At 40.0% G+C, this 134,734-nt stretch overlaps 10 protein-coding genes and 1 pseudogene across 11 annotated transcripts; 6 read left to right on the forward strand and 5 right to left on the reverse strand.

Moving 5' to 3' along the window:
* Positions 1–1,534: 1,534 nt before the first annotated feature.
* si:ch73-139j3.4 (tetraspanin-19) lies at positions 1,535–6,367 on the reverse strand. The gene is made up of 9 exons (XM_067236735.1): positions 6,299–6,367; positions 6,080–6,164; positions 5,576–5,654; positions 3,706–3,815; positions 3,533–3,607; positions 3,153–3,254; positions 2,610–2,789; positions 2,339–2,422; positions 1,535–2,252 (listed from the first exon to the last, which is right to left on the reverse strand). The coding sequence occupies exons 2-9, from the start codon at positions 6,143–6,145 to the stop codon at positions 1,806–1,808; spliced, it is 1,143 nt and encodes a 380-aa protein (XP_067092836.1). The 5' UTR covers positions 6,146–6,164; positions 6,299–6,367; the 3' UTR covers positions 1,535–1,805.
* A 2,531-nt stretch (positions 6,368–8,898) lies between these two features.
* hhat (hedgehog acyltransferase) lies at positions 8,899–25,777 on the forward strand. Its single transcript, XM_067236533.1, has 11 exons — positions 8,899–9,397; positions 9,678–9,742; positions 9,902–10,015; positions 10,327–10,521; positions 10,706–10,918; positions 11,499–11,673; positions 11,816–11,966; positions 13,170–13,205; positions 19,466–19,667; positions 19,752–19,896; positions 24,871–25,777. Exons 1-11 carry the CDS (start codon positions 9,277–9,279, stop codon positions 24,966–24,968), a joined length of 1,515 nt encoding a protein of 504 aa, XP_067092634.1. The 5' UTR covers positions 8,899–9,276; the 3' UTR covers positions 24,969–25,777.
* A 4,075-nt stretch (positions 25,778–29,852) lies between these two features.
* On the reverse strand, positions 29,853–60,303 carry kcnh1a (potassium voltage-gated channel, subfamily H (eag-related), member 1a). The gene is made up of 12 exons (XM_067236133.1): positions 60,037–60,303; positions 56,712–56,835; positions 55,577–55,683; positions 54,765–54,893; positions 54,463–54,581; positions 53,932–54,324; positions 50,387–50,544; positions 49,894–50,165; positions 41,967–42,166; positions 40,415–40,667; positions 37,467–37,663; positions 29,853–30,722 (listed from the first exon to the last, which is right to left on the reverse strand). The coding sequence occupies exons 1-12, from the start codon at positions 60,107–60,109 to the stop codon at positions 29,853–29,855; spliced, it is 2,895 nt and encodes a 964-aa protein (XP_067092234.1). The 5' UTR covers positions 60,110–60,303.
* Positions 60,304–60,930: 627 nt separating this feature from the next.
* On the reverse strand, positions 60,931–62,830 carry mrpl57 (mitochondrial ribosomal protein L57). Its single transcript, XM_067236841.1, has 2 exons — positions 62,716–62,830; positions 60,931–61,412 (listed from the first exon to the last, which is right to left on the reverse strand). Exon 2 carries the CDS (start codon positions 61,389–61,391, stop codon positions 61,080–61,082), a length of 312 nt encoding a protein of 103 aa, XP_067092942.1. The 5' UTR covers positions 61,392–61,412; positions 62,716–62,830; the 3' UTR covers positions 60,931–61,079.
* Positions 62,831–68,133: 5,303 nt separating this feature from the next.
* On the forward strand, positions 68,134–69,213 carry LOC136943542 (C-reactive protein-like; annotated as a pseudogene).
* Positions 69,214–71,296: 2,083 nt separating this feature from the next.
* On the forward strand, positions 71,297–89,443 carry LOC136943229 (1-phosphatidylinositol 4,5-bisphosphate phosphodiesterase epsilon-1-like). The gene is made up of 31 exons (XM_067236485.1): positions 71,297–71,809; positions 75,232–75,499; positions 75,845–76,188; positions 76,451–76,596; positions 76,828–77,074; positions 77,279–77,493; positions 77,708–78,374; positions 78,470–78,652; positions 78,881–78,995; positions 79,328–79,499; positions 79,673–79,795; positions 80,336–80,472; positions 80,633–80,871; positions 80,963–81,024; positions 81,239–81,404; positions 82,260–82,367; positions 82,637–82,753; positions 82,862–83,020; positions 84,797–84,938; positions 85,060–85,184; positions 85,346–85,463; positions 85,649–85,771; positions 85,974–86,261; positions 86,575–86,738; positions 86,881–87,139; positions 87,283–87,401; positions 87,635–87,763; positions 87,992–88,204; positions 88,294–88,446; positions 88,725–88,962; positions 89,253–89,443. The coding sequence occupies exons 1-31, from the start codon at positions 71,297–71,299 to the stop codon at positions 89,441–89,443; spliced, it is 6,243 nt and encodes a 2,080-aa protein (XP_067092586.1).
* A 928-nt stretch (positions 89,444–90,371) lies between these two features.
* On the reverse strand, positions 90,372–94,454 carry LOC136943456 (solute carrier family 22 member 7-like). The gene is made up of 10 exons (XM_067236789.1): positions 94,074–94,454; positions 93,057–93,160; positions 92,660–92,814; positions 92,308–92,476; positions 92,010–92,133; positions 91,796–91,902; positions 91,489–91,703; positions 91,096–91,204; positions 90,632–90,838; positions 90,372–90,471 (listed from the first exon to the last, which is right to left on the reverse strand). The coding sequence occupies exons 1-10, from the start codon at positions 94,452–94,454 to the stop codon at positions 90,372–90,374; spliced, it is 1,671 nt and encodes a 556-aa protein (XP_067092890.1).
* A 4,269-nt stretch (positions 94,455–98,723) lies between these two features.
* Positions 98,724–115,775, reverse strand: LOC136943337 (tau-tubulin kinase 1-like). The gene is made up of 15 exons (XM_067236613.1): positions 115,655–115,775; positions 112,750–112,908; positions 112,448–112,595; positions 112,193–112,266; positions 111,950–112,090; positions 111,586–111,690; positions 110,754–110,819; positions 110,408–110,500; positions 109,471–109,596; positions 109,072–109,223; positions 108,358–108,559; positions 107,823–107,998; positions 107,091–107,601; positions 99,235–101,039; positions 98,724–99,147 (listed from the first exon to the last, which is right to left on the reverse strand). The coding sequence occupies exons 2-15, from the start codon at positions 112,855–112,857 to the stop codon at positions 98,724–98,726; spliced, it is 4,131 nt and encodes a 1,376-aa protein (XP_067092714.1). The 5' UTR covers positions 112,858–112,908; positions 115,655–115,775.
* A 680-nt stretch (positions 115,776–116,455) lies between these two features.
* LOC136943443 (mitoregulin-like) lies at positions 116,456–117,281 on the forward strand. 2 transcript variants are annotated; one of them, XM_067236768.1, is made up of 2 exons: positions 116,456–116,758; positions 117,052–117,281. In XM_067236768.1, the coding sequence occupies exon 1, from the start codon at positions 116,555–116,557 to the stop codon at positions 116,723–116,725; it is 171 nt and encodes a 56-aa protein (XP_067092869.1). In that variant the 5' UTR covers positions 116,456–116,554; the 3' UTR covers positions 116,726–116,758; positions 117,052–117,281. The 2 variants fall into 2 exon arrangements, with proteins under 2 accessions (XP_067092869.1, XP_067092870.1); XM_067236769.1 differs by having other exon boundaries at positions 116,456–116,730.
* A 1,027-nt stretch (positions 117,282–118,308) lies between these two features.
* Positions 118,309–120,614, forward strand: cisd1 (CDGSH iron sulfur domain 1). The gene is made up of 3 exons (XM_067236597.1): positions 118,309–118,485; positions 119,146–119,351; positions 120,024–120,614. Exons 1-3 carry the CDS (start codon positions 118,455–118,457, stop codon positions 120,111–120,113), a joined length of 327 nt encoding a protein of 108 aa, XP_067092698.1. The 5' UTR covers positions 118,309–118,454; the 3' UTR covers positions 120,114–120,614.
* Positions 120,615–122,514: 1,900 nt separating this feature from the next.
* Positions 122,515–124,258, forward strand: soul2 (heme-binding protein soul2). The gene is made up of 4 exons (XM_067236621.1): positions 122,515–122,799; positions 122,886–123,012; positions 123,110–123,281; positions 123,780–124,258. The coding sequence occupies exons 1-4, from the start codon at positions 122,665–122,667 to the stop codon at positions 123,952–123,954; spliced, it is 609 nt and encodes a 202-aa protein (XP_067092722.1). The 5' UTR covers positions 122,515–122,664; the 3' UTR covers positions 123,955–124,258.
* The last annotated feature ends 10,476 nt before the right edge of the window (positions 124,259–134,734 follow it).

The raw sequence follows: 134,734 nt of genomic DNA on the forward strand, positions 1-134,734 counted from the left end.
TAGATCCATACACATAGTCTAATGAAATTGTGTTTATTCTGACTTTGATTAGGTGTGTATATCAACCTCTGAGAACGCCATACTTAAAAAAAAAACAAGCAAAATAAAACTTACATTTCAGAAGGTCATCTGACTTTCTGCAATTACAAATCTTAAAATAGCCCCAACATCCAGTGTGGTCTGTTACCTGTACCTGGTATGGACAATATGGAACTTCTGGTCTGTTTGACTGGTCAACATTAAGCCATATTGTTGGAACGATTAACACAGCACAATTATTTCTTAAATTGTCTGTATTTTTGGAAATATATATATTTTTTTAAATTATTATTATAATTTTTTAGCCCTTTACAGTGTTGCAGTTCAGTGACACAACTTAACTGTTTGGACCTGCCTAAAGGGTAAAAGGCTCTTAAGGTAATCCTAATATCGACTTGTCTTGGATAGTAGAGGAAGTTAAGTAAATTCATAACCTCAAGGAACGGCATAATTCGGTTTTGAATAGTTTACAGCCTATGTTAATTTCCTTCAACAGCAGTTGAGTATCAGTCTTGTTAAGGCATTGGAATTCACTGCTACACGTGCAAGATTTGGAATGAGTCGCTGCTCAGGATTAGGCTGGTCAAATCTTGTTCTATCTGGTCAGGACAGGTCATTTACATACATTTATTATTACATCAGTATAGAGGGGGCTGACAGTGCCAGTCAAGTCAGAGCCTTGTGTTTCTCTACAACAACACATGGGTTAAATAGTGTTGTAATAATGCAGTTAGATAAATATTTTAGAAACCACTTCTTTGAGATTCTCTGTAAGGCTTTTGAACAAAGGTAGAGTGAAGGAGGTATACAAAACAAAAAGCAACTTTTGATAAAACCTTGTAAATGTAGGACCTAGATTCATAGATTGAACAAGAATGTGTAAAACGTTAACATTCGGTTTAGTGATGAATGGTCTGGATTTTTGTTGTTTTACTTGCACAGAGGGCTGCAAATGGTAATTGTTTTGATATAAAACGTTCATAAAGGCAATACACAGTAGTTAATGAAGGTGAACTGTGCTATCAATGTTTCTTGACATGTAAACAAATGACAGCGCCATCTTCTGTCAACGTAAGTGAAACTTAAAAAGCATTGTGAAAGGAAAGCTTACAGCACTCTCTAGTGGAGAAAGGAACACAGTATTTTCCTCCACTAGTGTAAGGAAAGGACACCAACCACTGAAAATACAATTTGTTCATTTACAACCCAGTGAAAAACTGGGTTTAATACAGTTACAAGATAGATGAGCATAATTTTGTTACAAGGTTCAGTTAGTGTTGGTGACCCAGCATGGGTTGTACTGAAAAGACTAAGCATGCTATGCACAAGACTAAGCATTTCATTTGTAAAGATGCCACTGACAGCTGTGTCGTGCTTTAGTTTTTTCCCTTAAACTGTTACCCTTACAGTGAATTGTCCTCCGGCTGCAATATCTAATACCTTTTTAACCTGAGGTATTTTTTTAAAAGGTCCCTTGTTCAATGAAACAAAACCAGAGATTAAAATCCGCCTTTACTGTAAAAGCAAAATCACATACTTTTATAAAGCATTTTGGGTCATTTGCTTTACAAGGCTGTAGGTTTAGGTTTTTCATATGTGAGACAATTTTGAAGATGAGCAGTGTGTAGTGTAGAACAGTTGGTCAAGAAATGGTAATATATTTTCCCTACTCATGTATATATCTGTTACGTTGGGCACAGTACCATGGTTTATGTGAATTTCACTCATTTTGAATGAGTTATGGAATAATTTAATATAATTCCACCCTAAAACCTCATTTGGTTTGGATTTTGGTAGGTTTGAGTTGGTTCTAGGTGGGCATAGTTCTGTACTGCTTGGTTTTGGTCTGAGTAGGCATAGTTAGTCTCAGGGTAGCCTAGATTGGACTCGCCAAGGTTGGTTTCTGGGTAGGCAAGGTTGGTTTCTGGGTAGCCAAGGTTGGGCTCTTGGTAGCCACGGTTGGGTTCTGGGTAGCCACAGTTGGGTTCTGGGTAGCCACGGTTGGGCTCTGGGTAGCCACGGTTGGGCTCTGGGTAGCCATGGTTGGGTTCTGGGTAGCCATGGTTGGGCTCTGGGTAGCCATGGTTGGGCTCTAGGGAGTTGTTACTTGGTTCTGGGATCTCTTCTGAGTGGACCAACTGACAAGCATGTCTTAGTCTGGATTTAAGACCAACATTCTGGAACAGATACACTGCCACCACAAACTGTAACACCTAAGGAAAAAATGAGATTCACACTGAGACTAGAGATTCACTCATTGCATGAGATGGTTTAAACAAGCTTATGGTTGGTACTGTACCTGAATAAGTAGGAGGCCAAGGTCAATGCCCAGTATTGCAAAAATGTTCTCTTTCAGCCAATTCAGTATCTTGTTTTGACAGCCCTGGTTCAATAAATATTCTGTTAACATGCATTTCAGAGTAATTTTAAGTGTCATAAAATGTACAAAGTGCACCAATACATTGTATTAGTACATTAATAAAGTAGATTAGTAGGCTGAGAAACTGTATATAATCTTATCAATAAGAGAAAATGTTTATGTAAGAGAGAAAGCTATTCTGGAATGATACCTCTGTATAGTGTGATCCTGTTCCAAAAAGTGTTATATTGCTTGCGAGGATGGAGCAGCCTGAGGAATTAAAGCAGGAACATGGAAACACCATTGATGAATTGACCCAACTTATATTCAGACTCGAAATGAAGAAGTTTTTCATCCAATCAGCATGGCTCTCTCTACCACAGCACTGCCCCTTTAAACACAGAAACAACAACCGTGATATGTACTACATATTCTAACATACATTATTATTATCATTATTATTATTTCAGGGTAGTAATCCTTCAAAACACATTACAAATAATGTTGATTCAATATTGATGTATTGCCAAATCAAACAGTGTATATACTATATAGAACTGTCCTTCAGATTTTACATAAATCATAATCATAAATGATCATGTAATTTGATGGTCTGATGAATAATTAGGTTGACAAAGTAGGATGTATTAGTGATTTACAATAACTACAAGGAGGCCCTGATCATGTTACATTATGTTATACTTGATCATTCATGTTTGTCAAGTTAGTTCTTTCGCTGTCAGGCTGTACTTACATAGTGCTGCACATTATCTAGAAGTTTCCATTCTAGTCCAGAGGTGCCATTTCCATACTCAGAAATGATTGCATCCACTTTTTCAGACAGTATATTTTCTACCTGAGAAAGACAAATCTGTCAGACCATGCAGTGTCATTTTGGAACTAAATGCCAAAATTGGTAAAAGCATGTTTTTCTTTCATGCATAGCTGGAGAATATGCTAATATCCTTCAGACATCCCTACTTTTCAATGTAGGTGACTTCAGCAATTATTACCCTAACCTGCTGAATCATTGCTATTAGTCAAACTGAATATTTGTCTGTCTCCATATATATCTGCAACCTGCCAGTGTGTAAGTTGGTAAAGCCCATGTATTTTTATTGGCACTGGACTTACTTTCCCTTGGTTAAGTAGTAGAAGGACTGTGACAAATACTTGGCCAAGAACAATGCAGATGAGGAAGATCGTGTCCTTAGAGACAGACAAAACAATTATCAAGTTTTCATCATCACTGCTGGAATGAAATGATCCCGAGAGAAGACATATTTGTCAACATTTGAGTCACTCACCAACACTAACAGGCACCTGTTTTCCAAATGAGCACCTGCACAACCTACTACACTCACACAGGTTGCCACCAGGCCAACGACGAACAGACATCCAGCAAATGTCTTCACGTCTAACACACACAGACACACACACATAGTTACACATTTTATTTGGTTACATTAACCATCATTTAGCACTTTAATCAGCCACATGGAATAACAAAAACGATTGAATAACATCTGTCCTGTGTTAGTTTTGTTTTTTTTGTTTTTACAGAAATAGAGAATAGACAAAAACGTAGGCCCCCTGGTTTCCATCCAGGGGGTCAGTGTGGACATTGTTGAGGATTACAAGTACCTGGGAGTACACTTAGACAATAAACTGGACTGGGCCAAGAACACTCAAGCGGTTTACAGGAAGGGCCAGAGCCGCCTCTATTTTCTGAGGAGGCTGAGGTCCTTCAACATCTGCCGGACAATGCTGAAGATGTTTTATGAGTCTGTGGTGGCCAGTGCTATCCTGTATGCTGTTGCATGCTGGGGCAGCAGGTTACGGGTAGCGGACGCCAACAGACTCAACAAACTGATCCGTAAGGCCAGTGACATTGTGGGGGTGGAGCTGGACTCTGGCGGTGGTGTCAGAGAGGAGGATGCTGGCCAAGGTACATGCTATCTTGGACAGTGTCTCCCACCCACTCCATGAAGTGCTGGTCAAGCAAAGGAGTACCATCAGCGGAAGACTCATCCTCCCAAAAAGCACCACAGACCGCCACAGGAAGTCATTCCTGCCTGTGGCCATCAAACTCTTTAACTCTTCCCTCTAAGGGTTAGTCTGTATGAGCCTAGGTCACTAAACTCGACATTGATAATTACATTACAAAGGCGACTTTAACAAAGGCATAGGGGACTTTAACAAAGGCGATCTCACTCAAGAACTCCCAAAATATAGACAATTCATCAAATGCCCTACCAAAGAAGGAAACACCTTGGATCACTGCTACTCTACAATCAGCAAAGCATACCATGCGGTCCCCCGAGCAGCACTGGGTCACTCTGACCACGCCATGGTCCACCTGATTCCTGCATACAGGCAGAAGCTAAAGCGCTGTAAGCCTGCTGTGAGGACATCAAAACAGTGGACCAGTGAAGCTATGGAGGATCTGCGGGCGTGCTTGGACTGCACTGACTGGGACATGTTCACGACTGCTACCAATAGTCTGGATGAGCTCACAGAGGCTGTGACATCATACATCAGCTTCTGTGAGGACTGCTGTATACCAACACGCACCAGGGTAAGCTACAACAACGACAAACCCTGGTTTACAGCTAAACTCAGAAGGTTGAGGTCAGAGAAAGAGGCCGCGTTTAGGAGTGGGGACAAAGACAGTTTCAAGGAGTCGAAGAACAGGTTTAGCAAGGCGGTGAGGGATGCTAAACGACTGTACTCAGATTCCCACTGCCGGGGAATCGAACTGGCAACCTTCGGATTACTAGTTCGACTCCCTCACCGCTCAGCCACCTGACTCCCTACTTATTTTATTTATACTTATACCCACCTGGTACTTAATTTATTTTCTGACCTGTTTTATAGTTTTATAGTGTATTGTATTTTATCTTTGCTAGTACTTTCTCCTGTGTGCACTGACGTAAAGGCGAGCTGCTGTAACAAAGAGTTTCCCTTCAGGGATCAATAAAGTATTTCTGATTCTGAGAGGAGAAGCCATGCAGAAATGACCTTTGAACCTGAGCTGGTGCATTAGGGCCTCAGCCTGTCTGTAACTCGCTTTACCCAGGGAGCCATTGGGGCACCTCACCATCCTGGAATTTCTACCGTAATCTTTTAAAAGAAGGGTTTTTATAATTCTCTTAAAGAAAAGACAGTTTTTCCTACCAGATTTGAGGACTGCCACAAAACTTCCTGTATCAAACAAAATCCACACTGCACATCCAAAGATACTGACACCCAGAATCTATGAGGATAAAGAATAGGCTTGTTAAATGTTGCACAGACAAAGATAATCAGAAGGAGGATAAGCACAACTTATCTTTTACAGCAACAAAGGCAGCTATTATACTTGTGTGCCTAATTTTGTACAACTGAAATTGTGTCTAAATCCTATAGACCTTATAGGAGGGTTACACTCCAAACCTTCCTCTCAGTATCAACTAAAGTATATGTCTTTGTTGACTTGTGATGCTTCCTGAATAGTGTTTCAAATGGTCCAATTAAATAAACCAGTCTATCAACTGAAATACATTAGCAGAGTTTACATTATTAAACCCTTTACCTGACCTGATAGATTTTCTTGAACCTCCAAAAGACCCAACGGAGTATTTTATTTACAAGATACTTCAGAACTTTGTAAGCACTAGTAAGGTAGGCTGTTTATCTTACCCCAAAAAAGGTGTTGAAAATGGCTGAGAAGAATTTCAATAAGTGTAACTTCTCTTCCACCTTCATGGTTCTTTGGTTGTCTTCTCTGTGATAAAATGTTTTGTTGGTACATCAATCAGACACATACAAATACACACAGGCTATTTAGTAAATTAGCATGTACATTTGTTAAGTGTGTGTCTCTTTGTAAGTGTGCGTGTTTGGTGAGTTCTGGATTACCTGTATGTTGTTAGAAGCTTCGTCTGTGCTGTGTTCTGCTTCTCTACCAGGAATTTGACAGGTAAATCATCTGCTTTTCACAATTTTCTTCCTGTACTCCTACTGGGCAGGTTTACAGCTATTTTCAATCAATGTGTGTGTGAATACTGACTCAAAACACGCTAAAGTTGAGTTGTCTTGAAATAACCATGGAACAGAGTTCAGTTCCTTATTGTTTTTATAATCATTAACTTTGGACAAAGTTACTAGGCAACACTGACATGGCTGCCTACGTCACAATAGTATGAATGAAGAGATTGCATGATCCTGAACTGTCACCTGACCAGAGGCGTTGTTAGACATAAAACTGTACTGGGGCACAGGCCCCTATTCATATCTCTTTTTTTTTTTCAAGCTTGCTGCGCACAATGCACTACTAGGCTATAGAAACTCCCCTTGCTTATCCCACTATACAACAGTTCAGGGATGCAAGTTTGATGTCAGCTTTGGCAGGGACATCAATACTTAATGCAAGTGCACACATTTTTTTGCATTCATCTGAGCGCAAATACTGTTTTTTTAAGCTTCATGTAATATTGTTTTTATATTTTAGTCAAAATAAGGTGGCCTATCATTTAGAAACTATCTTTAGTTTTGTAATGTTTTCTTAGCCTCCCTCAATTCTGACTTGTGTGCCGAGTCCGACACCTGGACTTCTGTGTGCTGCTGTGGCTATTTGGCAAGCTCAGAAGAGCGCGCTGACATGGAATTCTGCGTGCATCGTTTTGTGTTTTCCGTTAAACACTTTTGCAAGCGTTGCTTGGGATACTGCGTTTACTTTTTCTGGGATTATCAATCTAAATTAATGCACTGACTAATAAAGTAAATTGTTAAAAATCTAACTTTTTCTTCTAAAATTTTACGGGGGCACAGCAGATTTATACTGGGGCACGTGCCCCAGTAAAAAGGGTCTAACGACACCCCTGCACCTGACTATATATTGAACTCCATCAGTGCTTAAAGTGGGTTTCTTTCAGCAGGATATGGGAAAATACTCCAGACGTTTGTGTTACATACAGATAGGCTACTGTTCAGGACTTCTAAAATATCTGTGTTCTGATTGGTCATACTTATCCGCATGGATCCAAAAGTTGAGCTTTTCTCAACTTTCACATCCATATTTCCATCCAATAAATCAGAGTTAAACGCAGTTGTACATGAGGTTTGCTTCGAAATGTTGTGCACAGTCCGTAAAAATATGTAATAGTGTTAATAGGCCACAGGCATAAAGGTGAAATGTAAAGGTGCAATTCTGGATGCACTCACTATGTGTGCATGTAAGGCTCAGGTGTGAGAAAAAGAAGGCTTGTCTTCTGCCTCATTTCTATACACTGAACCTGTGTGCAACTAGCACGGGGACCTGATTAATCAGTGGCCATGATGGATGTGGCCACTCTCCCAACAGATTTCCCTCTGACCAGAATTTGGTAGGGCACAGGGGCAAGGATCACAACTGTTTATCTGATCATCAATTCTTTGAAGCAACTTGGTCTGATAACTATACTAGCAGTGTTTCCACCTCCCCTATGTGCTGGGAGAAACTTCCAGTCTTTTTTCACTGCAGACATACATCACATTGAATCTCACCGCCAGTGGCGGATCTAAGGGGTGGCAAGGGGTGGCAGCTGCCACTCCAATAATTTTTTCTTTTAATGCATTTAGCAGTTGCTTTTATCCAAAGCGAGAGCTTTACAAAAGTGCATAGGTCACTGATCATAAAAACGAGATAGCCCCAAACATTGTGGGTAGCCAAAACATGAAGCATGCATTGTGAAAAACCAAATAAGTCCCAAAGGGAAGAACCATAAGAGCATATAGTTAAACAAGTTACAATTAAACAACATGAACCTCAATCTTCCCATGGAAACATATTATTTGTACATTACAGAATATTTCAATAAATAATATTAATGTTATAGCCTAATCATTTACCATAGGGAGTACTGTACCCCCCTACTTTGGGTTTTGATTCGCCTCCAGGAGGCCACCCAACAACTTCCTTCTGCCACCCCATTGCCACCCCGAATGAAAATCTCTAGATCCGCCCCTACTCACCGCCACACAACTACAAGCTAAACACCACAGAATAATCATCACAGGTACCCATCTGGAGAACATTCTCAACACTCAATTACACTTGTTATTTGGGAACAAGCTACAAGCATCAGGCAGCGATACATAGGCCTACTCAGCGCCCCATCAGCACCAACCAACCGCCGCAGGCCTACAACAAAATAACGTTATCTCCCTTCATTTGCATAACCCCTCCCCCTTGCTTCCACATTGGCTAAACTATCAGACCACAACAAACCAGAAGACGAGGAATGAGTACGACTTTCGCTCGTTCTCTCTCGCTTCGTATGTGTCGTTGTGTTTGTTGAGGTCGCGGAAGGCTTGCTTATTTGTTGCTTGAAGGCAACAAATTTGATGAATTTCGAATGAGTAGGCCTACGAAACAAGGTAGCTGTAGCTTTAATGTGAGCTCCCCCCTTTGCCTTGATGGACGCGCAAACCACCCAAACGTCGCAGTGTTCGACGAGTTAAATGTTAAATCTTCGCTTTGGCCGGAAAAAGCTTAGTATCAACTCCAACTCTTGGCGAAGATGTATAGCTACGCAACATTAGCCTTCCACAATTTCAAAAAATAGAAGCTGTGTCTATCTTTTATTCGCTTGGCAACTTAAAACCACTGCAAGGACCAGCAAAACGACTTTATGTAGCTGTTGAGTAAGACTTGCTTTGTGCCGTCCAAGAGTCATTCTGGCCTGGTTAGTTGCAAAGACATGAACAATTCGTCAATCGCAGGTTCGCTTCAAAGCCTATATCAGATCACAAGTTTTCGTTCTGGGAGATCCTCTCACGTAGACTTTACCCATCTAATAAGCCATTGCACCAATTCCTGCGTCTATTACTTCACTGTTAGACACACCGAGACATGAATGGCATCCAAATCCAAATCTCGCCTGGCTGCATTGCCACGTTCTGAGATATGCGCTTATTGGGTTTTGTCGTTCGGCTCCCATTTGTACTCTTTTTATGAACTGCACAGATTCTCTAAAGGTAAATGGGTTAAATGTATTTCAATGAATAGGCCAAGCGAGTCTTTGCAGAGTCTGAATAGTATGTTATTTCTGCCACCTCAAAGTATATATTTGTTTTGTTATGCCTTAACCTTTTTGACCATCCTCAAATCCAAAGAACGTACTCTAACTTGCTTTGTAATTGTAGGCGTTATTGGAGTTGCATGTAATCTGTTAACATCATCACACTTTTTATAATGATAATAAAGAGTCTAAATGATGCTACACAACTGACGACACTGTTTACCATCTTATTCCAGAGCATGAAGCTGGACTGGAGAGAGAGTTCCAACTTCAGAAAGGGTTACTTGGGGGTTTTAAAAAGGTGATTATATTTTCGGTCATTAAACTCACATTCTCCAGAATGTGAGTTTTCTTTTGGTTAATACTCTCTTGGTGTTCCTTGTAATCATTGTAACAATTATAATTCAACTGAAGTACAAGATGGAACTGTTCAGTGTTATTAAATGTGAATATTTTTTAGGACCCAAATGACTTTGAATGGAGCTTCTGGAGCAACTGGGCCAAGAAGTCTTTGCTGTGCACTTTGTTTGGGCATGCGGTGGTCTCCAAATTGTCCTCAATCTTGGTTCCCAAGGTAAAAATAACAAATGCTAAACATATCGAGGCGAACATGACTGTGCTGTGATTGGTCTTGCAAATTATAACTTAGAAGGCACAACAACTTTTATTGGCTGGAGTAGGTGAATAATTAAACAGTGTGTGTAACTGAGTTGAATTGGTTCATAAATACCCTCCACCATTGAATATCTAGTGTCATAGCTGGCAAAAGCGGTGTTATTAGAGGTGGTCATCACTTTTGTATGTCAGAAGACCCTAGCACGAACCCTGGTGTGGGCAAGATCGGGAGGAACCTGTTCTGTACATGTTCTGTATGCTGTTCTCCAGCTCAAGGTGGCGGTGGTCTCAGGGTATGGCCTCCTGGTAGCCTGTGGCACTCTGGGTATTAAAGGTGTGGCTGTGATAATGGTCCATCTAGGCCTGTCATTGGGTGTGGCCCAGCTCTGCAGACCCAGCATGTCCTGGTGCTGTGCCCTGTTGCTGCTCTCCACCCTCCACATTCCCCCTGTACAGGAGCTCAAGGTGAGTCCCACCGCTTCCAGAACATTCCACATATAACTCCACAGTGTGCAGCAAAGTGCTACAAAGGATCTAATTCATTGCGATGTTTCATGAATGGGACTCCATGACATGAAAACAAGAGCGATACCAGTCATGCCTTAATGCGTGTAGCGTCGCTAAGTAACCATTTTGTTGTCTCCCACAGAGAAGCTGGTATGAGACAGAGGAGGAGTATTACCTCTTACTCTTCAGCGTTGCCGTTTGTGGTCTCCGCTTCATCAGTTTCAGCCTCGAGCACTGCTGGCACCCACTAGAGGCTGGAGGACTAGTGCAGATCTATTGGTTGACTGCTTACTCCTTCTACCACCCTCTGTTCTACAATGGACCCATCGTCACCTTCAAAGACTTCGTCGAACAGGTAAAGGGGTTCATCCAACGAGTTGTACGTGTTTAATAAAAGCACAGGGAAGTTTGAACTAAGGATAGGAACCACAAGTGGGTGGTCCAATTAACCCTTGTGCTGCCTTCGGGTCACATGACCCAAAGGTTCATAACGAACCATCGTTGTGTTTACCCAATTCTACCCAATACAAAAACAGATACAAATAATTTTATTTTAACCTTTGCAATGTGGGTGGTCTGAGACAGCCCAACGGTTAAAAGAAAATGCTTCACTTTTGTACGCGGTAAAGTTGTCGCAATACGACGGTGGGTCACAATGACTGATGGGTCAGAATGACCCGAAGATAACACAAGGGTTTTAAACGTATGCTTGTCTGTTAGCGGCAAGAACTCAATATGGAAATAATACACTTCAGTATTTAGCATGTCTTCATTAGTCATTTCTGCTCTGTCTACATGTGTTACTGGAGAAAATACAGTGCATTGTTCTGCACAGTCTGCACCAGTGCCGGTCCTAGTACATTTGGTGCCCTAAGCAAGGTGTACCTACCAAAGACTGTTATATAAGGATATTTCTCACCATCCCCATATTGTAGATGCAGAGACCAGCTGAGAAGAATGGGGATAAAAGGACTCTCCTCCCATTGCTGGCCAAAGCAGGAAGGATAGTTGTGTGGTGGCTGACAGCAGAGTACATGATCCACTTTATGTACATGCACTCAATTCAGACCAATGAAACCTACCTGGAGATCCTTCCCCCTTGGGCCTTGGGTAAGAATGTGTTACTGCCGGCCTACATCCATTTTTCCTCTGTTCATCTTTTTGAATGAATTAAGACAAATACACAGCGAACTGGTGACTGTCCCCTCACTCTTTTTCCCTCTGTCTCTCACCTTATCACTATTTCCTGTAGGTGGACTGGCTCTAGCCCTTGTCCAGTTCTTCTATGTGAAATATTTGGTTTTATTTGGCTTGCCGTCATTACTGGCTACACTGGACAACTTGGTCCCACCAAAACTTCCTCGCTGTGTCAGCATCATGTACAGTTTTACAGGGATGTGGAGGTGGGTTTGAAACACATACACACACACACACACATATTAATATATTAGACCAGTCAAATCCATGAGTATTATAAGACCTAATAACATTACATTATTTGAGAACAAGACCAAACAGGTTTGTCACGTTTCAAATGCTTTATCAAGCTCATGCTGAAGAGGGCAGTATGAACTTAGTTGCTGGACCTAAATGCTGAACTGAAGCATTTGTGAATGCCCTTTATACATTGGAATCCTATCCCAATTTGAAAACAAGTTAGAAATGTTGAAAAGTATGTATTTAATATGTGAGGCATCATAAAGGTCAACATTATTGCTTGTTTATACTTTATCCTTTATAACCTTCCAGAATGAAATTCTGATAGTATCAAACCCTGCTGGCTGATCTGGGTTAGCTCTAAAGGAATTCCGTAATATGAATTTCACAATGTTACTTTGGTTGTGACGTCTAAGGAATGCTGTCTTTGATAACATGACTGTCTAAGTTGTGAAGCACTCAAATGTAAAAGATGTAAAATGTAACTCCACAAATAGTCTGTGGCTGTTAATGCTTGAATTGTGTCCATTGTGTACACTGAATCATTGATTGAATCTAACCCTCCCTCAGTTGCTCTGCATTGCACCCACCTTTGTTATTCTGCTGGGTATCCCCATGGCGCTAAAATGGGATTGCCTCTATCTTGTGATGCATTCCACATATCTTAGTGCAGTCATTATATAGAGCAGTGCACACACACACACAAAACACATAATTAGCTACCCCTTTTTCGATATTTTTTACTTACTGGACAAAAGGAGAATGTCTATCTTTAGTCAGCTCATATCCTCAGCCCAAGTGTACAAGTTTTTATCTGGCGAAAGCACAGATAAAAAAATAATACTTTAAAGCACACTGCTCATTAAAGTAATATTATTGATAGTGACGGGTTATGTTACAGTTTACCTTTGTCAACGGTAGCCCGGTCTATTTGCATAGAGATATAATGCAGCCTGTTGGTAAAAAGAAAACAAACTTCTTCACCAAATGTTATCAGATAGTGTAAATTAATCAATGTGCATTCAGTGCTAACCAGCTGCCTTGCAATTTAAAATATCTAATGCCAATTAGATATAAATATTTTGTTGGGTTCGATGGGTTTTCTACAATATCTGTGTGTATTTCAACTATAATTTCTATTTTTCATACAAATGTTTCTTGTTTTTCAGGCATTTTGATGAAGGGCTGTATCTGTGGCTGATCAGGTAAGATTATATATCAATATAAAGTTAACCCTTGTGTTGCCTTCGGGTCACATGACCCAAAGGTTCATAACGAACCATCGTTAAGTTTACCCAATTTTACCCAATACAAAAACAAATAAAAATTATTTTCTTTTAACCTTTGCAATGTGGGGGGTCTGAGACAGCCCAACGGTTAAAAGAAAATGCTTCACTTTGTTTTTGTATGCGGTAAAGTTGTCGCAATACGACGGTGGGTCACAATGACTGATGGGTCAGAATGACCCGAAGATAACACAAGGGTTAAACACTAAGTTACTCAACCTGAAGAAATACAAATGTACATTTGAGTTTATGCAGCTGGAGGAACATCACTGTTGAAGCATATTAAGCAACACTGACATATGTCCATTCCATATGGGGTCAAATAGTTTTGATTTGCTAAAAGGTGGTTGGTTATTGGTAACCCTCACGTTGCATTAATATGAAGTACTTTCACTTTTTGGGCTGTTGAAATGTTTCTTCATGTTGATTTTATGAGTGCTCCATGTAGGATATCATTAGTTGTTGTATGGGACTGGAGAACTCAACACAAAGTGAGCTGTCTGCTCAACAGCCTGACATTTCCATAATGGACATTTTATTAAAGATGTAAAGTGGATTGGAAAAATGGAGGCAAGAGCACAAAGGGAATTTTATTCAGCACTATTCATTCTCTCTCTTCCACCTGGCATTTTGCCCAGTATGGTGTGGATCCATTTGATCAGTCATGGGTGGGAATTGGTAGCAGGATGGGAGGAGGGGGTGTCTGTCTGAGTTTGTACATGTAGGGGTGTAAGGAATAGGCATGAGCCTGGGATGATGGGTGGCTCAGTAGTATCAGACCAGTAGGCATTTGCTTCAGCCCAATGAATGTCAAGATTCAATTTTATTTGTATTTTGTCACTTCTACTCAAAACACGACCAGTGACTTGATGTTCAATTGTTTTATTAAAAGGGAGTGGGATAGAGGAAATGACTGTCTGTCTAATTGTCTTACTACCAAGAATATACATTTTAGCCTACTGTGCCATCAGCGATTTACACCTGAGGACTCATGTATTCTTTTTAGCTTTTGTCTTTGGACATGTTCCTGCCTGAGGCATTACAGATTCCATCTTTGTTGCACTATCAGAAACAGAACATGCATGTATTCATTATCATGAGATGCATCACATCATTTCAATGCAGGTGGACAGCTTGTAGCAGGAATATTTTTCTGTTAAATATGCACATAAATAATAAGTGCTATTTACTTTAAATAACAATCATATTTTTTCTATCCCCCATTCACAATGAACAGAAAGCTGAATGTGTTATTTTGGTCTTTGTCAGATATACACAATGTGTATATCTGTATAGGGATTACTTTTCACCTCAACCATATCATGCTGCGAGCATTTATTTTGAGCATTTACGAAACATTATAGTAGCAATATTAGACAAAGATGACCAGCTATTGGAAGAATCTAGTTTTTGCTGAACATTTTCTTAAATATTTTTTTTATTCATCTTAAAGATGTATCCCCAGCCATTCACATGTAAGTTCCATGCTGAAATTGGTCTTTCAGGTATTTTGAAATGTGAACTTAGTTTCTGACACCTACTGTGCAAAGTGTTTCTGATTAAACATGAAAGTGTGACAATGATGCTGCTAATGTAAAATGAAATGCATAATACCCTCTGTCTCCTCTCTAAAGTGGATCTGAAGTGGTGCTAATGCAGTTTTAAATCCTCTTAGACGGTCTGAAGCGTTCCCTTTCCAAAGTGTGTGTAGGTGTTCCACACGCTCCTGAAGAAGACTCAGGTCCGTCATTTCATGTCTCTTCAGGCTCTTATTAGGCACCCCTGTCACTTTCCTTCCACTTATACTGTGTGTTAGTGTGGGCAATACGCATCAACTCATCAACACTGCTGAGTCGATGGTCTCAACCCACATGCAATTATGAAGAGGGTTCTTAAAGAATTAGTGGAAAGGATTCTGTGAGCTTTTGTTTCAGTGAGATCCAAGACATAAAATGCAAATGGCAGCAGTGCCTACCTGTGTCCTTCAGATGATTGGGATAGGAGGGTCTGGGGATGGGGAAACAGATAACCAGTATCTACTTTACAACATCACTGCACATCCACACCCAGCTAAATAGTGAGATGTTTACAGTGGCTGTCTGAGACAAACACAGAATTAACAATTCGCAAATTATAATAAACACCATTATGTATATTATATTCAAATTATTTGCTTGCCTATAATACACCTTGTGTCATCTGCTATTTTCCTGTGGCTCATCTTACAATTCTTTGTTTAATAACTTCATGCCGTGGGTGAGTGGCACTTAGTTACTCCTAACACCACAGAGACAGGGACACAGCTTGGCAGAAACCTTATTTGTAGTCTCGTGTAGATAACTCCTTACAAGCTGGGAGTATACATTTCAGTTGTGCTTTGTTGGGGTGGACAATTGAGATGGTGTAAAATGATTATTCGAACTGCTTTCATACATTGCCCTGCTGAAGGAATGTACAAGGAAGGCCTAAGAAATAAACTACTCAATGACAAGTTACTAGAAGGGTAAAGAAAGGTAAAATAACACTAGCATTTACATTTACATTTGTTCATTTAGCAGACGCTTTTATCCAAAGGGACTTCCAAGAGAGAGCTTTACAAAAGTGGGTAACACTTTATAATAAGTCAACGCTTTTTGGCATTTACAAAGTGTTAACTAATAGTTAGTTAATCCTTTATAAAACATTTTGAAACATTAACAATACATAATTAAATAGTTAATAAGCTTATTATTAAACACTGTTGATCATTAATAAACACTGTTAAAAATTATGTATTTTATTCATAATACAATTCATAAGGTGTTTGATAACTGCATTATCATACTTTATAGACAGCTTGTTAATATAGTTGCAAACCAGTAGTTTAAAAGGTGTTAATGGTACATGAGCTGGTATAGAAAGCATTAGCAAATGGTGAACAAACCATTTACATTACCTTTATAAAGCATGAGTAAATAACTAACAACATATTTACTTATGTCTTTAAATTATGTATACCAAGTCGAATACAGGATGTACACTATGCTTTGCAGATATCTTAACAACTATTTTATAAAGACTTACTAATGATGCAACTTCTGATTAGTAATGCAAGTTATAAAGCATTTACTAACTGTTAGTTAAGGCTGTTGCGTGACCTAATCTAAAGTGTGAACTATTTATGCCTTATTAAGCATTTATAGAAAGACTATAGGCCTATAGATGTTGTGTTTTTGTTTTTTTTAGAAGAAATAGCTGTTAATTTAATTACCTGGGTAATAAAATAGTATTTTATTTCCATTAAGAAGCGATACAGTAGAATTGGTATAAAAGTTGGTTACCCAAAGCTGTATTTTCTTTTTTTTAAATGGCTGTAATAAACTGCAAATGTTTAGCTACTCCTGGACAGGTCTGCAAACGCCTTTGAAAGCAGAGATTTGTTAAAACGTTTGTTAACCGAGACCGTAGGTCGAGGGTTACAAACAAACAAATCGTTTTAACAAATTGAGGCGACAAAGCGTTTGCTGACCTGTCGAAGAGTAAACATTTGGTTTCTTATATACTACAACAATATGTGGGAAGATCCCAAATATAACACGGCGAATCTGGAGCAGACGCCATCTTGTCAGAGCAATCAGCGGCACTTGTACTGGTGACGTCACTACATCTCCAAGGCAACATATCAACAACTCTTTTGAGAACGTTTTCTGAACCAATAAGAACATCATATTGGTTCAATTGCAACAACAGTACGAGCGTTCTGATTGGCTAATGGGTAGTCATGCCAGCCGCGTATTAAGTCTTTATATTCTATGCGCGTATTGACCTGCGGTCTGATACGTATTCTTATTGCCCTCCGTTGATGTCATCTTCACAATGAGCGAGATCGAGGAGTTTTATACTATCCAGATGACAATGAAGACATCAACAGCGACGAGGAAATTCTTAACTTTCTAAAAGAGCAGAAAAGTGTGAACACAGAGAGATAAACGACAAGCGCTAGGCAGATTGCTACGTTTGGTTGCTCAGATTTCAGATTTGTTGCTAGGTACTGTAGGTGCTAACACCTGAAACACACCGTGTGAAGACTTGAGTAGAGCTGAACAAAACGACATGTTTTAAATGAAAAGAGCTAAAAATGCCATATAATAAACAACTTACTAACCTCGACCGTTCGGTCATGCCGGGAAATATCAAACTCAGGTTATAAGTATCGACCGCTGTCACTCTCGGCTAGTAGAGCTAAGTACTGTAGTTAGTAAGACTCATGCCTGTCATTACTTCAATAAAATAGTAATTTTGTGTATCACATTGTGTTGTGTCTGTTTCCTTTTGAGAAACGTATGTTCAGCCTTTGTGAATGTGAGGTTCGAGAATGGACAAGAATACCTTAATAAATAACTTATAAATGTTTAATAAGGCATAGATAGTTCACACTTTAGGTCACGCAAAAGCCTTAACTAACAGTTAGTAAATGCTTTATAACTTGCATTACTAATCACAAGTTGCATCATTAGTAAGTGTTTATAAAATAGTTGTTATGATACCTTTGTGAATGTGAGGTTTGAGAATGGACAAGAACACCTTAATAAATAACACAAAAGCCTTAACTAACAGTTAGTAAATGCTTTATAACTTGCATTACTAATCACAAGTTGCATCATTAGTAAGTGTTTATAAAATAGTTGTTAAGACATCTGCTAAGTATTAGTGTACATCATGTATTCGACTTGGCGTACATTAATTAAAGACATAATTAAATATGTTGTTAGTTATTTACTCATGCTTTGTAAAGGTAATGTAAATGGTTTGTTCACCATTTGCTAATGCTTTCTATACCAGCGCATGTACCATTAACAGATTATAAACTACTGGTTTGCAACTATATTAACAAGCTGTCTATAAAGTATGGTAATGCAGTTATCAAACACCTTATGAATTGAATTATGAATCAAATCCATAATGTTTAACAGTGTTTATTAATGATTAACATAGCATTTAATAATAAGCTTATTAACTATTTAATAATGTATTGTTAATGTTTCAAAATGTTTTATAAAGGATTAACTAACTATTAGTTAACACTTTGTAAATGCCAAAAAGCGTTGACTTATTATAAAGTGTTACCCAAAAGTGCATAGGTCACTGATCATAACAAAGAGATAGCCCCAAACATTGCGGGTAGCCAAAACATTACATTTACATTGTCATTTAGCAGACGCTCTTATCCAGAGCGACTGACAGTAAGTGCAGGGACATTCCCCCCGAGGCAAGTAGGGTGAAGTGCCTTGCCCAGGGACACTGTCATTTGGCACGACCGGGAATCGAAAACAAAAAAACAAACAAGCACCAGAGGGAAGAACCATAAGAGCATGTAGTTAAACAAGTTACAATTGAACAACATGAACCTCAAAAAGTGCAAGACTGTACCTGTAAAAAAGCAATCAACAGTAAAAAATGTCACAGCGGGTACAAGAATTTTAAATCAGTTACAACTAACCAACAAGAACAACAAGTCTCTCAATAAGAGTCATTGTGATCCTGGAGGAAACTAGCATCAGGTCCAGCAAATCATTCCTAAGTACCATTGCACTCCCGGAACAAGTGTGTCTTAAGCCTTTTCTTGAAGGTGGGGAAACAGTCAGTGTCTGATGGAGGTGGGGAGTTGATTCCACCATTGGGGGGCCAAACAGGAGAAGAGCTTGTGTTGGGACCGGGCGCTCTTGAGCGGTGGGACCACCAGACGGTTGTCAGAAGAAGACCGTAGGTGGCAGGTGGGGGTGTAAGGCTGTAGCATTTGCAAACAGATGTATTTTACAGCCTAAAGCTTTGGGCCTATATAGAAAAGTATACATCTACAAAACACTGACAGTTCAAGCCATGTGAATATTCTGTCTAAAGACCTGAGAACTGGAGTCCCAAATATACGGACTGCAGACACTGCTTCCCCTGGACTACAGTCTGCTCGGTAATCCAATTTTGCTGTAACCAGTCAGGTGTCAGGTGGCTGAGCGGTTAGGGAATCAGGCTAGTAATCTGAAGGTTGCCAGTTCGATTCCCGTCTGTGAAAAATGACGTTGTGTCCTTGGGCAAGGCACTTCACCCTACTTGCCTTGGGGGGAATGTCCCTGTACTTACTGTAAGTCGCTCTGGATAAGAGCGTCTGCTAAATGACTAAATGTAAATGTAACCCGTTTCAGATATGTCTATGTTCCTTTGGGAGGATCCCACCATGGCCCTCTGTGGAAGGTTCTGTCCACTGGTCTGGCCTTTGGCTTCGTCTGTCTCTGGCACGGGGGACATGACTACCTGCAGTACTGGGCCCTGATGAACTGGGCCGGGGTTCTGGTGGAGAACGGACTGAGGGCCCTCCTAACCTCACCCTTCATCCTTCCCTCCATTGTAAGTAGGATTGCCATGCATTCAATTACCCTCAAAACAGGCAGCGCGACGCTCGGTCACGAACACTGGCTCTGTCTCCTTCAGGAACGTGGCCTATCGCCCCCAATGAGAAGACGCTGCGCGGCCTTTCTCTTCGCCGTCTCCACCGCCATGCTCATCTTGTCAAACCTCGTCTTCCTCGGAGGGATACACGTGGGCAGGATCTTCTGGAAAAGGGTCATCATACAAGGTGAGACTGTCTTCCAGTGAACAAACCAGGGATACAAATGGCAATATTAGCATGTGGTTTCACTTTCAGCATCTGTTGTTTAATTTGTGTGATAATAATTGAGTTTTTTAGGTTATGCCAAGCCATGCTCTCCTGTTGATTTCCACCGATACTCATTTATGAGTAAATCCAAAGGTTATCTGTCTTCATTTATACTTGTCAGTGTTTAGTTTATCCTCTATTTGCCCACAGCAATTGCATTTAGCTTTATTTGTGTTAAGAAAAAGCTCTGGTTTACAAAGAAAAGTGTGGGCTAAAGGATTGGGAATTGTTGCTGTAGAGGCTAACAGTGGACAAAGCAGTGTACTGAAAAGTTCTTCAAATCTCATGATAATAGACTTGTTTAAATAACATGCAGGATATGAATAGGAAAATAAAGCATAACATTAATTTACATTGGTGATATAGACAGGTCATGAAAGGTGGGAGTCTTAACGGGATGGTATTGCCCGATAAGAAACTGATATTTCATACTACTCTTCAGTATCTCCTTAGTTTCTCTCTATCTCTCGCTCTCGCTCGCGCACGCTGTGTGTGTGTAAGAGATGCTCTCTTTGCTGCTGGGACAGAGCGTGGTTGGCAGGGCAGTGCTGGAGTGCAGGGAATGCTGTGGTGGCTGGTGACATTGTGTCAAACAGTTCTGGGAGACATCTGTAACAAAGTGCTGTGCCAGCACTTGTATGTCCCCCGGGACTCGTTTCTTCTGCTCAATTAGTGCCCAAAGCAATGACTCCAGTCCCTCCCATTTTAGGGCATCTCTCTCTGTCTGTCTCTTTTTTCTCTGTCTCCCTCTACTAGCCACCTCACATTCATTCAGGACATCAATATTTTTGAGTGATGAATTGAGTGGAGACAGAGTGGAGTGGAGAATGTGATCTGAAATCAAGCTGCTACGTCCAGAGATGAATGCCTTCCTCCCCAAAGTGCTGAGTCGAATGCAAGGTTTTATAAGGTTTATCCACCATTGAAACTTGCTCAGTGTTACATACTCTTTATATGGACTGTTTATCACCAAAGACACTGGCCTGCTGAGTCATTTGGGGAAAGAAATATATCAACCGTGTTACAGCCCACCAGATTACCCATCCTGTGTTTCTCAACACTCCTTTGCCAATCAGGCCCTTGACAACACAAGGCCTTGAAGTCTCCACAACTGTAAGAGCCTAAATGTGTTGTCATGACGTCCTAAGATAATTGCTAGACTTTTTTGTGTGAAAATGGTGGACAATTTAAAGGTTTTTCAGTAACAAATGATCAAGTCATTGAAAAATATTTCAGGGGAGACAGTGCGTGGTCAACTGGATTGTATTTGCATACAGATAATGAGTGGTTAACAAACACAGCACAGTTGTACATGTTCAATGCCTTTAAATAATTCAGTGGACTCATTTAATGGTGCTAAAATTGACTTAAATTACCCTGGCCACAATTGAAGAATGGTACTACCTACTCCCAAAACTGTTATTCCTCGATTTAGATGAAATATTTTATGACTGGTCCCGTTGACAATTAATTTGATTATAAAACCCTAACTGGAACATGTTTTAGTTTCACTAGAGGTGCTTTATTAATTGCAACCGTGATTTAGGTGCTTGCCTCTGAAACTTGGAGAAGTATGTTTTTGGCTCCATCACTTGGATATTGTATTTCAAATTACTGACTTTTGTTTCCCTTTCATTCACCCTTTTATTCCATTTTAAACAAAACACCAAAGGGCTAGTAAAGGATATTGATTGTTTAAATTTACCATTTGTGAAATGTGATACCCCTGCTTAAATGATCTGATGTTGATAACTGTACTAAGAGGATGTCTGTTATGTAGTAATGCCCACCCACTGATAATTATGCCGACAATCACAGTCAAGAAGAAGAATGCCAGCGTCTCTATTAAAATTGGCTTGGATCGCAACCTCTGGATTCAAAGCAGTCACATGAAAGCAAACAGTGCTACCAGCCTTGTCCTATTAAAGCAGATAGATTTACTTCCTCTTTTCTCTACACGTCCACCGCCTATTCTAGCCTTCGCTGTTAGTTGGATGATAAACCTTTTTCATAAGCTTTATGACAGTAGTCAGACTTGTGCACACTTAGTTCTTGAAACAAGCCAGTTTGCTTTGACATGAAAGTTGTCTTACTGATGTTGGCTTGCCATGTTATAAAATGAATGAATACAATATCCATTTATTTAGTCCATTAGAGAAGATTAAAATCTAAAAAAAGATTTTGGGGCCAGAAATTATCAAAAAAGATGGTGTGACTGATCTACTAGATGGCTTGATTATAAATAGATTGTCTGTTCCAGTTAAAATACGTACCATATTGTTTGTTGCCTGTAGAATTTCAGATGCAAAATTGTATCCCTTCCAGGAGTGCCCTTTTCACCCCATATGCTCTTAATAAAGACCTCTCTTTTCTAATCAGGAGACAAAGGCAACCATGTTTGGCTAATTTCAGCGCTGGCTGATTAGATCCTGAATAATATGTAATTAAAGTCATCTCCAGACTAATCACAGTCCAAATGCCCACTCGTGTGCCAAATGGTAACCTTGAATGGGTTTTTTGTAGTACCATTCTTGCATGTATTTAAAGCTAAGCTAGTAGTAGTTTTAATGATAGAATAAAGAAAATATAATTTTCAGTCAGTTGGTCCTTCCAAGAACAAGAGTTTTCCAGGGACTTAGTTCTGATCCTGCTGGATTTAGTGAGTACAACCATGCACAAAACACACGCACACCCACCTTGAAAGTAATCCTCCTCATCCCCACCACCACCCCCCTCCCATTATCTCTGCAGTTTACTGAGTGCATTCCTTGTCTCAGTGTGAGAACAATCAGGGCCATTTAGTTTATTGTCAATTGGATGATAAATAGAACAGTATTCAGGATGAGTCTGAAATATAATTTAGGTTATTATGAGAATAACAATGTTCCATACTGAGGGTGATAATGAAGTGTGTTGAGTTCCCGGAGCTGGACTCTGGACGACTTGATCCAAAGACAGAATTAGTGTCTGCACATGTCGTATACTAGCCCAACGGTGTGAGATGCCTCGAAGGCCAATTTGCACCTTCAGGAATTTCTTTTTATTTCAATTAGGACTCTCTGAGATGGTTAACCAATGTAAAATAACTTTTTTAATCTATTGGAAAGTCTTACCTTTGACGTAGTTGTCAGTGGACTATCAGAGAATAGACTGGTTACCACATTTACAACACACTTCAAGTTGTTATCACTGTAGCATATAGTGACATAGGAACTTGTGTGCAGTGAACTGGCAGTGCAGTTTAACAGCATAGGCTATTTCACAAGTAGAACACGGTATGGGGAAAGGGGGTGGGGTCCAGTGGGTGGCTAAAGGTTTATGCTACAATACCTAAATCTAAAGTGCCTGTGCCCCCCTTCACACTTGCATGATGTACATAATAACTTATGCCTCTTAATCCTGGTATCAAGTAACTACATAGCTGCTCCTGTAATGTTGTTACTACAGGTTAATTGCTCATACCTTGTCTAATGACTAGAAAAGGACAATGACGGTTTTGAACACAGTCTGACTAGTGAGGCTCCTGTTTGTTGTCTTCTACCTCAGACAGAAGGTATCTCTGCAGCTGTGGGCTGTGTCAATTCTGAAATGCTAATGAGATTTTGAACAGGGTGAAGAGCGTTGAAGTGCTGTGCGTCTGCCATTGTGCTCTGTGGGCGCAGGTGTGCACTCCCTAAGTGTTGCACTGAGAGGTTGGAGGCAGGCCATGTGTGGAGGAGGAGGGGGAAAGCTGGCAGCTCTTGTGAAAAAGTTGGGGCATTGCACTTTGAAATCCAGAGACCGGGTTGTAATTTGTACTGTATCAGCAGAAATGGTTTGGTACCACAGATGGCGTTAGGGAACCCAGAAATGTGCTAGTCTTTCTTCTTCTTCAGTCAAACTTTAACTGCAAAGTCATCCCAAAGCGGTCACTCATGGACCATTTCTTGAAATGTTATTTAATCCTTTCCTTTTACAATTGCCCTTGTTATAAAAAAATAAAAATTTCCTTCTCAGCTAATTCAAATCATGACTAATTTCCAGCTTCTAAAATGTAATCACAGCAACCAGTTGAAACGTTAATGGCGAAGCGCAATTAATGGTAATAGGACGCTCCTCCTAGAACCTATTTTGTACTGTAATACTTGACTTTAAGAGTGACTAGATAGGAACTAACTCTACTGGCACTATAGATATTTAGATTATACATTTGTGTGTGGACGAATAGTGAATGTTTTGACTATGTATCAAAATAATGTCTTGTAATAATGTTGTGCTTTTTATAGTTGAATATAATTTATTACAAAGGGTAAAAAGTGTGACGAAAGCAAGAGACATTCAGACAGGCAGGGAGACTGACAGGTTCTTGATGCTGTGTTAAAATGACAGGCCCAGTGAGGAGGAAGAGAGACTGAAGGCACACATTTACATTTACATTTAGTCATTTAGCAGATGCTCTTATCCAGAGCTTACAGTAAGTACAGGGACATTCTCCCCGAAGCAAGTAGGGTGAAGTGCCTTGCCCAAGGACACAAAGTCATTTTGCACAGCCTGGAATCGAACCAGCAACCTTCGGATTACTAGCCCAATTCCCTAACCACTCAGCCACCTGACTCCCACACATCAAACCTTTTTGTTTTGTTTGTACTTTTTACCAACCCCCCCCCCCACACACACACACACACCTACCTAAATGTGTGGTGTATAAATGGGAGGTGCAGTGTGCAGTCAATGAAAATGTGTTATTTTACATGTTCTGCACAAAACATGAGTCAAGGGCAGTGAATCTCACATTGAAAAACATGAGTCACTGTCGATTTTATTTAGTAAACGTTGCAAATGGATCCCACAGCTCTCAACACCACTTCAAATATGTGTTTTTCAGTGCATCTCAACATGTTTCTGTTTCCCTAGGCTGGCCCACGATGGTGCCATCGATGCTGGCCTTCCTCTACTGCTTTGCCCAGATTGGTCTAGAGTGGAAGAACCACTGCAACACTCTGAGTCTTTAACACACTGGTTTTGATAGGAGGAGGAATCTTGTCTTGTGTCTAGGTGACCTACTGAGCATATAGATGGGACCAGACACAATATTCTTTAGTTAAGTGTTGGCAAGCTTCACTTAAGTAATTGTTTGTCAAATGTTCCTTAACATAACATTTAAGTTATTTAGTGTTCAACTAGGAAGGTTTCCACGAATACACTGTTAATGTCTGTATCCGTAATACAATTTTATATTCAGTTCGATAACTTCGAAATACATTTGAGGATAAACTGTTATTTGCTTTCAAATAGTTGAACTTGAATCCCAAATAAAACATGAAAACCTCATCTGTAGGAAACATGACTGAATTGCACTTTTTGGGTTTGAGTTAGAAATGTAGATTTCTGTGCATCACTACTTTTGTAATCAGATTAAATATTTTAAAATGAATTGTGACATTAACCCTTGTGTTCTCTTCGGGTCATTCTGACCCATCAGTCATTGTGACCCACCGTCGTATTGCGACAACTTTACCGCATACAAAAACAAAGTGAAGCATTTTCTTTTAACCGTCGGGCTGTCTCAGACCCTCCACATTGCGAAGGTTAAAAGAAAATGATTTTTATTTGTTTTTGTATTGGGTCAAATTGGGTAAACACAATGATGGTTCGTTATGAACCTTTGGGTCATGTGACCCGAAGGCAGCACAAGGGCTAAGAAAACAATGTAAATGTCATGGAATAATTATAAATACTGTGTTTTTATGATTTTGTACACAGTATATATAGATAAGTAAACGTAATCTTCAATTGACAGTTGTCAGTTGACAATAAATCATACATGAAAATAAAATACAATTTTGTAAATGGTTATAGCGTGAGTCATTTATATTCCATGTATCACATTTTCCTTCTATCTTTGAGCTACTAAAGCATACTTTGCTTTTCTGTCACAGTGTTTGAAATGGCTCGCTAAGGTGCATGTTCTTAATTGAGAAACCTATGTAGCTGTGTCAATCCTATATCTGTCTCTAAGGTAGCATCAGAACAGTGTCTCTAAATCAGATTAGTTTGAGATGTCAGAGAGGAATCCTGCTTAATTACAACAACACTGAAAGGACTTACATGTGTCTGTGATCAGCTCTGTAAACAGCTCTGTCAAGAGAATACATCTGTGGATTTAAATCTTAAATAGCTTATGGTAAGACATGCAACCCTATTAGTGAAGGATTATCTGTACAAAAATAATTTCATCACAGGTAATGGCTTCAAGAGAAGCCCATCCTTCATTTGTCTACCCTGTTTGTCATCAGTTTTTTTCATGTTTAATGATGTGTCAAATGCCCACTCAGTACTTAATCTTTGGCACTGACCCTGTGCACCACTGTGTATTATAAGCATTTTCTCCTTTAAATGGTAGCCCTTTTTCAATCTCTGGATCTGTCTTTTGTTTTATTTTTGTCATCTGGGAATACAGGATGTCATCACTCATTAAGGGGCCCACATTCAAAAATATCTGGCACAAGCATGTACTGACTTCATTTTATGAAAATATGGCTGTTTAGACAATATGTTTCTGAATGTTAACACAACATAACTAACTCTGGCTAAGATGGTCCCAATATGTTGCTGTACATTTTTGTTGTGATTGTTCATATTGAGGTGTTTCCTATAAACAGTAAAAAGTCTGTTATTTATATAAAATATTTATTGTAATAAATAGCAGTTTACATTACAAATACCTCTTTGTGCTTACAAGTACATGTTTCATCACAGAAAATGTATTTATCTACCAACATGTGCATAAATCACATGAGTTTCCTCATAGTCGGCCACTTTACTCTCTTCTAACATGACATTCCATAGTAATGTTACAAAGTGCTACAAGAACACCTGAGCAGTAGACCACAAACAGTTTCACATTGTTCAACGAGTGTTCATGCTCATGTCTTTCAGAAGTGCAACATTTGATGTAGATACTTTGGTGCATGACAAGACATACTGCATATGGGGATGGGGATGTTGTATAACGGGTTACATGATTATGCTCATTGGCTCATGCAGGAAGTTAGAGATACGTAACTATATGTAACCAGACGGCTTTAAAGCTTCCATCTAACTACAGCCTACATGGAAGAGTTGCATTAATGCAATAGATGCTAACATGGTTTATTGAAGTAGTTCCTCAGGGGTTCATTTTGACTGGTTTTCTATAGGTAATCTTTTTAGGCAAGTTGTTGACATTTTAGCCAACGTGATGCATCATTGTTATAGAGTATCCATCATTATCATTTGTATATCATGAAAAATCAATCACATTGACAAAGCTCTTGTAATAAATGGATCCGCATCTAATTATTCTTCCATTCTTTTAGAGGGAGTTACTCAATATTTCCAAGATATAACACAGATACAACTCAAAGATGATTGAATCACACCACAAGATCAGTGGCACTAACTATCAATGCAGACAAAAGCCAGATGTTTCAATATTTTAAGATTTGGAGTAAATCTAAAATGGTGTAATGTATTGGGGCTATTATCTATCATGCTAATTCAGGCTGTGTTGACCGACTTTATAGTTCTGTGCAAACAAGCCATAGAGCTATGTGTCAGGAACAAGAAACAGATGGAGACTAGATATGCAAGCTATGGGTTGACAATGTTGTGCTTTTGGCTTGGTATGCAGACAGGCAGAAAAAGCAACAGGATGGTCACTGATATCTTGTAATGGAGCATCTGGATCAAAGTTTAACTTCTGGTATTGAATTGTGGATGGTGCCCCCCACTATAACTCATTATTTACAGGTCTGCTATTATCATGGCAGGTTTGTTATAAATGTTTTAATGCAATCTGGTGTGAGCCCAACATGAACCCTATTTGTCTGAAGTAAAACATTGAGTCTTTAACCCCCATAGTCATTTAAAATGTGAACACTTGTCAAACCCAGGGACATTTTGTGGAAGAGCACACATTTTACAAAGCATGCTATAATATATTGAAACAATTGAGCTATGTAATGCATAGTGTAGTTTCAAAAATTACATCCCATCCAGACGTGATAAAATAGCTTGAACTGCACCACTCTCATACTGTTCCACCTTACATGCTCGAATTGAAAGACCAAAAACTCATTTTCAAATAAAGTTTTTTCGCCAATTTCATTTAGAATTGAAACTCAAACATTATGCGTAGGTAAGTTAATAATGTGTGTCCTTGAGTACACATTTTAGGATGGTTCACTGAACACAATGGTTCATTCCTAAGATAATATTCAAACAAGCTCTAGTCTACGTGATTCCTTGATCTAACTGTTAGGACTCAAACTGTCACATTGTTTTAGCAAAGTTTAAGAAAAAAAGGTGCCACTTTACAAGATGTCATGTCAGTGACGAAGTAAGTGGAGGTAAGCTGCTTGGTCCGATCTATGTTATGATTTTATTCACTGGTTCTCCCATTTATAGAGGCCATGTGGAGCAAGTTCATAATTATGTATAGGCCATTGTTTTCTCTGCATGACCTTTTGGAACCCACAGTTTGGAGATGCTGTACAGCATGACAGACTTTATAATATGTAAAAAAAAATGTTTTAATTCTCCCAACTTTCACTTCTCAGTATTATAAAGACACAAACAAGTTCATTGGTTGAACACATTGTAGCAATTCATAATTATTGCTTAGCAATGTCAGCAATACATGCACTTCCTCTGAACTCAGTGACTTATTCGAGTCATTCAGTATATTCTGAAGTCTGCATTCCTGTGTGACTTGCTTCGAATATTGGTTAATACCAACAATGGTTTGCAGTAATTACAATATATCACACACAGTATACTTCATTTCATTGTAGGACAGATTTGCAAAGCAGAAATATATCCATAATTATTGCTATGATTTAAGTGTGGAGACCTATGCGTTGCATTGGTGTGTATGGTATATCCAAATAGGAAATCTAGTTTTCACCTCAAAACTTTAATGTCTTGGCCCTAAATTTAATCTTTATTATTTTACGGCTTGTACATCACAACTTTTGAAGTAAGAATTCAGACGTCTTCAATCAAATGCCGTACAATATACATATATCTGCAACCAACTATCAAGGATATTTTACAGATTTGATATGCCACAGTCCCTGTTGATATCTGTGAGACACACCAACAGCTTTATTCCATGCTAAACTCACAGGCACAAAGTGTCCATCATTGGAGTACACTGTTATGAAACAAACCTACTTCCAGCAAATGGATTTGCATCTCACACCCATAGCTTGGTGACAGACTTTAGATAAGCACATGTAAGTGGTAATAACTTATTTACCGTACACTTTCCTCCCCTACCTATCTATTACAGTCTATAAGATTAGTGGCAAATATATAAATGTAAACAAAAGATTATTACAGGAGGAGGAAATGGATCATTGTCAGTGAGAAAATGACTCTAATCAAGAAGGCTGTTTGATGCAACCTGACCTTGTCTGAAGTATATAAATTGAGATTCTGAAAAGATGAACATAAACACTGATTTGTTTGTTACATTCTAAAATAAAAATGCTCGCTAGCAACGGGCACGGCTGATGCTTGGCGTACCATGAACAAAAGTCATTTTGTGAGTGTGTCGCATTCCTCAGGTTTTCTAAGCTTGTAATGCTGCTTTGGTTCCAAAACCCAAGGTGGTCTTGGCCACTGTATCCATACCTTTGTATGGATCCCAATATCTCCTTGGCGACCACTAGTCCAATCATAGCTGCAAGGGCTACAACCTATATGACTTCCTTGAGAGGATACGAGTGCGGCGCTTATCGCATTGCACTTCTGTCGACCAGTGAATGCACAGGCGTCAGCAAGGCACCGAGTAATGGGCCTCAGCTAAGCATGCACAACTGTCCTTAGGTCTCACCAACCTCTTTTCCTCTTTAAGAGAAGATGTCCTCCTTATCTGACTCAGGTGAGGTAGGTCGGGAGATCTCGAACAGTGGTTTGGGTGAGCCGGCCGCAGCTTTCCTGGCTTTCAGGAGCCGAAGTGCCTCTGCAAGCTGGGCTTCCAAGCTGGACATTCTAGTATTCAGGGCCTTCAGGTCATCTTTCAGCTCCAGCTTGAGTTCCAGGAGGGAAGCCTGGAGTGTCTGTTCTGGGATGGGGTAGAAGGCATGCTTGGCCTCAAGCTGAATAGGACTGCGGTCCTGCGTGGGGGTTCGCAAGTTTTCGCCCATGTTATCCAAACGAAGGTCGCTTTTGGTGATACCGCTGTCGCAGGAGTCCGTCTTCTTGAGGGATGTCTGTGAATCATGTACCTTGGTCCTCTCTGGAAGGATCTCCATGGACTCTGCTTTGGAAACCTTGTTCCAATTGTCCGGCTTAGACATAGAATCCTTGAATCGACCCCAACCTTTGACCTTAGCAGGCTCAGAGTGCCGGATGCCTACAAAGGCAACAGAAGTCGATGCCTGGAGCTTGGCCTTGTCCAAGGTGCCAGACATAGAGGAGGAGGAGGAGACAGACACACTTGGAATAGGTGTTGCTGGGCTTTCTGTTACTGTGACAATGCTGGTGGTCGCTATGACATCCTGATTGAAAGTAGGCTCCACACATACTGATCCTTTCTCCAGGTCATGTTCGGAGGCGTCTGTACTTCCAGCGGCTACACGGGCCTCCTTCTGCTGCCGAAAGCGCTGAAACAGCCGACGCACGGGGTGGTCTGGAGGGAGATTCAATGGAGCTTCGTTTTTTCGCCTTAAGCGTTCTTCTTCCTCCCGTTTCACGTCGCTGATCTTTCGAAACACAATCTGCCAAAGAAAAAGACCCTTCATCAACATACAAAAAGGCCTATATGTTTACATCATAACCACAGATCATAAGTCCAGTTATGTCAGTTTATACTGTCAGTGGATTGACATGAACACGGACTTCAACACATTTGTGTATACTCGAGACATACCTAGAATACAGAATCTCAATAAAATTGCATTATTAAAATGAATAGTGTTACTCCTTTTTCTGGTGGAACAGGTCTGCTAATAGATCATGTATTTCACCTCTCTAGAGGCTGTTAAGATATTTGAAAACCCTCGAGCAAAGCACCACGTCACAATCAAATGCCAAATACCAAAGGATGTGGATGTGTTATTCAGTCTTGAAGAGTTCTGTATCACTTCAATGTTTTGTTTGGATTAAAAGTCCTGCTCCTTTAAATAATGACTAACCAACATCTACACTTTAGCTTTGAATACATTTTTGAATGTATTCAATTCTCACGTTTGGAGTAAATAAAATCCTCTTGAATGCATTTTAAGACATCTGTGAGCTTGATAAAGGTCAACAAAGAGAATATTCTAATAGCTCTGAAGTTCATATCTTGCCTGTGGCTCAACTGTTAATTTCTCATGGGGCTGTTATGCTAACATAGGCTTAGTCAGTTTTATGAACCAAGCACTCAAGTTAGCCATAAAACCCACTGAACGAAATTATTGCTGAGACCACTCTGGTCTTATTGCAGCTGGGATTGTTTTGCTAATATGATTCTTAATTCGACAATCCATCCAAGATGACAATGCTAAAATACATTTTAAATTAAGATGCTGGATTTTTGTAAGTATAACTAATTAACGTACTCTTGGATAAAAAGTACAAATATTACATAAACGTTAATAAAATAGGTAATCAAACTAGACATCAGACTAGGCTAAATAAAAATAAACTGTGTGGTTTTGTTTAGAACAAACAGATATTCAAATAAACATTAATTAGATATAATGAAGTGTCTCTCTTTGTAGATTGTCATTGTGTCAGGAGAAAGACTTTTGGCAACTACAGATCTTTCTGCCTTGCAGCTCTTACATTTTTTATCAAAAGCATAAAATATCTAGCCAGGTTGAAAGCAATGTTCTCTTTTCACTTCCCAAATTCCAGAAAGCCTTTTACTCAGGAATAGCTTCCTCACTTTCCCATGTACACGGCCTTTCACAAGTCAGAATAAATGGTTTAAATTAATCAATAATAATAGACAATTTGGGGCATGAAAACTGTTCTGTTTTTATTCTGCATATCAAATGCACTTCTGAAAGCATACTTCAGGAAACCACATACAGCTCTGAATAGTTTAAATTACAATTTTACTTTAACTGAACCCTTCACTACAGCTGCAACTAACTTGAACTACAACAATGTCCAAATGCAACAGCACACTTTTATATTTGCTTCAAATTTGCCTTTAAATCTGATCAATTAATATATTATATATTTCTTGCTACTATTACCGAGATTTACACGAAATATGTTTTACAACTACCAGCCAACCATGCATGATGTTAGCGACATTTTACACTATTTGGGATTTGTATTTTATTTGTAAATATTGTATTTATAAAATATCCCAACATATGCTGTTGGAGGAGACATAAAGCCAAATTTGGCAGTCCTGTCGGCTGTGGACCAAGGTGTTGTTCAGCACCACAAGGTGCACTTGAGCCAAATAGACTAGGTCGAAAGGGTTACACACAAAGGGCCAACTCTGGTGAAGGATCCACATGGCAAAAGGTCACCTTCTGTATCATGGGGAGGGGCGCAAAACATGTCAATAAGGCCAAGACTGCAGTGCAGCTTGTCCTGAGTTTGAACAGCCTGGAAACAAGTGAAATCCACAGTAGGAAAGTTACATTGTTTTAATGTCTAGTTTTCCATATCAAGCTTATTCACTTCTATATTGTACACATTCCTTCAGTCCCCGAAAAGTGAATGTTTATGAGATATTTGTCTATGAACTTTGTTTTTACAACTAGAAACATTTCCATTTCAATCTATCTATATCCAGTTTTTACCATTCTATATCCAGTTAAACATGACCCCTATCAGGTATTTTCTCATTAGTTCATTGTACACATTAACCTAGCACATAGTCCTCTGTCAATGTCTGGTATTGTGCCTAGACACAGGAAATGGTCTGGTAAAACAAGACATTTTTCTTACACATCCGTACAGTTCTAGGTAAGATTGATGCTATTGAGAGGGAGGCAGGCTGTCTACATTAATCATTTGAGTTTAGTTTAGCCCTATAAATATGCCCTCAGCTATTAAACACACTGCAGATGCAAGAGAAGGAAACTGTCACTACAACTTCAGTCAGCACGCACTGCTTTCCCCTGTCCACTCCGGCCACCCATCCCCCCTACTCTCTCAACATTCACTCTTTCGTCTTTTAGTGTACTCCATCCTTTCTGCCTCTTTAAGATGTGGTGGTTGGAATTATATAAGATGTGTCTTTGACGTTGTAAATAAACTATGCTGTCTCCCAGAGTACAAGGCATGTGTTTTACTTGAGGTTTCACTTCATTTGCTTGATTAGGTTCATTATTTTCAGGGAGGTGTATAATGTCTTGTGAAGATGAGGAAATGGTGTTGTTATTTATTTAGCTTCTTGGTTGCAGAGTTGCTGCCCGTAAGGGCGGGAAGAGAGCATAACGGCAGCTCAGCAGGTTTCTTCTCAGCAGTGGGTGTGCTGACACTGCAGGAACGGACAGAGGGAGATCAGATTGGGGCTTTGGGGGGTTTACATTAGCCTGTCAGGGCAGTGATTCAACTGTAGGTTTTATTGCACATGCAAACAGAATGTGGAACTGTACTTTCCAACCTTTTAAGTGTGTTAGTCAAATCAAATCAACATTTATTTGTATAGCCCTTTTTACAAACAATGTCACAGAGGGATTCACATACGCACATAGAACTTCCCCATAACCAACCTAAACCCTCAAGGAAGGCAAGGAAAACTCCCAGAAAAACTCACAAGAGGAGAAAAAATTGAATAAACCTTTGCTATTCAGTGAGGGATCCCCTCCTCCAGAGACGGTTGGTGAAAGAGAGTTAGTCGGGGCTAATGGCACAGTACAGTTCATGAGTACCGTGTACCCGGTAATATTATTTGAGAATGCTTTTAACCATAAAATGTTGTATTTTTTTAAAATAAAAGTATTTTTATGTTGGTAAAGTATATTGCTGATTTATGAGACACAAACATTGATTTGCAGTTGAAAGTCCTTTGGTGCGGTGTTAATGAATAATTAAACCCAAAAATTACACAAAAAATGATGCATTGTCAGATCGATAATACTGTAAATCAATGTCCCATCCATTTTATAGCTAAACTTCTTATCTAATTGGGGCACATGTTTGTTGTTTGCACATGTTCTACTGTCTCTTCCACCTCTCACTTGAATGACTAGGTGAATTATTCATTTAATTAGCCCATATGTCCCTGCCATCACAGAAGCAGTTTGTCTTACACTAAGCCTTTCAAATTATACAAACGCCATAGATGAGATTAAACTCTGGAGCTATTTGGGGTTTACGTCTATCTTATGGTCTCAGAGCAGTAACCAGAAACCCCACAGATGTTAAATCAGTTCCACATCTTTACTTCCTCAGCTTTGCACTGAAACCAAATTGCCAATATAATGAAACTGTCTAGATCACTTCTAGACTGTCTACTGCCTTAGAAATGTCCACTACCCTGCTCAGAACAAAGGGAAACCCTTGCTCATGTTTTTTTCGTTCCTGGAGGAACCATAGATTATATTTCGAGAAACAGTAGCTATTCTAGCCCCAGTCTTTTTAAACCTAGACATGGATGCGACATTCAAGAAATCAAGATGGCTGCGTTGAACCAATTCTTTTTTCCTTGAATTTGTTCGGAGGACTCAAGGGTTTAGCGTTAAAGCACTGAAGCATTGCTTTGTTTACATATTTTCTCTTATGGTTTTCACTCTTGAGAATAGTTACGAGATTGCTTACCAGATGTTAACTTCTGTTATATTTTTTGTCATGCCAAGATACAGTAGATAGATGGATGGATGGAGATAAATAGATAGATGTACACTTCACAGAAAGGTTACATTAACTACCATGTAACTACATGTCAATTCCTATTGTAACAACATTGCAGTTACATAGGAACTACTTTTTTGCAGTTTTTGTGCACATTAGGCGCACACCCGTTACCTTCAGGATTTATTATCAATCCTAATTCAAGTACTAAAGTTTATGACGGCCTAAAGGGGTGGGAGTATTACAACTTAATTTTGTGTTTTCAGTGATTATTCATGGTTACACTGAATTGTCTTGACAAGATGATGAAAGGTGTGTGCGTGTGCCTAGGGATCCAGACACTGTAATTGTAGGTGTTTCACTCTACAATTATCATCAGTAAGATCAAATACACAGGTAACTAATTCCTCAGGAATTTCTCACCTCAGAGAGAGTGTGGGGCTGGCTTGGTCAAAGCATTAGGTAAACAAATAAATCCCTGGTAAAATGTTGCATCATCAAATGCTATTTTATTTAATTAAGTCAGTTGAGACAAGAGACCTTGAAAGATCTAATATCAGCCATCTTTTTTCAAAATTATATTGTAAATTATTTCACTGGTCAGTGTTACACAGATGCTTGGCCACGTGTTGCTAAAACTGGAATCAGCTTTTTTTTATGTGACTCCTACGATCAAGGTATGTACACTGTATATAAGAGGTTGTTTGGGACATTTCTTGTGAATTAAGTACTGGGACCCTGGATATTGGGGAATTCCTAGTTGCAAATGCACTGCACTTAAACATTGTTTTTACTTGACATGCATTTAAGAATGAAAGTGCATATTTTGTGTGTCTAGTTTGGCTAATGTGAGATCTATTACAAACTAAATATTGCCAAAGATACAGTCGAATCAATGGTCTATGTTATTGGGCTGGCTATGGTCTTCAAAATATGTTGGGATACATTAAATCTAGTTAGACCTTGTTAGATGATGTGACTAACCCAACTTGATGATTAAAACTATGACCTTAGACCTCTAAAGATCTCCAAGTCAAGGGCATATTTAGGACCTGCTGCCTCCCTGGTTCTAATTACGGAGACATAGTACTTTGGGGGCTGAGAGTACATTGATTACCTCTCCCCAGAGGAAATCCCCCTAGCATTTCATGTCTGTATAAGGTATCTTATCTATATTAAATGTATGAATCATTTAACGAAACAATTCTCAGTGTTGTTCTGGGTTTCCAGTATGTCCTAAACCAGTTAACAGTGAGTAACATTTTAGCCTTGACTCAGTACACCTCCTGTTTTTAGAACTCACATCGTTAATATGCTGTGGTAAATTCAGAGGGACCTTCATTTTTTAGATACTGTATCTATATATATATATATTACATATAATAACAATTGACAAGCCGTTTTCAGAGGCTGCTTGGAATACATATATTAGATTACAGTTTACACACCTCTCTCTCTCTCTCTCTCTCTCTCTCTCTCTCTCTCTCTCTCTCTCTCTCTCTCTCTCTCTCTCTCTCTCTCTCTCTCTCTCTCTCTCTCTCTCTCTCTCTCTCTCTCTCTCTCTCTCTCTCTCTCTCTCTCTCTCTCTCTCTCTCTTCTCTCTCTCTCCTTTACTCAAGTTACCTCAAACCAGTCATTTGATATTCAAGGCAGCATTATTGATCGTATTGCCAGAGGCAGCCCTCCAAGAGCTCATTGACAGCAAGTACTTTACAGCAACGAGCACACTTTCCCACTGAGTACAGACACAGCATCAGTTTTCAGGTAAGTGTAAAAGTTGAGCTCATAATAACATCAGTTTTCACATCACACCCACATAATATGCCAAAAAGATCAGCTAGACACAATTCTAAATGACATTCAGCACTTAAAATGTCAACATTGGTGAAAGTGCTTCACGATTTCCCCGTACAGCTCTATTCAGCTCTTATGTTTGGAATACAGGTATGGTTTTGCTAAAACTGACTGATGTATTTCTATTTATTTAGTCATATTAAAAGAGGAATTGTCAGCCTATTATTCTTCTGTGTCTTAATTCAACAATTGGCAGGACAGGGAAATGGACACAGTGGGACTGTGTGCAGCACTCATTTACATTCAAGCCTTTCATCAATATTCCTCAATTGCTAGCACACTCACTAGTAATCCTGAACAGCATCCGTAGATGTGCCCTTTATTTCATTTCCCCCACAGAGGCTCAGCTGTGTGATCCATGACCACATGTTTTTCCGCAGACACGAGCACACTATTCTTTATGTTGGCAGTCTTTATTGTATTTCATTCGTGAGCATCCCTCAATTTGAACCTAATGACAGCAATTAGTGTTCAACACAGCCCTCCACCTGATCCACTGCCATTCTCAGAGAAGCATTAAAATAATGTTTCATCAGAAGACCTCATGTTTGGAAAAGCTTGTGTTTAAACATTTCTGAAACGGATTGCAATGTTTTACACGTACAAAGTATCTCAGGACTATAGTAAAACAGTACTAAGCAGCACATAATCAAATATATATTTGAATATCACTGTTATTTTAACGGATCCTTTAAGTGGGTTTTTTAGACATGAGTGAAAACAGAGCATTGATGAAGCCAGGGTTACATATCGGAGAGACATGAAAACCGTAAATTAGATGAGAAAAATGTTTCTCTGTGAGGCAGGGAGGACGGAAATATTCAGCGAGAGAGAAGATGCAACTCAAAAATAATACTCACTCTCTTTCGCAAGTTGTAGGTAAGCAGCAGATTCCGAGAAAAATGGTTCGAGAAGGCGGTGTAGAACTCCAGAACCTTTTGCAAAGCATCTCTTTTGATGACGTGGAGGTCACAGTAGGTCAATGCACGCACGTTGGCACAAGCTTGAGCAAGTGTCACTTCCTTCCAGAACACATCTCCAAAAACATCTCCCTTGCCTGTAGGAGTAGAAAAAAGAAGAAAAAAAATCATAAAATAAGTTGCTTGTATGACCTAACACCAAGGGGTTATTCTCTAACACAAGCCCATTGGACAAGTAGTTCCATAATTCAGTGGAATATATACAAAGTCAATTTCTCAAAGAACAGACCACCCACTAAAATAAATGTCAAAGATTTATTGAAGACATGAATGAGAGATGGAGATGGAGAGAGAAGGTAAAAGTGTTTGGGGTGCAGAAATGTCTGTCGCTGGCAAATCATGCCAGCGACAGACAAAGCACCTTATATACTTTCAAACTCCCCTAAAGTTTTGCATCTACATTTGTAAGCCAAGCCCAACTGACTGGACAATGAATCCCTTGTAACGTCCGAGACTGGATATTCAGAATACATGGAGGAGAAAATGTCTTCATGTCAGAAGACACACCTTTAAAAAGACACACTTTGAGAGACAGTGGGAGAGGGCACTCAATCGTAGCACAGGAACATCTGGTTTCTGAGCATTGAATATTGCAGCACTCAGACCTGTTCAGCCAAAGTCTTGTACAGAAAGTTCAAGGAGAAGAACCAGACTCCTCTGGATAGGAAGCTGATGGCAGATGAACCGTCTGGTCAGGTGAAATATACACAAGTGGCTTCAGAGAGCAGGAAAGTGGAGGCTTGTTGATGGAATTGGTAAATGTTGGATTTAAAAGACAAGATACTATATACTCATCTTAAAGATGTCCTGTGTTTCCAGGATAGATCTAGTAGGTTAACTGACTGGGATAATTAAGCAGGGATAGAAATGGGAGCAGGAACTACATGACAGACAATTACTTCATTTGGCAAAAATGTGGAAACAAATGTAAAACAAAAGTTATTCCAAATATCTTAGAATTGAGCTACTAGAATCTTCTAGGAGTGACTGTAGTCTGAAAACACTCAAATGATTCATAATCTGCTCCCATGGTTGCCGATCCAACCGACATATGACTGTCAGAAACAGCACAGCTCCCAGACATGTTGCATTTGATCAACTCCTTGGAACAAACAAACACAACCTCCAACTGGCACGAACATTCTGACATCCAATGCTTTGTGCACAGTACACTGCCCTGGTTCATTGTGTTGTGAAATGCTAAATCAGCCCTTTATCCATGTATCATAAACATACAAGCACAAAAAATATCAAGGCCTTTTTGGTTAAGAAATGTGAAACTGTACCATACAGCTCTTACTCATTCACTCCTCTGGGACATACATACGGTAAAAGGTTATGTGTGGAAATCGAATATCTCAAACTACAATACAGTAGAATGGCTCAATTAGGTGAGTGCTACAGTACAGTGCATGTGGTGAATTGTATGCTTGCTTAGTTTGAACAGACACAATAGAACTAGTAAAATAAAATTGTGCTTGCATATTCCTAATCCTAAATGTAAATTTGGAAAAAGAGGATTCAAAGCTACAATATTACCAGCATATGGAAGGTGACAAGCTGGTAATAGCTGTGACAACCACCCCCAAAACACGAAAAAGATGAAGAAAAAAAATTACAAGACATTCACAGGCAGAGGGCCATCCACTCAGTTGGTTCAATTACCTAATAAAAAATTCAGAGTATCTTAATAATTCATGTGCAAACTATTTTGTTTGGGAAGCGCCTTTGGGCGTTATACCAGTGGACATATGTTAAGTGAAATGTCATCAACACAAAATTATGTCACTGCCAGACAGTATGTCACTGCCACTGTGCTAAGCATTAGAAATAACATTATTCAAGTGGGTTAGACAGGGCAATGGTCAGTGACATGGCACATGTTAGCATTTTGGTTGCTGCTACCGTACCATTAGGTTGATAAGAACTTGATTTATGGTTGTAGTTTATCACCTGGGGCCGCATTATCATAGACTATCCAGCGAAAACTATATCAATCATTCCAAAGAGGAAGCTCTAATAGTAGGTAAGGGACAGGACCTGACACAGAACCATGGCTGTGCTACTTGCGGCTATGTAATAATAGTATTGCTCCCTCAGAGACCATTTTGTTTGGGTGATATAACACCAGTTCTCCTGTGCCTCAGCTACACACCCATTGCAATTTGTGAGTTAAGATGTTGATATTTGCTCCCAGTCAGGATGCCACACTCCAGAGGCGTTTCTAGACATAAAACTCTACTGGGGCACAGGCCCCTATATATTTTTCGCATTCATTTGAGCACAAATACTGTTTTTTTAAGTTTCATGAAATATTGTTTTTATGTTTTAGTCAAAATAAGATGATTGGTAGGCCTATCATTTAGAAACTATCTTTAGTTTTATAATGTTTTCTTAGCCTACCTCAATTCTAACTTGTGTGCCGAGTCTGACACCTGGACTTCTGTGTGCTGCTGTGGCTATTTGGCAAGCTCAGAAGTGTGCGCTGACATGGAATTCTGCGTGCATCGGTTTGTGTTTTCCGTTAAACAGTTTTACAAGCTTTGATTGGGATACTGCGTTAATTTTTTCTGGGATTTTAATCTAAATTAATGCACTGACTAATAAAGTAAATTGTTAAAACTCAAACTTTAGATTTTACTGGGGCACAGCAGATTTATACTGGGGCACGTGCCCTTGTAAAAAGGGTCTAATGACAGCCCTGCCACACTTGTATCTTGGATGTCGTCATCTCCAAGTCTGGCGATAGCACATTGATCGACACAAAGGTGCAAGAAAAACGTTCCATCATGTTTGAACAGTGCAACACTCAAAGGCCGTTAACTCACCCAGAATTGCCACCACCTCATCATCCTGAATGACCTCCAAGGACCCAGACACGACAAAGCAAAGGCTGTCCACGCTTTCGCCTGCATGGTAGATGAGGTCCCCTGGGGCACAGTGGATAGTCTGGAACTCCATTGCCAGGGCTCGGAGGCATCCATCACTGGCCAATCGGAAAGCTGGGTGCTCTTTGAATACTTTCCGGTTGAGATGTACACAGATATCTGCCCTCATGTCCTTGGGACATATCTGCAACACCTGAAGAGGGGAGGGTGGGTGGGGAGAAATAAAGGAAATAAAGTGAGAGAAGTTGTCCCTGACACTGCTATACAATAAAACTATTCCCCTGGAGGCAAATCCTACATACATTAACACAAGTATTTCAAAGCATAGGACAAAAGTCAATGGTGTGAACTTGTGCGCTCAGACCATGCCTAATTGAAATGGGCAACAGCAACAGAAATGTTCTTAAAACGTGGGTAGTGGACTTCCTGTCATCGTCATGTGATGACATTAAGTAACCAAAATAATACCCTGTAAGACAAAGCACACACAATTGACAATTCTTTAGAGTTTTATGTTGTATGTATGTACAACATGTCACTTCAAAAAGAGAACATTTGAAATATTCTTGGTGTATTGGATGGGTGGACTGGTTGCGGGACAAAGGGTTTTGGGCTGGCCTAATAATAGTCAAATACACGCTCTTATACTTGAAAATATTTAAATAATATGAACATTTTATGCAAAGTGTTTAGGTTTATGTGGATTGTTCATGCTGCTTTGTATATTTAGCCAAAAGACTTCTGATACTAACAAGTAGTGCAAAGCAAATAAATCTCACTCACTCCAACAAAGAAGAATAAAAAAGATGTCAATAAAATAATCATGCTTGTATCAATATTGTAGACCAGGACACCTACATAAAGCTTCATAAGCCAATCAATAGGATGAAACCCTGTGCTTTGCACTCTTTGTGTAAATATCAAAGGTCATCAAGCTGCTTTTGGCCACATCAAACTGCTGACTCAACTTTTTACTTACAAAAATGCACCCCCTCTATTCATAAACCTACACCACAATGAATCCCACATAATAACCACTATGTACCAAAAAAGACCTGGGCAAAGAGTAAACGATGTCATTACATTTACATTTACATTTAGTCATTTAGCAGACGCTCTTATCCAGAGCGACTTACAGTAAGTACAGGGACATTCCCCCGAGGCAAGTAGGGTGAAGTGCCTTGCCCAAGGACACAACGTCAGTTGGCATGACCGGGAATCGAACTGGAAACCTTCGGATTACTAGCCCGACTCCCTCACCCAACTGACTCCCTACTCCCGACTCCCAACTGACTCAGGTTGTTTGTGCACTTCTGGGACAATACCATGTGCTGCATGATGTCAGTCTTTTTGAATCAACTTAAGTTTTGCTCAGGTCTGCTACCTAATACCACGTTAACACAAACCAAGTGTGCAAGCTCTAGCATGCAGTAAAAGCCAACATGGGAACAGCATGCAAGGTAATGAATATCTGGCTTACAGTTTGAGATACCTTTTCAGTATCTATGCCCCGAGACATGGACCAGGTGGATGCAATGTAGTCCATAACTCTTTCACTCAGTCCCTTAGGCACTTGGTAGAGCTTGAGGAAATCCCGGACACTGTTCAGCATCTCGTGGTAGCGATTTGTGTTGGCATACATCTGCTGGAAGATTGTTGTCACATTTCCAAAGATAGTGGCATACAGCAGGGCTGGGGAAGATAAGGATGATATGACATGACTGAGAAGGTGGGTTAAGCAAAGATAGGAATTGAATGAAATGGTTATCATTTTATTATACTAAAAGTAAAAATGACAAGGATTATCACGTATTAGTAATCACTATATGTCAATTGTTTTATTTAATATTAAAGGAGTAGTGCACTCTTTAACTACAGTGTTGAAAGCATTTAGGGGGAAATGTCTTCAAAACATAATTGAATCCTAATTTCACAGTATGCCAATTGTTTTTTTTTAAGTAACCTTTTTTGAGAACTCAACTGTCCAGTAGTCAGACAAAAATATTGTTACCATATGCCAGACTTCAGTTGTCATTGAAATGCTACAGTGACAGTGTCACTGTAGGTCAGCAGTAGAACAATACAGGCATCCATAACAATAATAACAAAGACAATGTGACAAACAGTTTGTATTCTAAGAATCAGAATCAAAAAGGGTTTTATTCGCCATGAAATACATTCAACATATAGGATGCATAAATCTTAAATAAGTGGTGTACAAGTCTAACTATACTAAAGGTACAAAGTCTAACTAATACTAAGGGGCTAAAGTATGTCAAAATGTAGAATAAAATAAAATATAAAATAGCTATAATATACAATATAAAAATACAGAAATACAAATAGGACAGGGTGTCATTGTGCAGATAAAGTGTTAAAGTCAGTGTGAGCCCTTGGCCTTGTTGAAGAGGCCAGCGACGGATGGGAAGAAACTGTTTTTGTGGCGTGAGGTTTTGGACCTAATGGACCGCAGCCTTCTGCCGGAGGGGAGTGGCTGAAACAGAGTGTGTCCAGGGTGGGAGGAGTTGGCCACAATCTTCCTCGCTCGCCTCAGGGTCCTCGAGGTGTGCAGGTCCCCGAGGGTTCACCTTCTCAGCAGTGCGGATGATACGCTGCAGTCTGCTCTTGTCCTTGGCAGTGGCAGCAGTGTACCAGATGGTGATGGAGGAGGTGAGGATGGACTCAATGATGGCTATGTAGAAGTGCACCATCATTGTCTTTGGCAAGTTTAATTTCTTCAGCTGCCGTAGGAAGTACATCCTCTGTTGTGCTTTCTTGGTGAGGGAGATGTTATTCAGTTCCCACTTGAGGTCCTGGGAGAGGATAGTGCCCAGGAAGCGGATGAACACACCGTGTTGACGGGGGAGTCGCACAGGGTTATGGAGGTGAGTGGGGCTGTAGTCCACAACTATCTCCACTGTCTTAAGAACATTGAGCTCTAAGTTGTTCTGGCTACACCAGGGGCCTCATGTATAAACGTTGCGTATGTACAAAAAGCTTGCGTACGCTGGTTTTCACGCACACTTTGTGATATATAAAGATTTACTTGACGTAAGAATGTGCGGGCCGTCACAGAAAGTTTTGAGCAGACGCGAGAATGTGCGGACCGTCCGCAAAGTCTTGTCTGGCTCTGTAAAATGGCGAATTCTAACTGAAAAGTGCCGAAACTCACCAAACATTACAAAATAAAGTTTCCACTACAGTTACTGTCATACTTCTATGACGTTGACTATTCCAAAAACATAAAAAATAAAGTTTGATGGATGATCACATCAAAATGCCAAAACGGGAAATGATATATAGGCTACTGTTTAATCCGCCATCACAACGACAAAATCACTCAGGATATGCATGTCGCGCTAACCCTATGGCTGCCATGCTGTTACCATGGGCCACCACTCGTTTCTTACTTTCAAGTTTTACATCGGACCATTTTTTTTCTTAATTTCTGCCGCCATGGTCCGGTTCTCAGAACCCACAGCATTTACGGCCCTAAAATAATAATAATGATTTTATTTGTAATGCACTTTACATTTAGCTAAATCTCAAGGTGCTACAGGTTAAAAACAAGAAAGGTCGCAAATGGTGACAGTTTTCCACTCTGCCGAGTTTCTTTTTTCGCTAATACCTGATGACAGCCCGCCAAACAGGACACATTTTCTCGCCTCCACCTCTGTTGTCAGAACCTCGATCTCACAGTCTGTGAAAGTTTTCTTTTTTGCGTGTTTAGCCATTTTACCGTATTTCTTCGAATAAAGGCCGAAGCGTTTATTAAATAACGTTCATTTTTGTGGCGGCGTTTATTCGAGGGCGGCGTTTATTTGAAGAAATACGGTCATTCAGACAAAGAAATGACCTCAGGAGCGCATTTATGGGCCATCTGCATATTCATTTATGGGAGGAGGCAAGGAGGGGTCAGTGGCTCGTTCATGTGCGGTCATTCTCATGTTGATTGCGATTTATAAAGGAAAGGTGCGCAGGACCTGGCGTACGACCAGTTTTATACATGTGAATATTTCTGTGCGTAGGTACTTTTCGAGTTTTGGCCGTACGCCATCTTCTGGTATGAAAGCTGTGCAATCTTTTATACATGAGGCCCCAGGTCACCAGGTTGTCAGCTTCCCACCTATAGTCAGACTCATCCCCACCAGAGATGAGCCCAATGAGCCCAATCCGCAAACTTCAAGAGTTTGACGGACGGATGACTGGAGGTGTAGCTGTTGGTGTACAGGTTGAAGAGCAGAGGGGAAAGAACACAGCCCTGAGGAGATCCGGTGCTGATGGACTGGGAGTCAGAGACTTGTGTTCCCAGCTTGACGCACTGCTTCCTCTCAGACAGGGAGTCTGTGATACACCTGCAGGTGGAGTCGGGCACGTTCAGCTGGGAGAGCTTGTCCTGAAGCAGGGTGGGGATGATGGTGAGAGGGATGAGAGGGTCTGTGATGGATTTGAGGTGTGCCAGCACCAGGCGCTCAAAATACTTCATTACCACAGAGGTCAGGGCTACGGGTCTGTAGTCATTAAGTCCTGTTGGCTTTGACTAAGGCTATAAACAAGTTTGGGGTAGTCAAGAGACAAAGCTTGGAAAAGAATACTTTCAGATTTAGTTAGGAAAGTAGACAGAAATATGACAGAAACAAAGAGCTTCTCTGACAGCAGATGTCCATCAGTGTCAAACACACTTTGCCGTGTGCAAGCGTTTAGGCCACAGCGTGGATATTCCGGATGTCCCCCCTCTGGGAGTTTCATTTCCTCCTTCAGAATTTTGCAGTCAGCAGAATCGTAAAGGTCCTGGGTACCTCGAAGAAACTATGAGCATCTACTAACAAATCATAGGCTCCTGACCATTCCTGATGTTGCTCTCTTTAACGACAATAATAAATGAAACAACAATAGGTTTCCTCCTGATGGAGGAAGAAGAAATGTTTATAAACTGTAGTGCCAAATGCTGAAGTTGAAAGTGCCTTGCAAGAAATCATCCATTAAGATACAAAAGACCTTGAGGAAAGCAATCATTCTTTCCACTGCTGCAGTATGTGACATGATGTCCCATCAATGGTAGGAACATACATAATGATGCTATGCATTTAAATCACGTTACAGGCGTCAACCTCAATTTGAATGTCTCACTGGAATGCTGAAATGGAAAATCTTTAATAGCCTACTGCCCCAGAGATAACAATGGACAGTAACTATGTTTGAACTAAATTGTTGCATAGTGCTATTTAGATGCTCCTACTGATTTAATCCTTTTGCCAATTTTGAGTTCATGTTTTATCAATTCCATCATGGGAAAGAAAGGCTCTGTCAATGATCGATGACAGCCAACATCACTCACTTCTAGCATAATTTTCGTATCAAGCTATATATGTACATAGAAAACCAGAACCACTGGATTGGACCTGCTTCTGTGCACATTTGAAATCACTGTTTATAGATGATGCACTTGATCTTATAATTTATTACATGAAAAGATCTATTAGGTCAATGGCTATTTCGATGGAAACTAATAGAGTTTGGATTGTAAAGATTGGTAGCTATCCATGCACACACAAACTAAGTCATTGGGTTAAATGATAGTCTAACAGTATGAAGCAATGTGCCAACCATGCATAAGTGGATGTGGCCATTGACCCCTTATTCACTAGAATAACAGCATGAGAAAGGACCTGCCTAAGCCACAATAGGAGTCATTTTTCAAAGCAGACCAGCAATATAAACTACGTCGAGCCCAGATCAAATGCGTGGGCAAAGAACAGATTTGGTTCTCAAGCTGAGTGGCTCCAACAGCCAAAGAGACTAAAATAGCAGGTACTGCTATTTTAGTCCCTACTGCTGATTCAACACTGTACTGTTATGTACAAGACTTCAAAGTACATCCATGGCATTATGAGCCACCAAGAAAGATGAACAGGCCTCCAAACAAATATTCGGAAACTACGCCTGAAGACAGTACATCAAAATATGTTTTTCTTTTCTTTGTTTGAATGTGTCGGGCATATGATAATGCACACAGAGGGTGTAATGGCAATAATGAGTATACATACTGTAGATAATCATTTTCAGTTAATAGCAATTAAAATAGGACTTTTATACTGCAATAAGCTAGATCAATAATTTATTTTACAGCCCTTGTATTTCCAATCGGAAAAAATATGTTTGATTCTTGTTTTACTTATTTGCAACATAGTCCCAGAGTAATGAGGAAATTGTGTATTTTTCAACTTCGTTAGATAAAGATGTTCTTGCATGAGTTTATCCTGCATGCCGTTTGAAGCCGACAGTATGTGACAGAATATTAAATCATCACGTTGACACTGTCTGTGATTGAAGGTGAAGATCAGACGACACAAAGGTCCATTTGACTGCAGTCATTCACACAAGTTGTGCGCTCTCACTCACTCTCACTCTAACTTCTCAGTAAACAACTCTGTGGTTTTAATCTACTTGGCACGCAACATCTCCAGTGTCTCTTCCACACACAGACAAACAGACAGATAAACAGACAAGCAGGCAGAGAGACACAGTTTTTCCACCAATCACATCTTTCTTTAAGGTGCTTGTGACTTGACTTGGAAGCATGCCACGGTGCTAGCTCACGGTGGTTGGACTGGAAGGCAACACCTGGAGTGTGTATGGATCAAAGGCATCTGGTGCCTGCTCTGTGCTGTGTATGCAGTGGTCTGTTGGCGCTGAGGTCCTAATTAGCCCTGCTGGAAGGGACTGAGAGGGAACAAGCCTCCCTCATCTTTTAATCATACTTAGATGAAGGTAGTAAACCTGTGTGTTTGTTTGTATGTGAATATGTGTGTGTGTGCGTTTGTTTGTGTGTGCGCACATGCATTCATGTGTGAGCTTATTGTGCATTTTGCCGGAAAGAGAAGTGTATATAGAGAAATCAATGTTGTGAATTTAATAATCCAATATTTATTCCCCTGAAACATTGTACAAGCATGTACAGTACATGGAACTATGAACAGTCATTCCAGGAGGACTCTTCATTATGCGCCTCCAGAGTGAATTAAATATGAATAGAATAGATATAGAAAGATTTCATGATGCAAACTGTATGTGTGATTGTGTATTGGAACAGAGTGGTGTGTGTGTGTGCTTGCTTGCATGCAGGTGTGTGTCTGGGATATCAGAAATGTACCCATCTGATTCTCAAAGCACACTCTGAGTGAACTAAACCCTATTTCCCCTGCTATACTAGTGACATTCTTGGATTTTGATCTTTGCAATAATGTTTTAACAAAGAATATTCAACCGCCTAAATGTATATATATTTCAACCAAACCGTTTGCTGAACATTAAGCTTAAATTAATATTCTAATTATTGTGTATGCTTGAAGTGGTGGTATGGTTTGGATACAACTTTATAGTTAGGTTTTGGTTGATGATTAATCTTACATCTTTCAAATCCCCCCTGACAGTAGGTGTTCACTAGTTGGAACACTGTAATTTATTGTAGTCCTCCACTACTGACTGAGAGCTCCTGAGGTCAGCAATAAATATGTAGTGTTGGGTCACTGAGAAGATTATCATGGTCTCAAGGAGCCTCCATTCCTGCAAGTCGGGCTAATTTTAGATTACTCCCAGCTCAACCTGTTTTCAGTAACAAGACTTCTCAACCTCACTTCCGTCACTGAAAATCTCAAAATCCCTCCGCAAAGCCAGTCAGTCTATAAATCAGATTGTGTTAGCAAGATATCGTATTTGTAAACAGCTGCAGCATTTGAAGGTAGTTAAAGACAGTTGTCGGAAACCAATGCCCCAGGCCAGCTGTTGCCATAGCAACAGGACAGATGTATAGCCCTCCACTGTCGTCGCTGTGATCTTCGGCTGCCAACACCGATCCACCGCAGAACGGTAAAAATAGAACACAGGACATTTATATTTTAGAGTGAAAAGACATAGATTAGGCTTCAGCCGTGTAGAGGAGTCCCCTTTGTGTTCTGCTTATGTTCTTTGAAGATCATCAGATTTCTATAACACATGAGACAACTTTTGTTGTGTCAGCTCCTTGGAGATATGATTACGCACACTCCTTTGAGCCCTAACTCAGAGTAGGCCAACAGCTTACTATTTCCTACTGGCTCTGACAAAGTTTGACAGAAGTCTCTCTTCACCATGGAAACCAGGGTTGAAGAACAGCTGAAAGAGCTGGTAGCTAGGTGGAGAGTGACTGCAGAGGGATTGCGGGGAGAGTTGCGCTAAATTGATCCAGGCAGTGCCTGTTTTTCGCCCCTGGGTTTTGTTCTACAGCTACTCTACTCAGAGGGATACATAACAGATCTATCTTTTGTGCTCTACATTGCATGAGTCTGCGTGTCGTAAATATTCAGGTTCCTGTCTTGTCAGAGCAGAAAACAAGGCAGGCGGAATACCGGAGATCTCGAAAACGGGTGTGATTGTTATAGCTGTCTCAGGAGATGGAGCATTACAGTAGGGTACTGCATTTGTTTTAGAAACCTTGTTTTAATAATCTTAATCACACCTGTTTTGTGTATAATGTACTTCTACATGCATCTTGAATTATGAAGTACAGTAGGACAAATATATTTTGAAACATTATATAACGATTGCCACCCTTATGAATGAAATATAAACAAAGATTTTAAAGAAAATGATTTTTCTGGTCAAATCTAAATTGTTTTTTTTAGGAATGGTTTCTGAGTTTTATCCAATAGTCAGGCAACGTGACCTGTCTGTGTTAAGCCAACTGTCAAATCACTGGGTAAAAATGATCTCTGCTCTGGTGATCCAATCCCTATTTTATGGAATTCCAGTCTAACAATCAGATTATGGAAATATTAGCCCTATGATCGCAAACCAGAGAACACATTCATACAAATTGAATTGCTGAAGGAGGACTTCAATGTTTTATGTTAGAGCAGCTGTTTCGATCAGGTTCAGTGTTCTTGCTGTGCCATGCCCTCTGTACCCTGTCTGGGGTGACAGTAGTGCCATCCATGCAGACAGAGAATGGAGATATAAGCTACTGAGTTAATGGAATCCATTTTTGACATGGCTCTTAGGACAATTGGTGCTACATGATGTTCCAAGGCAAATGTTCATTCATTTCATTCATTGTCGTGCGTCATTGTTCTTGCTCAATGTAATACTGTAAATACTGGGTTGTGGCCACTAGCACTTTCTGACAAACACAAATGTTTTGGATTGAGTTAGGTACAAATTTGTTTACATGTTGTTACAGTAATGGTGTTTAAGTTCTGAAACCAATGGAAATTCTGTCTGTAGGAAGTCTTGCTCATAGTAACAAGATTCATTCAGTAACTGGGATGCTTAAGGTAAGGAAAAAGGGCTAAAAGTATATTTCTTACAATTCTGAGGAATAGGCCATGGACACACAATCCACACATCATGGAGCACAGAAAGAAAAATGGAATGTCACTCACATCCAATCATCATCATAGCCACAGCGAAGATTTTCTCTCCGTCCGTGGTGGGGGCGATGTTGCCGAAGCCAATGCTAGTTAAGCTGGTCATGGTGAAGTAGAGGGAGGTGATGTAAACAGACTCTTTGTTAGGCCCCCCCTCCCACTTTCCAGAGCCGCTGGCGTTGAAGCGGTATGGTGTCCCAACAGTCTCTCCCAGCATGTAGAGCCAACTGTCAGTACGAACCACGTTGGTGTCCTCGTCAATGACTTCATAATCCCCAATGCTGTACCTGTACCAATGAGACAACGATCATGCTTATTTTGTGTTTGTTGGGTCTTTCACTTAATGGTAAAGATCGATTGATGATATTAGCCCAATAATTACTTGTTTTATTATTTCAAATGGTGTTATTGTTATTATCAGTATGGCGAGATTATTTAATGTCATTTCTAGGACGACTGAACAGATTAATCTGTGTGTAGGGCATTTATTGATCAGGTAAAATCTTACCAAATGCAGGCCAGCCAGTGGGCAGCCAGGCCAAAAACACACACCAGAAGAACCAGAACAGCTGCCCCATACTCGATGTAGTGGTCTAGTTTACGGGCAACCCGACCCAATCGAAGCAGTCTTACCACTTTGAGAGAGCTGAACAGACTGCTGATCCCCTGTTGAAGAGAGAGAGGGGGAGGGAGAAACAGAGGAAAGGGTGGGTACAGTGAGGGTAAGAGGCATTTGTAATAAAAGCAATAATTGGTGGGAGCACAAGGAGAAAGAAATAGAAAGGGCAGAGAGAATGTGGGTGACAGAGGGGATATAAAGATAAGGAAAGGAAAAGAAAGGAGCATGGGAAGGATTAAAGAATGGATTTTTGGAGATCTCTGAAAGAAAAAAAAAATGGATGTTGACATGGTCTGTCTGCTTGTTCCAGTTGAGTTGCGTTTGTTGAGTTAAGCCATTATTTTGTTTTAAAAAAATGTGGAGAAGCTGCAGTATGTGTTATTCTTATTTCACTCATCTTTACATGATTAGAGTATGCTGACAGTTCCATTAAAACCCTTTAAATACAATGTATTTTATTATATTATAAAACATACTCTATTACAAAAATGCCTTGGACATTAAGCATTTGTACACAAGCAAAACATCACACACAAATTTGACCTTATATTTTATGAATATATTTAGCTGACTAAGTATTAGAGAGACAGAGATAACAGGAAAAGCTAGAAAGAAAGAGAGATCCCTCCAGCGCTTGATAAAAGCACATTATATTGTAATGCAATGTTTATCGTTATCAAAGACCCAAACCGACTCAAAGTGAGTTTTAGAATGAAAGGCCTACTTGAGTGACAGCCCGGTGGTTCCAGTTCTTCCACGTTCCATACATTAACACAGGCAGAGGAGGAAGGGGCCATGCAAACACAACAGGGGGATGAGGAAGAAAAGAAAGAAGTGAGCATGGTCAAAAAGAAGAGAGGAGACATTTGATCCAAAAAATAACAGATGATTTCACACATGTCCATTGCTGCAAATAATATTCATGTTAAAGAAAAAGCTACCCAAAAACTAAAAGAATCACAGGCTAGAAGTCATCATCCCCTCACATGTGGGTCCTGTGTGGTGGAGTAGTATGTTTAGTAGGCCTACATTCATTCATAATCTTTTCTTCATGCCTTCAATGACTGACTGCCTGCATTAATACAACTTGTATGGTTTGTCTTTTCATTTTCTTTTTTTATCCAATTAAGAGGGTCAGATGGCTGAGCGGTTAGGGAGTCGGGCTATTAATCAGAAGGTTGTTGGTTCGATTCCTGGCTGTGCAAAATGACGTTGTGTCCTTGGGCAAGGCACTTCACCCTACTTGCCTCGGGGAGAATGTCCCTGTACTTACTATAAGTCGCTCTGGATAAGAGCGTCTGCTAAATGTAAATGTAAGAGCATTCCGCCCCACTAGACCCGACTGCCAGAGGAAAATATCAAAATCCCAACAAAAGACAGGTCTAAATGCATGATAATGGAGCAGAAATGAATGAAGTAACACACTACTGCCAATATCAGACAGAGGTGACCACTGAACAACACCGCTTACTATGAATGTCCTAGTGTTCTACTGTCAGCAGCAAGACTGCTGAAACGTTGAAAGACTAGAATGGGACAGAATGCTGCACTTGCAAGAACAGAGCTGCCCACTGCTGAATAACTAGCCCTTTAAGCATTTTACACTGTGATGTCTGTGAATACATGGCCTTCAGGAGTTAATGACTCAGTCTGTGATGGGTCTGAGTAGCACGTCAAGCCATTTAATGCTTTCATAGCACTTACACACACATACACACCTACACACACAAACACACACACATGCACACTGTAGACAAACCAGTGACTGGTTCCTACCAGTGCAGGGAAAAACTTAATATCAACTGACAAGAGCAAAAATATGTGTGTATGTGTGTGTTTGTTTGTGGGTGTCTCTGCATGTGTGCGCATTTGTGTACTAATATTAAAGAGACCAGAGTAATTCATTGGATTGACAATAAATCCAATTTACAATCTGTTAATTAAAATATGACCTTTCCCCGACACAATAAACTATGAATTGGCTGATTTGTGTTGTATGTGGGGGAGGGGGGTGTATTTGCACATGTTAAAGATGTATTGCCTGACATACTCTATGGTAAATAAACCTCTGTGGCATAATATTAGCCACAGAGTATATTTTATAAATTAATATTCTGTCTAATATACTTTTTCAAAACTTGTAACCATTAAGGTACTAGCCTCAGTAGCCTGGCTGGCATTGCCAGACCAATTTTCCGAATAGTAAGTCTGGAACCTTTCAGTTCATATTCTACATCCAAGGGCTGTTACCAATGGGCGCAGACCAAAATGCCTCTGGACACAATTGAATATAATTGGATAAATACAACCAATCAGAGCAAAGAATCGTAACCTTGGTTTTTCATGAAAATGCCTCAACGGCTCTCCTCTGTCATCATATTAAACCTGGCCTATGATAAACGGTTGTGATTAGCCTGGTATTTCAGGCCGGGTGGAAATCAGTTTGAATAGGAGGTTGGTCAGACCGATCTGCCAGAGCAAATAAACCATAAACTCAAAGATTGGTCTGGTTCCCTGGCTAAACCTGTACAGCAACTGAGATTAATAAGGAGACATAGCATTCTTATGATTCAAACCACACAAAATAACTACACTCGAAGTATATAATTCCTGTTTTACATGCTACAGTTACTTCACAAAAACTTTACAATAGTTATGTGAAAATGGAAACTGCTCATTTGGCTGTTATTTGGCTGAATGCTACTGCTAACAAAAGCTGTGTTTAAGGCACGCCTGGCCAATTATGCTTCTGCAGCTACAACCCTCTCCACAGAGAGCTTCCAGAACAGGAATCATAAGTCCCCCAACGTCCAATTATAACACACATCATCAAACTGCCCTGACAAAACATTATTTCATAAAGAGTAAGTAGCAGAAGCTAATCCGCCCTCCCCCCCAAAAAACCCCAAAGAGCCACCAATGCTTTTCACTACACTTCAGTGAGACTTGAGTCTCAGAACACCTAACACTCAAACCCAAGATGAAAGCAGACATATTATAAAGAAACAGAGCTATATACTGGAAAAAAAATTGACACCAAAGTTATATTCTCTAAGCTTAAATCGCCATAAGCTAGTCTATTGGCTCCATAGTCTAAGCCTGAGAGTAGAAAGAGGGAGGAAATAATGCACTATTCAATGCTTTTGAAATTTTTAATGACAAAAAAACCTCTCTCGCTTATCTCCTTGTAAGCAGGTTATGGTCGTAAATGCAAATCCGAACAAGGAGTTTTTGTTGTTTGTTGTCAAAACAGCATGAAGGCTGAGTCTCTGACTGAAACAGCTCCATAGTTTAGTGAGGATGCATGTGAAATACAGAAGACAGAAGGCAGGTTGATGGGCTTGCCAGAAGGAACAGTGACAATATAATGTGAGAGATATGGAGTAATAGAAAAAGAAGCAAAACAAGGATACCCTTTTGCTTAAAGCACTGACCTCATCTACGTTCTCGAAGGCATTGATGACATCGTAGGGTAGGCAAGACAGCAGGTCGATGACAAACCACGTCTTTAGGTAGTTCATTCGGATCAGTTTTGGATCCGAGATGACCTCACCTGCTGGCCCCACGAATGTGGTGTGAAAGTTGAGCACAATGTCGACTAGGAAGATGACATCCACAATGCTGTCTACCACCAACCACGTGACGTTGTTCTGCTTGGTCTTGAAAGAGACATTGTACGGCACCATGATGGCGGTGTAGAAGGTGAGGATGAGGATGACCCAGTCCCAGGTGGTTTTAAAGAGGCAGTAGTGTAGAATAATGTGGGGAGGAGTCTTGGGGGTCTCTTGTTTGTACTGGGGCAAGATGTCAGAGCCAAGCTGCAGCACCTGCCAAATGTGAAGGAGATGGAATATCTTCAGTATGGCTGACAGCCTCTGAATGAAGGAACAGTATGACACCTGAATGCAGGAAAACAAGAAAGACCACAAGGAAAGAAAATACAAATGTGACAGGAATGATCCTACCTCGGCCAAGCGGGAGTGTTTGTGGACATTCTCTCCCTTGTGAACAGTGGGCTGCAGCTGCTGTAGTACCCCCCTACTGCTGGTCAGAGCGCGCGTCAGACGGGCAAACTTTCCCCAACCTGAGAACACAATTTGAAGCTCAATTACACAAAATGGTTCATGGGGAAAGGAGACATAACTGACATGTAGACTAACAGTAGAGGATTTAAGCAAAAATGACTGTACAAATAGACCAGTTCAACAGTGAATGAGGGTCAGCGAGTGACTGGAGGATAGTCACACTGCTTTCTTATAAAACTTACCTTTGGAAGAGTCATCCTCTATAGGCTGTTTAAAGGCTGTGATGTCACTAAATGTGCACAGAAACAAAACCACCTTTTCCTGTTCATTGCGAATGGGGGCTATTTTCACAAAAAACCATACCGGTGTCCCTGAAACAGAAGAAAACACTGAGGAATTCATCTTTACTCAACCCATCGTCGATATTTATACTTGCCAGTACATTTTACTATGAAGTATTTCCCTTTAAGAGCACAGGCACAAGTTTTGTACATCAATGTAGCATAGCTCAGCGTTTTGCTCTATTTTTCAATGTTCATCAATTTAATCAAATCAAAGAGAGTTAATTTGTTCCTACCTTACAATCTAGGTCTCTGTTCATCAGATAGAATAGTTTTTTTGTTTATTACCCAGAGACAACTGAACTAGAAATACAGTCCCATAGAAGCCTGCCATCAATCATTTGCTGTGGTTAGGAACTACATTTCTCTTAAGAAGTGTGACAAGCAATCAAGAATAATTCAAAGGTGCACAGGAATACATAGAACATTTTTTAACAACATTAATCTTGGCACTACTTTCTAGCCAATACTCTTAACGCTGGGTATTTATTGCAGGTGGCATTCCTTCCCCCCCCCCCCCCCCCCCACTTCACCTTAATACATCAACACTATTTTCATCTAATGATTTTTGTTTTCTGTGTCTTAGTCTTAGTAGTTTTACAGGGCTACAGATGCTTCCAGAAGTCTCTGAACAGTGATGTTTATTAGGGATGGCTGAACACATTTGCATGATAAGGGTTTGCCAAAACCTAGTCTTTGCAAATGGCACTTACGGTTTTTCTTATACATGAGTATCTCAAATGAATTCATCTCGTAGTTCTCAAACGTTAGTCGCACTTTTTCACTTGTGTCTTTATCCGTGAGCTCCCCGTACATGAAGCTGGAAAACATGAAGCAAAAACTTTTTGAATATTGTATGTTATTATCTACATAAAACAAGCAGAGTCTTGTTAATGAGGAGAAACACTGGTAACCAAAACAAGACAAAGTGTCAAAGTGTAAGGCAAGACCCTCAAATTACAAGATACCCCTGCTCAGAATAGAAGTCAAAATCTCATTACTTTAGTTTGCCAATCCATTTTGCAACCACCACCATCATCATAATCAAATTTAAAATGCATTTAGAATCTACTTTATAACAACCCTCTCTCTCCTAAAATGTGTCAACAAATATCCACTGCCAACCTACTCTTGCTATGATTATGGATTTTCCCTGTAGGACCCACAAGCTGTCAAGCAGTAAGATTGTTGTCAGGGAGTCTGGGATGATACTTCAGGGATTATGTCCAGGGACTCTTCAATCTCTGTTGGGATGTTTTGAATACCACAATGCCAATTGCGCTGACAGATATGTAGCAAAAAAAAATGTTCAACAACAAATGTTTCAAATACATTTCCATACTAAGAATTTGTTTTCGAAAACTTGTGAAATGGTAAATACACCCCATCTTTACACTTCTTTACCCACTTTGCCTTACTATCCCCATCCGTAGGAGCTGTTGGTTCTGGGTAAGTCTAAAAATAAATGTGGAGTTTTCTGGGAACTGTGAAAGATAGCATAATACTAATGAGGCAGTATTTTCAGAGCTTCAAAGTCACAACGTCTACCAAAGGCAGCTGATCTAATGTCACCAGACAGGAACATGTTTCAGCACACTAAGCGTGGGTAGGGCAGGCCCCTGTGATGTACTTAAATCCTTTGTCTAAAAAAAGATTATTATTACACTCCTTCACTTGAAGAGGGTATCATTTATAGGCATCAAACTCATATCTTTACAGCATCAGAGTTAAGGAGGCAACCTCACAAGCTTTTGGCTATCGGGTTATTGGTACCAATCCCTACATGTCTTCAAGAACAATGAGAAGCTATAAGTGACTTAAAACAATAATAACTTAATGGTGGCCTACCTGCAGGTGCTGCTTTTCTGCATGACCTCTGCTCTGTGATAACCAGACAGCTTGCAGAAGCCATCGTTGCTGTATACGATGGGCCAGTCCACAATCTGAGCGTTTCCCAGCACAAAGTTGGTATCTGTTTAAGATGTGGAAGAAAATGACGAAGCAAATAATCCTGAAATTAAAAGCTATCTCTCTCAACTATTGATTTGTACAATTTTCATGATACATGAAAATAGAGGTGAGGGGAAGCAAGGTTGGAGTCAAATTCATTAAAATGTTAAATCAATTAATGAACTGATACAATTCACAAATCGGGGGGAAAATACATGTGGGTCATGAAAATCAATGATTCAAAATCACAAATTGAAGGTCAATGATTTTCGGACTTGCTTGAACCAAAAAAGTGTTGACGCTAACCCTAAGGCTACAACACAGTCAGTACGCAATGGAAGCAACCACAATGTGACACGTTAGAGTGGTGAAGCAGCAGAGTTGTTCACATACAAGTACTTATCTGAGTCTTAGACCATCCTTACCCTCAGTGCTGAATAAGTACTGCATGTAGGGAGGGTGAGTAAAGCGAGTTACTCTTGAAGGGGTAGCTGACCTCCTGCACTATTAACTCAAGGAACTTATTCGCCTTTTGAATAAGCTGTGATTTCTTTCAGATATGCAAAGACATCTGTCACAAAGTCATCAATAACACACTTATAATTTGCAAGTGCACAACTAAAATTTTATATATAAAGAGGAACGTTTCTCAGTTACTTACTCATGGAATTCTACCGCACATTGTATCATTTGTGGGGTATTGTGTCATAGTTGGAAAGATGGCTTTTAAAGATGACTTAGTGAAATGCATGCATATTTGACTGATATGTGTTTTCCTATACAGACGGTAAGCCTACAAAGGATCCTCTTGGAAAATACATGAAATGTCTAAGACACATCTCAGTCATATCAAATAAACTTGTGAAAATGTCAAAATAGTTTAATCAGTTAGCAGCCAACTCCTTGATTTTAACAACAAAAGGTATGCTATTTTCATATAGCTAAAACAGTCAATACCATGAGTAATTATTTTGTAATAGTTAAGACTATTCCTTTTTTAACTCAAACAACAACTATACATTTATAACTTGGACAACAAGTTCAAGCACTGAGGGGAATGTTAATACATGTCCCCTTAAACTTATAATTAGACATATAAGGGACAGTGTAAGGGACTCTGTATTAGCTATTGCTAAAATTGACAAACACTATAGTAAACATGGCTTAAGAAAATTGCTTCATTAGATCTAACTCCCTGTCTCCAGTGATGGCTGTCTGGATAACTGATGGGCAATTAGACTGCACCTTGACACAACCATGTGACCACAGGAAACACAGTTACTCTGTCATCAGCTTACATGTACATGAGCTAGCTATAGACAGCTGTGCAGACGGAGAGAGAAAGTAAAAGGGGTGATGATGGAGAAATAGACAAGGAAAATTGTGTGGGGAGAGATTGGGGGGGGGGGGGCGAAGAAAGAGTGAGAGAGAGAGACAGAGAGAGAGAGAGCGAGAGTAGGAAAGAGAAATTGGCTTATCCAGGGGAAACAACAACAAATAAAATGATTATGGACACAGCATTCTGAGATAAATGTGTATAGTTTATGGAAAAGGCAATTTCAGAGCACTGAATTGAATCCCTTAGTGCTAATGTGTTGTTCACATAGCAGTGAAAACACAGAGCATAAGGTCCATCCATTGTAGCATTACGAAAAAAAAGGGTGCTTGATACACTAGACCTAATGAATGCATAATACACTAGACCTAATGAAGAGAAAATTGGGTTTGTGGTGACAAAATATTATGTCCCAAATAATGAATAGAGATAATACACACATCCCTATACTATTCCTTCAAATGTGTACAGTCACTAGAACTACTGACAGAAACACAATTACAGTATACGGGTTTAAGACGTTCCATGCCAACATTTGTTATTTTACAATTGTTAGTGGTGATGCTGTCCCATTTTACAATGGTAGACAGGGATGATGTTGATAGATGACAGCAGCATCTGACGTCAATGTTCAATCAAGTATCTGTATGATTCATCATTTGCTGATGTGTTACAAAATGTGTTTATTTTAGCTGTAAGAATAATGGGTTAGCTAGTGGAAAAGGTCTGCACCCAGACCAAGATGGCATCTTTAGGATCAATTGCTTTGTAAATTAACAGCTATTGGTATAGAACAGTTTAGTATACAAAGAGTCAAGAGGGAAATTAGAGGAAGGAAAAACAAAAGCAGCACTCCAAAGTATGCTTTATACCTGTCTGTCTATGTGATAATGTCCAAACTGAAAAGTTGAAAAGAAAAATGGTTACAGTAGCAGCAACAAGAAGAATGTTAAAGCTTTAAATACATCATATAATTTAGGTAATATCACAACCAACATTTCTATGTGGACTAACACCTTAAACTTACTAACACTAAATGAGTAGCAGGTAGGCCCATTCATTCTGCATGGTGTGTCAATTTGTCTTATACACTTCAAGATTTCAATAGTGTCTCCAGCTACTATAAAGTTGTGTTGGGACAAGAAAGTGCATTCTTCTCACACATAAGTACATATTTTAGATTCTAACGTGTTTATGCTTTAACATTTACTGTGTTTTTCTAGGACCTAAGATAGGCTATTTGTTTATATTCCTCATTCCTTCTCCCGTTTGAAGTATAAATGTATGGACCTTTAATCGACCTAAATGGTAGCCTATCATCGACATCATCATTTTATGGAAGTGATGCAGGCTGGAAACAGAATAGGACCATTGTACATAATGTGTGTAGATTAATGTGAGATTAACAGTCTATAATAAAATATATATTTTTATATTCAGCTCCAAATGGAAATAACCTTACGAAAGAATGTCTGATTAAACAAAAAATTATAAACCTGCCATAGGTTAGACTCAATGGAATAAAAATAAAAAAACACTTCCAAAACGAAATAAGATTTGAAATACTACATTTGAACGTCACGTGTATCCATCGCCACTCCTTGCATATTCTATAGATTTGGTGCCGCACGTTTCATTAACTTGGATGAATGGTGCAGACACCAAACTTTCTGCCATTTTGATAGTCTTATAATTTATGCGATTGTGTGGGATATTCAAACGTAAAATTCCCTTTAAGTTAATAATTCAGAAAAACATTTTGACAATAATTATTTCCATCGTCGTAGGCTATAAGATGCGGGCCAAATATAGGAAAGGAAAAGTTCATATGGAACTGATTCATCCTGCAAGGATTCGAAGTAAATTATTACACAAAATTGTTCTTACCGTTTGATCGTCTGACAATATTTTCTAAAAAAGTATTTTGAGGGGCTACAAGTCCTCTCCGTCCTCCGGCCATTCTGGCTCTTCATTCAGTCGTCCGTGCGTAGGAGCGGTCGGTACAGCTGGTTACTGTGTCTATCCGCAGAGCGATTACTCCAGACAACTGCCTTCATGGTCTCCTCTGCTGTTGACTGAGATTGGTTGCAGAGGGTTCTCCAAGAAGGTCCTCTACCCATCTGAAACAGTACTCCCCCTGTTGAAGCGGGTGCGCCAGCTACTGAAGTGCGCCTATTCGAATCGCACTACGGTAGCGCGCTTTGGGGATTTAGAGATTCCCTTCCACACGCGTTGAGCCCCATCTGCTGGCATAGTTAGGTAGTAAACCATATTTGAGATCATATGTAGGCTTTTCTAATTCATGCAGTCAAGCCTTCGACTCTCGCACATTTGATTTTTACTTTGTTTTGCATCCATCCAGGGCCGTTGGACATTACTTCAATAACCCTTTAGGTTGTCATAGCCGACATTACGCTGAGGCAGGAAAATGTCACCCCACATCAGCTTCATGTACATTATGTGTTGAGTAAAGTATACTTATTTAAGCAGTAGCTTGTCTTAATTGAAGTGTTTCACTTTTAGAGACTGGTGAACATAAATACAAGTTGAAAGCTTCACACTGTTATGGCTTATAAAGATGGGGTTAGTCCCCAAGATGACCACTGGAACATATAAAGACAAGGGTTATTTGCCACAGGTTTTGATACTACCCACTTATAATTCATGTGTCATAATCTACCATAATTTGTAACAATCATTGCCCGATGGTGTGAACATGTTGAGGGGGCACTGTGCACATTGTTTATATGAAAAGGTATCAAATAAAGACGTTTTCTTAAGTTGAAATTGCATCAGTAAAGTTTATACACAAAACTTTCACTATCAAGATATCATTTAAAGATCACAAATAATATACAGACATGACCATGAAAGTTTAAATAACACCACAGAAAGTTCCAAAATGACCACACAGTCAATACATCTTCTCACTAACTGGACCAAGTCTTGGTTGTGTTGAGGTGACTGAGGTGGTCTGCTATGTACTTGTGCTCTGGGAACTTGACAAATTTGTTTTCCTTGATTTTGGACCAAGACTGGGCACGGCGTTCCGCAGCATGGCCACATTCCTGCTCGGGTGTCATGTATGGCCGGCTGATCCAGTACTCGTTTTCTGCCTCACGCTCCAAATGCACAATCATGTTGCGCTTCATCTGCCACGTGATGGCCCTGGGACGCCGGTACTTCCCAATCCACTGCTTTCCAGGGATGCCTTTCCTCAGAAGAACCATGGTGAGGAACATGGCGAGGTCTAGCACACAGCCCTGAGAAAACAAACAAGGCAGTTTGTAACACTAGATGTTGACAAGACTGGGCCTGTAAACTCTCTCTAAAAGGCCAATGCGACCTTTGTCAATTCAAGTCAAAAGGAACATTTTACTTTCAGGTCTTGAATGAAATTGTATTGTATTAGGTCAGGGGCCCGCGTAGTTAATCAGTTCACACTGATTAATGTGCAGAACTAAGTAAATGTTTTGATTTTAAATCGCAATGAATATGAAAAAAGGTCATTACGACAGTAATAATGCTCTTTTAATAGGCCATATATCCCTTGATATGTACGGATGTATGGTGCATAACAAAATAATAAACTAATCTAGTATAATGAATACATTTAAAATAATAAAATCTCCACAATAATACTGGTAGTCAATCCGGCCCATATAATTTTCTGTTAGACACATTAAAGAAAGTAAAAATCACCTGGCCCTCGCAGAAAAAAGTTTGGTGACCCCTGTATTAGGTAATTACATCTAACACAATATATAGACTGCTGGGTGATCATAGGTCCTTAAATTCCTATGCTTTCCAATTCGATTGGCCAACAAGCACACTTGTATACGTCAGTGTAGGGAGACACAGACGTTTTTGCCAACTAACGTCAACTAACGTTTTTGCTTGAAATCAATTTGAGCTAACTACAGGGATCTCAAGTGTTATCAAGAGTTCGTCGTGAGATTACCATACCTGTCAACGTTTGGGTACAAAACAACGTGTGTGTGTGTGGGGGTTCTGATCTTGGGGGTCTCTCAGAGTGAGAAATGGTTGAGATGCGTAAGAATTACATGGTGATGGGTGAGAAATGGTAGCCTGACGTTGTCATACTCATAATTCTAGTCAGAATATGAGTCTGATACCGCTCCGTTGGGCTGTGAGTATGGGGCTTGTTTCAACCTAACCCGGAAAAAATGCCATATATTCCAGTGTGTTGTTGGACGAAAATCAGATGATAAACTACAGCTAATCAGCTAGTGACAGTAATGACTGTGCTAACTAGCTGCTGCTTCTACTGATGTACTAATATAACACACTAGATGTTCAATATACAAGAGATACCAGTCATCTTCTATAAACACTAGCTACACAAAATACACTGTAGCCAACTCCATGGCGTCAATGTGTTGCTAGCTACCAGTAGCAAGCTTCTCGCATATGACATTCAGTTTGTAGCTCGCACTACTAGCTAGCTAACTGGGCAGCGCTAAGTAGAGGTCAGCGGACTAAACTTTTGCTGCATGGGTTAAATATATCATCACATTTTCATTGTAATTTGTTAAATGTACTTACCAGGCTACAGTTGGGGAAATAGTAATCAAAAGCTAGCTGTTATCATGTACGTAGCTTCGCTTGTTAAACAGTTCTTGGTTTTGAAAGGAAACGTGACTTTGGTTTCTACTTCCGCTTGTAGCTACGGTACCCCTGAAACGTCACCGCCCGCTTTACGTCCGCCGTAAGATGGTCAAGATAAAACAAATATTATTATTAACTAGAGAGGGTACAATTTCTGGGGAAATTGTAGGGTGTGCTTGCTTGCGTCGGTTGCACAGGGGTCCGTTTTTGAATGAAATTTTTACAACTGATATTTCTGTATATTTTATATAAAAATGCATACTTATTATTTATAAAGATTACATAGATTTAAAAGCTTTTTTTTTTTGCTGCTCATTTACAACTGAAAATACGAGTGAAGTGTAGAATGAAATAGATGTCTTCTCATTTCCCCTGCAAGAGGCGGCCTCATCGTTGAATCAAAACGAATACATTTGTCAGACCGGTGTAAAAATTGACCTAATCTCTATGACTTAAACGTCATTTTATGTTTTTCCCTTCTCATGATATTTTCAGGCATTTAGCCTACTCATTGCATTCATTCATTAATAAAGAACCCCCTTTGAAGATTATTCTACGACGTTACCCGGCAGTAGAAGATGGAATCGCGATTCAAACAGTACCATCTGCTAACTGAAAATATGCCCCCCAAAACGTAAATAAGCTTGACATTTATTTAGTGGAAAATCGCTCATTCATAAAAAACTCACTGGTAGCGATCATTGTCAGTAACAACGCAAAATGTGATATAGCCTATAGCCCTGTGTGGAGAAGCTGCCCTGGTAAATTGGACTACTACTGTACAGTACAGTAGACTACTGCTGTGTTGGTCTTGGTAGCGATTGCGTTGGTTGAATTGGATTTAACGTTCCGTTGTACGGTTTAGGCTGAAATTAATTATTTTCATGAACAGATTGACAACGTTTAGGCTGTGGCAATGAAGTTCAGATTAGTAGTTAGATAGACTTTTGATTTAAGTAAGGGGAGTGCCGAACATGTTCTGTCGCCGTTTGACTTCCTAAACAGCTGTACAATATACTGTAGATGTTTTTGTAGTGTGTCTCGCGTAAGCTACAGCGTTGCAGTGAGCTACACTGGTTTGAAACCACAGCTAATGGTAATTTCACCAACAAATCGTTTACTAATGTCAGAATACATCCTACAACGAAAATGTATATGTGAGGAATGTTTATTTTAAGGATTGAAAACAGATACATCATAGACCACTGTAGATGTGTTGCCCGGGCAACACAGGCTAATGTCATGATGCTAATACTTCAGTGAAATAGTAGACTACTGTTTCCGAAAGTAGATGTACTTCCTTAATAATATCAGCTTATATTGTACATTACACATCACAATTGTGTGTCATATCACAAAGTACAATGAGTAAATAGTTATCACCTTGGCCTCTTTGCTTGTGGCGTTTCTGCAGCTGCCTTGCAGTAAAGCTATAGTTAGCCTAGCTATCCCCCAAGTTAACAGATGCGAAACGAATGTTCTGCTACAGGTAGTCACGCGTGTTTTCGTGACGTAGTGACGTTAGTAACGTCAGTGACTGTGGCTAGCAAATTAGCCACCGTTAGCTTCACTTTTCGCCACAAAAACTTAACTTAAGCCTAAACCATGCAACGGAAAGTAAATTCCAATAGAAGCAACTCAATCGCTACCAAGACGAAACTTTTGACACCTACGTTGTCTATGTAGGCCAAATATTGACTGAGTTTTAGGGGGGCAAAAAGAAATAAAAATAATAATATATATGTGAGAGAACAAAGGTTGTGCTCTCGCCGAAGGCTTGAGCACACCCAATAATAATAATAACTAGAGAGGATACAATTTCTGGGGAAATTGTAGGGTGTGCTTGCTTGCGTCGGTTGCACAGGGGTCTGTATATTTTATATAAAAATGCATCGGGCCTACTTATTATTTATAAAGATTACATAGATTTAAAAGCATCTTTTTTTTGCTGCTCATTTACAACTCAAAATACGAGTGAAGTGTAGAATGAAATATGATGTCTTCTCATTTCCCCTGCAAGAGGCAGCTGACAGGCTGAATCAAAACGAATACATTTGGCAGACCGGTGTACAAATGGACCTAATCTCTATGACTTAAACGTCCTTTTAAGTTGTCCCTTCTCGTGATATTTTCAGGCATTTAGCCTACTCATATTGCATTCATTCATTAATAAAGAACCCCCTTTGAAGATTATTCTACGACTTTACCGGCAGAAGATAGAATCGCGATTCAAACAGTACCATCTGCTAACTGAAAATATGCCCCCAAAAACGTAAATAAGCTTGACATTTATTTAGTGGAAAATAGCTCATTCATAAAAAGCTCACTGGTAGCGATCATTGTCAGTAACAACTCAAAATGCGATATAGCCTTGTGTGGAGAAGCTGCCCCGGTAAATTCTACTACTACAGTACAGTACTAAACTACTGCTGTGTTCGTCTTGATAGCGATTGCGTTGGTTGAATTCGATTAAACGTTCCGTTGTACGGTTTAGGCTGAAATTAATTATTTTCATGAACAGATTGACAAAGTTTAGGCTGTGGCAATGAAGTTCAGGTTAGTAGTCAGATAGTTTCCCTACGGAAAGACTTTTGAGTAAGGGGAGTGCCGAACATGTTCTGTTGCCGTTTGACTTAAACAGCTGAGGAGTTGTTGTTAGCTACTCACACTAGTGTCTCGGGTACAGTAGGCTACAGCGTTGCAGTGAACTACACTGGTTTGAAACCACAGGTAATGGTAATTTCACCAACAAATCGTTTACTAATGTCAGAATAAATCCTACAACGAAAATGTATATGTGAGGAATGTTTATTTTAAGGATTGAAAACAGATACATCATAGACCACTGTAGTATGTGTTGCCCGGGCAACACAGGCTAATGTCATGATGCTAATATGTCAGTGAAATAGTAGACTACTGTTTCCGAAAGTAGATGTACTTCCTTAATAATATCAGCTTATATTGTACATTACACATCACAATTGTGTGTCATATCACAAAGTAAAATGAGTAAATATTTATCACCCTGGCCTCTTTGTTTGTGGCGTTTCTGCAGCTGCCTTGCAGTAAAGCTATAGTTAGCCTAGCTATCCCCCAAGTTAACAGATGTGAAACGAATGTTCTGCCAAAGGTAGTCACGCGTGTTTTCGTGACATTATTGCAGACCGGTGTAAAAATTGACCTAATCTCTATGATTTAAACGTCATTTTAAGTTTTTCTCTTCTCATGATATTTTCAGGCATTTAGCCTACTCATATTGCATTCATTCATGAATAAACAACCCCTTTGAAGATTATTCTACGACGTTACCCGGCAGTAGTAGATGGAATCGCAATTCAAACGGTACCATCTGCTAACTGAAAATATGCCCCCCAAAACGTAAATAAGCTTGACATTTATTTAGTGGAAAATTGCTCATTCATAAAAAGCTCACTGGTAGCGATCATTGTCAGTAACAACGCAAAATGCGATATAGCCCTGTGTTGAGAAGCTGCCCCGGTAAATTGTACTACTACGGTACAGTACTAGACTACTGCTGTGTTCGTCTTGGTAGCGATTGCGTTGGTTGAATTGGATTTAACGTTCCGTTGTACGGTTTAGGCTGAAATTAATTATTTTCATGAACAGATTGACAACGTTTAGGCTGTGGCAATGAAGTTCAGGTTAGTAGTTAGATAGACTTTTGATTTAAGTAAGGGGAGTGCCGAACATTTTCTGTCGCCGTTTGACTTCCTAAACAGCTGTGTACTGTAGCTAGATGTTTTTGTAGTGTGTCTCGCGTAAGCTACAGCGTTGCAGTGAGCTACACTGGTTTGAAACCACAGGTAATGGTAATTTCACCAACAAATCGTTTTCTAATGTCAGAATAAATCCTACAACGAAAATGTATATGTGAGGAATGTTTATTTTAAGATTGAAAACAGATAACGCTACATCATAGACCACTGTAGTAGGTGTTGCCCGGGAAACACAGGCTAATGTCATGATGCTAATACTTCAGTGAAATAGTAGACTACTGTTTCCGAAAGTAGATGTACTTCCTTAATAATATCAGCTTATATTGTACATTACACATCACAATTGTGTGTCATATCACAAAGTAAAATGAGTAAATAGTTATCACCCTGGCCTCTTTTCTTGTGGCGTTTCTGCAGCTGCCTTGCAGTAAAGCTATAGTTAGCCTAGCTATCCCCCAAGTTAACAGATGTGAAACGAATGTTCTGGCAAAGGTAGTCACGCGTGTTTTCGTGACGTTAGTGACGCAGTGACGTTAGTAACGTCAGTGACTGTGGCTAGCAAATTAGCCACCGTTAGCTTCACTTTTCGCCACAAAAACTTAACTTACGCTTAAACCATGCAACGGAACGTAAATTCCAATAGAAGCAACTCAATCGCTACCAAGACGAAACTTTTGACACCTACGTTGTCTATGTAGGCCAAGTATTTACTGAGTTTTAGGGGGGCAAAAAAAAATAATAAAATAATAATAATAATATATATGTGAGAGAACAAAGGTTGTGCTCTCGCCGAAGGCTTGAGCACACCCAATAATATTAATGATGAAAAAAGGATAGGTCAACATTCGTTTGCTAACTAACCCCAATTTATAATTTATTATATACATTAAAATACACTCAAATAAGTTTTTGCTAACATAAATGTCGACATTTTGAATCTAAATTAAATAGACATATATAAATGTATGTGTAATATAAATAAGAAGGTGAGAAATTGAATAATAGGGAATAATTCACAACTGAGACAGACATCTCACATGAATCTACACAACAACTGATAATGGCCGGGTTTCCCAGATTCGTTAAGCTCTTAACGCTAAGAGCTTCTTAAGAGCGTTCTAAGAACGCTCTAGAACGCTCTTAGAACGCTCCTAAGAAGCTCTTAGCGTTAAGAGCTTCTTAACGAATCTGGGAAACCCAGCCAATAGCAGAAGTGTTCCTATACGCTGATTCTGGGAACCCACTGCCCTGCATGTTTGACAGGTTGAGTTGTGATCAAACATTTCCATCTTAAACACTCCTGATTCAAATGAATGGTTCGTTAGCAGGCTCCTGCAGGGGATAACGACCTATTCATTTGAATCAGGTGTGTTGAAGAGGGAAACATCTAAAACATGCAGGACAGTAGCCCCCGAGGACCGGAATTGCCCACCCCTGATCTAGACCATGCAGGGCAGTAGATCCCCGGGACCCTGAGAAACACCAGACTTTCAATCAGCACATCTGCAGTGATTGTGTGAGTGACGTCAGCTGCCAGGTCCAGTGCCATGCCTGAAATAGCTTCCCCATAAATACCAGTTGGGCAGCGTAGAGTATTCATAGTAAAAGAAACAGACAACAGAATGGAGAAGCTGGTTTTCCTCGTCACACTGATGGTCTGCTGCTCAGGAGGGAGCAGGTTTGAGAGGGATGTAGGCCATGACCAAGGTACCCATTGCACCTATTGTAATGCAGTGGAGGGAATTTCTATGCTGTGCTGGAAAATCCTTAAGATTATGTGTTCGTGATGTTTCTGGAGGGATACTGTCACAACAAAAATGGAGTCTGCATTAAACTGTTAGACTTAATTTCTGAACATTATATAATTGAACAATATAATTGCTTCAGGTCAAATGCCTTTGCCAAGTTATAAATGTTAAATGGACTTAGCTAATGAATATCAAGATGAGGTAAATGTTCATTAAATTATTGCAAGTTTGCTGTCACGACTCAACCATTTCTGGAATGTCTTCCCTTTGCCAGTAGACTTGTTTGAGAGCATGTTCACCTTCCCTGGGGAGACCAACACCACTCATGTGAGAGTCAACCCTGAGTCAACACAGACCTCCATCAACACAACCACTGTGTGTCTGCGCTTCTTCACTGATTCATGTGGAAGTTCCAGTCTCTTCTCTCTCGCCAGCCCAGAGCAAGCCAACAGCCTTCTTCTGTGGAGAGATGAGCCAAATGTTTACTACGTGTTGGTGAATAATCAAGCGTTGCGCTTCCCTGGTTTGAAAAGCGAGCTGAATCAGTGGAACTCTATTTGTGCCACTTGGGAGACCACTACAGGACTGGCCCAGGTGTGGCTGAACAGCAAGCCTAGCCCCAGGAAGTCGGTCAGCCCTGGGTATCGTATCGATGGGGTTCCCAGTATCGTTCTGGGTCAGGAGCAGGACTCGTATGGTGGCAGTTTTGATGCTGCAGTTGTCTTTTGTTGGCTCTTTGACTGATGTCTACATGTGGAACTCTGTTCTTTCTCCAAAGGAGATCCAGTACTACATGACTGGAGTGGTAGTGAGGCCTGGGAATGTGGTAGACTGGAGGCATATTGTGTTTAATAGAACTGATGCTGTAGTTGAAGAGACCAGTGTTTTAGGCTTTGCCCAAGATTGCAGTCATGGAATGTCTTAAGGGTTCCATTGTCACTGAGAATGTTTGATTCAGTCTCAAGTGTCGCAATTCTTTTATTGTGTTGCACATTCTTGGTGCTGTTCTCTAATGTGGAGTTGTCGAATGGTTCAGGCGAAGACCACATTTCAACCCATTCCACCCTCAGATGTACTTCCTGTAACCCTCCTTCTTGCCTTTACCAGCTCTCCTTTTCAGGCCCTGAGGACTCCAACCACATCGACAGGCTCCTGCCTGGTAAACTAGCCCTTCTATTAAAATGCTGATTGTTTGTTGCTGTAATCAAGTTTCTTGTCTTTGCTACCAGCTTAATTCTTCCAATAAAACTTGTGAAAGTATTCAGTTGTTGAACTGGTGATATGTCGAGCACAATGCCCAGAGGGTGCAGCTGGACTGACTGTTAGCCATCAGTTTCCAGAGGCTGCCACTAGGGGCAGGGGTACCTATCCAAGCACCTCAGGGATCTGCTCTTAACCCTGAGGACCCATCTGCTACACCCAGTCTCCTGCCTGAAACTCCTGTTTAGAGCTTTAGTAGCCTTGGACATTAGTTCAGCAGCTTGTTGACTTTCTAGGGGATGGCTAGCTAGCTACCTAAGACGGCAACACAGCTGCAGAAATGCCAACATGTAACTAGGTTTTCCGATCACCATTACCTCTTGCACTAAGGGAAATGACAAGAACCCTGTTTCAGTCTACATCTTTGTATTTTGAAGTGTAAATGAGCAGCAACAAATATGAATTTTATTCTATGCCATCTTTATAAATAAGTATTCATCCTTATTTAAAATACAGATCAGTTAAAATTGAATCACTTAAATAAAATTGCAGTAACAAAACGGACCCGTCAGCAGTTTACTATAATCTTGATTATAATGTTATAATTTAATACTAAATTGCTCCCAAGTGTTAAAACTAGTAGAAAAAGGGAAATGTGTTCATGCATTATGATTTGGTGTAATGTTTATATCCTTGTGGGATATTGTTGATTCATTAAGAACTGGTTCAGATTCAAACTGACGAGAAATGGAACCATATTAATGCTGGCTTCAGTGTTCCCCCTACAAATATTCTCACAGCAAGGATATGTTTTATGCAATATTCTGCTGGTGTTGTGTTGGCCCTCCCTCCTAACCAGTTCCATATGCAAGTTACTGTAGGCTCCAATATCGTCTGTTTGCCTGGCGCAAAATTTCCTATGTTTTTTTATAGAAAGTAAAAGGGAATAGAGTATTATCAGGGAATTATGTTTGTATTTGTTTCTCACCCAGGTGAAGCTGTAAGTACAAGCTATTGTCAGAATTTGTTTTTTACAGTACACGGCCAATCATTTGACCATTTGACTAACCTGTCATTTATGACACACTCAGTTAAATTGGCTGAAAAATCTTAGGTTACATAAATGCCATACAAGCAAGCCTTTGTTCTGTAACTGCCTCTTTAAATACCGTGGAGCTTTTAGTATAAGTGTAGGCCAATGTGATTGCAAAATGTCCCACTAAGCTGTAGGAGAAAAGTTGGTCCCCTTGCCAGGCAGTGAGTCTCACCTTGGAGTCTGTGTCTCTACAGACCCTCATTTCCTTAAACTTTTTACTGCCTTCCTCCCATTCCGTACCTCCCTCACTCAATGGTTTTAGTTTCCTTGCTTCTGCTATGGACAGTGGGAGATTCAAACTACTTGGTTAGGAGCAGAGGGCTTTGCTGTTGACGAAAGAAACGAAAATGAGAAAAACAAGAATGGTTGACGTACAGTAAGAGGTAAGAAATTATGATTCTTTAAGATGTTATGTGTGTTTTAAATAATTTTGAGATTAAAGCCTAAATTAAAGTTCAGACCACAACCCAAGGAAATACTTACGTAAAGTCACAAATAAATTTCAACCAAGCTCTGGATAGGAAAATAACACTAATGCTCCATAACACATGCCAAAGGGGTTATGCCACATTTGGCAAAGAACAAGTCTATCAAAGTGGGATGGGTAAAATAAGCATTTTGTTTGTGATTAGTTTGCTTACTCTTCTCTATTGTGTCTCTCGGCACTGGTACCTTCTCAAGGGGACGATGAGTCAAGGTTTTTCTGTGCCAGCCAGCATTACCAGTTGGTATTCCTCATGGAGCAGATAACCCCATCTGCTGTTGAGGGGAATGGCAGTTGTAGCCACAGGCTTAGAGATGGACACTCTAGCCCTCAAAGTGTCAACGTGATTAGCAAAGCCCAAAGGTTCTCTGAAGCCCTGTTTGTCAACAACTCCTGCGACAGAACTAAGGCTTTGAAGATGACCTTAGATGTTCACATGGACTGTGACACAGAAGAGGACATGGCACAGACCAAGAGAGAACGCTCAACACTCCTAGTCCGTAGATTCTGGAGAGACAACCGGGAGGTGAAGAAGCCTGTGTGCACAGGAACCAAAGCCATTGTGAGAAAGCTTCCTTCTGGTGGCATTGGCGAAGAAGCCTGGGGTGCCATCTGCAGGAGTGTGCCTCCGGTGTGGAATGAGCGCATTAAGTCATCCTGTGGATCTAAAACATTGGGCAGATACACAACATACAGATTAACCTTGAAAAGTGACACTTTACAAGGTTCTCAACATATCCTACAAACAGGATGCAGGCTTTTGGAGGTAAGTGTAACATACTAACTAAATACTGTATGTGTTGTATGAATGTATTGGGTAGCTAACTAACAAAACAGATACTGTAACATTACATTCATGTTTCAAGCTGTAAAAATAAAGACAGCTTTTCAACAAGGTAAGTCCTTTCCTGAAATGTATATTAACATGTATAACTACACATTACACAGTAACATAGATATTTAATGAACATTTTAGAAAAATGTTTAACAGTGTGTAACAAGTGTAAGAAGGAATGTGGTGAAAGAGCAACAGACAGTGTCACCAAAAGAATATCCATATTTACATCTATTCTACTCTACCAAAAACTCCCATGTCTTTGGAGGTAGCAGTGATTTTTACCTGAACATTAATCCTCTAGGGGGCCTCATTGTGACTTCCCTGGACTAAGTGCACAATTTAAGCAGTTCTGTAAGTGCTAATGGACCACCCAGACTGCAAAGTGTTTCACTTTGAGTTAAGGTCAAAAATGATTCATTTGTTTGTTCATAGATTGGAGGGTGATTTAAAGAGTTAGAACACGAAGGATTATTTTGTAAGACAGTAGAGACAATGTCATAGATGCTTTCTGTTCCAGTGGGTCTACACCCAGTTCTATTAGTAATTTACACCAAAAGTGTAGACAACAACCCCCCCACACACACAAAAAAAGAACAGATGCTTCTAAAGATTAACATCAATTAAAGCTCAAAGAACTCTGTCATGCATACAGTGGTGAGTTGTGTAGATCTAAAACTAACATCAGGAATCACTCACGAAAAACAGCACAACTAGCCACGTCTGGATTGTCCCAGGTACTACACCCATCACAAGTTGGCCACCCTAACCTGAGGTGCAAGGGATGCCAAGAATGTATGTTCTTATGCCAAAACCCCAAAACGTTAGGTTGCGAAGGTAATTAATTTTTATTTTCCCTCTGAGGCAACAATGGTTTGGGGAAGATGCATTGTGTCAAATATGTGTGAAAAATGAATAAGTACGTTTTGCAAGGGTGTCATCAATGAGGCTTTGATAGTGAATTGCAAACCTGTAGACATACCTATATGAGATTTTTTTTTTATAATTACATTTACACAGAAGGACAGTGGAGACACTCTTTGCAGGACTTGTCATAGGAGCTGTACATTTTAAGGGTTATAAAAATAACTTTAGAATCAAACATAATTTGGGACAAAGTGAGAAATGCAAGCCCGTTCATTAAAAACAAACATGAAATAGTAATCTTTCCACTCTCCATCCATTTTGCCTCTTCAACAAGTTAATTTACAAAACAAATCAGAATTCAGAAATACACATGCTTAATAAGGACATCGTAGCCCATTTTGTTAATAGTCTGAAGGTACTACTCTTACCTTACTTTTCTGATGACATATATTTTAGCAATAGGGGACCTCCCCCAAAACACCAACACTGACTGTTCACTCTCTCGCTCTGTTCTGTTCACTCCTTTCTCAACACTCTTGCTACAGTTTTTGGACTAATCTGATTGTTTAGTTTTCCACTTATTTGATGACAATCAAATGGAAATAGGAAATTATCATAATCGTCTTCCGTAAGTAATATTGAAATTTTTTGGGGCTTGGATTGTTTGTCTTTTGATCAAACATTTGTGAAGCATTTGTACATCAGACCTTCAGACAGGCAATTCTTTCTAATACGCAAACAGTTGATTATTATTAGTGTATAGTGTTATTGTTATGCAAGCTCAATTTTAGATCCAACTTCCCAACATTTACACTAAATGTGAGAAGAGGGTTGTTTTCAGCTAGGGTCAAGAATTGTAATTACTTGTCGGAAGACCTCTTCTTATGTACATCTCCATGGTAAATAACATTCTCTTTACCTTATATCTAAGGTACTTATATCTATGGTAGATTAAATACCACCAGAATTTATCAAAGCATTCTAATGTAGGTCTTTGTTTTTAATGAGGGCAAATAATTTGAGAGGCTACCATTTAAGATACCGTATATGTGTTTTAGATACTGTATAGTTAACAAAAGTGACTCACCTATAGCAAGTGTCTTCCTTGAACAAAACAAAACCTTGAATCTAATCTTTCGTTTAACTGACCTTGTTCTCCGGTACATTTGGAATTGGTTAACCTGTTCCTCAAAAGCATTGGTCCATCTCTGACAGGTTTCAGTTATTTAAAGGGAAAGTTCACCTAACATACAGAAAAATATCTAAGTCAGACATGTCTGTAGTTGGGTCCTTCACTGTTCTATACCTATTTACTTTGATCTGGCAGTTTTTCTTATACATAATGTAAAAAATATGTAAATATGTAAACGATTGTGCAAGTGGTAGCTATGTAGCTTACTTTATTTCAAAATGATCATGCAGTACATGATAGATCATGGACTGCCTATTCCAATACTGGCCAGACATTCACTATATCTGTGGACACTTACGTTTGAAGCAAGTCCCAGAGTTTGATGAAATGATTCTGTGGTGTCAGTGCAGCTATGCAGGTATCGGTATGCATGTCAAAACATGGCTGATTGATCAATGATAAGGACTTGGCCAGCCCACTCTGGGCAAGGGACGCAAATGTCCTGGAAACAAAATATTTAGTCAAGCCTGATACTCTCCAGACACAAGAGAATGCCACAGCAATGTTCAGGGAAGATGTCCTTTGAATGTCAAGGTTGCTTGTTGTGAGGAATGCAGGTACAGTACTTATCAGCCAGTGACAGATGTCAGCTGTCTGACACAACATTACAATACAACAATGTTAGTCTTCAGATCTGCAGAATAGAAGTGTCATTGCCCTAGATATCCAGAACCGTATGTTTTGGTTGCTGATGGGGTTCTTGTTCTTGATTGCCTTCACTGACAAATGACTTGTTTGAATCCCCCCAAAATTCTGACAATTCAGTGTCAACGCTTTAGTTAAGTTATGCTTAGACCATTTTTAGGATTAAGAATTAAATGTGAAAGCTTTGAGCTAAGGATCATGTAAACATCACCAGTCCAATGTCTGCTATGGTGTAGGTTTGGCTTTTATCCTAGTCCCAAGTTTTGAAGAGAGTGCATTTAGCTCCATTCCTTTTAAAGGAACATTTGGAGGGGATGATGTGAAAATAATTTCTGGATATTGGACTCCTAGGGTAAATATTTGCATTAGCTAAAGTACATTGTCAGTTTGGTTGTACCGGCCAGTCTCCTATTCTTTTTCGGCTATCCTTCCAATTTCCTCTCCGAGTACTCATATGCACAGTATCATAGGGTTGGTAGGTAGGCTTTGTTATTTTTATTGATGATGTATATGTGTCTAGTTGACCATTTGTCAGTCTTATTGCTTGTATAAATAAGTATATTTTCAGTACTTATTCCTTGTACATTTCACTATCGGAGGCCTTATACTGCAACAAAATTAAATGTTTTGTGTGCTGCTGTATTTGCAGGCATTCCATGCACTGAAAGCAGAATTGTGGGTTAAAGACTTGCGATATCTATACAAGTCCTCAAGTTTACTGGCCTCAGCTGTACCGAGAGAAGTTGAATTGCCATTGCTGGGGCCAAGGATTCGAGTCACCTTACAAAGAACTGCCATCTCCACCTTCATCTCAGGGCCACTTCTTGAAGGTGTTTTGTTCCTCAGCGATGAAGGGAGCTTCTTCGGATCTCCCTTAAATGTCTCTACAAGTCCCTCAGGCTGGGCAGTTCTGAAAGGTTCAACACCTATGCATTTTGACTTAGACCTGTTATCATTTTACATGCATTCATGAAAGTATACTACTTTCATTTGGAATAGTTATTTCGTTGCAACCCACATTCTAATGGATCATGCATAGATATTGTCATTATTATTGAAATCCAAGAATGATTGTTTCTACTATGAGAATCTGCAATTATTCCCATTAAAAGCCTGCTGCCTTTGCCCAATATCGTCCTTGACAGATATATTTTTACTATTCTAGAATCTATTGTGCTGTGCATATCATGAATACTACATGTAGGTGTGAATTAAATCCCACTCTTTTTTTTCTTCTCCTTTGACACTACCTCCACTCTCAGAGCGTCAGCTAAGCCCACCCATGGCTGGCTGGAGTGTGATACCCCTAGTAGAAGTTAGCCACCAGCTAGCTCAGCTCCAACACCTGGTCCCATTCCCAGAAGAAATAGCCTATATTCTGATGGAACAGGAGCTGGAGCTCTACAGGCGCATACTCCCACTCGACTACCTGTTTTTCCTCACTAAAGACCTGAGCACCACTGCTGGCCACCCTTACCAGCCTTCAGTGCAAAGACCACATCCTCTATACGTTTCAACCTCCTCATCCAGATTCTCATCATTGCCCTCAAGTCATGAAAGTCAACAATGTAAGACCGTTAAGGACCTGGTCTCGCGATTCAATGAGGTGAGAGACTAAGTGTTGTATAGTATGATGCATTGCCTTGTATCAGATCCACCTCAGTGTGCATTCATTAAAAGGTATAACCTTTTTCCTGGTATCTTGTTCCTTGTTCCTGAGGACATAAAAATATACTGGCTTTACTATAGCATACATTGAATTTTGCTCTGTGCAAGCAAGGTTTGAGCAAAGATGTTTTTTGTGTTCAACCCCTGTTGCATATATTGAAAAACAATCTGGAAATGATTTCTTATTTGTCTGTTTTCAGGTGAGCTCTTGGGTTTCATGGCTCATTCTGAATACAGGCCCCATGGAGGAGAAGAGAGAGGTTTTCTCTTGCCTGGTCCACACAGCCAAGTGCTGCTGGAACATGGGAAACTACAACACTGTCATGGAGTTCCTAGCAGGACTCAGGTAGATAACTGTGATTAAATAATGACCACCAACCTGTTATCGATGAGAGAAAGTCTGCAGATAACCTACGTATATGTAGTTTTGATCATCTGGTAATGAGGTATTTTGATATGCAAGATTCATTAAGTGTCTTGAATAGGGTGAGGGTTAACTTGGGGGGGGGGGAGCATCTTGTCATCGTATTGATGGCATTAAATTGATCTTCAACCCTGGCCCTGATTTGTACTGTAGGTCTCGTAAGGTGCTGAAGATGTGGAAGTTCATGGACCATAGGGATATTGAGACCCTGCATGCCCTGAAAGATGCCATGGCTCAGCACGAAACCTCAGAAGACTATAGACAGATGGTGAGCCGGGCTCTCCATATCCCAGGCTGCAGGGTGGTGCCTTTCTGTGGTGTCTTCCTCAAAGAGTTGGGAGCAGCCCTGGATGATGCAGCCAGCCTGATCAGCCTCAACTTCCAAGAGAACAATGTTGAGGTGAACAATGTTATGTATATCTGAATAGTAACTGAATACTGAATAGCAATTACAGTAACCAGTACCATACTATCATATGTCAAAATGAATATGTGTAAAAACTTAATTGACTACAAATTCCAGGTCATGGATGAAGTCAAAGTGCAATTATATTTTTACATCTAATTTTCTTTCTCTCAATAAGCATGTCCTTTTGTGGTGTAGTTTATTTCAGACTACAAAGGCCAAGACAACTTTCTGCAACGGATCGGGACAGACGGTCTCAACCAACCAAAGAAGGAGGCCACAGTCAACAACATTCTCCAGATTATTCGCAGCTGCAATAGAACTCTGGAGTTAGAGGATGGGGATGAGGGTGACACCAATAGTAACTCCAATGTACCTTGTAAAAACTCCCTCAATGATGGAAAGTGCAACCAGTGAGTTTTCTGTTTGCTGAACCAATTATCTAGCAGCCCAATTGCAATGATTTAAACACAAGATTAATGGTATTATGGGAAATCATTAATCTTGCAATGTTGGGATGGGTGTAGCTCAGTGGTTAGCGCACTTGACTGTATATCAAGAGGTTCAAATCTCAGCCTGTAATATAAGTTGCTTTGACAAAAAGAATAACAATATTGTTTCCCATAGGTTCCAGGTGGGAGATCTATCAGACCCAGAGGAGGACCTTCCAGATGGTAAGAATATGGATGCAGACCTCCACTGGACAGAGAGGGCTCAGAAGGCCTTCAGCCATGGGACGGAGCTCATCCCCTGGTACTCTCTCTCTGTTCACCCCCACGTACACCAGTTCCTCCTGCAGGGTGCCACGGTTATCCACTATGACAAAGACTCCAGCCTCACTGCCCGCTGCCTGCTTTGCTTGCAGCCTGACAACTGTGTCCTCACCTGGGCTAAGCTCCACAGTAGCAGAGGACCCACTGACAGTAAGCTCCACAGCTTGCCCCACTACAAACCCCATTACTGCGGCCAAGCAGTGCTGAAAGGCCTGGTGGACGGTTTCCTTGATCTCTGGGTGGCCAAGGCTGTGTTCCTAGGCCATCCGGGGGCAGACTTGGAGGCAACATGCCTGCAGAACAAGCTCTCATGCAAGTTGTGCCCCCAACAAAATGTTGTGTCCATTCTCTATGGCCTCCACACCACAGACAACAGGCTGTTACATTTTGTGGCCCCCACAAATACTGCCAGGCTGCTTCACAGTGGGCTCCAGGCACTTCTAGATGCCATCAGAAAAATCAGGAAGTTTCCAGACCAGAGGCTGCAGTGGCTGAGGAGGAAATATGTCAACCTTTATCAGGTAACTGTTTGGTTTCAATAACACCCACCAGAAGCAAATAATGGCATTTATGAACTGAAAAACAACATGATGCAAGACTTATTTCTAACTTCCAGGAGGATGGCAGGTATGAGGGCCCTACCCTTGCCCAGGCCATTGAGTTGTTTGGGGGCAGGAGATGGAATGTGGGTGCTACCGGCATGGACAGGTCTGGGGCTCAAAGGAACAACCCACTCATCATGACCACCAATCAGAAGAACATGAGTTCAAACAAAAAGAAAAAGAAATCTCCCATGAGGGTAAGGAAATGTGACTACACTTGAAATATTTAAACATGACTGGCAAAATCTTTAGTAAGTCTGTAAAATATTCCCAAAGGCAGGATTTCCAGTTATTTTCTGGAAAATCAAGGATTTGTTGGTTTTTGTTATCAGGGAGAATCGTGTAATTTTTTTTGCTGATGAATGGGTCTGTAATTTGGTGTTGTGTGTATGCCTGTGCATTGTTGTGTGTTTGTATGGTGACAGGGTGACAGTGAAGTTACAGATGACGAGATGGCGTCTCAGAAAGTGAAGGGAGGCTGGGATGCACAGGGAAGAAACTGGGTCAAACCCTCAAACAATACACACCAGAATGAACCAGGTGAGGTTAAGGTTCATTTCCATAGATTCCACAAAGTTTGCCATGGAGTAGGCATCACAAGGCATAGGTGTGTTGGGATGAAGAGTGATGCATTAGAGCAGTATCCTTCTCCCAAATGACCTCTTCATCAGAAATTTTTTACACAACGGAATTGATTTACAAAACTGCAATTTAAATATAGACCATCAATCAAGCACATGTATCTATCCATCTTACATTTAGTATGCTAGTGACACATCATGTGACCCAAAAGATTAGTTGTTTTTCTTCTTCTGCTTCTTTCTGCGGTTGTTTCCTACCCCGGGCACCTCTGATCACATCCCTCTCTACAGATGACAGTGTCTCTGGTGGATTCCCTGGGCCTGTTCTTCTATCTCCCAGTAGATCCCAGGCCGTACTTCCCCCCCACTCCACTAGCTCCTCATCCACTCGCAAAATGAGTGTGACAGGACCCTCACCATCCCATTTCACTTCAGCTTTCTCTAGTCAAAAGGGCACATCGAGGTAAGATGTTGTTGTCGTTGGGTATTTCTTGGTGGTTACATAACCATTAATGTACAAGTTCATACCAGTTGCTGCACGCTAATGAATATTTGGAGATGATAGCACCAGTTTTGTAAAATCCTTAAATAAACAAACAAATGTATTTATTTATTCATGCATTTCTCTATTTTCAGTAACAAGGTCTATCAGCCCCTACCTAGGCCAGGAAAAAGCCAGTCCAAAAGCTTCCAGAACTTAATGGTTTCAAATGGCACAATGAACTTTGCAGAGTTTGTTGAGTTATTCAAGTCCTTCAGGTAATCAGCCCTACAAAAGAAAGTTTCCCTGAAGTACATCCTTGGATGCACTTGACAACTTGAAGAAAATGACTTGTCTGGTCAAGTTTGCCAAAAAAAACATCTGTTTCCTGAGCCTGGCAGTCTGTACCTGAAGTAAACGAATGGGCAACACTTCGCATGAAGATTACATTAGCTACCATGTAACTACCGGTACATAGTAATATCTTTAGTAACAACATCAAAGTTCTAGGTACTTTTATGTAGGTACATTTCATTATGGTTGAGCGATACAAGCTATTAAGCTAGTGAAGTTTGGTAGGGGGGAGGTTTTGTTTTCCAGGGATGGATGTTAGCATTGATCTTGTAAATGTTCTGCCAACATAGCCTTCAGCTGTCCCTTTATAAATTCCACTTATTGCTTCCACCCCTGCCCCCTATTGTGCCGTTTTATAAAGCCTATATTTACTGTAGTCCTTATATGCGTCCACATGTAGGATATTATGTCATATGTGTGTACTATAGCATCAAAGGTTTCTTGTTGTTTTGATTTGTGTGTAGCATTCGAAGCCGAAAAGATCTGAAAGACCTGTTTGATATGTATGCTGTTCCCTGCGTTCACTCTGTGTCTGAACCTGCACCCCTCTACACCAACCTCAGTGTAGACGACAGTGTCACAGGACTGCAGCCGGACCTGGGTGTGTTGAATGATGCACCTAAACACATTCACTTATTCATATTTGAAACAGGATTTAGATTCGGTTCTGGATTGACGTGCTTTGTTGAATTAATTGAGTGAATTGTTTCGAAACATCTTTGCTTTAAATCAAGTTTGCACATTTCTGCCCCTTGCACTAGACCTTCTGATGCGGAATGGGCTTGACCTTGGCCTGTCCATCTGGAATAAGAGACATATGTCAGAGAACCAGAAGCACATTTCTGACGCCATTGCAGCAGCCAGCATAGTGACCAATGGGACTGGCGTAGAAAGTGCTTCTCTTGGGGCGCTGGGCATGGGTATTTTGCATCTGAATGACTTCCTGATCAACTCTCAGGGGGAGAACTACTCTTATGATGAGGTCCTAAGCATCATCCAGGTGAGTAACATGTTCCTTCATTTTAGTTAGATTTGAAGTGGTTATTTCTTTCGCTTTTAAAGTTTGAATGGAGGAAACATTTGTTTTTCAGAAATTTGAACCGTGTGCCAATATGCGTCAGATAGGCTGGATATCTTTTGAGGGATTTGCTAGGTTTGTATGTACTACTGTTGTGGCAAATAATAAGAAATACAAAGCTGTTTATTCTATAGTACCATGTATCATGAAAGTACCATGAAGCGTCAAGTGTGTAATTTTTGTGGATGATTATAATATTTTGCAGCTACAAAAAAAATAATAATGACTAAATGACTAAAATGACTAAATAAAAGAATTATGCAAATGTTTTCTTTATTTTTCCTGCAAGGTACTTGACGGATAAAGACAACTTTGCTTTCAAAATAGAAGAGTCCCAAGTGAAGGTGGAAGCCCTTCAATATCCACTGTCTTACTATTACATTGCGTCTTCCCACAACACCTATCTTACAGGCCACCAGCTAAAGGGAGAGTCATCGGTGGAACTTTACAGCCAGGTGAGAGCAATCGCTTTGCCACTGAAAAAGGTCTTAATTGGATACTAAGCCGTCTTTACAAATTCTAACCAACTGGAACCAACTCAACTGACTGTCCAACCACATAGGAAGGAGTGTGACTTTGGCCTACTGTTTTACCACACTACTGTTATGGCCACAAACGTGTCTGTATTGTTGTATTCTCTGTGTTTGTTTTTCCTTCTCAAAACGCTCACTCATAATTCAGGAGTCCTGCTGCTATTGGTTAAATCTTCCCATCCCTCAAGGTCAACTTCATCCGGCCAATCATAGGCGTATCTGAGTCCCATAAAAAAAACCTGTTTAAAACATTTGTGTGTCTTTGTCAACTTGTTGTGCTGGTTGTATTTGTAATTGCGTTAGTTTTTTTAAATTAACTAGTTTCATCTTATTGTTTTATACCCGGTATAGCGATTCATTTTTGTTTGGTTGTACGTCACAGGGGTTTTGGAAAAGGTTAGCTGACCAAGGACAGCCTACACTCCAACACATAATTAACATTTATTATACACTAGATTAGGAATGCCACCCATTGATTTTTCTAGCTAGTTTAGAGTCCTTGTAGGCAGTCTAGGCAGGCTGGTTTATTTATTTCATATGTTTGGTAGCATTCATTGTTCCTTTGTCCTCTGTGGCATGTACAGTTGGCACAGTTGGCATATGCTCTAATAATGACATTATTTTTGTTCTGTACCACTACCTCTGCTCGATGTGCCCACACTGACACCCTCTACCATCTTGGTCACTCATGTTATGACTCTACCCCTAGACCAGAAGCCAAAACGCTAGAAACGTGTGCAGATGTTGCTTGCATTTATATTTTGTATCCAACACCAGGTCCTGCTCAGCGGCTGCAGAAGTGTGGAGCTAGACTGCTGGGACGGTGATGATGGCATGCCTATCATCTACCATGGCCACACTCTTACCACTCGCATACCTTTTAAGGTTGCTTTTTTTTCTCACCTTTTTTCATCTCTTTGTTGATTATTAAATGGCTCATGTAGTCTTTTGATTGTGGCACAGGTCATTTCCTGCATGTCTTCTCCTGTCTATCCCTGCTTTCCTATGATTGTTTTCCTCTCTGACTGTCTCAATCTAAATAAACAAAGAAAAAAAAAATGGTACACTCGAGCAGTCTGGATTTCTAATCCAATTACCTATCTATTAAAATAATCATGTCTTGTCATTTTAATTAACACATTTTATCTACACAGGATGTGGTGGATGCAGTGAACCGCTCAGCCTTTGTAAACTCTGACATGCCTGTCGTGCTCTCCATAGAGAACCACTGCTCTCTGCTTCAACAACGCAAAATGGCCGACATCTTTAAGGTGCATACTCAGTAGATAGGTGTTCAAAAAAACAGATTAAGTCTTGACAGTAAGATGTGCCTGGTTCTTTGTTTGATTCATTCTCAATTTATTTTGCATTACGACAAGACTGTTTTTGGAGACAAGCTGGTGACAAAGTTCCTGTTTGAGAGTGATTTCTCTGATGATCCCCTGCTACCATCTCCATGGCAACTGAGGGGAAAGATTTTACTGAAAAACAAGAAGCTTAAAGCTCACCAGACACCAGTGGACATTCTCAAACAGAAGGTAAGCAACAGTGCATGATAAAGAGACCCAGATTGAAGTAGCACAACACAAATGCCTACATTTTGTAAAATATAAAATTTCCTTGAGCCAGATAAAGCCTTGTCCTACAGTGACACTTTTATCCAAATCAATGTAAAAATAGTGCAAAGTAGGCAACAGTAGAACATCAGGGATCAGAAGTGCATGGTTCTAAAGTATTTCACTGGTCAGAGTCAAGGAACATTCTGTGTTTGTAGCCACATCACAAAGTAACCAGATCTCTACTAACAGGCGCAGTGAAACAAAAGAACGATACAGAAGATATTGAAGAAAAATAGATTACTACAGTGCAACAATAACATCTCAATTGGTTAACTATATTAGTGCCGTGCCCAAGATATATACTTCAGACTGTGACTGGGAGAAATCAAATGTTCAGTGAGGAAGTGGCGCCTGTTTCCAAGTTTGTTTGTTCAGTAGCCAGTTTCCATGAGTATTGTTGCTGTGTTTTCAAAGAATAGTGCAGTGCCTGTGGCTGAATGTGTTTATATTTATGTGTCTCATACTGTTCATCTAACAGATGACACTGCACATTCCTGGGCCCTGAGCAATACACCTGGCACATTTCAACTTCATACAGTGCCCAATTCTTGAGTCAATTGCAAGAAACACTGTCACACAGACACAGAGATTCCTTCCTTCATAGTTAGATAGGACCAGGGTCGGACTGGCTGTCGGGAGAGTCAGGAGATTTCCCGAACGGCTGGTCAAACGGCTGCGGCATAATGTAAAAAAAAAATATATATATATAATAATAATACACAGTCGTGGGCCGGTCTGCGTTTCAAAGTCCCGGGCCGTTTTTTCAGTCCCAGTCCAGACCTGGATAGGCCCAATACCATCTTGATTACTATAGCTACCTTGAAATTATGTCTGAATTATAATAGTGCCTAGGAAAGTGCAGCAGAAAAAACACAGGCCTATCTTAAGTGCAACCTTAACTACTTGTGAGTGCCCTTTTGTGCCAGATCATATAACAACAAAATCACAAAGACTAAGTGCAGGGAAGGGACAAAGTTGCAGGTTTCACAGGAAAAGAGGATCTGTTAAGTGCTGCTTTTGGTGCCCGAGCGTGAAAAAAAAAAAGTTGGTCGAAGTGAAGCTTGAAGAAGTGCATCTTGAAACCCTGCAGATGCCCTGAAGGTAGGCGGGTCCTGTTGGCTGCAGCATAGGCACGTGTCAGGGATTGGTGCCTGATCCTTTAGGCAACTGGCAGCCAGTGGAGCAATCTCAGCAGGGGCGTTATGTCTGAGTTCTTGAGTAGCTTGTAAATTAGGCAGGCGGCTGTACTCCGGACCATCTGCAGAGGGCATATGGCGCAAACTGGTAGGCCGACGAGGAGGGATTTCAGTAATCAAGATGGCAGAGTACTGTGGCCTGGATGAGCAGCTGGGTCTAGTACTCTGTCAGAAACAGATCTTTATGTTCTGTAGGGAATATGAACAAGTCTGCATCATGTCACCAATGTGTTTCTTGCAGTCCAGGTTGTCCTGGGTTAATGTATGAGTAGTGAGAGCTCTCGTGGCAGGGATGAAGAGTACAGTAGTTCTGTCTTGTACAGATTCAATTTCAGGTGGTGGGAAGACATCCCATGTGATTTGATGACCAAGTCGAGTGATCTGGGGTGGCACTTGATACATAACATCCATCTGCTATGATCATTATTCATAATTATGAAGGATGTTTAGTTAGTACCAGACTGTCCCATTAATCCTATCTGATTATTTCACTTTATAGGCACACCAGTTGGCCCAGATGCATTTCCAGGCTAGTAATGTTATAGCTCCCAGCTTCCCAAGTCACGAGGAGGATGAAGAAGAGGAGGAAGATGAATCTGACTACGATTATGAATCATTATCTGATGGTACCTTAACAAAATGTGTTCTTTCTCTCATAATCTTTCATTCTTTCTTTCTTTTCTTCTTTCCTTCTTTCTTTCTTTCTTTTTTCCTTGCTTTCTACTTTTGCTGCAAATGTAAGATGTGTAAGTGTTTCCACAGACAACATACTTGAGGATCCACCTGAGGAGAAACAGCTGCACGGGGAGAAGCTTCAAGTGGAGCATAGCATTGATGTTTCCAAGAAAACAAAGAAAGGTGACAATTCCTTTCAGATCAGAGAAAAAGTGAGATATTTGTTATATATAATACATTTTATAAAAAAAAAATATCTTTGTATTTGTCTTTATTTAGTTATCCTCAGTTTTAATTGGTATTCTGCATAGGATGAATATATTTCACTTGTTTTAAAGAGATTGTCAGACATCTATCCTTTGTACAAACGCAGGTCTTTGATGTGGGGCTGGAGGAAGAGTTCAATTTGCCTCAAAGCAAGAAGGAAGGTCGACAGATAGCCCAGGAGCTATCAGATTTGATCATATACTGCCAAGCTGTCAAATTCCCAGGTTCTCTACTTTTATGAGATTTTCACATGCAAGTGGCATTCGATTATGCACAGTATGTAATAAGTATATAGCGCTCCAAGACTGCAATACTTAAATAGGGTGTAATTCGGTTCTTGTCACTTCAGCAGCAAACAAGTGTGGCAGTAAGAACAGAACCATAATATATTTTATCCACCTCGTTTTAGGTCTATCCACCCTCAATCCATCCGAATCCCCAAGGGGAAAGGAGAGAAAAAGAAGGAAGTCCTTTTTTGGTAATCATACTGGCAGAGGGGACCCTTTAACAGTGGCACGTACACCAGGAAAAGGTACCGTTCACAAGTTAGCTGAGTCAGCTGACCCTTGGGCCAGGCTCTTTGTTGTGAACAGCATTCACCAAGATTCTGCAGTCAACATTAAAAGATGAGCAAAGTCAAATGTTTTGCCAATTACTAGACACAGTAAATATTTGTATTTCTTGTCTGACAAGAAATGTCTTTGTTGCATCCTCACCTAAATCTGAAACCACAGCAGAGGCAGCCCGCTGCAGCTCAGAGGAACCTACCTCGTCCTTTCTGACGATCGGTGCCTCCCTGAGCTCACTAATCCGCACCCCCAAATGCTACCACGTGTCTTCAGTCAATGAGAATGCCGCCAAGCGCCTCTGCCGCCTCAGTTCCCAAAAGCTCATCCAGCACACCATCAGGCAGCTCCTCCGCACATACCCTGCTGCCACTCGTATTGATTCCACCAACCCCAACCCCCTCCTTTTCTGGCTCCATGGTATCCAGATGGTCGCACTCAACTACCAAACGGACGGTGAGCTAGTGACACCAAAACTCTGGTCCAAGGAATCCCTTAGGCATATCAACTCACATTATAAACATCGAAACAACATGCACATCTGTGAAGTTAGACACACCTTAAAGTATTTAGAAATCTGTCTACCTCTATTTTTGCACACAACTTTAGCTAATCAGTAACTCTGACTGCTATCACACCAAAGGATTAGCAACCGGTAACATCAGATACCAGGGCAGCAACTACTTTTGAAGTTAATAAAAGTTTTACTTATTTTGTTTCACATATTTTGTTATATTTTGTTTTACCTACCAATGTTTCTTTGTCATAGACATGGCCCTCCAACTCAGCGCAGCCATGTTTGAGAATAATGGGGTGTGTGGTTACGTCCTGAAGCCCCCTGTGCTATGGGATCCCAGCTGCCCCCTTTACCGCCATTTCCGTCCCCTGGAACGGGAACCGGTGGGCATGAGCCCTACTCTGTATTCACTCATTGTAAGTCCATGTCTGTGGTCTACTTTTGGTCATTATACAAGGAAATATATTCTCAAATATTTAAAGGACTGAAAAAAGTGTCATGTGATTTACACATGTTGACCAACTGTGTGTCATCTTTTGGTCTCTCTTTTTTCATCAGGTTATCTCGGGTCAGAATGTATGCCCTGGAAACCCCTGTAGTAGTCCGTGTATCGAGGTGGATGTTCTGGGCATGCAGGCAGATGGGTGCCACTTCCGTTCCAAATCCATCCATCGCAACGCGCTCAATCCCATTTGGAACCAAAGTTTCACCTTCTCTGTGTTTATGGAGGACCTGGCTTTCCTGCGCTTCACTGTGGTTGAACATAACTCCCAGATCACTGCTCAGAGGACCCTGCCACTTAGAGCCCTGAGAACAGGTTGGCTAACATAGCTTACACCCTAAACGTTTGTAAATGAAAATTATTTATAAAGTTACATTAAATAACCTATTTAATAAATCATTGTATATGGAGGTAGATCAGCCAAATGATTAAACTGTGCAAATTGCTGTGCCTCACAGGATATAGACATTTGCAGCTGAGGAACCAGCAAAATGAAGCAGTGGCAGTCTCTAGTCTGTTTATCTACAGCCACAGAACTGAAGACGATGGATTAGGTGGCTCACAGCCTGCGTCTGCGGTGAGTGTGAAGCAGCTGACTGTTTTGATGGGGATGAACATCGAGCAGTCATGCTCCTGAGACCTGATGTGGTTGACATGCATCTGAGTTTATGAGTATTATATATGATAAAATAGTATTACATATAGTATTTATCATCATTATTGGGAAATTGATCATTCTTTCTTTCTATCTCCCTCTCTTTTAATCCTTCTTTCTGTTTCACTCTTTCACTCTTTCTGTGTGTGTTTCAGCTCTTTAGAACAGATGAGAATCGAGCAGCCAAACGGTATAAAGTCACTGTTCATGGAGTGCCTGGTCCAGAGCCTTTCACAGTGGTCAGCGTGAGTGCGAACACCACAGCCGGACAGCTCTTGAACAATGTGAGTACAATGTATTATAGTATATCTACTGCATATAACCATGTATCTGGCATTAGTGCTGCAACCTGTTTGCCTTACTAATGTAAAGAACTGGGGTAAAGCATACATTTGTTGTGCAACTGTTATGAATTTTCAGGATGACTGCCGAATATTTTCTAATTTGGTTAACAATATATAATGTTTAGTTTTAAATAAATTAACTCCATTAACCCAGTTTCTCTTCCCCAGATCCTCTCAGCTCCCCCATCCTCCACCTTGCTTTCCCTCCCATCTTACTTCCTGCAGGAGGAGAGGGTGGCCATGCCCCGGGAGAGGAGCGAGGGCGGGGCTCTAGTTCAGGAGCGCCTCATCAGGCCAGAGGAGGACATTCTACGGGTGGTCCAAGGATGGAAGTCCAACGAAGGCTATCTGTGCCGACTGTGCCTTAAAAAGCGGGAAAAGGTCTCAGCGCCTTCCCACCTGCTAGCTAAACAGAGTCGGAGTTGGTATAGTTCTGCGTTGACCAAGCTAAATATTTTCTTTTGTTTCAGTGCTTTAATAATGACGGTGTGGTGAAAGAAAAAATGATAACTGGATTGGAAGATAATACCTTCCTTGTCCAGATACACGGAGTTTGTCCCGAGCAGCAAAAAATTATAATTGAAACGTCTAAATGCAGCACAGCCAATGACCTCATAGAACAGGTGAGCTTCTGTAACGGAGTAAATAAACATTTAGACATGTTATTCTAAATGTCCTAACTAATTCAAGTTAACCAATCATTTACATGTGATCATAGTTTAATAGTAGTCTTCAATATCCTTCGGGATTTAATAAAGTTAATTGGATTCAACTAAGGTGTAGTTTGAATACAGCAGTGTGTATAGACATGAATCGTTGGTGGTTAACCCTTGCACATGATATGTCTTTGACTTGACTTGTTGGATAGGTAGCAAGTCGTTTATCTTCATCTAATTTGCAGACATTGTTAAAGGCCAAACAGTCAGGCCTTCACATGAGCATGACCAACCCGTGTGACTATGTGCTGGTGGAAGAGGTGTCCAGAGAGCCGGGGGGGCGCAGGCTCTCTGCCAAATCCTCCCATCAGCGGGTCCTTCGTGACCATGAACGTGTGCAGCAGGCTCAGAGCAGGTGGAGGGGGCCCGGGAAGTTCATCCTCAGCCTCAAGGACCAAGTTCAGGTAAATGAGATGAGGGGACATAAAACGACATCAGGTCGCATATGTATGTTAGGGTACCTTTAAGGTGGTTTAGTTCATAAACCAAATTGATGTTTGACTGGGAATATTTAGGGGATACTAAGGCTTTCATTGGTTTGTATTTTGTATTTTATTTATGATGCTAAACAATGCATTCATGCAACCATGACTCGAGTTCAGAACAATTCAATAATTGGCTACATCAAAACAGGCCAGACTTTGCCTGTGCCTATATACCTTATATATAAAAAAAGGATAATCAAATAGTTTTTTGTGCTTAGATGCGGGAACCCCATGTCAAAGCTCACTCTAAACCTGTTCGTGAGGATCGACGTAAAGGAGTATCTTTAGCCAGTGAGCTGAAGAGGCTGACTGGCCGAAGTCGGGCTGTATGGATTGGGGACAGCTCCTGCTCTGAGATGTTGCACAGTAAGGATGAGAGGGCAGCCTGTTGCTTGCACTTGAGCGAGACCTATGAGTGACCCTAGCAACACTCGAAAAGATATTGTGGAGATTGTCGTCAAGGACCAGGGGAGGGGTTTCTCTTATTACAGTACTTGACCAGGTACATATGTAAAGGCCTGTAAACTTGAACATTGACGTTTCAACCCGGCTTGGTCTTTTAAACAAACTGTTTGCCACAGTACACACAGTTAGCTAAATAAAAATAAAATAATAAAACTAATTTAACAGCTTGTGCATGTAGTATATAATGGTGTCTGTCTCCCATTAGGATGTATGTTAATTTAATGGCACAGGGCAGATTTGAAGCAACACAACTCTGAAGGAGAAATACTAACTTTGGTTTCATCTAAGAAGGACAGGCTGATCCCTCTGTAAGCATGTGCATCAATGGTTGATGAAACCATATAAAATTGACCTGGCTTTTTATTTTATGTTTCTTGAACGCTGCCAATGACATTGAGACATAGAATGAGAGCTCTTGCTAATAGTAGTTCCTCTGTAACTTACTGTTACTGTTATTTTTTATATAAAAGTGGGTTGTCATGTTATATGCTTTCTGTTCACCATCTGACAAAACAATCTTTGCTTACAAATGCATGCAATATTTAACTGTGGTTTTATGAAATAAAAAAAAAGGAAGTACAGAGTAAGCCACATATAAGCCACATATGGAACCAGCCCATCATCAATAAAAACTGTAAAACTCATGAGCATTTATTTTAAATTTGGGAACGCACAAGTCAATTAAATTTGCATGTTAACAACTCCTTTGTACATGCAGGTGATTTTATGATACTAAGACAACACTTCAATATTCAAACAAGTTCATCTAATTTGTAACGTGAAATAATTATTGGACGGTTTGATTTTAGTTGTAAAAAATCTGAGTGTACTCTGTATGCTCATTATAAATGCATCCGAATTCAGATCCTGAGGACACACGTATTACACATTTCCCAAAGGGATTTGTGTTTGACTTCCTTGGTTCCTTGGTTTCAGAGAAACATCAAGAGTGTCCATGTGGGATTTAAAGATGGTATTACTTCTGAAAGTATAAGAAAAAATGTTGTTGTTGGAAAGATTATTCCAGTGTGAAGTTAAGGCTGAGACCTGATCCTGACTGCCAAGCTGAAGGTATACTGTACAAGAAGAACACATAAATCATGTTTAACCTTTCTTGCTATGAATAGGAATTATTGGATTACCTTGATTCTTCAATGTCCTCAATGGTCTCTGGCAGCTTTGCATTTAAGGTCTCTGGGAGAAGACATGCCACAAGCCCAGAAAAGATGGCAAAAAAGCAGATGATAACCTCAGGAAGTAGCTTCCACACATCTTCCAGTAGTATAATCAGAGGCGCCATTGACACGCCCAAACGAGCCATAAAACTTGTATAGCCTATGCCGTTTTGCCTGTTTGGAACAAAATTGACGAATCACAACCATTGGTATTAAAAGCACCATTATTTTGTGGCAAACTTAATCTAATGTCAGCTAACTGTACTGTAATACTCAGATATATGTTGTTTCTGTATAATGACTTCCAGTTTTTTATACTGTTTAGACAAGGTAAATGAACTTTTTTTACAGCTTTCCATTGTGTTCTTGGTAAAAATAAAAATAAAATCAACACATAATTTACAAATCTAAATCTCAAAGCTATGTCTGACCTGACAACTGTTGGGTATAGTTCAGTGGTGTACAGGAAGACTGTGGTGAATGACGCTTCTGATAGGCCTTTTCCAAGCACAGCCACAATTGTGCGCAGGTACCACATACCTTAGCAGAACCGGAAGACAATTTTTTAAAAACATTGGAAAACAAAGCAAATCTCAAAATGGTGAGAAAGAACCTTTCACATGTTAGTATTTGTGAAATTATTTCTACATTTAATCATTTAGCAGACGCTCTGATCCAGAGCGACTTCTGATAATTCTATCTACAGTAAGTCTGTTAATGTTATGGCAAGGCTGTACATGGTGTATTATTGGTAATAATGATGTGCCAACTGAAGGTCATTCATTTTATATTACAGAAAATATAATACTTTTTGAAGTGATTACCTTTGGGCAGAAAGATATTTATGGCTATACAAATTCCAGTTAGAAGAAGAGTGCCGGATTGGCAACGTCTTCGGCCAGTGGAATTCAGACAGAAGTAGACAATAATCTTTGCAGGTACTTCAATGGCAGCGTAGATGAAATGGGTAAGATAGATGTTCAAGCCAAAGCCAGTAATGTTTAAACTTATCCCATAGTATGTTGATGCAACGCCATACCTGTTAAGTGTGATTACATAGACACATAAACAAATTACTTTTTATGGAATAAATGTTTATTAAATGTTTAAATGCTTCAATGCTTTACACACCAAACTATCCCTGTGAGTAGTGACAGCCTTCTCATTCCTGCGGTCCTTATAAGATCCAAATAGGAGTATGTCTTCTTCTGGTTATCTGTTGTCATATTAGACAGGCTCTAAGGAAAGTGTTAGCTCAGCATCTGTGCAATCACAAATCCAGTTATAATTTATGCATGGTATATTTGTAAACAAAATGAATTGAATTTTGAATTTTTACATTTACCGCAAGTTGTATTTTTGAAGAAAAGTTATCTTTTTTATTAAACCGGGCACACTTCTCCAGGTAAAAGTGAGCCCTTTCCACTTTTCCATTGGCCAAAAGCCACCGGGCAGACTCAGGGATCCACCTGCAATGATTAAATATCTAAAGGATTAGGTTATATTAACAAAGTATCAATTACAACTCATTGTGACTTTCTACATCATAAAATCTTGAATTACTTTACAATAAAAAATCATTAACTACTAAGGAGTACATGTGAATTTGTGGTGTGGTATGAATACAAGATTTTGCTTCTCACCACCAGGTAATGATAGCAAAACCTAGAGGGGCAGTAACAGCCACAATCAGCATCCGCCAATCGTTCACTAAGTATGCAATTCCTGCAAGGATTATATTCCCAACAGTCCACGCCATGCTGCCAATCACGCCAATCAATGCCCGGTGTCTTACATCCACCCACTCAATGCCTGAAATAATACAGCGAAACAAATATTAGACAGACAATAATAGTATGTAATCAGTACTAATCAAGTTTCTTCATGAAAGTGCATAACAGAAAACATTTAGCTTAGATACAGAAGACACATAACAAAATCTGATCAGATATCAACTGCTCTGGGTGAAGTTGGCTTATCAGGTAAATTACTTACTCAGAACTATAGAAATTATACTAATTCCTGTGAGTCCAAAGCCAGTGAGAAATCTCAACACTGCAAACATTATGAAGGAGTTTGAGAATGCACTGGACATTCCAAATACGATGGCCATTGTGTAAGACACCAATAAAATGCTCCTTCTACCATACCTGCAAAACAAACATTTAGTGTTACATTAATGAATGCATTGGAAGGCATTTATTAATTTTGAATAAATCACACTATCTAAAACCGAGGTTAATGAAAGTATCAATGAATACCAAACTGAAGTTACGTGAATCAAAATCACTTTTCCTTTAAACTGATATCTTAGACAGCAAACGTCAGCTTATGGGGTTAGTCACTACATCACAACTAAAAAACATTTGATAGCTATGAAGGAAGTTCATACTTGTCACAGAGGATACCAAAGATAATGGCTCCAAACATAACTCCAACAAAGAAGATGGTGGCTGTTGCTTTGTTCAAGCTTTTTCTGTCACAGACAAGGTCCCACTTCATAGAGAGAGCAATAATCAACTTGAGCATAGTAAACATTGTATGAACTCAAAATTCCTATTAGTCATATACCAGTTGAGGCAGTATGCTTTCTTCTAAGTTACCCACACCATGCTTTCTGTCATTTTCACCGTTAAGAAGTAATATGTAAACAATTAAATGATAAAAAATAATATATATAATAAAAATAATATGTAAGAGAGACCTACGCAAGTTGTTATACTTTTTAGGTATGTGGAAATAGTTATTCTCATGGAGAGACATTTTGCATATCTGTAAAAATCTTTGAATTGAAATACTGTTGAATACAGTACTCTCTAAAACAGTAATTTTACTTTGTTATAATCTAATGCAACATTTTTGTATTACTGATTAAATATAGGGGGAAGTTGCCACATGATGAGGCAAATTGTCACTATTTGACTCATACTATTTAGGTCATAAGTTCTAAAGCATTTCTTGTCATTTGAAACATTTAAGAATTCTTCACAAAAAAGGTAATAGGCTACTGGGAAAAATATATCAAATTTCATTGCAAAGAATAATCATTCTGAGGTTAGTTGTAGTTGACTTTTCAGACTGTTTTACCAAACTTACATAACATCTGATCACAAGGAGCAACATTTGGCAAGCTTGATTGGTTTTAAAGTAAAACGCACTGTGACGACTTGAGCCTGTGACCACTTGCCCCAGTGCCCCTAAATATGCATAAAATAATAAAAAAGAGTTGTGCAATTATATGCAAATATCCAATGTAATCATCATAGTTGTTTCGTTGAAATCTGGTATTGTAATGTCAAGTACATGCTGGATAAGTACAGTAAGACCACAAACTTGTCAAAATGTGATGCCAAAAGTACTGCGGTGTATAGAGATCATTGTTTTTCTTGAATAACACATATATTTGTACCTCTGTAGCCAGTGTGGAGGTGAACATGCTCTTGTCATACACCCATCCGCTTCTACACTGAATGGTAGGTAATTCAGTATGGCTGGAAACATTTTCCAGGAGTTTAAATTGGGGTTCTGCAAACATCCTACATGAACTTGTAGATCCATGTTCCTGCACTGGGAGACCCACGGTCAGTCTTTGCCCTTGCGACAGATTCCTAAAGACTACTCCATCTTCCAGAGAGCTAAGGTCACAGTGGTGAGAGGGTACAGCTGCAATGAAGTTATTCAGCAAGAAGTGACAAGGCAGAATCACCCGAGGAACACAGAGCAGAGTAATGATCAACATTTGGAACCATCCAAAGCCATTAGTCTCCTCAAGAACATTTTCAAACTTCATTTTGAAGAAAACCTTTTAAACAGAATACTAGGATTAGTGGGGAAATCCAAATGTAAAGCTCTCTGAATATCTGAAGGTCAGAAAATAGCTGCCTCGTAATCCGTACTTGAATAAAATAAAAAGCTCCTCAGGTCAAAACTATGTATTCTATACAGCAGACTGAGAACTTCATTTCAAGTCAAGGAAGATCAACAAGACCAATGGTTCTCTACATAGGAGACACACCCCCCAGGAGGCTGTGCTAAATGAAAAATGTGTGTGTGTGTGTGTGTGTGGGGGGGGGGTGAACAAAAATGTATTAAGCATGCAGCGCAAGCCACATTCTTTGTATTGAGGATTTGGTCTGCACTTCCATTCAAAATCCGAAAATCCGCTTGCTGATGTAACCACTATATAACAGCCATTCACAGAGCCCTTGGGCACCTCAATTAACATCATAAGTACCCTGCAACAGACACACTTCAGACACATTTTTTTCCATTTTAAAGGGGGGGCCTGTCTAAAATGTTTGAGAACCACTAGGTAGACCTAAATAGAATTCAATTTATATGAAAGCCTGACTTTGACACAAACATCCATCTAACCCATTTCCCATTCCCATGTACCTATGGGAGCAGAGTTCACCAACTGCTTGCTTGATTATGATAAAATGTGCACTTTTACCCAGAAGTGTGCTGCTCTAATTGTGACCTTTATTCTGAATGTTTACTATGCATGCCAAGCATGAGATGCGATTTACGTCTACAGGAGTCCCTGTAGTTGTAAGTAAAAGTACTTGTTGAATGTGTTAACCTTAAAGGGCAGTGACAATGACAAAATTCAGAATTAGGAGAATCAAGATACCCACCACTAGATGAGTAGAACTGGATTAAATTAATTGACCCCTCAACACATTCAGTAATATGACCAATTTGTTATCATGTGTAACTTTTATGTAATCCTGCATTTTATATGTATAACCAAATTAAAATTACAGTATAATTGCCATGACATTCTATTTATGACTTCCAAAACTGTCGGTTACAGATACAAATACTGTTTAACAAAATCTTTTTTTTAAATGTAGTGTAACTTCAGATCAGTAATGGGTTACTACATAACTTTTAATGCACTGCAGAGAACTTTGTTCGGTAGTTGTCTAGGGTTAGCCTTTTTAAACACAAATCCATGGAAATAATAACTAATTAGACCCGTTTTCATCTTACCTACACTGAGTGGAATGGGAATGCAAGACTATTCCAATAACAAACTTTTGTCAAGTGTTGTGGGAAAAAAACATCACACTGTTGTAATTATGAAGATGGTTAATGATTATGGATTTACTGAAACTTGTAATCACTTTTTAGTATACTATATTATTGGAAACCAGATGCAAAGCTGTTGACTGATCATTGTTATCCCTAAACAATGGTAGAAGTAAAACCCAAAATGTGAAGATTTGAATAATTAAGGGATGAGTGGGGGAAAAGAACATGTGTGTGCTTCCATAAAGAACCAGGAAGCCCAGCTATAACTTATGAGACATATTTGTGGCCTTACGCCCAGGAGCCTAGTGCAGCTGGCTGTTAAAGGTCAGAGTGGGCCTAAATTGGGAGATTTGTCTATGAAGGAAAGTACCTGTAATTTGAATTCCCTAAGACAAGGGACCCACTGTTGGTTACATATACTAATGTATATGTAACCAACAAATATCGTATCATATTACCATACAATGGGGTGAAGCCTATAAAAGTGAAATGTCCGTAGAAAACTTCAGTCTGATCCTGGGATCTTGCTCACGTTTGTTGGAATCTCTGTCACTCTGAATTCTAATAAACACTTTGCGTCAAACTTTGCTGTATTTAAATTTTTATATTGGTTGAAGACGTAGAAGATTTTTTATGACACAAGCATGTAGAGGACATGCCTCTTCTGACATCTGAAGCTTAAATGCACTTTATATACTCTTGAAATTGATTTCTACACATTTTAGTTTGTTACGGGTCTCTTTATGATAGTATAATATGTTATACTACAACATGTCAATATCATACAAAAAATTATTAATAATAAACAAAAAAAGACTTGAGCAGTTATTTATTGTTGACACTCATTGATAAACTGAGTCATTTAGAAAGGTATTTCACGTAAGCAGTTACATGATAATGGTTTATTTAATGAAACATTCATGCTGAGTTCATGTTGACTGGGCAAATGTCTACAAATACAGGTAAACATGGACAGTGTATAGATGCAGAAAACTCTGAATTCACCTGTAACTCAAGTAGAACCACTGGAACATTTGTGGCAAAGTGTTCAAATATGATATACGGTAAAATAAAAATGCAAGTGTTAGTTTACTTTTTCTCAAAAACGTTAGCATTTTGAAGCCATCATTGGTGTAGTTGATGAATAATAGACAGCGATTGCTCCTAAATTTCCCAAAAATGATGGTTGTTTCAGCATGGATATAAAATTAAGGAGGAAGTTTACTTTCTTCAAACTTGTGATATTACTGTACAGTCAGAATCATAGTAATTGACATTTTACCAGTAATCTAACACCAGTATTGTTGCAACCTGTCTCTGTTTAGAACTAAATAATCTGGTTATAACTAGAAACACAACATTTAACTCAATATGGTCAATTATTACTATTTGTACGTTGTACTCTGTTATGTCAGAAGATGTCAAACGGTTTCTACTAAACTTTTGTACTACCAGGAATTAGACAATTATATGCTTAAGTAAGACAATTCTCAATAAGGCTTGAAAGTAATGGATGCTTACGTAAAGCCATTCTTTGGATCAAACCTTTTTAGGTAATGGTGCACTCATTCCTCCGAGGTAGACAAGACATGCAGAACTATATGAAACTAAGAATTTCACATGTGTATTTCAATTTCATAATTTGTTAACACACTTGTGTAAATCACTCGTGAATTGTAAAACGGGGCACCTTAAGAGACATGTTTATAACATAACTAACATCTTGGAACGATTTGAGCCAGTGTTGAGCCTAGGTTGTGGTGGATAAGAGCGTCTGCTAAATGACTAAATGAGTAGACAGTAATAAAGAATCACATTTCATATTACTAAATGTAAAGCAGATAACATCAAGGACTAGGCATATGTTCTTATACACATTCATAGGGACAGCAATTATAAAGGGTACTGCCAAGTTTGTGACTATTTTGTCATTTGGTGCACTTGCATTGAAGCAGAAGATTACTGTTGTGTCAATAGGCACTTTGAAGAATCTGTGTTAGCTGTGGTTAACATTAGTCATCTTGCTAGTGTCAAATTTGGATTGGAATCTTTCACAAAATTCAGTAAATGTTCAGTTACATGAATTCAAAAGTACCTGTAATACAGTACAATACTATAGCATCCTTCTTTTAGACTACGTGAAAAAAAACATTAGCTAAACTAGCTATGTCTTGCCCTTTAAACTAATTCATATGAGGAGAAACTGAAATGCTATGTAAATACACATCCCCTTTGGCTGAAAATGTTTTGGACAATGTTTTTTTTATGGTTTTTAGAAGCAAATTTCACTGTAGATGCATCAATTATAACGGTTACGTAATGGGAAAAAAGATCATTCTTAGTTATGAACTTGGCATTTGCAATGTGTTTTGTTAAAAGATAAAACCCCAACGAAGTAAAACATATGTCAGCAGTGCATCATGTCACACACTATATAAGCACTTTGTTAATGCAAAGGCAATGAAATTAGAACCCTTTATTTGGATAGTTCATAAGTTTATTGGATAGTTGAGATGGTCTATTGATAGCTTATAGATGCTCAATGGATGATAGTTATGCTTATATAAACTCACCCTAACCTTACAAATGTATACATTTCAGTAGAGTCACAGGAGACATTCATCATTTTTTGCATCTACAAACAATCTATGGGGACTATCCAAATTAGGTGCAACCCAGTTTTGCAGTAAGCTGTTTCATACCTGGAAGCCTATATGATGGGAGGAGAATGGAACCTTGTATTGTTAAGGCAAACAGTAAAGTGTAAAGTGTGCAGTCCTTTCTCATAACCAAACTGCAGCTATCCAAGTGCTGGGGGCCATCTGTGAAGTGTGGTGTTGAGGGTCAGCTGTTTATGTGGTACTGCTTTTTTGCAGGACATTTAATTTGTCATTGATTAATATGGCAAACATACATCTGCATTCCTCTGACACTTTTAAGGTCTAGGGTTACTGACTTTAAGTAATTTATGAAGTGCATTTGGAATATGGAAAGTTAAAACATTCCTAATTTTCTATTAGTATTATCTTGTGGTCTTGCTCTCCGTAGCATCTGGTTTCCCCTTAGTGGGTGTTAACAATGGGTAGGTTTTACCCCGTCTCCCAAGCCTATTGGTGATGGCCGTGGCAGCAGTGGAGTCCTCAGTGAAGGGAGCTCTAGCTTTAAGTGGTGCAGCGTTTTGTACCCGGAAAGAAATGAGCTGCCTGTGGACCTCTGTGACTGCAGTGCCCCTACGCTGGCGCTGGGGAGAGGGGCTGTCCGTCCGGGAGGTGGAGTAACTGCGTGGGGAGGTGCTGAGGCTACGTGGGGAGGAGCATGTGGATGGGGGCTGAGGAACCCAGCCTTGGTGTCCAGTTATAGGAGAGCTGTGAGACATGGTGGGGTTGGATTGGAGCATTTGGGACCTCAAATTCATTTTCATGCTTCCCTTTTTGCAGGTTTGGAATCTGAAACATAGAGACACAACATGCTGGTCAGTAAGAGTCCTTGTTTACTTGTTTGTGTTGCTAATTTAGTCAATCTTTTTCACCAACCTTTGTATAGGTAAAGACTTCTGGACACCGGAACCAGTGGGTAACAGTGGAGGTGACATGACAGAGGATCCCTTTGCTGATTTGATGGGACGAGGTATCTTACTCTGTTGATGTCCTGCTTCCTTTTTGTCTCTGACCTTCCTGGCAAGCGAATCATCCGAATTGGGGGTGTCCTCTTCTGAAGCAGTAACAGATGGGCTTCTTGAGGCTCTACAAACATTGTCCCCTGAAGAGGCAGAGGATGAGGCCCCAGAAGCCAGCCTCAGCTGCCTCCTCTCCATCACTAGACGAGCAAGATGGGGTCGCTTAGGCCTCAGACGTTTTCTGGGCTCACTGAGTGACTGGGATTGCTCCGAGCCAGCGTCCTCCTCAGATAGAAGCACAGGGATGGGGATTCGACTGCCTTTATGATGGCCGGTCTGTGTGTTTGTTACCTCTGCCAATTGACCACTAGGGCCAATTTCCTGATCTAGCTCATGAGAGCCCTTGGTTTCTTCCTGTGAAGAAGCTGGATGGAATTGTTCCATGACATGTTGGGGGTTGCTTTGTATTCTGGACACTGACACCTGGCCAAGCTGAATCTCAGGGGGCGTTACAATATTGTTGCCTTGTTGTTGAGACATGAACTTACTGTCTGGGGAACTGAGAGATACATTCTGGGTTTCTTGGATTGCCCCTATATTTTCTGTGCTAGACTCATAGATTTTGATTTCCCCCTCTCTTTCTTCAGCTAAACTGGCATTCTCAGCCTCTTTTACCACAAGGTTTTCAACTAAAGCCAACTTTTCACTAACTGAAGCACTCATGGCTTCTCTGTCTGCAACATCCACATCAGACTTAATCTCTCTCCCCCCCTCGTTGTCTCTCCCTGGTATGTCTTTGTCAGATCTATTGTTTGCGTCTCCCACCTTGCCTTCAGATGCTTTATCCTTTTCATTGATTGGATGATCAGCCCATTCCGATTCATGGTTCCTTTTCTTTTCATCATCCCTTTCAGAAATTGCTTCATTTGACCAGTTCTCCCTACTGTTCTCCTTTTCTCTATTTGAGAAGTCCTTCTGCTCTGCAGATGGCTCCCCAGTGACTTGCGGCAGAAGCTGTTTGGTCTGCAGGGCACCCGAAGAGCACATTACATTTTGGTGGGTGGTTTCTGCAATGTGAATGAAGGTACGTTCCACTTTGGTGATAGGGCAGGAGTTGCTCGCAGCCACAGCGGCTACTTTGGCGAGGGATGTCAAAGGTTTGGGTTCAGATTTGAGCAAAGAAGACAAGTTCACAGGCTCCAAGACATCTAGCAGGCTTCCTAACACCTGGACTCTGTCAAACTGAGGTGTGATGGCCACCAGTGTGCCCTGATCCATGTCCAGAGGCAAATTCCCCTCCCCCATTACAACCAAGGATCTCCTGATGTCACCAGGGGAGAAGAGCACCAGGGTCTTGGAGCCCTCCTCCAGCTCAAGGTCTGGCTCACTGGCAGAGACCCGACCCTGGGCACCCTGTGGGGACATGTCAGCTAGAAGGGTGGAAGGAGCCCCTTCATCATCATCTCCTTCCTGGCTGCCTTCGTTGCTCTTGGGGCTATCTTCCCTACTTGACCGTGCTCCAGTTCTTGGTGTGTCCACCTCTGTCTGGACGTCAAGATTGGGTTTCAAGGGCTCTTGGAGAGGCTGAGGAGTGGCATTGGGCATGGTGGACAGGCAAACAAATTCTCGTGAGCAACCTTTTGTGTGGACATTGAGTTTGTACTCTTCACTCTGGTCATCCTCCAAACTGCTACACTGGTGTAGTACAGGAGTACTGGATACCTGAAAGACATGGCACAAGAAATATTTCAGTTTGGTAATTCTCTCTTCCAGGGTAACCAGTACCAGGAGCAATACTTTTCTATTTAGTATCTCGTTTATCTAATTGACAATACAGACAAAACCTTTGCTAATTCTTTAATTGTGTTTTGGTTGTATGCAAGTCCAGAGGATTGTCCAGTGAAGTTTACATGAATGGATATAAAAGGCACAAAAATCCATAGCACGGTAACAAATGTTCTTTTTTGTTTTGAACTCATCCAAAATGTAGTAATAAGTTTGGCCTTGTATACAGTGCTTTGCCAGATGTATTTACAGCTTAAAGGCAGATTCATAGTACAGTATAACACTGGAAGCTGACAATGATTGAAGTGTTGACCCAGCCTATCCAAATGTACATTTGAAAACAAAGACTTTAAAGACAATGGAATACTAGGTAAACTATTCAGTTATTGCCAATGTGTTTCCTTTTGACAGTTTGATTGAAAGTGTGAAAGATTGCTATGGATATATTTCAAATTCCCCCACATCCAACCCCCACTCATACTTTGTACTACAGGTTCAGGGAAGGTTTCATTCCTGTTGGTACAAGGAATCATTAGACTTTTCTCATTCACCAAGCCTTGTTAACTATTACTCAGTCTTTCAACAATGACCAATGAACTCTGACCAAGATATTGCAAGAACTTGCTCAACTATTAACTGCTCCACTCTTAACAGTGTTCAGTATCTTACATGTATCTCTTTATCTGCAGGAATCATTATACAGACATACAACCATAAATTGTGTGGCCATCCACACAGAACCGTGAATACAAAATAATGGTGAATGCAAGAAATACTAGTGTCATAGTGGCTTCATCTCTTTTTTTAATTGCCAAAACTGAAATTATAAAGCGCTTAACCTGGAATTTTGTACAACTTGGGGCCAATACATTCACTGTGTTGGACACTCGGGTGCCTTAATGGTAAGCTTGACTGATGACTTATAACCAACCAGCCACTCAGAAAATAATAAAATGACAGACTCTATTTTGCTGGTGCAGACAAATGAACTCCACAAAAATGTCCTCTATTAGGACTAATACAGGTTTTCATGCATTTGCTCATTGTCCTGCACCAGAAAATGTATTTTAACTATTTTAACAATCAATGTAGGAAAACAAAACAAAGACTTATGTTCCAGTCAATAAATGTTTATCAATATTGCAATTGTACTATTACAGTTTAACCACTTCAAATGCCATATCATTACTTCAGGTACATGACTCTTTGCATGATTTACAATAGCATTTGGAGCTGCTGCAAAGAATGGAGTAGTGGTCCATGGTGGCAACAAGATGGGTGTTCAATGTTCAATATCTACAGTACTGTATGTCCAATATTGATGATACTAACTTGTCAAGCATTCCTTGTGTAAATTTCACAGATGGGAACAATATATCTCACTTCACCTTTTCAGAAATATGACACATGAAGAATCATGTTCATCAAAGTTGAAGCACAAATGTTTTTGAGTGTTAAAACAGACATTTCATATGTTCTTTTAGAATCAACTAGTGTTTGCAGAAAAGTAAAACGTGGGTTACGTAACAACATTTGTACATCAATCCATCATAAATATGATAGAATCGAATATATTTTGTTGAACTTAGATATAACAGTTTTCACAAAAACATTGTGATGATGTGTATTTGCTAATTTGCATGCACATCAAAATTTTGGGTGACAGAAACAGCCAGCATTGTAAAGTTGTTACCTAACTAATGTCCAATTTGTTGGATTTATGAGAAGCAAAAATTTATAAAGTAACCCTAATTATTTTATGATCACCAAGGTAACATGACTATACCTAAATAAATTATAGTATAGTAGATTCCAAACAGAATATTGAGTAACAATACTGTCAGAACATATATTTAAATCATGATTCAGGAGAACCTTTCAATTCCAATTTAACAGATGAGTGAACACCCAAAAATATAAATATGTATTTATATCTATATTAAATTAATAAATATTAAAGATGTATTATCTTTCAATGCTGCCAATGTAATACCAGAATAATAGCAAATAGAGGTACTCAACACACATTTGTTATCTTTTAAGACAAAGTTGTTAGCGAAATTACTTTTGATGACAGGGGGGGGGGGTTCTTTCTAATTGTACTTGGTAAACTGGGCCATAAAGGTTCAAGGGAAAACTGTGAGTGAAAATTCACAGATTAATAAATGATTATTGCTGGTAATATTAAGATATGTACTGTATATCATGAAAGTAAGACCCTTCAAATATAGTGATTATTCTTTGACTAGCTGATGAACATTAAGCAGGCTAAAATAAAACAGCCTTAATTCACAATAATAGCCTATTAATCGACTGACTACTGACATTTCTATCATCTCCAGCTATGTGGCACATTAATAATGTCCAAGTAGCATTCATAATAGTAATCTCTTGATATAAACTCAAAAGGTCATAATTTGATACAAACTAAGTAAATGCATAGGATTTAATGTGGTACGTTTTGTCACCAGGTAACAAAAAATGTGAGTTTGCATAAATCTGAATAAATATGTAAATTGTGTTCACATCACAAACATGTTTGCTAATCAATACACTGTTTGAGAGCAACAGTACATGTATTTTGAAAGTGATTTCAAGTTATCCTTCAATAAAAGAAAACAATTTTCCCGGAATTTCACTGTACTGTATATCTATTAATAAGGGACTCCACTCTACTTTTATTTCCTCATTAAATCTGGAAAACTAAACTAAAAATAAAGCACATCTACCACGTCAGCCCAACCTATCTGAGCTTTGTTGTTCTTCACGTTTAACCTTCAGAGAATAGTTCAGATCCAGGGAACGATCTAACATATTTAACAACCCTAAAACCATGTCATGGTAGTTGCTGTGAGGAAGTCTATGGAATGTTTTGGACAGGGGTGTAGGTTTGCTTTCAAATGTAGGTGGGACAGCTTTTTTAATAACTGATAATGCAGCCGTTAAATATAAAATTCTCAATAAAAAGTGGGGTGGACAGATTCGCCATGTATAATGAAACCTATACCCCTGCTTTGTAACCTTGTCCAATCTGTAGAAACTCCCTGCCTCCTTTTGAACACCACCCTCTTCTCTGGCCTGCCTTCTTGGACCACAATGTCATACCCAGACCAACCATGTCTGACTCTGTAGCTAAAACTGATATACAGTACATATACTACACAAAATTGACTGTTTAAGGTCTTGTGTGAGGTGTTAGGGTCAGGATATTTCCAACTGCTACTACAGTTCTCAGATGTACCACAAGGCTAGTAGCACGTCAATCTAAACATGCAAGCACCCCGCCCCCACTATGCATCTCTCTTGGCTCCATGCCAAATTCCACTTCACCTTCAAAGTACTTGTCCTCACATACAGTAGTCCCGATGGACGGTTTCTGCCACTCTGAAACCAGGCTGTTTCTGACTCATGTGGGGGAAGAAGCCTTTGGTGCAATCCTAACTCTCTGCCATCTTTTAGCAACTCAGATTCAAAACTCATTACTTAAACATGTCTTAAATAGTGGTCATCTGGTTTCATTTGACTGTCTTATTTAATTTTTGTATGGCGGCCTAAGATATGAGAAAGGTGCTTCAAATGAAATGTATTGTGTTGTATTATGGTTCAAGTAGTGTCAGATGGACAATAAACATATTTGTTGATCATCTAAGTCTTAGAACTCACATTACAAAGCTTACATGTCAAGTAAACACGTGAGCTAAAAAGTCACATTTTGCCTTGGTCAGCTTTTCATTTTCTATTGAAGAAAAATGATTTACATTAAAAAAATAACATGGAGGAACACATTGGGTTGAGGACAGTGATAGCAGTGATTGTGTGTTAATGGTGGTTATGGTGGGCAGTTTTAGAGTTTGACATGGCAATAGTGAAACCAAGAAAAAAATCTGCCTTTCATCCACACACAACACATACTGTACACTCACTCACAGGTTCAAACACTGACACTCACATACTCTATTCCTGAAGCAAAGTAAAGCATCTGCAGGTATAGGAATGCCAGACTAGATATTAGACAAAGCATGTAATCACATCCTAAATCTACGGCTCACACAGCTACACACATTTTTAAAAATCGAATTAAAAAAGTGTACAGTGTTGAGTATAGAGTCTCTTCCAGTTCAGACCTTTATATTAGGCTTGTTCATTCACTCTCTCTCAAACGGTCGTGCTCTGTCTCTCTCCCTCTAAATCCACAGGAGCCAGTGAGTCATATGACATGGTGTCAGCCATTTTAGGTGCTTAGAGCTTTGGGTATCAGGTGACTTGAGGTGCTTCCCTGGAGAAGAGGGTGAAACCCAATCTAACAATCCCGGGCCCGATGGCTCTTCGGGACAAGGTGAGGGCTCAGGTTTATTGCAACAGAAAGCCAAATATATGTCTTCCTTTGTATCCTTCCCTTTAGTTACCCTTTAGTTAAAGCCAGGGGTGAGGGTTTGTGAAGGGAATAGAGGAGGTTGACGTTTGGGAGAAACAGCAGCCAGATGTGTCTATTCGATCACGTCTTATTCATGAGTTTGGCTAGCATCTGTTGTATCTGGACACGGGAGATGCCGGGCAACAGGGGCATATGGCGGCGCGAGGGTAGACGGGCGGGGCTGCTCTCTGCTGAGCGGCTGCGCTGGATCAAAGCACCGGCCTCAGCGCTGCCGTGGGGATACTGCTCCGTCTCCAGTGTCGAGGAGGAGAACACATACGACGCCAATCTCCGCAATTGGTTGGGCCTCGGGTAAGAGTGTTGGTGGTGGTGGTGGTGGTGGTGGTGGTGGTGGTGGGGGTGGGGCCTGTCCTCCTCCAACTGAAAAAGACCAATAAGATTGGAGGAGAAAGGGATCAGGCGGGGGGCCATGACTCTTGCTTAAAAAATATATATTGTAGCGCATTTAAATGTTTTTGTATGCATCTCGCAGCCGCCCTTTCTCCTCCCTGTACACACATAGCAGAAATATGGACCTCTTTCTCAGTCTTTTAGGGGATAGGAGAGATTTTCCTGTGCGATATGAAAAATACTTCTGTGAGGGAAAGTTAAATTGGTTGTAGTAAGGAAACTCCAAGGCAATCGTGATTTTGAGCGGAGAGAGACGAGAGACATATTACTAATTGTTTTTAAGGTGGAATTGAGATCTACATTCCTTTGCATAACTAGATGCTCAATTTGACTAACCTCAGCAAACGAAAGAAGCCACAGTCAATATTTGCTCAAATAGTGCTCAATGATGGAACATTTCAGACCCATAACAGAACATGATTACCATACAGATGAAGTTGACCATGGACTGTTTAAAATTAAAACGCCAACAAGAGAAATGAATGAAAGTTGTATGATCTGAAAATGGGTTATTGTGCTTGGTTGGATGAACTGAAGTCAGTAGTTGGATGAATTCATGTTGTAATGGTTATTAGATAAATTAATGGATATATGAGTGGAATGATATGGGTGGGATTGTTACTTCTGTTGAAATGATGTGTTTACACATGTTAAGTACGGTATGATAATTATACAGGTGAAGTACGGTGTATTTACAGCATGCTTCTCAATGATTTTTAAGTGGGTTTACTAGGAGGCATAGGTAGTCAAATATGTACTGTCACTGAACACTTGACACTCCTGGACTCAAATACATACAAAATACAGATTTGTAAGTGAAATTGTTAATGTCCATTGATTCTCAGCACTTGAAATTGAATGTCACAGTAGAAGACAACCTAAGAACTGTCATGATCTACATATTACACTTCTCAACCTTTTCACAACTGATTTTCAGTGCCATTCTCCATGTATTTTAGGAATGTCACTTGTCTACTTCACAGAGATACTATAATCCTGTGGTCAGAATCAGATATTTAAATTAAAAAATTTTATGGGAATTAATCTATTGATCTTTCTTTTGATACAGTAAGACAGTAAAAATGGATGTAGAAAGGGGTTAACTTCAAGTCCAATCATCACTACCCCTGGATATAAGTTAAAAAATCTGAATCTGATCTTACCTGCCCATGTGGTCTAAAGGGTTCTGACTCCCGTCTCTGGGCCCGGTTTTCTTGTTGCCTTCGCACTGATTCGCTCTCCTCGTGTAGTGCCCCAGTGCCTCTAGTCGCCCCGCGGTCTGCGTGTGTCTTAGGCCGCACCACCACCTCCCCAACTCCGGGACCTCCCCGTAACCGCCTGCGCTCCTCCTGCTCCTCCAGAGGGCGCAGCTCCTCCGGCTCCTCGTCTGTGGTGCCCGAGGTGGTGGGCTCGGCCCCGGGGTGGAAGTCCCTCAGCTCTGTCTCCTTGTCGATCATCACCCACTCCTTGCTGTCAAAGTCCTCTTCCTCAGCCAGAGGCACAGAACGAATGAAGGCGTTGCTGCAGGCCTCGGGGTCACCTGCGGAGGCGGCGGAGACCTCCTGCCTTCCGTCTGCCTGCCTGTTACCTCCCCCTGCCTCGAGGGACAGCATCTGGGCCGGCTGGGAGGAGTACACATGGCGGGATGGGGACCCCAGGATGTCCATCCGGGACCTGTAGTTAACACAAATAAACGGAACTGAATTGATGTATTTAACAACTGCGGAATTCGTGTCAGATTAAGGTTGCAACATCCAAATGGTTTACTGGACGTGCGTCATATGGTAGGCCAAGTCGTAAATGTAACGAATACAAAGTATCTCAACAAGAACACATTTACAATACAAACTGTGGGTATTTGTCAAATGTCAAATGTTCTTGTTGTATTCTCCCACCGCCTGTCATAGACATCTGGCCTTCCATCAGCAGCAGATAGGCGGTCGGATTCCGGGCTGTTGACCCTTCGGTACATGAGGACACGGGCCTGAGCTCCGGGAGAGTCTGGTGGGTCTCCTACTGGGGATGCAGGACACGCTGCCTTGGCTGGCTCCTCCTCGGCAGTCAACTGTGTCTGGGGAACCAAATGGTTCCAAACCCCCCCCCCCACAATTTTTTTTTACTTAGTCCTTTGAAATGTAATTTGAGATCCAAAAAGCATTGGACGTTGATAAAGACAATGAAGAAACAAATAGCTATGTCGAGAACTTTTAAGAAAAAAGTCAACTGCTTCTCCATCAAATAAATAAAACATCTGTAGACTATATGAACACGTTTGCCAGTTAGACTCACAGTAAATAGGCACATTAATACGCTCAACATTTTTACATTTTTCTACCGTATACATAAGCTTACATTAAAGAAAAAACAAATGGTGAACAGGCATGCAACATGTGGCCAATGGCAATGTTAGAGCCAATCCCTATACTTTACCTTGCTGATGCTGATCCTGAGTTTGTTGCGGTTGAAGTCTGTATCTTCCCAGGCCTCGCCTTCTGCCTGAGCCCGGGTCCCATCTCGGGACCTACTGGGAACAGGTGGAGCGTTTTCCTGGTTGCTCAGGTGCTCATCCTGCAGTACATCGCCAGTGGAATCTCTTGGCATCTCACCAGGAACAGGACATACATTCAACACGCTGAAAAGAATCAATGTATTAACTGACAAGGGCAGTACATGGATTATACCTTCCTATACAATGGGCGGATCGTAAAATGGATCAATAGCCCTAAAGATGTTTCATATATTCTTCTGTTTTGCCTCTGATGAGCAAACACAACAAGGCTTCACAAAGATAAATGTATTACATCATTTAATAGATTGAAGATGTATAATGGTTAAAGAATGTGTTGTACAGTAAAGGTCCTGATATCTGACCCTTAAAACAAGGTGAGAATAGGTAGATATTCAAATGACTGTGTGCTACACAGGGTTGGGGTTTGAACATAAGTAACTTAAGGTTAGTACATTCGTTCATTTGTTGACAGCAACAAACTATAATAAATAAAGTAGTGAATAAATAAGGTAAATTTCCGAGTAATAAATTATCATAAAGCAATCTTAGTTCTGATTCATTTGAATGTGGCCCCTACTGGCTTGCCTAATGGGGATGTTGGCAGAATGTCTCAAAGTTACTGAACGACATCTTACCCCTCCATGGCAGCGTTCTGACGGCGCTCTGTTGTGTTTTGTTGAGGGGGGGTTGCCAGTCCTGCATCTGTCCCCCCTTTCTCCCAGTCAAACGCCTCATTCTCTGTGATACTGCGCTCTTTCATACTATTCTCAATCACTGACATGAGCAACTGCATAGAGAACCATGAATAGAAGGATTTCAAAAACACAGACAATAGAATTCATACTCCTCTGATTCATAGAATATTGATTTCAATGAACACTAAACTGATATTCAAATAATGGTTAATTTCTTATGTAAACATTTTAAATGTATATACTAAGTCAAAAGTTTACAAATTAAATTTTATGGCACACTGTCATGGTCAAAAACGAAAAATTGCAAGAGGAGTGCATTGTAATAGAAGTTGGCTGTACCTGGTAATCTGGCTTGGTTAAATAGTCAAGGCCTGATACATGTTCAAGAAAGCAATAAAACTCTGAAGGCATGTGTCTGAGCAGCATTCTGTGGTCGTAACGCTCCTTAATTTGGCCCACTTGTTCCTGTCAAAACATGATATAGCCTAGTTTGTAACTGGGAATAGACATTAAAGGGGTCATTGACTGCAAAACCGAGTTTACCTTGTCATAGTTGAATAACGACAGTTTGGTGGGTAAAATGGACAGACAGTGAACCTCAAACACCTCTTTCCTATGCAAATCTCACAATTTGAAACTGCCACTGTAAAACGTGTGGTTTCCAAAAAGCCACCGAATTAACAACAGATCGGTGGCTCCACCTTTTTTGGCTCTGGTCTTTGTCACGCCCCAAAATGTACATACACATCCGACCGTATGCTCATCTCAACCGCAAGCTGTAAGTATGATTTTGTCGCTTACAGTTATTAGCAATGCTAACGTATCCTGTATCTAGCATAGGTAGAATGTGTGATGATTTTGTTCATTGGCAATGGGGCTAACGTTATTTCATTTTCCTGACTGTGCTTCATTCGAATAAATAACCTGCTGTCATGTAAATCTACAATTCACGATGCATGTTTGGCTATGTTGCGTCTTTGCTCCGCAGCTTTGCTTGATGTAAACCAACCAAACAGCGCCCAGCTCATCTAAATATTCATGAGCATGCCATAAAAGGGAGAAAACCTCTCATTTCATTCTAGGGCTATTTCACAGGGTTGCATTAGGGCTCATAGAACAGCACCCGGGCCATTTTCAGCCCAACCAATGATACATACCCTATTCGGAGACCTTAAGGAACAGTGTGAAATATATATATATAATATATATAATAAAATCAGTTAATTACCACTTTAACTGTCAAACAGTAGTCATAGAGACAAACAAGAGAGCTCACCTTATCTTTGATTTTTCGCCATGGTAACTGACCCACCGCAAATTCTACCAACATGTAAAACAGTGACCACAGATCATCATGTCGTCCCATTTCCTGCGAAAAGGACATTTTAAAAATGGGTTTATACAGTTTAGAAGTAAGTAGCGTACTTTCTTTTTCCTCTATCGTGAAAATGTGCTTGCACCAACCAGACATTACAGAAACTTTGAGTATAATACGTATTAGAGACTTATAAAAATATTCTCTTATTGCAAGTAAATGAAAAATCCATTATAGGCTACTGTGTATACCTACATGTAAAATGTAATAAAAATGTGTGAATTAAATCAGATGAAACTACACCTACTTTGTTTTTATGTGCATTTACTGATGCATAACGAACAGTTCCTCGGAATCCAGCCACACTTCTAGGCTGCAAGAAAAAAATATTTTTAGCATTATGTCAAAACAGTTGTCCTGTATTTTCATGTTTAGGAAGGAATCCAGCTAAATATACATTCAAGTGAAATGTAAAACATGCTACAAATGTTAAATAAAATTTGACATGGGTGGGGAAATATATCTCAGCCAGGGCATTGCACAAATAAGGGAAAAGGATAAGAGCTGAATATACTGAATATTTAGTACATTTTGCTCTGTGGTCAGTGTAGGTTTGCAAGGCCCCATGAGCATCAGAGCCATAAGTTATACTAATGGTACGATATATCAAACTACATCAAAATCCATAATGTTGAGTTCAGTTCTTGCATTCATCTTAAACTATTTTATTTTTATAATTTAGTAACCATTAAAAACAAAAAGCCTAACATAATTCACATTGGAACAGTTTGTATGTGGTGTGGTATAGTTGCATATATTTTGTGAAGCTGAATCTGCAGTGGTGTTCAGGCACCTGACACATAGGGCCACAAGCATGCAGGAAGTATGCAGTCACACGTATGTGCATCAAACTGAAAGGGTCAAAAAGGAAGAGCATGACTGCAAAATAGAAACAGAAATATAAGAGAACAGATGCAATATATTGTGTGGCAGCATGAACATTTCCAGAAACAAATCACAAAGAACAGAAATGAGCATTAAAATGGAAATTATGTGGCATATCTTTATAGGTTCAAATAAGTCTGACAGATTATAGCTAAAGACAAACTTAGAAATCTTTGTTTGCGATTGTCACCCACCGGTCGAACCTCTCCTGTAGTATTGGTGTACTGGCGTGCAAGCCCGAAGTCTAACATATAACACTTTCTGTATGTCGAGGGAAGTCGACCCATGGCAAAGTTTGACTGAAAATAAAATACAGATGAAACCAGGTAAATTATCCTAAAAGAAATATACCTAAATGTAGACTTGTATTGCATATTTCCAAAGTTTTACTCTTAAGCTATGTGTATTGTGTTAAGTGGAACGAAGAGACCAAATAATTGTTGTCACAAACGCTACTTGATTTAAAACCAACATTAAGTGGAAAACATTGAGAGTGTTTGTGTTGTACAGTATGGGCCCCAAGAGTAACAGCAATCAGGCATAGAGAGAAACACTCACAGGCTTAATGTCTCTATGCAGGAAGCCTACAGAGTGGATGGCCTCTATGGATTCCAGTATCTGCTTGCCCAGACGTAACGTAGTGCTCATGGTGAATGTCCCACGAGGCTGACTACGTCTTAGGTCAGCCAAGTTCCTTCCCTGTCAGAGGAGAAGACAAAGAGGGTGGGAGAGGAATTAGAATGATGTCATACTCTTTACATATATTGTTTCATTTATTATTTCGCAAATAGTTTGGATTACCTGAAGTTGCATGACTACATAGTTGAACTTCTCATTCCTCCCACATCCAATAAATTTACAAACGTGATTTTTACCTGGAATAATGCAAGAAAATGGTTAGAAAGTTGTATTTTATTCTAATGGTTGACTTCCATCCATGACAGATACATTTAGCTTAGTTTAGACTCCCCTATTTCTTCTTGGTCAGGATATTGTTAATCATTGATTCATGGTGTCCTTACTAAACTCCTCTCTCGGTTAGCTGTCTGTTCTTACCTTGCAGTTTCTTCAGGACAGCAACTTCCATTTTGAGGACCTGTTTGGGTTGCTGGGCTGATTCCACCTTAAGGGCCACATTCTCTCGTGTCAGCAGGTCCAAGGCCTCGTATATCTCCCCAAAACCTCCCCCTCCAATTTTCTTGAGCTGATCATGTCAAAATGAGAAAAATGTAGAGATTGAAAAACAGTGAAGATAAACACGTGCTTGCTGTTTGCACCTCATTGGTGGTTCTGTTACAAACCCACTCCATTACAAAATGTATCTACCAAAGTCCCACTTTGATGCCAAACTCACTCACCACTTTCCATCGGTCCTTCACCATGCAGTTTGGGGGCAGGATATCCACCTGCTCTCCTGCTCCGTTCATGTTCTCGTCAGCTTGGACACCAGGCCCCACACACTGCATTGGCCTGCCTAGTGAAGGCGCAATAGCTCCAAACTTGAATCAGCTATTCATCTAAATGGAAGAAAACATGGACACTGGTGTTACTGTATATAACACCTCATGTTACTGTAGGTAATAGTCTGTGTGTGCCTACGGTTCTGTTTTCTGATACTGTATATTCAGTTGTGCTCATAGCATAGTCCCTGATTTCATAAATTCCCTACCGCCAAAGTACCCTGCATGCTTCCCATGTCTCATTATGCTCTGATAAACAACTTCTGTGGGTTTTCGGATTTGCTGATCTATGGCCCACCTTGTTTGATGACAATGAACTGAAACACCTAAGGTCAAACACATTTAGTATATTCTGTGAAACTTGAGGTGCATTTAATTAATTTAAGCAGCTTATGGGTCAAATAAACCAACATTGTGGTAGTTAGATCCATCTGACATCAGGCATATTTAATCTTAACACAATCTATGATCATTTACAAAAAACCTGTTTAAGTACACATAGATCTTTGTGATCATGCTCACAGGTTAAGCATGTGTATCACTATGGCCTCAGCGCATGTCTTCATGTATTCCCCTCTCTCTCCCTGCTTTCCTATGTCTCTCACTCCAATTGCCTCCATACATAAAGCCAAAAAAAGGCCAAATAAATCAAAAGACTATTAAAAATTACATACATGGATAACTTCATAACTCCAATCAAGTTATTGAACACCATTCAAGCCATTCTCCAAGTGATGGGAAGGTTAAAAAAAGGTTAACTGTACAGCCTGCATTAGATGCCAACAGCCTGTGTATTTGTGCGTGTACAGGTGTATGGCGTGTAGGCCTTCCCACCTCCAAGCAAAGGGATTTACAGTATTCCCAACACTGACAAGACGATTTAACATAAACTAAAAAGAAGAAAAGAAAGAAAGAAAAAAGTCACAGCATAGGCAATACCCACCTGCCAAGACACCCTGCATCACTGCTGCCAAGACACCCTGCATCACTGCTGCCAAGACACCCTGCATCACTGCTGCCAAGACACCCTGCATCACTGCTGCCAAGACACCCTGCATCACTGCTGCCAAGACACCCTGCATCACTGCTGCCAAGACACCTTGCATCACTGCTGCCAAGACACCTTGCATCACTGCTGCCAAGACACCCTGCATCACTGCTGCCAAGACACCCTGCATCACTGCTGCCAAGACACCCTGCATCACTGTTGCCAAGACACCCTGCATCACTGCTGACAAGCCCCATTACTGGATTCCATGAATATTACCATATAACCATGAAGAGCAAACATTTTGCCATGAAATTCTAGTCTGAGGATTGCGAGGTATCACCTGCAAGACCATCAGAAATACCAACACACAGCAAGGTGGGTAAAAACATGATTTTTTGTTTCAATATAAAACATGGATGGAGACTGCAGATAATCAATGTACTACCAGGAAATCATTTCAAGATATTGTCTTGAAGGCAACTCTAATTTTCAATCCTATTTTCAATTTACTTCCCATATCCTATGAAGTGTTGAATATTTTTAGTTTTTTTAAACTAACTCTTATATGGTCACTAAAGACAAATAAGGAATTATGGTTTCTCCATAAACTAACAAAACAAAAGGGCTTTGCAATGGGTCCTGAAAGACAACCATGGGTGTGTCAACTGACCAATCGGTCTCTAAACACCACAGGGTGCCCACTAAATTTGTCTAAAATACAAGAAACAAAAAGAAAACAAGGCAACATGTGACTGGGATTAGGAAAAGTTTAGAGCAACAAATTGTGGAGAACATACAGTGAAACTTTGATTGTCCACATCCTGAGTAATGAGGTATCTCGTTAAGAAGTGCAACACCTTAGTAAGTAAAGTCACCAATCTCGAAATGGGAAGAAAAAACCTAATGCTTGTCACAACCATGTAAACCAAACATTCGCATCTTCGCCAGGTATTGGTTGTAGTACCTTAATTTTAAGCACTGAATTATAGCTTTTCAGTGAGATCATGTGAACCATCACCGCATTAACGTAGGCTACTATGACATTCAGCAGGTGCAACAATGTGGCGAACTGAATTTAAAGCAATGTAGGCTTTTTATTCTAAATTGTTGAAATATTTTATAAATCAGAATGGTCAAAATAGAGAATAGGCTGGCCTTCTGTATTTAATCTCATCGCAACTTTAACTGGCCTCTGTGCAAGCGCTCATTCTCCTCCTATCTTGCATTTTCTCCGCACTGCAGTTTCAGCATCCCCTGAACATGAGCACACTCCCAGCTACAAAAACGCACAAGGCACTGCGCTGACGGAAGATTAATCTTCAACATGCCTTCTGATCGGAAAAATGGTGTAATGGACAGGTGAATTGATATCCTATATACTGTACACAGGCTATTGGGTTTGACAATCGAATTAACAAGGAAACATTCCACTGCATGGGAAGGGCGCGTGTGGCATATTGGGTAGTGTCGTTTTTGTTCATGCAAGTCAATGCAGAATGATGCTCCTATAAGGTTACAAGCACTACACTTGAGCAGTACTGACGTTAATCGACACAATAATTTGTTTTACATTTTAATCATTCCTGTATGGGATACCAGTAGTCATGATGTGAACTATCATGACATGCTATTCTACTGTCGTGATTAGATATTAATAACCATGTCCATTCCAAATATTGTCCTATCATGTCAATAAAGAGCATAGCAGGGGCGTCTGCTTCTTCAAGTTATACTAGGCTATATTTACCATCATTCGTGAATATTGCATAAAGTTGGCCTGATGCTAATATCAAGTGGAGTCGTAATTCACACCTGTTCTGTTTGCGTTGTTGTTGGATCTCAAGTGTCGGAGGCCTTTGAGAGGTGCATCAATCCTTTTGAGAGACCGTGGCATTTCTTGTCGAGTGTCGTTGCACCATTCTCCATCCTCCCGTTATCCGCCTGCATTCTGATTCAGCATCATACGGATACTCCCAAAATGCATCGCGGTCCTGCGTGACTGGGTGCTTGCGTACCAACGTGAGTGACGCAAATGGTGTGGTGCCTATAAATCAATGATCGAGAATAACATATTTTTGACAGTGTCATTTGTTTTGAATGTAGTTTGTGCATCACGTGCACAAGAGGCTAACTGAATGGAACAACTTTGCAAGTCTTTATAGAATTGAGAACCAGACACCCGGCCTAAAAGCAATAGGCCTAAATCATTTCAGTGTAGCCTACAACATACAACTTTTTGCTTGTCCAGGCAATCCGTTTCGTTTACATATCATTATAGTTATTGTTACATAGAGTGCATCTAGTGAGATTCACCACATAAACCTTGGCTATTTTATTGTTTGTGACATGTTAGTCCAATGCATTTTATGTAGGCTATAAGACTAACATTTATGTTGTCCACTGAACCTGAACTTGATTCAAATTCTGAACCTATTCAGTATTCGCCAAGTATGATTAGTAATAGCCGGGCCTATACTTTATTTTGAGCGAAAGGGGGCACTGTTGCAGAAATAACACTCCATTTGACCACATAGCAGCACTCTTGAGACTAAAGACATCGAACACGCATGCGCACAACGTTCTTCGGAAGTAAGTACATTGGCATAACTGGGGGACGAGGTTGCGTAACTGCAGGGCGACGAAGACCGGTGGACACATGTTTTAGATGAACTAATACAAATAGGATATCATCAGCCACACACAGAGGTGAACATGGCTGACATATCGGAGAGGACACTGCAGATTGCAATTGCAATTTCCTTTGCCACGGGGTTTATTACGGGATGGCAGGCCAACCGAATGAGAAGGAAGTTTTTGGACTGGAGAAAGAAACGACTACAGGACAAGCTATCTGAGACACAGAAGAAGTTGGACTTGGCGTGACTTCAGTCAGTCAAATGCTTGATTGTGTTCAATGTATGTGTGCTGTTCAGTGTCAACAGTTCATTGTTATTCATTGTTTTCTAGTTGAAATATGAAACTAGGCAATATGAAAATGTTTAGGACGATCCCAGGTAAGGATTGAGTGATCAAAGTTGCGGACCCTAAGGCGAGTATGCCCTTTACGATCTGCATTGTAGCCTATAGGCTATAGTCGGAAGGATCTGTACCCTAAACAGCATATTCTACTCAACAATCTCATATCTTTTTTTCTTAGACTATGGGCTTACATTACTTTTACAGTGTGTGTTCCTGTTTTGTTTTCCCAGGTCACCAGAAACCTTGTTTTAGCTATGAAGCAAAGCAGTACGTCGGTTAGCAGCTGACAGCATTTCCTGAGACAAACTTGATGAACACTTTCATCTGTGTGCTGTACACTGCCCACGGACACTTCCACCCATTTGAGGAGGATTGAATTCTGTCACCATTTTGTACTTGACTTCACCCATGTCAGTCCAAGTTGACACTCATCTTGTCAAATAAAACAAAACAGAAAATACCTCTTTTTTTTATATAAAAAAAAAATTCTCTGAAGAGCCTTATATGTGACTGTAGGTGTGCAGCCGACTGCCTTGAAGCTGAGAATGCCATTGGCTGCTTCAAGTCAGTCGGGCTGCAGGCGGCTGCTCTATGAAGTCGAACGCACCTTATGATTCCGATGATACACGGTAGGGTCCAAACGTCTGAGACCACATGAAAATGTAATAGGGGAATTGGAAAGGGTATGTGGGTAACGATTATGTTAAGGCAAATAAACCAAAAGGTAATTAACTGGCTGTTAATTATATATTTGTTGCTATTTTATGAATTACTATACCCCTACTGGGGTAACAGGGGAGCTGGTTACCCCCAGTAGGGGTTCACAAGTGTAGATTTTAAGGGGGCCGGTTGCCCCTAACACACTCATCCAACATACTACTTATATATAAAATTATACCCAACATTTTCTTTCTAAAACAGTGAATTATTTATATTAAGGCCTTACAACTAGTACATATAATATGTAGCCTATATAGAGATCAAACTGAATTGAAACATGTCTAGTTGGGTCCTATTTTACTCTACAAATGCCAAATAGTAGGCCTATCTGACTAGTGATCTCAGACGTTTGGGACCTATAAACTAATATTTTTATATGCCAAATATTGCAGTGTTAATGACATGTAAATACATTGGAGAAGATATTTCTAAGATCCTTTTCCGCTATTATGGATGCATTTTTTTCTCATTGTTCTACATCTGTCTAAACATAGGAATGTAATCTCATAATTAATTAATAATGAGTACAGAATAATAATACTGTAATTAATTGCCGATCTCTTTTAAACACTTCAACGAAATATTGTTTGAGCCTGACATGTAGCAGGAAATTAATCGATTTAAAAGCTCCGCAGTAATGTGACGATACGGTTCTTCAATCTGACCATGGCTCTAAAGTGCCAGGGGTCTCCGAACACCTCTTGCAAGACTCTAAGAACCTTTATTATGAAGATTACAACAAAATCCTCGTGGTTTTTCCTTAGCCCGGAAGTTCATCTGGGCGACAGTAGTAGGCGCAGCTAGCAAATATTAGCTAGCAAAGCTTGTACAGCTGAAAGATATGCAATTGTCTGCACTTGATGCAGATAAGTTTGGAGACTAGTTGGGTAACTACATCGTCAAAAGACAAGCCATGAGTTCAAACAACGTCAGCCTGTCCAAAGGTACACTGTGCTAGATATTTGTTTGCTCCAACTTAACTGACAGTCATTAGCAAGCTAGCTAGGTAGGCTAGTACTATTCTAGTAGCTAACCAGTTAGCTAGCGTAGCGAGCAAACGCATTTAATGTGAATCTGGTGTTTAGTTTGCTGCTGTATTTTAGCTACATGATGGCGTTTATAACCCAAGACAGCTAGCCATTTGGTTTTAAGCAAATTTAGCAGTAAGCCACCTATTAAGTTACTTCATTTAGTCGATAGGTTGGCACAGCAGCAACCTCCCAAGAAGATCTAGTAGGTGTAGCATCAATAGCTAACTTAGCTAGCTAGCAATGCGACCTTGACTGACATCATGACCTGACATAACCCTGAACCGCTGCTAAAAATGTTCTAACATTTAGGTATAGTTACAGTAGTCAGACAATGTTCACATCATATTATTACACAATGAATAATTTTCGTATTAATTTATTGTTGACATGATATAGTAAGTATGTTTGATGTCTTACTACTTTTTTCTTAAAGCCTGGACTAGCTAGCTATCAAAATAGTTTGGGAAATGTGAATACTCTTATTCTATTTTAGCTAGAAAATAATTTCAAAACCTATTGTGCTGGCACTACCACTTTCAACCTAATATGTTTACAATGTTATCTATTTTGTAGCTGAGCTTGCAACGGCAATCTCCTTGACTGCGGGAGTAACAGCTATTGGCATCCTACTCTTCCAAAAACTGTTCTCAAAGGGGAAAGGTGTAAAGCCTAAAGTGAACCAGGAACTGCAGAAGGACAATCCCAAAGTGGTTCATGCGTTTGACATCGAAGATCTTGGGGACAAAGCTGTATACTGCAGGTGTTGGCGCTCTAAGAAGGTAGCTAGCAGTCAAGTTGATATTGCCACTTTAAGGTCGGGGGATGTTGCCAATGGTTAACACAAAATGTATTAGCCAGTACATTCTCCTTAAATTGATTTAAAAAAAACTACTATTTTAATTTGTAATTTTGGTAACTCACTTAAAATTCAACATTGAAGAGCACAATGTCTTTGATACATGTTATATTTTTCATGAGGCTTGTCATTTCAATCATTGCAGTTCCCTTTGAATAGTCACATTGCATTTTTTGAGAGGAAATTTTCAGATGATTTGTCCAACTTGAGTTCAAATGGTTTTCATTTACTTTGAAAGACCGGTGTCAGGAAAGGTATTTGATCCAGAAATTTCACCTGATAAGCATGAGGTGGTGCTGAGACTAAGAGCACAATGCAAATGTAGTTTTTTTTTTATCACTTAACTACTGTGACAGAAGGTAAACTTACAAGGTCAGGTTGGTTCACTGGGTTAGCTAAACCTAACCATGCATGGAAAAAAGAAAACCATGCACATCAGACTTCTTCAAATGGTTCTTTAACAGGCAATTTAACATACTATCACTTAATTCACTGGATTCTGCCAAATGTATAGCTGTTGGGTAAGAAGTAGACCGATCTTGCTTGAATTTTGTGTTTGCACAAATACTGGTCCTGAAGACTATTTCTCTTGTAGTTTCCATACTGTGATGGCGCCCACGCGAAACACAATCAGGAGACGGGAGACAACGTTGGTCCCCTCATCATCAAGAGAAAGGAGGCCTGAACATTCTTTCTGCTTCCATGAGTATCGCTGCTAACACATGCACAAGTGCTTCTTGTTTCAAATAGGGTGGCAGAAATTGATTTTACTGCACATTACACCCCTGCTAGTCTCAAATGTTATCAGTCAGTATCCAGTGTAAACAAAGAAATCACCCTTGTGCAATGTTGACAGGTTTGTGCAGAACATTTATTATTCTTTGATGAGTGGGAAATAAGTCACTAAAACGTCAGTACACTGTAGTTAAACTGGTCATGTCATGGTCATCTACACGAATGTGCTATCCATTGTGTTTGTGTATACAGTGAAGCAGTGCTTTTTGATATTGATTTATCCTGTTTGTAAAGTAATTAAGGGTTGTTAAGATTTGGTGCCATAGTAAGCAGAATAATTATAATTTACAGTGTATTCTATAAAATATGTTCTCTAATGTCGCTATCAATGCCACCAAACTTTTGTGTGTTAAGGATCAAATAAACACAGCTCTAACTGTTAAATCTCTAATGTATTAAAAAGTGTCCATGTGATTAAAATATCATTTGTGTACCTGCAAAACATTCCTGCAAAACATACCTCCGTGATCGGAGAGCTTGAACTTCAGAACCCAGGGGTCCTTTTGGGTATTAATCTGGACTTGACCACAGTCAACGTAAACAGTTTTTGTTATTGAAATGGTCGTTTATCTTGATCATTGATTTAAATCGACACCACGCAATTAAATAGCGAAAAAGGCAAAACTTCAATTTAATGTCAGTATGTGCAATTTGTATGTAGGCCTTGCCCACCAATAGGAGTTCAAGCCCTGTAGGTGCTGAAACCTACGGAGTCCCTGAAGTGACCTGTGCAAAAAGAAAACAGAGACTTCTACCTGCGCACGAAAATGTGTTATCTCTTGTTGCGTCTTTGGAATCATTCATTACATAAATTACAGAGCACCTGAAGAAATAGAGAGCATGGATGCACATTAATGTTAGATATATATTTTAAACTTTACTTCCGTAAGTGATGCCACCACTTCCAAATGTAGCCTACAAGGATGTGACGCAAATTCGGCCACAAATCTGTGACAGTTCGTTCAAACATCACCAACTTGAAGGATATTTATGTTGGAGTAAGTTTGTAAAAATATAGGCTTTTAAACCTTTTTCTATAAGTAAAAAAAAATATGTTCTGGCTTGAACCCCGGAATCGAGGCTTAAATAGCAGTTGGCAGGCATAGTAGAGTGGGTGTGCTATTACCATACCTGTCAACGTTTGGGTAGGCTACTAAAATCCAGGAGACCGGGAGAGGCGTGCTGCTAGTGTTTCTGATTGGCTGGTAGGTGGCACAGCTTTCAACTTTGCAGAAAATTTACCATATACCTGCGCTTCGTCCATTAATTAGCGGGACAAGTTATGCCTTAGGTCTACTTATTTCTCAGCGTGAGAGCGTGTGAAATGGTTGAAAGACGTGAGTCTCACAGCGAATGCGTGAGACTTCAGAGCCCTGAGTGCAGGCCCGTAAAGATTACCCTCGCAGCCCCCGCACCGCGGGGGGGGGGCCTCGCAGGGATGGGGGGCCTCGTTTTTTTAAATGTTTTATCCAATTTGAATTACATGGGATGTCTTATTGTCTTGTCTGTGTTTCCAGAGTTGAAGGAACAAAAAAGGAAAGTATATTTAATTGTGCTTTCTTTGTTAGCTAGGTAAGTGACATGATGAAGTATGTCAGATGGTCACACAGACCGGCGAGCCCGCTGCAAATAGGTAGCTAACTGTAGCGTAGAGTAGGAAAAATGAAACGCAAATTTAAAAGCGGTGCCCAAAAGCGGCATTCAAAACAGAAAATTTCTGAATTAAATGCCAAACATCCCAAAATTACAAATTTCTTTTTCGACCAGCCGGTGAAGGATGCACTCATCTGCCAGAAGAGACAGGTATTGTACTGTTTGCTAACATTACTGTACCACGTAGCTAACGTTAGCTGTACTGGTCTGTGTTGTGCTTCCTAGCGTTAACAGAGCCTCCTTTCAAAGAGCCAGGAAAATTAGCCTTGCTCCTTTATTGACTTCCTAAGCTGACAACATTGAAATGGAGTGAAACTACAAAAAAAGAGAAAGTAGAAAAAGTGCTTAATTATAAAATATATTACATAACTGAAATTATTAGCAAACATGATAACGTATGCGAAAGTAGTATCGTGCAGTTGCAGCGATTGCGTTTGACTATTTAAACATACAAAAAACATAAGGGGGGCTCTCAGGCTTATTCTGCGGGGGGGGGCCTCATGTGTTTCCGTTACGTGCCTGAGTGGGTGCATTTGGCCATGTGTTCTTCAGTTAAGTCATAACTGCGTGAATTGCACTAGTTGTTGTTCCCCATTCCCATTGCACCTGTGACGCGCGGTTTGGGCGTGCATTTTTGCACACATGGGCGGGATTCTCACCTTTATTCCCCCCATGAAACATGTGATGTGGATCACAGATGAGCCGATGAACTAGCAAGAAAAGTCACATTCTTCGAAAGTTTGTAAGCAAAAGAACACCTAATATACAAACTGAGGTTCTTGGGAACCATGAAGTGCAACATGATAATATTGGTTACGATAGCTGTCCTCTGGATGTTTTCGTTTGGCGTCCAAGGCTGGATATCTCCAGACTTTTGCCGCGGCTCTGAATGCCCTGAGTTTACTCTCGTGCAGAAGATTAAGGTAACACAACTAAAATGTGAGAGTCAATACTACACGAGATAGGTTTGAGTTTTAATAAAAACGTAACGTTTTCTCTGAAACAACAGGAATTTGAGGAACGTGCGTATTTTGCCAGCCGATGGATAACCACCGATGTTGCAAGTGCGAAACAGGATGATGTGAAGGCTGGCTTTATGAGGCTATACCAGTACTGCAAGGGACAGAATGAAGAAAGTAAGTCAAAGGAACTGGTTTTCTTAAGATGTAACATTATTCGAGATTCATGCAGTAAAAGTATTCTAGCTAAACTGTTTTTTTGGGGATGTCTCAGGCGCAAGTGTCACCACAAAGACGTGGCCTGCAATAATCACCATAACAGAGGTAGAGTCGGCGGACGAACAATTGTCGGTGTCTTTCTTCATTCCCCCCGGCACCGTCCTTCCAAAGCCAAATGACAAAACAATCAGGGAGGAAAACATACCTGCTCGAACGGTTTATGTGAGGTAAGTAGACCACCCTCCTACGCCCTCCTGCTTAATGAAAATCTGATACACTTATTTTAGAGACATGTTTTCGAAATGATAAGCCATTATACGCGTTAAACATCCTTCAAGGAATTACACTTATTCAATTGAAAAGTTTAAAAAGTTGTTTTCTTGTTTACATAAACAAAGGCATAAGGAAGTGTGACTGTTCTGTTTATGCTGTGAAAAGTATTGCTAATAGCATGGGGAACTGAACAAAACAAAATCTATGAAAGGTACAAAGTTATGAGGCACCAGTTAGTCTTTCTAAACACTAGAACTGGTACCTGGACCATAAAATTTTTCATGTTTTGCAGGACTCAGATGTGACAGTAGATGGATAAAGCAACACCTTATAGGCTACAACTTACAAAGCATAAATGATGATAGCCTACATAATGTGTGATTGTTATTATGTGATAACCTTCCATTTTTTTCACACAGCCTGTCTCTAATTTACTGAAAATTTCTCTCTAGGATATTTGGTGGTTTCGCATCGTATTCTGCTGCACAGGCCAATGTGAAGCAACTACAGGATGAGTTGAATGAGGCTGGGAAAGTGTTTGAGCTGCATAGGTACACAGGAGCAGGATATCAGAGCCCATGGGATATATTCAACCATCACAATGAGGTCTGGGTAGAGGCTGTATAAAGGGCAACATAGATTCTACTTTCTGTCTGAATTCAACCCAAAATGATCATACTGCATTTCTTTGACCTAATAAGATTATTTTGGAGCCAATGAGTCTCTTCGAGAGGAGAATCCAAATTTGATTGACAGTCATATCGTCTCAACACAAAACTATTATTTGTGTTCTATTATTAATGGGTGGTGCCTAAATGACTTTTCTATGGTTAAGTTGATTATCTTGTTGATAACATGTTTGAGAATGTGGTGCAACAGCATTATTCAGCTTTGATGAAATTCACAGTCAATAAAAAAGTATATTGTTTAAGACATTTTTATTTATTTACCTGTAGCAAATTAACTGTCTGCAATTATGTCAGCATAACATAAATAAAGAGATGTATAAAGAGTCATTAGACAACAGGCTGAGCAGAAACATGTTCTTTGAACTGTTCGAACATGTAAAACTGGCTCTGCGGGTTTGTTAGGATGCATAGAAAATTTCTAGGAATGGTCCTGGAGCACTCTAATTGGTCCCTGGAACCTGAAAATCTGATGAGACTATGCTTTTACTTCCTGGTTTGACTTGTTTGTGCTAGAGGAGAGAAATAAGGGCAGACACCTGAGACATTGTGTGAAAAGGGTGGGGTTGCCTTGGAGCAAGTGAGAGTTGCTACTTAGGTTTTCCAAAACAGCAGATATAGTAAATATGAGTATAATCAACTATGTCCATATTTTTTTCTCAGAAAGGATAGTTTTGCTTTAAGCAAATGTTTTTTCTTTTTTTTATAAAACAAATGCGTATCAACAACATCAAAAAGTGTCCTATTTCTCTTATGATGACCGTTCCTGGACACTAGATGGTGCTGTGACATTTAATGCCATGAACCCGGGTATAACCCAGTGTATGATGGGTTTGATCAGTGTTTTAGACCCAATAATACTGTCACCGTCATGGGTAATGACTGTTGGTGGTGATTAGTTCTAGTTTATATTGTGGATGGCGAATTTGATCATTTTCCAAGCAAGTTCAGTGTGTTTTATTTAATTTGACATAAGTCTAAAATAACCAGTGGATGGGCAGCCGGCCATGCTGCTTGACCCATGCCTGTACCCCACTAGTACTGTAGTTTGTGGGCAGTGAAGATGTGTGACTGGAGGACAAGGTCACTGTACCCAGTTCCCAGCATGCCGCTGCCTGCTTCTCGCAGCAGGACCTTCTCTGGGATCTAGACGGACGCACACTGTCTCCATGACAACTGTTCTATTGTGGGGAACAAGGCCTGTGCGTCAGGTGCGTAATCATACTTTTATGAAAACCTGAAATAACGGCAGCTAAAGTGTTGGTATGAGTCACACTTGAACATGGACTTACTCACCTATTGGCCCTTTCTTTTCCGTGATACTTCAGGTTTTTGAGAACAAGTCTCAAACATTGGTAGGAATAAACCAGGTTTACCGAAGATCAAAGTCATATTTCTCTACTTGATAAAACGGTGTATTTCAAGATTCAAGTCAAATGTTCTAAATCTACTTTTCTGAAGCTCAGTTCACCTCTAAATAGTAATTGAGTGTAGATGTGCTATTTTTTTTAAAGACTGTCACAGGTAATACAAAAGACAATAGGAGTTAGGCAGCTACAAAGTAGGGAAAAGGGACACAGTGGTAATATAAAGGTTAGAAAGTATAGGGATAGGAGTTATGGCAAATTGATATCAGACTGAATAAAAAAGGTGTATGGACCTTCAGCTCAGACCTTCATAAACCTCACTATCTCACCTCACTATCTCAAGAGTTTCTATTGTTGACTTTCCATGTCTCATTTTCCCTCACATTTTCATGTTCTCCTCTTCTCTCCTCCCTTGGTGTCCCTATATGTTTGTCTTTTTTGCCTGATATTGCTCTGTATATTTCTCTCCTCTCTCAAGCATCTCTTCACCCTGAGGCGCTGTCTGTCAGCCTGTTCTCCCATCTCTCTCACTATCTCCTTTTCGCTTTCTCTCTCTCCAAATCATTTAGTACTTGGTGTCAAGAATGCACCTAACCCAGGATGACTTGCAAAAGTACATTGAAAAGTAGGCCAGCATTGAAAATAACTCTTTGCACAATAGCTTAACCTCTGATGTAGTCCTGTGTCCAGAACTGTCAGTTTCTATGGAAACCCATTCCCAGTGACACGCCCCTTAGCCATACTGAAAATTCTGAATCAAAATAAAGTTAAACAGGGCTAGTTTAAACTGCTGTCACTGTCAATTCACCTGGTTATGACAGAGAAAGGGAGTAAAATGGAGAAGACTGACGTTAAACTAGAATTGGACCATTGCGATGGTCGCTTATTTTTATCGCAGGTATTACAAGGAATGATTGTAGGTGTTGTTTCACACGCAAGGAATTTAACCCCTACATGGTTCCAGGTGGGCTAGGCTCAACGACGATACACATAATTCGACATAATCTTCAAAATCGAGAAATCGTTGCTGAGATATATATATTTTGTAAGTGTAGCCCGTAAACTACACCTGTATCTAACCTCACTTTTCCCCAAAGGATTTCAAACCCTACATCCTAATTCTGCTTCATTATAAAAGGGGTAAACCAGGACACTCATTAAATAAATGTCTCTGCAGCTGCCTCTCCCCTGGAGAGACTGGAGGAGCTGTGCAGACGGAAAAGACAAGTTTCCATGAGCGGAGCTCTGTGTGGATAGAGAGAGTGGAGCTCTGTGTGGATGGAGAGAGTGGAGCTCTGTGTGGATAGAGGCACCTCCGTACTGTTAGGTAAATCAACCTTAGCATTATCCTAAATTCTGTTGATAATATTGTTAAAAAAGCTTGGGCATTTTGATCAAAACGTTTTCACAAGATTTTGTCTCCCGACCTTGAAGGACATGACCTTGGGGCGCTGTACCTTGGCTTAGGTAGTGTATTAAAGCACCTTTTACCTCTTGGTGCTGTTAGGCATGGTGGTTAATGGAAGTTTACATCCATATTGGAGGAATTTGTGCATAGAAAGAACATTGACTGTCAGCACACACATCCACACACACACACAATTCCCTTTGTGGGCATGTCTGTAGCAGGACAGATTAGATGAGACATATTTGCTTCTGCGTATCACACTCGGATGACATCTAAGACCAAAACTATAACCTATTTTTCCTACCATCCTCTCCTGGTAGAACTACTCTCTCTCACACACAAACAGAGGTCCATTTTATATACTTTTATATCTGTATACACACTCCTCTGTCACAAATGCTCATAATAATAATAATAAGATTTTATTTATATAGCACATTTCATACAAGAATTGCAGCTCAAAGTGCTTTACATAAAATCAATAAAAACAATATTATAAGTAATAAAAGTAATAAAAACCTTCTGAACACATCTCATACCATACATTTGTCTATGCAGAGTCTTAAGCTTCAGAGTAAACATAGCAACTCTATATAGAAAGACTTAAGTACAGTACACACCCACCCACACACCATTATGTACATGGTATACATACTCGCACACTCGTGCACACACACTGAAAAATCAATGCTCCTATATTATCTGTTCTATTTCCCATTCAGTTTGTGCTGTTTTTGTTGAAGACTGAAGCCACTCTCATCCTAATAGTGTGAGTGCATTTGGCTTAGTTTAAATGAAATTCATGTGTGTTTGTCAGGCTTTCTGAAGAGGACAGTGGAATGTCTGATAGGATAAGTCACTGTCAACCCTGGGGGCAAAAGACTACTAATAAGTTTGGTTTGTGGAGGAGAGTGCTGAGGGAATACAATGTTGTGTGTGAGTGTGAGAAATAGAGAGTTAAGGCAGAGGTTGAACAAATAATGGTCGATCACTGACAGTATCTGACAGAAATATGTCCCCCAAAACCACTGTTTTGCACTTGAGTGTACTCAAGCTTGCACTCACAAACACACAGACACACACTCCTGTCATTATATTAAACTGGGACATGATTTCCATTATACTGGTCTGCAGAATCAGTATTTGAGGAATCTGATTATTCAATTCAATGTTCTCAAAACTTGTAGATGTTTGGCTCACCTGAAATGTTGAGACCCAGAAATCTTTCACAGTTCCCCTTGTTAACACTTTAGACCCATTCACCTAGACTAACTACTCTTTGCTTGGCATGAGGGCAACAAAGCAGAACATATAGCAATGTATTTTTTATTGTGATAGTTAGTCCTTTGCATATTGTATTTGATATCCTGTTGTACCACTGTCCGGCTGGCAACTGCACCCACACAATTGTTTATGATGTTACACTGTCCTATGCACTATTGTAGTTGAGATTATTGTTAATCGTGCCTTGTAGCTGAGATGTGGTTACTTTGCACTCTGCCTAGTAAATACAGTTTCTTGACTGACCACTGAAGTACTGTTAGGACTATGCACTCCTGGTCCTTCATTTTCTGCTGTACTTTGTAAATGCACTGTATGTCACATCATCTGCTTAATGAATAAATTGTAATGTAAAATGTAATTAGATCCATCCAAGTTGGTATAAGGGTTATACAAAGGAGTGTAGGCAAAGCGATTGTCATGTATCCTGCTGCAGTGTAACAGTGCTGCTCTTACACTCTTTACAGTTTGGATTAAGAAGTATTAGTTTGACTGCTGAGGATTAGTACGCTCAGGGACAGATGTCAAAGACTCACTTACACATACATACATACATACATACATACATACATACATATATACATTCATTCATTCATTCTTGAACAAACAATACTACTTCCCCCAGCATACCTGCCCCCCCCCCCCCCCCCCCCCACACACACACACACACACACATCACCCTGACTCTCTAGGCTCTCATTCATGTACCTTACATATTCCACAGACCTCAATAGAATACAAGAATGTTTCCTTAAGAGAAGAGATTACAGCTATTACTGTAAATGCAAGCGGTAACAAGATCAGATCAAGTACTTTCCACATTTATTTTATATTTCCAAATTAAGTATCGTAGATTTATATCCAAAATGGTTACAAATGAATGCAGACCAAAGTCATCTATAACGTGCCCCAAGGTTTCAATGAATACACCATTGACATGGGCATTACTTCTTAGTCCAGTTTAAACAAGCTCGGTTTGGTTCCATTTGGGTGTGGTCAGTATACCCTCAGAGGGAGAGACAAACGGAAAGACAGACAGACGGAAAGACGAGGGCATGGCGTGATGAGGATAAGGCTGGTCGACATCCCTGGTCCTCAAGGAGGGCGTCAGGTGCCAGTGCTCATCTCGGCCTCCCTTCTGTTCTGAGTGAATGGAGGTCAGTACTTCTGTAAACAAGCTCATTGGGGTGATTCATGTTGCCATTGAGCTCCACTGTATAATCTCAGAGTCGTTGATGAGCAGACATGCCTGACCTGTAGGTCATTGTGTGTGTGTGTGTGTGTGTGCTCGTCTGTATGCTCCATTACATGTTCTATATGTGTGATGTGTATTTTCAGCACCCAGTCTGTCAGTGTCACAGCGTGACTAGGGAGGAGAAGAGGGCCATCAGAACAGATTTCTCTGACAGTAAATAACCCCATCTATGAATACCTTTCTCCTCATCCCCTCTCTTTTCTTCTTTCCATCAATCACCTTTTTGACAGCCAGGTGTCTCATCCAGATGTAAGATCACTGTAGTTGGTCTCCAAAAATGCCTACTCTTCTCCTCCCCTTATGTCTTGTCCATTCCTCTCATCCTCTCCTCTGTGTCCTTGACCTGACTTTGGTTACAGATCCCTCTCTAATATCCTAATATAAAGAAACCCTAGACAACAACACAGCAGAACTGGAATAGACCACGATGGTATTTGTGGAAAGGGAGCCTTTAGGAAATCCCCATAGCCTAGCTTCAGCATAGCACCGAAGACTGGAGGGAGTGGGATTGAGTGACCAGACTTATTGATTGGCAGGGGAGACAATACTCTCACACACACACACACATTCACTGTCAATGGACAGAGATAAAGGAGGGGTCTGATATAATTTGACATATATCACATGAAAACAGATAGCCTATATTTGGGAGAAATATAAAGAACAGATAGTGTTTGATTGCCTGGTTTTCTACCATGTCTCTGTGTAATACATCATTTTAGCTTTTTGACTCATTTTGGTGTGTGCGTGAGTGTGTAAGCTCATGTGTTTTATAGAAGAGGGTGTTCTCTCATTCACAGAGAACACACAGTCCTAGGATGGAACAGGTAGTGGCTTTAGGGGGACGAATTGTGTGTGTGTTTGTGTGTGTTTGTGTGTCCATGTGCCTGAACACGTGTGAATACAAGGAGGAACGTGTAAAAAACAGCCCACACAATCCATGAGGATTAGTCAACCAGAGTGCACCATTTTAATAAAAGGAGAAATGTTGGTGCAACATGTCTTCATCTTTAATAACTCAAAAAATTTACTAAAGAATTTACACTTTTGTCAAGCCACACTCAGTCCCATATATCACTCCATTGTCTTATACGTTGCACCTCACTCCATCTAACCTTGCCTTCAGATTGCTAGTTACACACTCATCTACTGTGTGTGTACTGTATGTATGTGTGCATGCTTGCATGCATGTGAGGAGAGGACAGTGGTATTATGTGGTAATTGCTTTCTGTTAGGGTAATCCTTTGGGCAGAGGCTCTCTCGATGGCATAGAGAGCACAAATGTTATTTCACAGCTTCAGCATTTGATCCATTTGATACGAAGCAATGCTAAATCAATTGTCTGCTTCTCTCCTTCTCTTTCAATTGTGCTCTATTTTTTCCAAATTCACTCAATGCCTCCTGTATGTTTCTAATGTTCTCAAAATGTTTCCTTAGATCCTTCCCTCTCTGCCTCATTCTCTCTCTCTCTCCCTCGTTTATCTCGCTATCGGATTCTGCTGCTCAGTGTCACAATCGTGTTACAGAAAATCAGTCTACACAAGAAGAAAATATGTTGCAATTAGTCCGAGAATAGGCCTCACATTGTGAGGTTCCTTCTCAGGATATTCGAAACCCTCACACCCTCAATTTCAGCCGGCTTACGCATTGATTTCTCTGCTTCTGCAAAAAAGAGCAGAGAAGGGAGAGGTAGAAAATCCAGAGAGTTTCAGGAGGTGCAACATCACTAGTGCTACAGCGCTGAAGCACTGCAGCACATCAATAACCTGTCTATTAATAAACTCAGGGTCACAGGGTCAACAGGTGTGTGGGTTCAGTGGGTTCATTTGTCTGTGCAAGTGTGTGCGTGCACGAGTGTGTGCATGACAATAACCCTACCCTGTGTACACAGGATGTAGTTTAGTGCATGATGGTACGCATGGAGAATGTGGACACCACCCCTAACTTATTGTTTCCATTCTCTTATATTTAGACCCCACATCCTCCATACATTCTCCTTCTCCTCTTTCTTTCTATCCCCTCCATGAACACACAAACATCCCCACTGCAGCAGAACATCTCAACAGATGAAATAAACTCTTCTGTTTTGTGTGTGTGGGTGTTTCTTTTTTTTTCTTTTTTTTTACATCAACAGTCTTCCAAAGTGCTCCTCAAAACAACATTGCCGCCAATTTGTAATTCATTACCAACACAGCCTAGTCTGATGCTCCAAAAGCCTTTTAACTGCAGCTAAACAAAAGCCAGTCTCTGTTGATCAAAAGAGAGAGAGAGCTGGGCACCCTGAGCCGGGCAAACCAGTAGCTCACAGAATCACACATTAACAGAACAATGCTATACTAGCTGCACTTCAAAGACTGAGGGGGTACGAATGACGGGGAGAAGCAACAGATCAGGAATGGCGAGGTGTGGGGTAAGGGGAAAAGGATGAGGCAGACAGATAGACAAAGAAAATAAAGTGACAGGAGGAGGGAAAAGACATATGGTACACTACAGGTGGAAGAACAGGTGAAAGAGAAGCCTCCAAGTAGACAAGAGAAATAATGTGTGTGCCCAAGAGTTTGAGAGAGGATTATAGTTGAGGAAAAGACTGAGAGGGAGAACATGTGGGACAGTTGACACCAAAGCCGAGTTTGTTTGGAAAGAAAGTAACAACATCCAGAGCATCCATTTCAATTAATCTTTCTCTCTCCCTCTCTGCAAAGGGTATATGTATGGTGTGATATATACAACCCGAATTCCGGAAAAGTTGGGACGTTTTTTAAATTGGAATAAAATGAAAACTAAAAGACTTTCAAATGAGCAATATTTTATTCACAATATAACCTAGATAACATAACAAAAGTTTAAACTGGCACAGGGGCAACAAATGGCTGAAAAAGCAAGACATTTGGAAAAGATACAGCTGTGAGAACATCTAGCAACGAATCAAGTTGATTGATATCAGGTCTGTAACATGATTAGCTATAAAAGGGATGTCTTAGACAGGCAGAGTCTCTCAGAAGAGGCTCTCCAATCTGTGAAAGAGTGCGTAAAAAGATATAGGAATACTTTAAAAACAATGTTCGTCAACGTCAAATTGCGAAGGCTTTGCAAATCTCATCATCTACAGTGCATAACATCATCAAAAGATTCAGAGAAACTGGAGAAATCACTGTGCGTAAGGGACAAGGCCGAAGACCTTTATTGGATGCCCGTGGTCTTCGGGCCCTCAGACGACACTGCGTCACTCATCGGCATGGTTGTGTCAATGACATAAATGGGCCCAGGAATACTTCCAGAAACCACTGTCGGTAAATCTTTAGTTTTAGTTGGCATCTGCAGATGCCAACTAAAGCTCTACCATTCAAAAAGGAAGCCATATGTGAACATGGTCCAGAAGCGCTGTCGTGTCCTGTGGGCCAAGGCTCATTTAAAATTGACTATTTCAAAGTGGAACAGTGTTCTATGGTCCGACGAGTCCAAATTTGACATTCTTGTCGGAAATCACCGACGTCGTGTCCTCCGGGCAAAAGAGTGAGACCTTCCATCGTGTTATCAGCGTTCAGTTCAAAAGCCAGCATCTCTGATGGTATATGGGGGTGCATAAGTGCAAACGTGCAGCTTGCATGTTTTGGAAGGCACTATGAATGCCGAAAGCAGTGGCGGATCTAAGGGGTGGCAAGGGGTGGCAGCTGCCACCCCAATAAAAAATACTGCCACCCCAATCGTTTTTTTGTTGTTGATCAATTTAGAAGTCGCTTTTATCCAAAGCGAGAGCTTTACAAAAGTGCATAGGTCATTGATCATAACAACGACATAGCCCCAAACATTACGGGTAGCCAAAACATGAAGCATGCATTGTGAAAAACCAAATAAGTCCCTAAGGGAAGAACCATAAGAGCATATAGTTAAACAAGTTACAATTACACAACATGAACCTCAATCTTCCAATGGAAAAATATTATTTGTACATTACAGAACATTTCAATAAATAATATTAATGTTACTGTTTAATTTAAACTACAATGTTATAGCCTAATCATTTACCATAGGGAGTACTGTACCCCCCTACTTTGGATTTTGATTCGCCTCCAGGAGGCCACCCAACAACTTCCTTCTGCCACCCCAATGCCACCCCGAATGAAAATCTCTAGATCCGCCCCTGGCTGAAAGGTATATAAAGGTTTTAGAGCAACATATGCTCCCCTCCAGACGACGTCTATTTCAGAGAAGGCCTTGTATATTTCAGCAGGACAATGTAAAACCACATACTGCAGCTATGACAACAGAATGGCTTTGTCTAGAAGAGTCCGGGTGCTGAATTGGCCTGCCTGCAGTCCAGATCTTTCACCTATAGAGAACATTTGGCGCATCATTAAACAAAAAATAGGCCTACGTCAAAGACGACCACGAACACTTCAGCAGCTGGAAACCTATATAAGGCAAGAATGGGACCAAATTCCAACACCAAAAGTCCAGACACTCATAACCTCGATGCCCTGACATCTTCAAACTGTTTCGAAAAGAAGAGATGTTGCACCATGGTAAACATGCCCCCGTCCCAACTATTTTGAGACCTAGCAGGTAAAATGAGCTCATTTTGTGCATAGAATTGTACAATTTCTCCGTTTGAACATTTATGTTATCTATGTTCTATTGTGAATAAAATATTGGCTCATGTGATTTGAAAGTCTCTTAGTTTTCATTTCATTCAAATTTGAAAAACGTCCCAATTTTTCCGGAATTCGGGTCGTATAAAGACAGTTTATACACTGTTTATAATCAGTACAGCATGTTACCAATACCCATATTTGATTAATGTTTGAAGGGAGAAAAGAAGATTGCATTTTAGATAAATTAAAGAAGGCACCATTAGGATTAGACTGGGAAACTAGTGTCATTGGTTGACATGAAACATCTCTCCCACCCACGACAAGCTTTTCAAAAGAACTGTATTTGAATATACCTCTTAATCCATCTGATTCCAGTTCATTGTCCTGAATCACTGCTGTTCTCTAGACAGGGATTATGCTCAATCCGTCAGGCAGGAAATGTGTGTGCGTACGTGTGTGTGTGTGTGTGTGTGCGTAAGAAAGACTGTAAAGAGAGACAGTGGGAACAGCACGGCCATAGTTCGTCGCAGATCGATCGTTTCGCAGATTTACCAAGCAGGACACGATTTTATTTTATCATTCTAACATAATGTTTCTGATATGTGACAGTCTACTATTGGTTAATTGTCAAATGTATTTTAATTAACTTGCTTTGTTATGTAAAACCAATAACTCATCTGCATCTGAAAGTGCAGCCTACTAGCGAAACAGAGACATACTGCCAGGAAAAGCAGAAAAAGGGGGGGGGATGAAAAGAATTGGGGAAAAAAACAAAATGATGTTTTTTAATAAAGTAATACATTTCCCCAAAGTGTCAT

This window comes from Osmerus mordax, chromosome 5 (genome assembly GCF_038355195.1).
Source record: "Osmerus mordax isolate fOsmMor3 chromosome 5, fOsmMor3.pri, whole genome shotgun sequence".
In the NCBI taxonomy this organism is placed as follows: domain Eukaryota; kingdom Metazoa; phylum Chordata; class Actinopteri; order Osmeriformes; family Osmeridae; genus Osmerus; species Osmerus mordax.

Coding starts and splice junctions, on each gene's coding strand:
- LOC136943229 (XM_067236485.1), top strand. CDS start 71,297: ATGGAGCAGATAACCCCATCTGCTGTTGAGGGGAATGGCAGTTGTAGC. Junction 78,653..78,880: donor AAAAGAAATCTCCCATGAGG/GTAAGGAAATGT, acceptor GTATGGTGACAG/GGTGACAGTGAAGTTACAGA. Junction 85,185..85,345: donor CCTTTCAGATCAGAGAAAAA/GTGAGATATTTG, acceptor GTACAAACGCAG/GTCTTTGATGTGGGGCTGGA.
- cisd1 (XM_067236597.1), top strand. CDS start 118,455: ATGAGTTCAAACAACGTCAGCCTGTCCAAAG. Junction 118,486..119,145: donor CAACGTCAGCCTGTCCAAAG/GTACACTGTGCT, acceptor TCTATTTTGTAG/CTGAGCTTGCAACGGCAATC. Junction 119,352..120,023: donor GGTGTTGGCGCTCTAAGAAG/GTAGCTAGCAGT, acceptor TTTCTCTTGTAG/TTTCCATACTGTGATGGCGC.
- hhat (XM_067236533.1), top strand. CDS start 9,277: ATGGCATCCAAATCCAAATCTCGCCTGGCTGCATTGCCACGTTCTGAG. Junction 10,522..10,705: donor CCCCTGTACAGGAGCTCAAG/GTGAGTCCCACC, acceptor TGTCTCCCACAG/AGAAGCTGGTATGAGACAGA. Junction 10,919..11,498: donor TCAAAGACTTCGTCGAACAG/GTAAAGGGGTTC, acceptor CCCATATTGTAG/ATGCAGAGACCAGCTGAGAA.
- LOC136943337 (XM_067236613.1), bottom strand. CDS start 112,857: ATGCAGTGTGTGGGGCCTGGTGTCCAAGCTGACGAGAACATGAACGGA. Junction 112,596..112,749: donor TGAAGGACCGATGGAAAGTG/GTGAGTGAGTTT, acceptor TGACATGATCAG/CTCAAGAAAATTGGAGGGGG. Junction 107,602..107,822: donor CCAGATGTCTATGACAGGCG/GTGGGAGAATAC, acceptor TGTTAACTACAG/GTCCCGGATGGACATCCTGG.
- mrpl57 (XM_067236841.1), bottom strand. CDS start 61,391: ATGTTCCTCACCATGGTTCTTCTGAGGAAAGGCATCCCTGGAAAGCAG.
- LOC136943443 (XM_067236768.1), top strand. CDS start 116,555: ATGGCTGACATATCGGAGAGGACACTGCAGATTGCAATTGCAATTTCC.
- si:ch73-139j3.4 (XM_067236735.1), bottom strand. CDS start 6,145: ATGAAGGTGGAAGAGAAGTTACACTTATTGAAATTCTTCTCAGCCATT. Junction 2,790..3,152: donor TAGATAATGTGCAGCACTAT/GTAAGTACAGCC, acceptor CTGTGTTTAAAG/GGGCAGTGCTGTGGTAGAGA. Junction 2,253..2,338: donor TTGGCCTCCTACTTATTCAG/GTACAGTACCAA, acceptor TTTTTTCCTTAG/GTGTTACAGTTTGTGGTGGC.
- LOC136943456 (XM_067236789.1), bottom strand. CDS start 94,454: ATGAAGTTTGAAAATGTTCTTGAGGAGACTAATGGCTTTGGATGGTTC. Junction 92,477..92,659: donor TATAATTTCTATAGTTCTGA/GTAAGTAATTTA, acceptor GTATTATTTCAG/GCATTGAGTGGGTGGATGTA. Junction 91,704..91,795: donor CTACTCACAGGGATAGTTTG/GTGTGTAAAGCA, acceptor CACACTTAACAG/GTATGGCGTTGCATCAACAT.
- soul2 (XM_067236621.1), top strand. CDS start 122,665: ATGAAGTGCAACATGATAATATTGGTTACGATAGCTGTCCTCTGGATG. Junction 123,013..123,109: donor CAAGGGACAGAATGAAGAAA/GTAAGTCAAAGG, acceptor GGGATGTCTCAG/GCGCAAGTGTCACCACAAAG. Junction 123,282..123,779: donor GCTCGAACGGTTTATGTGAG/GTAAGTAGACCA, acceptor ATTTCTCTCTAG/GATATTTGGTGGTTTCGCAT.
- kcnh1a (XM_067236133.1), bottom strand. CDS start 60,109: ATGGCCGGAGGACGGAGAGGACTTGTAGCCCCTCAAAATACTTTTTTA. Junction 54,325..54,462: donor AACACTCCCGCTTGGCCGAG/GTAGGATCATTC, acceptor CACATTTGGCAG/GTGCTGCAGCTTGGCTCTGA. Junction 42,167..49,893: donor GGCTATGATGATGATTGGAT/GTGAGTGACATT, acceptor TATCTTCCCCAG/CCCTGCTGTATGCCACTATC.